The sequence below is a fragment of the Siphateles boraxobius genome, unplaced genomic scaffold (genome assembly GCF_051911475.1).
Source record: "Siphateles boraxobius isolate OS27281-9 unplaced genomic scaffold, OSU_SipBor_1 66, whole genome shotgun sequence".
NCBI classification, from domain to species: Eukaryota; Metazoa; Chordata; class Actinopteri; order Cypriniformes; family Leuciscidae; genus Siphateles; species Siphateles boraxobius.
In genome coordinates this window covers 17,188,925-17,327,882 of record NW_027509193.1, presented here as the reverse complement: position 1 = coordinate 17,327,882, position 138,958 = coordinate 17,188,925, and the positions used below count along the sequence as shown (strand labels likewise).

At 39.8% G+C, this 138,958-nt stretch overlaps 5 protein-coding genes across 5 annotated transcripts; 1 reads left to right on the top strand and 4 right to left on the bottom strand.

The window, feature by feature from the left end:
- Positions 1 to 24,408: 24,408 nt before the first annotated feature.
- Positions 24,409 to 55,451, bottom strand: sstr3a (somatostatin receptor 3a). The gene is made up of 2 exons (XM_077212578.1): positions 55,197 to 55,451; positions 24,409 to 26,519 (listed from the first exon to the last, which is right to left on the bottom strand). The coding sequence occupies exon 2, from the start codon at positions 26,473 to 26,475 to the stop codon at positions 25,030 to 25,032; it is 1,446 nt and encodes a 481-aa protein (XP_077068693.1). The 5' UTR covers positions 26,476 to 26,519; positions 55,197 to 55,451; the 3' UTR covers positions 24,409 to 25,029.
- Positions 55,452 to 81,826: 26,375 nt separating this feature from the next.
- rac2 (Rac family small GTPase 2) lies at positions 81,827 to 96,611 on the bottom strand. The gene is made up of 7 exons (XM_077212631.1): positions 96,365 to 96,611; positions 90,571 to 90,642; positions 90,344 to 90,461; positions 89,580 to 89,642; positions 83,918 to 84,077; positions 82,499 to 82,638; positions 81,827 to 82,240 (listed from the first exon to the last, which is right to left on the bottom strand). The coding sequence occupies exons 1-6, from the start codon at positions 96,397 to 96,399 to the stop codon at positions 82,508 to 82,510; spliced, it is 579 nt and encodes a 192-aa protein (XP_077068746.1). The 5' UTR covers positions 96,400 to 96,611; the 3' UTR covers positions 81,827 to 82,240; positions 82,499 to 82,507.
- A 601-nt stretch (positions 96,612 to 97,212) lies between these two features.
- cyth4a (cytohesin 4a) lies at positions 97,213 to 105,565 on the top strand. Its single transcript, XM_077212582.1, has 14 exons — positions 97,213 to 97,342; positions 97,771 to 97,831; positions 98,475 to 98,548; positions 98,750 to 98,814; positions 99,592 to 99,658; positions 100,388 to 100,506; positions 100,591 to 100,671; positions 100,783 to 100,895; positions 101,787 to 101,935; positions 102,876 to 102,987; positions 103,238 to 103,314; positions 103,447 to 103,518; positions 103,772 to 103,926; positions 104,725 to 105,565. Exons 1-14 carry the CDS (start codon positions 97,337 to 97,339, stop codon positions 104,807 to 104,809), a joined length of 1,236 nt encoding a protein of 411 aa, XP_077068697.1. The 5' UTR covers positions 97,213 to 97,336; the 3' UTR covers positions 104,810 to 105,565.
- Positions 105,566 to 107,086: 1,521 nt separating this feature from the next.
- Positions 107,087 to 120,685, bottom strand: fam83fa (family with sequence similarity 83 member Fa). The gene is made up of 5 exons (XM_077212571.1): positions 120,108 to 120,685; positions 113,521 to 113,688; positions 109,468 to 109,589; positions 108,500 to 109,362; positions 107,087 to 107,873 (listed from the first exon to the last, which is right to left on the bottom strand). Exons 1-5 carry the CDS (start codon positions 120,567 to 120,569, stop codon positions 107,824 to 107,826), a joined length of 1,665 nt encoding a protein of 554 aa, XP_077068686.1. The 5' UTR covers positions 120,570 to 120,685; the 3' UTR covers positions 107,087 to 107,823.
- Positions 120,686 to 121,049: 364 nt separating this feature from the next.
- On the bottom strand, positions 121,050 to 130,508 carry grap2a (GRB2 related adaptor protein 2a). The gene is made up of 9 exons (XM_077212610.1): positions 130,354 to 130,508; positions 125,604 to 125,678; positions 125,119 to 125,227; positions 124,088 to 124,179; positions 123,857 to 123,976; positions 122,997 to 123,180; positions 122,555 to 122,656; positions 122,229 to 122,327; positions 121,050 to 121,838 (listed from the first exon to the last, which is right to left on the bottom strand). The coding sequence occupies exons 2-9, from the start codon at positions 125,654 to 125,656 to the stop codon at positions 121,662 to 121,664; spliced, it is 936 nt and encodes a 311-aa protein (XP_077068725.1). The 5' UTR covers positions 125,657 to 125,678; positions 130,354 to 130,508; the 3' UTR covers positions 121,050 to 121,661.
- Positions 130,509 to 138,958: the final 8,450 nt, after the last annotated feature.

Here is a 138,958-nt window from a genome sequence, read left to right as displayed (position 1 = left end):
TTTTGCGGCTTTCAGTTACATGACGCTGGCTCTGAACAAAAAAGCGTTGTGGAAACGCGTTGGCCTAGTACTTTTTGACCCTCTCTGCTATTATAGTTTTTCAACTACATGGAAGCCTCCGTGGACCTACGAAGGGGGTAATCCATCAGCCGGAAACTGAAGCCTTGCGGGAGCCGCCATTGTAGCAGACCATCACCTGCTGTTTGCATTCCATTGACTCCCATTCATTTTGGCTTCACTTTGACAGCGAGAAACTTTACATCTGAGGCGTCCAAATACTTCGTTTGTCCATTATTTATTTCTAAAGAAACACGACAATGTATAAAAGGCTCTATTACTTTGTATCTTACGTTATGGCCCCGTAGAAGCCGTTTTTGTAAAAATAGGCTAACGATTGCGTCATAATCACGCGACTTTCTGTCGCACAATAGAGACATTACCGTAGGAGGAGAAGCTTGCAGGCAATCTTTTACTGTCTATGAGGCAGTCAGGGGGACATAGAGGCATAAAGTCAAGAGAGAAGCCCAGAAGCCATAGAGAGTCCATAAAAGCAACTGGACAAAATATTTCAACAACGTTTTTGAGGAATTAGGTGATTCAGATTTGTCTTGGCACAGCTACTAGAAGATTTACAACTGTCAGACTGTCATCAAGCTCAGTTTGAGCCTGTGCAGTCGCTCAGCCATCAGGAAGTGAGTGCTAATGGGGCTTCAGTTTTCTCAGTTGAAATCAAGGGGGTCGCTGTGTCCATTTCTTTTACTGTCTATGGGACCTACCCGTCACATGTATATAAAGATAATAAATTCTTCGCTTACGAGGATAAGTCAGATAATTGGCAGAGGTATTTGTACACCATTGAGGACATATTTATGAATAAAAATAATGATTTTAGATAATAAAATACCTAAAAAACTACACATGGTCCCTTTAAGTTTATCCTGCTTTTTATGTAAAATTTGTCATCCTGACTACTAGGCCCATTGCATCAGAGACACTTCCTTCCCTATGTACTATAAACACAGTGATAAAAAAGCTAAATACAAGCTTAAGTTTGCATCTCAGATCTCAGACTGTGCCAAGAGCTCTAGTAGTGTGAACAAATTCATACATTTATTCATAGGGAAGACACTCTGATCCAGAATAAGCAAACACACGCACGCATGAGAGCGATGTTGAGAGCGATGTTGAGTACACTATTCAGCGGATGGAGCCAGAATCAGGGTTTGCTGCTGTCTGACACAAACACACAAAGATCTCATGGGACATGCTGTTATTTCAATATAAATTGCACTGTCTCTCTGTTCATTCAACATAAAACTAATGAAGGCATTCATGTACAGAACTTGTCAGATTTATAGATTGGTATTGTGTGGGTTGACAGCTTTGATGGGATACTTTCTGAGACAATCTGTATTAATTCTATTGAGCAAACAGACTCTACTGAACGATAGTAAACTACAGATTTAGACTTATGTGCTAAACTCATTAAACTAGAGAAATTAGCCTTTTGATCATCACTATAGGCACAGAAACAGCTCCTTTCCTGTAATTACTGCTTTTCCACTGGGTTTAGTTAGATTTGGTCCTCACTAATTCAGTTCCTTCCCTCATTAACCCAGATCGACCGATGACGTGGTTCTGGGGCTCCCTGACGCCGTCCCCCCATGGCTTCCTGTACACATCTCAAAGAGCACCTGCTGAGTGCCGTCTCTCACATCATCAAACTATTTTAGTGGTTCTCTCTACTGGTATTTTTCTGTTTTATGTGGCTCGATAGAAAGGGGATTAGGAGGGATTGGGAGTCCATTATGTTTTAGGGAGCTGTTGAAGGCGGTGCTAATGAAAGGAATTGCTCTCTGGACTGAGTACCACTTTATTTAAGTTATGTGATGTTATAAATTGATATGTGAAACTGAAAGTAGATTGATTTCATTTTTCTTTCCCTTGTAATTGTATATGAGGGTCTGCAGTCACATGAGGAAAGCTATTATACCCTGTATCAAAAACAACACATTTGTGAGTGTTACCTTAATACTGAGTGAGAGGGAACAGGGAAAAAATGTCAATGTTCACATTTTCATATTCTCTTTTATGTGCCTGCTTATGCCACACATGTGAAGCTCTTTGAAATCTTGAGCACTATAAATTTTGTACAGCAAGTACGTCTTAATGTGACTTGCTCTGATTTGTTACTCATTTAGCAATGACAATTGTGTCAGCATGTATGGCAACAGTATAGCTTTGAACCCCCCCAATAAATTCTCAACCTATGTGTTGTATAAAAGATGAAACCTTTGAAATTTGTATGTCTATAACGTTATAATCAAAATGGAAACCAGTGAAAACCGTATTATTTGTACTCTTACTCTGACTTTTTTCACTTCATTGTCAGTAAAGTTATAAAGTCTGCTGTAGGCTATGGCCTTCAAATAAAAACAAATGTTTGAATTTGATTATGGAAAGAGCAAGAGTACATGATGAAACCATGATTTGATGGCAAATGCCTTTTAGAATAGTGACCATTCGGAGTGCCAATTATAAGAGACCTTGCTCACCAGACAATTTCAACTCAATGTGACAAAACACTGACAGCATTTTCTGAATAATATTGCAATAATTACTATCTACTACCTTACTATCTACCTAGGGAATTTGGTCAGGTGTTTGTCACAGTGGTATATATTCATCCCCGCGCTAATCCTAAAGTCGCGGCAAATAGGATTTATGACACAATGGCTAAATTAGAAGACCTGGCACCTGATGCGCCGAAGTTTGTTCTCGGAGATTTCAATGGATGCTCAATTAAAAGCGTGTTGCCCAACTATTATCAATACGTCAAGTGCCCGACAAGGAGGGAAAAGACACTCGATCTATGCTTTGGGAACATTAAAGACGCTTATAAGGGCTATGCAAAACCACCCCTTGGAGATTCAGATCACAACGCAATCCAGCTCGTCCCGCAGTATAAACAAAAACTCAAAACCAGCAAACCCGAGATAAAGACAGTCAAACAGTGGACTGATGAGTCTGTTGAATGCCTTAGAGGCTGTTTTGAATGTACTGTGTGGGACATTTTCACGAACACTTGTAAGAACTTGGAAGAGTTGACTTCAGTGGTGACTGATTATATTCGTTTCTGTGTGGACTGTATAATCCCAGAAAAAACTTTCAGAGTTTTTCCAAATGACAAACCTTGGGTAAACAAAGAATTAAAGGTTGCACTACAAAGGAAAAGGATAGCTTTTGAACAGGGAGACAGGCAAAAAATGAAAGCAATTCAGAAGGAGATTAGACAGATAACATATAGTTGTAAACAGAAATATAAACTACAGATTGAGGCGAAAATGAGGGGGAATAATCTGAAACATGTATGGCAAGGAATGTATACAATGATAGGGAAGGCAGAGAAGAAAAGGCACATAGATACAAATGGAGATGATCAAGTATTTGCAGATGATCTGAATGTTTTTTATGCACGATTCGAAACATCAGACTTTCTCTTGGAGCGTGATACCATTAGAACAGCAGTTACAGTTTGGCAATCCCCCGATTATTACAGCAGATGAGGTACGTAGAGTTTTCAACAAAATTGATCCTAAAAAAGCTCCAGGCCCTGACCAAATAAGTGGTAGGGTTCTGCAGAAGTGTAGTGAACAATTTAGCTTAATCTTCTGCCAGCTTTTTCAAGAGTCATTAGACACACACTACATTCCTAAAGCCTGGAAGTCCTCGCTCATTGTACCAGTACCTAAGGTAGCAAGACCAGCTGTTTTAAATGATTATCGTCCAGTCGCCCTTATATCAATCGTGATGAAGAGCCTAGAAAAAATTGTTCTGAGACATATTTTAAATGATGTGCAATGTAATCTCGACCCTTTACAGTTTGCCTATAGGAATAAGCACAGCACAGATGATGCACTTCTGTATATGCTTCATAATATCTATTGCCATCTGGATAAGCCCAAACGATATGCCCGAGTTCTCTTTATAGATTTCTCCTCTGCCTTTAATACCATCAGGCCTCACATTATGATGGAGAGGCTGGGGCAGTTAGGGGTAAATCCTAATATAATCAGGTGGGTTGAGTCCTTTCTGACGGAGAGAACACAGTGTGTTAGGGTAAATGAAGTTGTGTCCTCTCAGATTATGACCAACACAGGATCCCCACAAGGCAGTGTCATCTCACCAGTATTGTTCACTCTTTACACCAACGAGTGCAGAAGTAACACATCTGAGCATCTCACAATAAAATTTGCTGATGACACTGCAATAGTGGGGTTAATACAGAACCGTGATGAGACCAACTATAGGGCCTGGGTGAATTTATTCGTAGACTGGTGCAGGTCCAGCTGTCTTCTTCTAAATATAAAGAAAACAAAGGAAATAATAATAGATTATAGAACTGGGAGCCAGCCACACCAGTGCTTGTTTATAGACGGAGAGGAGGTGGCAATTGTGGCAGAGCACAAGTACTTAGGCACAATAATAGACAATAAGTTGCAATGGAATAGTAATACCGACACCATATATAAGAAGGGGCTGCAGAGACTTTACTTTATGCGGAGACTGAGACAGTTTAGAGTGGACAGAGACATGATGTTACTTTTTTATCACTCATCTGTGGAGAGCATGCTACTTTTCTGTTGCGTTGCATGGTATTTCTCTTTGTCAGTGACCAACAAAAACAGATTGAGCAAGATAGTCAACCTGGCCAGCAGGGTCGCGGGGCACAAACTAGACAGTATGGCTACCACCGGTGAAAGAAGGGTGTTGAAGAAAGGTTTAGCTATTACTAAAGATACGTCACATCCCTTACACCGGGCATATGAGATGTTGCCATCACAGAGAAGGTTTAGGCTACCTTATTTCCAGACAAATCGAGCCAGTAAGTCATTCATTCCAACTAGCATCACTCTGATGAACAAGAAGTTACCTTCAGGACAGCACTTTAAATAGCACTATTTAGCACTTTAACAGCACTAATAGCACTTTAAGCAGGTTTCTTTGAGTCTTCTGTCCTGATGCTGTGTACGTGTAGTGGAGTGGTGGGGATGAGAGAGGGGGGTGGTTGGGGTGTGTGAAATTCTGTGTACTCTGTATTGTGTCATGTAAAATTGTCTTTGTATAAATGTATCTGACGTGCTGTAGGGGCAGAACAATTTTCCGAGAGGATAAATAAACATAATCTAATCTAATCTAATCTAATCTAATCTAATCTAATAAATCTGACATGACATTGCAAAATAAGATAAATCTTGGTTCACAAGATCAAATAGTTTAATTTTACCATCGTAACTATCTAAAATAGGAAGTTTTTGACCTGTCTAGGTATTTAAATTAAGTCCATCTCCATTAGACAAACATGTAATGTTCCATAAGTGCCTGTCATCTGTCAGCGTCTTCCTTTTCCGTAATCACAAGTTGAGTGTCTTTCAATGTAAAAGTCTTCTCTGACGGATTCACTCAAGACAGTCTTTGCCACCATCTATTTGGCGAAATAATGTATGTAACTTCTGTTGTGGTTTACGGTCAGGGACTATTTTTTTAGGAAGGCTTTTAGTGATTTTACTTAATGAAAGTTGCATATCTTTTTCGGCTTTAATAAGTGTATTGTATGGTAACCGTTTTATAAAAGCAATAAGGTACGAAAGGCTGTGCTGTATTGTCAATCGTGAATATCGCTTCGCGTCATGCCTAACGCCCTTCAGCCGTGACTTATTTAGGCTACAATATAGTTCTAGCCTCCCTCGAGTTACTATCCTCCTTACTTAAGAGCATACTAACATAATAAAAACAATTGGCATATGGAAACTGTTTTTATAGAGATAAATCAAAGCTGACAGCTGGTGAGGTGTGAGATCAGAGATTTGGCCGATGAAGTCATCACTGTCCACAGTTGGCTGCAGGGGGATAATAGGTGCAAAGAACAGAATCAGACTTCAACTGATTAGAGTACTGGAAGTGATTTGAGCAGAGCTAGCGAGGAAAGATCAACACAGGTACACAAACATTTACAAACCAGTAGCACAATGATAACACCAGAAATGTTTGACATTGTGGCGGCATTTTTTGGTCCCCATGAGGTAAACAGGTTATAAATCAGGGTTCCTCAAATCCGTCCCCGGAAGGCCACTGCCCAGTGGTCAAACCTGTGATTTTCTAGTGATCCTGAAGATCTTGGTAAGCCAGTGAATGATTTTACTTCGTTTTGAAAGTAAACATCTTAATATATATATATATATATTTATATATATATATATATTATTTCTTATAATATACATTATAATATATCTTATAATATATATATATATATACAGTGTATATAACCCCAATAGGTGGGGTTGTTACATCAATTTGACGCTGGGAGAATGAAGGGACATGTTTTTAAATTTATGTATCTTTTGTTGATGTATCTTTCACGCTCAATGGTAGGCAGGGTGGACATATAATTGCTTGACATGTTTTATACTAGTGGTTTCACGCCTGCCGGCTGTGTATGGGCGTTGGTTTGTGCTGTTATTTTGTATTGAAGTCTATGGGAAGTCTAGTTTGTTTTCCCCTAAAAAGGGGCAGAAACGAAATTGACAGGTCAGTTCCCGGATGTGCCGGTAGTGCGTATGGCAGAATAAGTCCCGCCTCCTAAGTAAAAGAACCAACCGATAATTGGTAAAGTTATTGGTCACTGCAGCTGCCCTTAGAAGCTGCGGTTGCTATAGAAACAGTCACACAAAATTATTATTATTTTTTGGTCTTCATTTGAGTGTTTAGAAACAAAATTTATGATACAGTTTTTGTCAGATTTCATTGGTGATTTCAAAAATGAAATTCAATCGTAAGCATGGAAAACAACTTTGGACTTTGATGTGTCCTCATTCAAAGAGATAGGAGCTGCTTTTGCATGACTGAAATAGCTGCCTAAGAGGCGTTTTAAAGATGTCCACTAAGTGAAATGACTTGCCAGGGACAAAAGCTGCGTCCCAGTTCAGAGGCTGGATTGAATTGGGACAGCCTTTGTTGCTTCGCTGTGACACAATCAGCCTTCTAAGGGTGCAGTCTCTGAATTTGAATTCAGCTTTTGAATAAAGTGATCATTTACGAATTCAGCATTCGATAATCAATCATGAATCGGTTAGTCTTGGCTCAGTTCGGCTCATGTGCACTCAACGCCTCTGCCAAAAGGTTTCCAACAAAGTAATTAATGCGATCAGACTCGAGGATGAACATAGCGGTGTAGCGTTTATACGCCCGTATAAATATATTATTCATAACGGATTATGATCAATAATTAATAGTTTAATTATTTTCAGAATTTACTGTAGCAGAATCAATGATCATTTTATCAGTTCATCCAATGAACGGAAAGCATAAACAATCATTAATTCTAGGAAATATAATATCTTCCTGGCCAAGAAAGACTAATTCCCAGCTAACAGCTAAATTAAGAAATAATTCAAGGGTAAAAGCATAGGTAGCTTAGATCGCAGTTCAAGGCAATAAATTCGTAAGCACATAACACAAGTAATGCTTCTCTTTTCAAATACAAACAATACTTTATTGATTATAAGACTAACACATAAAACTAATATCTAACACACACACACACACACACACACACGAGTTGCAGAGAGAAAGAGAGTGAGGAAGAATGAGTCTTAGGAGTCAGATGGTGAGATCCTAAGTTTCTATATGCACTTAAAAGACATGACCTCAACGAACCATCAATCATCGATTTAACCCTTCTATCGTTTCTTAGGCAGGTTATTCAATTTTATATTAATGCACCAGTTCAGTTAAGAGTCTGAAAGGCTACTTGCTTTTGTCGGTGTAAAGGGGTTTCCCGGGTCCATTGCTTGGCTGGTGGTCTCCTCGTGCCTGCTAGATCTTGGGCAGCCAATCACGTGGTGTGTTGGCGGATGGATGAAAGTCTTTGAAGTTGGTAGCGAGTTGCAGTCGAAACGTTTAAACGAAACTTTGCAGCAAAACTTAACTTAGAACCGAGACTTTTAACGGAAAAGAAAACAAAGGAAAAGAAAGGAAAGTGAGACGAGTTAGATGGCTTGGATGAAGCTGTTTTAAACCCTGATCTTGATTTGGGTCATTTGTCTCTATGCGTCTACATGGTTACTATAACCATCGTCTACTCCACCCGACTTGTTCTGCCGAGACTTTTTCCGAGAGAGAGCACGAGAGAGAGAGAGCACGAGAGAGAGAGAGAGAGAGAGAGAGAGAGAGAGAGAGAGAGAGAGAGAGAGAGAGAGAGAGAGAGAGAGAGAGAGAGAGAGAGAGAGAGAGAGAGAGAGAGAGAGCACTTCTGTGTTCGGGTCTAAGATTTTAAACTAAAAGTTTGTCCAACCTCCAGGATGAGTTCTGGCCAATTAGACACTGGCTTAATTTAGGAGGTGGCTCTAATTTCTTCTTATCGTAAATCATGCGTTATCTGTGATCTCCTTGCTCTCCAGCACTACCAGAGAGAACAAGAGGCCACAGTTTAGCCATTATTACTATTATAAGAATATAAAACATTTTACCCAGATTTCAATCAAGCCAAGAAGAACATAGGATCCTGCCGACAGGAAGCACGACACGCTTTCATTCACACACCTAATATTTATAACAATTATGAATTGTATGGCATCTAAGCATATTAGACACATACATATATTGTAGAAACAACATTGAATTATGTAGTTGCATGATGTTTGATTATAAGTCCATCGAGAATTGTTCTGGGATGAGTTTTATGGATTTTGATATGTAAAGTGTGTTAGTGTGTAAAGTTTATGGGGTTTAAGCCATTCCAGTCTGAGGTCAGGGATAGTTCCTGCTGAAGTCTGTTTTTGCTCATCTCTCATGGGACCTTGGTCCTTAAGAAAGACGTAGTCTGTTAGTCGCAGGGGTTAGGTGACCTCTTGTTAGGGCCTCTTGTTTCACCATTTCTGAACAGATCTGTCTTGCCAAATTATAAAACATTGACAACGTTCTTCCTTTAGTTAAACAATAAAAAGTATTTTTGGTTACAGACTCTCTGGAGCCTAGGGGTGATTTATGGCTCTGGGTTTGGTGATTTGAATCTGGAATGTGAAGCCTCTTTTGTGTGATTATGTATGAACAATCACCTAAAAGCTTCAATTGTGTTTGGTTCATTCCCGTAGTCGCTACAGCGCTCAGGTGGAGCAGAGAGGGTAATGACTCCAAGAAGAAACAGTGAAATAGGTAATAGCAAATTTACTGACCCGTTCAGGGCTTCAAGTCCAGGTCAGTTTCATCTGTAAATAGGCTAGGCCCTACTGTAGTTATGTCTTCATTTATTTAGCTAAGTATTGAATTGCTAGCAAATGTTAGTAGCACCCCATTCCTATCGTCAGTCAAAATACTGTATGCTAAAGGACATCACTATTATCTATTGTAAAGTTAGTAACTAACTAGTAGCCTATAGTACTAAGAGTACTATTTCAATACTCCTTGGGACTATAGTGGCCCACTTTTTAGTGTATAAAAGAGCATTTTTAAATATATGTATAGTCGTCAACATTGAATACACAACTACTTTACAACTTTGAAGATGTTATTTTACATGTGTACTGCTTGTTTCTGCTTCTTCTTCGCCTGTGTTTTGATCTGGAGATTCTGTACTCTTTCAGAAGGAGGGTAATAGCGCCCCCTGCGGTATAACAGTGAAATCATAGATTGCTGGAAAATTCAGTCAATGGAGGGGAAAGAGTAGAGTTTATTAGAAGTAAATTCCTATGTACACTACCAGTGGACATTATAATTCAGATACTCCGAATTAAGAACATAATTATATTTTCTTAATAAATCAATATTTTTAAACAATGTAAGTTTATAAGACGGAAGGCTATGTAAAACTATATGTAAATGTATTTAATAGGCTACTCAATCAAAAGAGTAAGCACAACTACAAGCCAAGTATAGAATGCTTGTTTATGCTTTTAAGTATAGGCCAAAAGACTTCTCCGTCAGTATAAGTGAAGTATTACAGTTTTTTACAATCACTTTGTTACTATTTTCAGAACCTTGATGTCATTTTTCACAACTCTAGACACAAAACTCACAACCAATTATCAAAATGCACATTTTTCAAAACTCTAACCATTTTCTCAATTGTTTGGATACAATACACATAAAACTTAGATCATTTGTTCATTCAACAAAAATCACTTGTTCAATATGACACAACTTAACATCAAAGTACTACTATTTCAAAAGGCAATTCACACATTACATTTCAAATGAATGTCTATTCATTTCCTTACACTGATCTAACTATCAATTGATACAACTGCTCAAAATGATAAGTAACTGTTGCGTTACTCTTAATGCATAGTTGTATGGAAACAGACAAACAATCTTCCATGTTTACAGTAAATCATGAAAGTTTCAAGATAACGAGATTCATTGTCACCAATTAGCGTGGAGCATGAACCAATTAGACTACAATATCCATGGATGTAGCCTAATATTTTATATCATACTGTAATGCTTCATCAGACACTGTGTCTATGGTCCCAAATACTGTACCACCTTTTCAGACTATTTAAAGTATTGACAGTACTGCACTGTAGAGATGCAGGCCCTTGGAATTGCTTGTCCAATTCTGCCAACTCGTTACTGATGATTGAGGGCACATTGTGGAATGAGTATATAAAGAGTTGATTGGGATCCAATTGCAAGAGCATAGTGATACGTAACATGGAGCCAGCAGGTGATCCAGGTCACAATGGAGGTCAAGCAGTGGTGGGAGGAAGACGAGGAAGACGAGGAAGACGAGGAAGACGAGGAAGACGAGGAAGACGAGGAAGACGAGGAAGACGAGGAAGACGAGGAAGACGAGGAAGACGTGTTGGTCAAAGGAATGGTAGGGGACAGGCAGCCCTTCTGAGAGGTGGTCGTGGGCCTCGTTTGAGAGGTGTGGGGGAACGTGGTAGAGGACAGGCACCCCTTCTGAGAGGTGGTTGTGGGCCTCGTTTGAGAGGTGTGGGGGAACGTGGTAGAGGACAAGGCCACGGACCAAGACAGCGGCAGCAACAGAATAGAGTGTCCAATGAAATTCGGGCAATAGTTGTAGACCATGTCATAAATCATGGCATGACAATGACTGAGGCGGCTACAATGATACAACCAAACCTGAGAAGGTCAACCGTGGCCTCAATAATCAGAACTTTCCGCAATGAGAACCGGTAAGTTATCAGCATGCACTAAACATTATGCTACTCTCAATTGTCAAATGACTGCATATTAATGTGTATCACAGAATAGGTGATGTGACCAAGTGTCTTCTTACTCTAATGTTCCCTGTAGAATTGTGACTAGGCCAAATAGTGGAGGCAGAGGCAAAATTCTAACTGACCAGCAAGAGCAGGCTGTGGTCGATTTGGTTCGGGCCAGAAATGATATTCGCCTTACAGAAATTCGCCAGCATATCTTGGACAATGAAGACATGTTCAACAATGTGGGATCCATAAGTTTGCAGACTATTGCACGCATACTGAAAAGGCACCAGGTATCTATAAAACAACTATACCATGTGCCTTTCGAAAGAAATGCAGACAGAGTGAAACAAATGAGGACTGAGTATGTTCAGGTAAGTTCAGTTTCAAGACGGCTGTTGTAAAAACATTCCCAAAAATTCTACATTGTACGGTAATCTCTAAATCTCTTTCCAAAATGTATTTTTAGAGGGTGATGGAGCTGGATGCTGATGACGACCATCACAAATTCATATATTTGGATGAGGCAGGTTTTAATCTGGCCAAGACAAGGAGGAGAGGTCGGAATTTCATTGGCCAGCGGGCAACCATCCAAGTACCTGGACAACGTGAACATTACCATGTGTGCGGCTATATCAGAAGATGGTGTGATGGGACGCAGACCTCATATTGGACCATATAATGCAGCTCTCCTTGTCACCTTTCTTGATGAGCTCGAACAGGTTTGTAGAGCTGAAGGTGTGACCTATGTCATTGTCTGGGACAATGTCAGGTTCCATCAAGCTCATGTGGTGCAAGCATGGTTTCAGGCCCATGCACAATTTACCACCCTGTATTTACCCCCATACTCCCCCTTCCTTAACCCGATTGAGGAATTTTTCTCCGCATGGAGATGGAAGGTTCATGATAGGCACCCTCATGAACAAGTCACTCTTCTCCAGGCCATGGATGACGCCTGCAATGACATCACAGCAGACCAGTGTCAGGCCTGGATTCGCCATGCCCGAAGGTTTTTTCCAAGATGTTTGGCTAATGAAAACATCCATTGTGATGTAGATGAGAACCTGTGGCCAAATCCACAACACAGAGTTGATGACAATGTAGAAGTACAGTAATCACTGCGGTTTTATTTCTTGCAGTGCAAGCAAGTTGAGGAACACTGCATTTGATGGTTTACAGTACTGTCTTTTCTTTTCTATTTCATTGCATTTGATGGTTTACAGTACTGTCTTTTCTTTTCTATTTCATAGCTAATTACTGTATTTTTGCTTTGATTAAAATAAACCAATGTTGTGATTGTACTGTAGTGTTTTGCATCAATATATTACAAACTTTGTTCAATGATTCCACTTTGTCTGTATTCTCTCTACTACTGCAGTACTTTACAGTAACAGAGGTATTTACTGTACATGTAGTACCATAATGAAACCTGTATCACCTATTTAGTTCTACAATAGTTAATGATTGTACGAACAATGACAGAGTGAAACTATCGGTTGCTTGTGTGTGGGTGATCTATAGTTGTGTTTCAATGGTATTTCACAGTAAATTTGTTTTTTGAACCAATGATTGTGCAAGTGCAAGATTTCTTTAAAGATGTGAATGCACAATGCAATGTTTTGAACATTAGACAACCTGTGTTACAAGTGATAACCGTTGTGAGTTTTGTGTCTAGAGTTTTGAAAAATGACATCAAGGTTCTGAAAATAGTAGCAAAGTGATTGTAAAAAACTGTAAGTGTAATTTAAAGTACATTTCTGAGAAGACATAAAAAGTAGACTGAAATTATACTTTCTAATTTTTTGTTTAAAAGAAGTAATCTTTAATTGTTTTGCACAGTCCCAGCCTTTAAACGATTTTTTATGTGATGGCTATGCAAAAAATAGGGTTGTCTATGGTTTCAAAATTTGTTGTGGGTGTATGGGATGGCCTGCATGACTGTGAGATTTCCCAGGATGAAATTTTGTCCCAGTCCGGCTTTGCATATCATCACTTTCTTCTTTCCATCTTTCCTTTCTCAACTACATTGATTCTCCAACCACCCACTTACCCGCCGCTAATATAACGCCACATGAAACTTTCTTTCTTTCTTTCTTTCTTTCTCATTGTCTTTAGCTGGCAGCCTTTGGTCTCCAAGCAACATGACTCACGTCTGCTGAGAGAGTGTTGTCTAGTTGCAGTGGATTTAGAATTTGGATTTTTATCTCTCTCTAACTTCCATCTATTTAGCATACGTAAATTATTATTATTTTTGTTTCTATTTTCATGGTGTTAAATTGAAATTAAGCATTTCAGAACAGCATTTGCAGACAATTAATGACTTTTGAGTTGAAATTAACAAACATCATGACAGTTTATGTGGTGAGTAAGAGTCTTCTGAATACCTGGAACGGCAGTGGAGACCCCTCACCCCTCTGATGTACCATCCCGCAAGATAACTCTGCGGTTCTAAAGAAGGCCAAATCAATCAATCCTTGCTCTAAGGTTGCTGTGGTCTGCAGATATAAGCTGCTGGGAGACAAGATACCTTGAGTGCTCTCTCAGTATGTGTTACTGAGAGGCAGCAAATTAGAGGTGGTAACATTTAATTAGGCTCTTTTGGTGGAGCGTTTCGCAGCACTCATGAAGGATTGCAATTAGGGTATATGAGCTGTTTTACATCTTGGCCTGTCATTTATTTCCAGGTTGCCCACAGGTCACACAGCAGTAGCCTACACTGTACCTCGCTAAAAGCCAAGGCAGCTGTTATTACCACCCCTGACATGGTGAGGATTTATTAAAAATGTATCTGTAACCGGGGCCAGTGGCGGATTTATCAAATCGGGGGCCCAAGGCGAAGGTATGTATTGCCCCCCCCCCTCCCCCCCCCCCAGTCGGATCTTTAAAAGAGAACGGAAAAAAATTTATGACTGAATGGTGGATAGGCAGGTAAAGCTAATCTACGGGAAAGTAAAGATTGGAGAGGAGAAAAAAAAACCTTCCCCTTTAAATCCTGCATACACTTATTTACTCCAAAATTAAGATGGAAAGCAGAGAACACACAAAGTGTAGCACTACACTACACTTGAGATTGACATTTCAAACATTCTACAAACAAACCCATGTACAAGAGAGAGTGTGTGTGTGTGTGTGTGTGTGTGTGTGTGTGTGTGTGTGTGTGTGTGTGTGTGTGTGTGTGTGTGTGTGTGTGTGTGTGTGTGTGTGTGTGTGTGTGCATGTGTGTGCGTGTGTGTGCGTGTGCGTGTGTGTGCGTGTGTGTGTGTGTGTGTGTGTGTGTGTGCGTGTGTGTCTGAGTGAGTGTGTGTGAGTGAGTGTGTGTCTGAGTGAGTGTCTGAGTGAGTGTGTGTCTGAGTGGGTGTGTGTCTGAGTGTGTGTCTGAGTGAGTGTCTGAGTGAGTGTGTGTCTGAGTGAGTGAATGAGCGGGCAGCAACAACGTGATGTCCTCTTCATTGTCTTGGTTAACGTTATCCTCTCTATGGAGGACCAAACCTGCAGAAATTAAAAATGAATAAATGAATGAATAAATGAATAAATAAACAAACAAATATGTTAATAAAAATGTAAAAAAAAAAAAAAAGACTATTTATACTTTTATTTCCTTATTTATGTATAATTATATTTTTTTATAGGCCTATTATAAAATGTCTGGGCACACATGAACAGAATCCACAGATAACAGACACTTTGACACGGAAGCGCGTCAAATTATCCACTATTAACCACATTTTATGCCATGCATTGTAGATCCGTACACAGAAACTAACTGCATTTTTAATGCATCTTCCAAAAACAATGTTGACAGCAACAAACTTTTCAATAAAGAGGTGATATTTCCGCTATAAATTGATTTCTTGGGGCTTTTTTAAAAACCTTGTTATTATAGGCTATATGCATCATCATGTAACAGACTATAAGTTATTAAGTCTAACTTAACAATACTATAGGGCTGTTACCAGTAAAATAAAATCAGTTTCAACAAAATCCATCTTCGCAGTGCAGTGTGGGACGTGCAGACGCTGACTTTGAATAGCATTAGATATTATTTATAGTGATTGTTAATGCAGAGGAGCCATGGATGCATTTACACTGCAATTACAATTGCATAAATAATGTTATGAGATTAATTTTTTAATATAACATTTTGAATTATTGAAATATGACATTATTGAATTGATGAAACTAAAACAGCCAGTAGGTGGTGCCAAGCCACCGTCTTAACGAGTGAGTACAATTATTAATTCAGATGATTCGTTCAAATAGACTTGAAATGCAGTTAGGTTTCTGTGTACGGATATACAATGCATGGCATAAAATGTGGTTAATAGTGGATAATTTGACACGCTTCTGAGTCAAAGTGTTTGTTTTCAGCAGATTCTGTTGAATCTAACACCGGGAGAGCCATGATCGGATTGGGTTAAAGTTACTCAGTCGGGGTAGTAGGCCGTCGATTAACAATCAAATCAAATATATGCATTATAAACAAAGAACCGTCATTATTTCCAACTACCAAGCAATAGGTGTTTTTGTTAATTTAGTTGTGAATGGGGTCTCCCACACTGCTTGATCCACGCCCATCATTTCTCCCCTTGGCTTTTAGATTTTCCGAACTTTTAGGATACCGGATATCAGATTTGCACAATCCATACGCACACCGCTTCGACATGTTTCCTTCGCTCGAAAGCTTGCCAGACCTCCCGCGCCTAGTTACGGTTGCTAAGACATGATTGGCCAGTCGCGGTTTTCGGGCGTGGCTTAGCAAAGGGTCAATTAAATTACACTTCACATATCTTTTTTCCAAAGATAGTTTCTGTCATTTACTGTGGTTTTCATCACGCTGATGTAATTTCAAGTGTTTGTTTTTAAAATAAGTTTGTTTTTAGTTAGTTATTTGATGCTATAAAAACGGCGCTGTGGCGTACATGATTGACAGCTGTGATTGACAGGTTCTCAGAGCAAAGTAGTCACTGAAGCAACAACAGACTTTTTTTCGGGATCTTTGGAGGACTGAGGAGATTGGAGCTTTAATTTAATATCTAAATTTCTATAATTAATTATTTCACAACAACATAATGGTTTGTTCTGTAGCAGAGGCGTGTGCTTACGATTGATTCAGCGAGAGTGAGGGCGGGACCAGAGCGGGACGCGATATTATTGTTCACAGGATGGTAGGGGAAGACTCATGAATATTCATTAGGGAACTCATCCCTGATTGGTCTTAACCCCAGTGACTGGTAGGTTTAGGGGCTGGGTTAGGGGTAGGTCATCGGACCCCCAGTGACTGGTAGGTTTAGGGGTGGGGTTAGGGGGTAGGTCATCAGACCAATCAGGCATGAGTTCCATAATGAATATTCATGAGTCTTCCCCTACCATCCTGTGAAAAAAAATATCGCGAGCGGGATGTTGATTTCGCGGCTTTACTTCCTGCTCACTACTGCGCATGCCTGGTCCCGAAATCGCAACTGTGCAGATTCAAGTCCCAAGATCACTTCACAAGAGAACGAAGGGGTGTCGTCCATCTTTTTTTACAGTCTATGGGATTACCCCCTTGGGCTGCGTTCCAGTCCACTTTTAGACATGCACTTGCAAACTTCCCTAAGCACTTCCCCTCGGGGGAATCCCTGCCGCCATTTTAAAGTGCGTTCCACTTCGTGAAGTGGACGAGGGAAGTTTATATGGACAGACCCTCGCTCCCTCGATTTTGACCGAGGGAGCGAGTCTACTTCATATGTACTCTTCAGGCAGTTCCATATACCACAATGCAACACGAGTGTGACGTCACCGCAGATCTCGTCTAATCACCACCACCAAAAACAACTCTGTGATATATTAATTTTTTTTTTTAAATAAAACAATCCAAACACACCTATATTCATTTGGATGCTGCATTAAACAAATTCTTAAAAGGGAGAAAAAATTTAAGTAATAAATAGACTCCATAGCTGATTCCAAGTGATCAAGGGCTTAACGTTCGAGTTCAGGCCATTGCAGTTTCCGCCAGTAGTGGGCACTCGTGCAACGTAAGCAATGACGCACATCCGAGTGAACGTGACGGAGGGAAGTAAGCGAGTGAAGGGCATGTCATATTTGGACTGGAACGCAGCCTTGGTCAACCATGCTCGCGGATCGCTCGCGCATGCGCATCTAGGTGACAGAGTGGGATGTTGCGTGGGATGTGGAAGCGCACAAAAGTTCCAGAAATGTACAAAAAGTACCCTGGCCTTGAATGACAAGGTAAGGAAAATTAAGACTAAATCTAAATTAAATAACCAAGACTAGGTTGACCATGTGATTTTTTCTCAGGAGATGTTTTGAGCATTTTACTTCAGACACCGGATTATCAGCAAACTGTCAAGAGAACTGCTAGCTGGCTAGTCAAAATAAACTAGCAATCTATTCAGTCAGCATATTTGTATATGATCTGTGTGAATTACAGAAATATAAGACTTGCTAGACCTACTTTTAGCTACCAAGCAACCTTTCCACAAGGATAGATTGCTTTTATTTTTGTGACTTGTGCATATCTTGATGTGAAATGACGCAGAATAGGCTGTGTGTGTGTGTGTGTGTGTGTGTGTGTGTGTGTGTGTGTGTGTGTGTGTGTGTGTTGTAGTAGTAAAGAGATAGAATGGGAGAAGGAAGTTTGTGTGAGGTGGACCTGGTCAGCACAGACCCAAATCTTCTCAGCTGTTGCTACTGTCAAATGCTGCACTGTCTTTTCATGTGGCACATTATGTTTGGCACATTGTATGGGTCACTATCATAACAAGGTAATACAATGTGTAATCAAGTGATGACTGATTAACAGTAATGTAAATGCTAAATGTCCTAATACCTGTTGATACTACAACAATGCAAAGTATATGCTCTTAACCTTGCAGTTTTTCACATATCATGTAATACTCAATTTCTCTATTTCTTTGCACAAAACTCTCCAGAAAGTGCCATTTAATGGTTTATTTAAAAAAAGAGTGTGAGTGAATTTATTTTCTTCTTTTTTCTGCACAAATATATATATATATATATATATATATATATATATATATATATATATATATATATATATATATATATATATATTTGTGCAGAAATGTAGCATAATGGCATAATTGGTGTAATTTGTCTCACAAAGAAAGATATCTAGGCTACACCTGCAAAGATGGAACATAAATTAATATTAATGGAGCCTCAATTTTCGAAGTGTTTCTTGAGGATCTGCCTAAATCCAAATAACATTTGAGATCACTGTGAAGAAAGAAAATGGCATGCAGCTCAGATTGAGGTAACATCCTCTGCGGGCTTGACATCCTGCAAATATTAGCCTACACCTGCTTTAGCATAAATGTAAGAATTTATACTTGATTGGAAGGAATAATTGAGTTGTTGGCTGCTCTCCAGTGTTCGAGAATTGAAATGATCAACAGCTGCTGTGTATTAAAAGCCTCATGAAGCTTTTCTTCAATGTAGCACACCTGTTCTTTTTTGTGTGTTTTGCTGCAGTCACACCCATCAACAAGACTATCTGTAGCACTAAATGCCATTAATTTTTGTGCAAATTTTTTGGGAAGTTGAGAAGCGTGACTGAGGCACTGTCTACAGGAAGCAAAAATTGCTTTTTTCCCTATCTGACTCAAATCAGGTCCATTGTTTTGTAGTCTGAACTAGTATTGTCACAAAACTGGAATATCCAACTTCACTACGTAACTTGAAAAATATCTAAATTTGATACCATTTTTGATACCACAGGGAAAACTGCCAAAGTAGACGAAAGTGGACTATCAAAATAAAGTGTTACCAAAAATATGATGTTAGATAACTTTTTTTAAATTAAAAATGTACATTTAAAAGGCCACGTGTTAAGAGTGGGCCATTTTTTGTCACATTTCGGTGCCATTTCTTACCCTGCAGAGAAATATGCAGTTAGATGTCAACCGTCATGCTTATGTTTAAACCTGTTAAACTCCACATAATACACTTCAGGGCTTACAGTACGAGAGCTTGACCTCCAGCTCTGCTGTTTTCCTGTTTCTTGAATCTTCACTCCTCCGCTTTGTGTATTTGTCCATCTTTCATGTCACCAATACAGCTTCAGAAAGTGTGTGTATACTTGGTTTCCAAGAATCCTGCAAAGTGCTTCTTTTTTCATCTATTCCCCGACACTGGAGTAATGAACACCATTACACAAAAGTAGAAAGGGGTTCAGGGAGTCTGTACGCATTTAATTGAAAGAGAAATTACTATACCTTTCTTGTTGGCTGATGAAGCAGCCCACATTCTCAATTTCAGTTATCTCCTCGCTATAATTGGCCAGTGAGTCACTCCACTGAAAAATGGCTGGATAGATTAATTAGGAAATGTGTTATTAGGAAAAATGTGATCTGAACAACCACACTAAATGAGTAATGCCTACATAAATTATTTCAAAATACTTGCTTGTCTCTCCAGGACAGGGATTATTGTATGTTTTTAAAGATAATACTGTGGATGTTATTTATCCATCCATCCATCCATCCATCCATCTTCTTCCGCTTATCCGGGGTCGGGTCGCGGGGGCAGCAAGCTAAGCAGAGATGCCCAGACTTTCCTCTCCCTAGACACTTCCTCCAGCTCTTCCGGCGGGACCCCGAGGCGTTCCCAGGCCAGCTGGGAGACATAGTCCCTCCAGCGTGTCCTAGGTCTTCCCGGGGCCTCCTCCCGGTGGGATGCGCCCGGAACACCTTCTCAGGAAGGCATCCAGGAGGCATCCGGAACAGATGCCCGAGCCACCTCAGCTGTCCCGAGAAGCAGTAGCTCTACTTTGAGCTCCTCCCGAGTGACTGAGCTTCTCACCTTATCTCTAAGGGATCGCCCAGGCCACCCTGCGGAGAAAGCAAATTTCGTCCGCCTGTATCTGGGATCTTGTCCTTTCGGTCATGACCCACAGCTCATGACCATAGGTGAGAGTAGGAATGTAGACTGACTTGTAAATTGAGAGGTTCGCCTTGCGACTCATTTCTTTCCTCACCACGACAGACCGGTACATCGACTGCATTACTGCAGTTCCATCCTTCCCTCACTCGTGAACAAGACCCCAAGATACTTGAACTCATCCACTTGAGGCAGTAACTCTCCACCAACCTGAACTGGGCAAGCCACCTTTTTCTGACTGAGAAGCATGGCCTCAGATTTGGAGGTGCTGCTTCTCATCCCGGCCGCTTCACTCTCGACTGCAAACCGTTCCAGTGCATGCTGAAGGTCCTGGTCTGATGGGGCCAGTACGATAACATCATCCGCAAAGAGCAGAGACGAAATCGTGCTGTCCCCAAACCTGACACCCTCCGGCCCCTGGCTGCGCCTAGAAATTCTGTCCATAAAAATTATGAACAGAACCGGCGAAAAAGGGCAGCCCTGCCGGAGTCCAACATGCACCGGGAACAAATCTGACTTACTGCCGGGAATGCGAATCAAGCTCCTGTTACGGACATACAGGGACCGGACAGCCCTTAGCAAAGGGCCCCGAACCCCATACTCCCAGAGCACCCTCCACAGGACGCCGCGAGGGACACAGTTGAATGCCTTCTCCAAATCCACAAAGCACAAGTGGATTGGTTGTGCAAACTCCCATGAACCCTCCAGCACCCTGGAGAGGGTATGATCTGGTCCAGTGTTCCACGACTGGAACGAAAACCGCACTGTTCCTCCTGAATCCGAGGATCTGCTATCGGCCGTATTCTCCTCTCCAGTACCCTGGCATAGACTCTGCACTGCCGTTCAGCCTGTAAGCGCACACGACAGTGAGAGACCTATCCCCGACCCGGAGGCGCAGGGAAGCGACCCTCTCGTTCACCGGGGTGAACTCCAACACATAGCGGCTGAGCTGGGGGGCTATAAGCAGACCCACACCAGCCCGCCGCCTCTCACCGTGGGCAACTCCAGAGTGGTAAAGAGTCCATCCTCCCTCAAGGAGTGTGGTTCCAGTGCCCAAGGTGTGCGTGGAGTTGATCCCGACCATCTCTAGTCGGTACCTCTCAACCTCACGCACAATCTCAGGCTCCTTCCCCGCCAGCGAGGTGACATTCCATGTCTCTAGAGCTAATTTCCGTGTCCAGAGATCGGGTCATTATACACACAGACAAGTGCTTACGTTATGTTCGACTCATGGTACTCAGTATATGGTTTCTATTATGTGAAGCTAAATTTAGTTGCAGATCATCTAAATAATAAAAAAACAGGTTCAATTGTTCCTGTTTTCAATGTCTGCAGTGTTGTTCGTAGAAGGCAGATTTGTGAGGAATTGATTAAATCAAAAGCACAGAGACAAAATATTTATTTATATATTAATCTAGAATTTGGTACATTTCAGACTACACACACAGTGATTTATATGAAATGACTCATTAAATCTTACACAAAATGCACCCTTCAGTGTTAGAAAAACTGTTTAAAGAGAAAATTTTAGGTAGTACCCAAGTACGTGAACACAGACAAATGTGTGGTCACATTTACTGCTATTTGGCAAATGTGCGAAGGCAAAATCCAGTAATTTCAGTAGAAATCCATGTAATGGGGAATTTTGCGTGAGGGCGAAAGATTTCCGTGACGGTTTCAAGCTAGTCACGCAAAATTCACTGCGTTGACCAAGAGAAAGCTGCTTGGTTTGAAATTGACTTCTGTGTGAACTTTGATTCATACATTACTAAACAACTGACAGTAGATAATCGACTTTTTTGCCGCAAAATTTCTCTAATGTGCACCTTAACAAACCTCAAGGGGAGCGATAGAGTTACATCCAGGTGTTGGTTAATATTCTGGTAAGTGGTATAAACATACTAACTTTAATAGGATTTTTCCATTGGCTTTTTGATTATTGCAGAAAACAAGCTCTTTTGTGACCAACAAAAATGTATGATTCTTATATGTATTCAGCATGATAATCTTAAAAAGCGCACTTGTGCTTCAATGAAATCTGAAGCCTAAATACAGTTGTAAGCTTAACATAGGGTATAAATCAGGGGTGTCCAAACTCAATCCTAGAAGGCCACTGTTCTACAGACTTTAGCTCAAACTTACCTTCAACAAACATGCCTGGCAGTTTCTATGCCTAGTAAGACCTTGATTTGCTGGTTCAGGTGTGTTTAATTGAGGTTGGAGCTTCACTCTTCAGGACAGTGGCCCTCTAAGGAGCAGGACTGGACACCCACGAACTAAACCACAGTCGCATGACTCACTAAGTCATCAATATCACTAAACTGCTGACAACTTTTTTAGTCTTTATTTAAAAAAAAACATTTTGCCTTAAAGTTTAAATTAGAATAGTTTGCAAACACAATGACGTTACAAAAGCGATCTAGTAAGTAGATGAGCTTACCTGTTCTGCATGATGATGTTTTATGTCCACACAAGCTCTGTTGGTTGGCAATAAGTAAAAGCTTTAAAACAAACAAAATCACAAGGGAGTATTACAGAGGTTTTTTTGATGCTGTAGGTTTGTGTTAACCACAGACCTTATTTCAGGCGTTTAACCAAAAACCCATGCAAAAAACCCTGAACCCAACTTCAGGATGATCGAACCGGAAGTACTACTATGCTAACTTGTTTCCAGGTTTTGTCCAACTAAAAATGTCATCCCTAACCTCTATAGCACCTCATACAGCAATGCTGAGAATGCAACGTGAAGCCAACTTGTGTGAAATCTAGCTTTCGTAGCAAGATGTGTTTGCATTCATGTACTTACATGGTTCAAAGATTTAAACAATTTAAACAATGTTTTATATAGTTTAAAGAGCTGAAACTAAAGATTATACATTTGGTGTTACAAAAAAAACACAAAAATATTTATTTGCACATGAAAGTGATAAAGTACTGACTAAGGACACATTGGCAACTGTGTATTTCTATCCTTGACCAAATGGCTTTGTTTGCACAAGAGGCCCATGTAAGTCTGCGCCAAGAAATGAATAATATCACAGCGTTCACAAGCAGCCTTCAGCATTATTTGCCTCTTTGTGCATCCATATCATGTGTGGGTGGGCCCCGGTGGGTGTCAAGCGTCCAATGAATCACAGAGATTCATTTAGATACGGAGAGCTGTCCAATCATAAGGTCACAGGATGGGCGCCTCTCTTCCCACAACCACAAACGGCAGCTTCTCTGAGCGGATCGATAGTAAACACAGTGTGCAATAAATGTCACATAGCACAACAATTAAAAATAACCAGCAGAATATCATTGTCGCACAGCTTTTTGCACAATATTTTTTGTATTTAAACACTCAGTTCTGAACAAAAGCTGTGAAATGTGAAAAAAAGCACAGAGTCATTATGGAAATGGTGGTAGTTCTCTCTCTCTCTCTCTCTCTCTCTCTCTCTCTCTCTCTCTCTCTCTCCATAATGTGTCTGCAATGGCTCTCTATACGCCTCCAAACCCATCTGAGTGTAAGCCCGTGCGTAGGAGGAGGTGGCGTAAGGCGGTAGGGAGTGTAGTTGATATGTTAGTGCTTGCTATGATCTCAATAGTTAACGCTTATTTATAACACTCAGAAAAGGGTATCTGAATGTCACATAAGCATATTACGGCACTGGGAAGGGACACTTCGGAATTTTAATGTATGTTTAGCATAATGCTGTCTGTGTGTGGAATTATAGCATAAATGACATTATAATTAGAGGCACTTAAACCTCTTTAGCGTGTGTTGGATAAAACCAATAGTCCTAAGGTCAGACTCAAAGACCTGGGGCCTATACCATGAAGCCAGTTTAGGTGGCTAGCCAGGTATGTTTCAGTTTAGTTTGCGCCAACCCTGGGTTTTAGGCACCATGAAAGTGGTTTGGCTCTTATCAAAAGTTACTATGGTGTTCATCACCATAGTAGCTTATGCTCCACGGCTAACCTGGTCCGGGGCAGGTTATGTTCCAGGTAAGAGGTTGCAAAACGAACTTTGACTAATCAGCTGTGAGCAAAGGGACACTAACCCGTTATGCTCAGTACCTGTGTGTATGTTTGTCTTTTGGGTGGATGGGTAAAGGGGTGGTTGGGAGGGAATTTATCATTGGTTAAATAGTCCAACAGTGGTGTATTAACAGTATAATAATATATCATAAATGGTAATCTGGATAATGAACATTCAGTTTTAGGGAAGTGATCATGTCATGTTAAAAATTTGTGTAATATTTAAAAAAATGCCAATAAAGAAGAACGCAACTGATAGACAGCACAAAACTGTATAATATAACAATGCGATTCAATTGAATTTGAAGACCTGTTTGCAGCAGATTTCAGTTAGTGTACACTACTTTTACAAGGCAAAAAAAACACATTCAAAATATATTTACAGAAAACTACAATCTAATGTAGGAATTTGTATGGTATATAATTACTGACCTGTTTACATGTACAAAATCTCCATTATTTTATCACATATTAATATGCTACAAGTCTCACTAAGTACGCTAGCATGCACAATTATAATCAAGCAAAAGTCCATGTAAATGTACTTACTGATCTAGTGCCCAGTCGTAGCCATGGATTCATTGCATTGATCAAACCTCCTAAATAAATTTAGAAAAAGGCACATAGATGTTTCACATATTGTGGTGCTGGTCTCATATAGGTTCTGATACCAAGGAATGCTGCTGAAAACCCATTGTAAAATTGTACACTTCATATCATCAAGTCTAATAGATTCTAATTAGAAGGACACTTCATAGTAAACTTGGACATTAAGACAAATTCATAGACTTCAGGAAAGACAGTAACTAAATACGCAACAGATCTCAGGGAGGCAAGTACAATAATACTATTTTTCGAGCTGACACAAATCACAAGTTTACAAGTAGCTGATCTCCAGAGAGGCGTTCTTTTCCACCGGTTCCTCTGGCAGTGTTTTCACATTCCCATTTTTGGCCCCATTCAGCAATGTTGCAGCAGGCCCAAATCCTGGTCCTTTACCAACAGCATCCCCAACCGTGCCTCTCCTGTCTGGCGAACACGTCTCAGAAACCCGTGTACCCGAGGGTCGCTCTAAGAATAGGGCTCGGGTACTTTCAGGTTGTCCGCTTCCATTTCCATTCTGAGTAATCCTGCAAATTTCCGTCATCTCCGTCACTTCCTCCCTGTCCTCTTCTTCTTCCTCATCCTCTTCATCTCTCACTGCTCTTCTAAGGCTTTCCCTTGGCATCAGCACTCTTCTTCGTTCCTCCCGATGCTGCTGCTGCTGCTCGGTGGGCTCGTGGTTCTCAACCCTTCGAGATGATCGGCATAGAGCCTTCCGGAAACCCCGCTTGAAGTTGTCCGAAAGGAAGCCATAAACTATAGGGTTAGCGCAGCTATTAGCATAAGAAAGTACCACTACGAATAGATGCAGTCCCTGCGGCTCGTCACGGAGCGATTCCACCAGGTTTATGATGTTAAGGGCGTAAAACGGCATCCAGCAAAAAACAAACACAGCCACCACTATAACCACCATTCGTGTGACCTTTCGCTCCGACTTGCGACGTTTGGTTGACGTGGCATGAACCTTCTTTCCCGAGCTGCGGATCTTGATCACAATGAGGAGATAGCACATGCAGATGACTAGCAAGGGAAAGAAAAATCCTACTGTGGAGGTGTAAATGATAAATGCTGCTCCCCAGATGTTGGCTGGTTCCGGCCATATGATATTGCAGATTCCTCCTTCCCGTTGCACGTTGGCAAAAATCACCACAGGCAAGACCACCAAAAAGGAGACAGCCCAGATTGTTCCATTCACAGCCTTGGCCACCTGCGGTCGCCTCCATTTAGAGGACCGAATAGGATGAACCACGGCCAGGTAGCGATCGATGCTCATTACAGTAAGGCAGAAAATGCTGGTAAACTGGTTAATGCCGTCGACGGTCATGACCAACCTGCACGTGAATGAGCCAAAGGGCCACCAGTGCATGGCATTCTGCACGGCGAGGAATGGAAGGCCAAGCATGAAGAGCTCATCAGCTATAGCTAGATTCAGGATGTAGATGTTGGTCACCGACTCCGTCTTGGAGTAGTGCAGTACGATGTGAATTACCAGAGAGTTTCCTCCCAGGCCGACAACGCAGACGATTATGTAAATGAGAGGGATGAGGATTCCTGCCATGCTTGTTCCTGCTCGGTTCTCCAGATCTGTCTCATTGGTGCAGTTTGAAGAATTGAGAAAACAGGTGTCATTGAGAACGCTCTCGTTAAAGAGGAAACCAGGAATGGAGCTGTTGCCCCATAAGCCCAGCGCAGCAGAGGCGTCTGTTGAGGTCAGCTCCATCTCACCCTCTTGCCGTCACTGCCTTTCAGCTGGGGGCCATTGTCCTGCACAGAGAACAACCACAAACTATCATTTCTTTCTCAATGCACTCTCACATTCAATAAATGCATAATCTACAGACAAAAGCACCATTGTTAGCAAATTTGTTTCACACTGTTTTTGCAAATCTGAATATAGCTTGCTAAGTGAAAACATACAATACTAGATCAGTGGTTCTCAACATTTCTGACCTCAAGACCCAAGACAATATTCAAAGGACCACATTTATTTGATGCCAAACATGAAAATGATGCTTTTTTGAAATTTCATTTAAACATGAAATCTGTTTTGAGATTTAAACTTTAAAAAAAAAAATAAAAAAAAAGTTACATTATATTGAAAATGATATAAATTTAATAAAATGAAAGTGAAATTTAATAACGTGTACATCTCACAAGTTATTTGATTTATGAGAAAATATGGAATATTAGGGGGGAGTGCAAGATTGCTGCAAATGAGACCTAAAATAAGCAAGACCAGACAGGATTAAAATAATTTTAAGCAGGGAACACATGTACTGCTCCACAGGGGTGGGCAGGTGTTGAATGAAACTTGGAGTAGTCAAAAAAAATATGGAATTGGATTTGAGTAATTTCCAGGTCTGGATAAGTATGGGGAAAAAACACTGATTGTCGAAATCGAATAAGTTCATTATTTATTATGCAAAGTTCTTTGTCTTCTACCATTTGCGAGTCTTTAACTTTACTTTCTAAACTTTACTAAATTAATGTGTGCCATGCACTCAAATCGGCAACAGCAACCAGCATTCATCTAAATCAGACTGTACTTTGTGTCAGAGGTGAATGCAGGGGCGTCGGCTAGCCCCCCTAAAAATGTGTGATTATAGGCTACACAAATTCATGTTCGCTTCAGTCTTGTTATAATCAGATTCAGCGCGTTCTTCATCTTCAATCCACAGTGGCGCCGAGCAGAGAGCAGGTCAGAAACAGAGGACAGGGTGTGTGTGTGTGTGTATGTGGGTGTGTTCGTCTGAGCCTCATTGGTCTGTCACTGCTCGTCAATGTCAGAATATTTGAGATGTCCAATAAAATCAAAGCTGCTGAGCACGATTTTTAACAGTGCGACTCGACGCGTACGGTCAAGTGCAAGATAAGATGTAAGTAGCTAAACTTAACATTTCATATTTGACTTTTTTTAGGTCATAAATGACAAAAAATAATCAGGCAAACTAATATAGTTTTGTCTTTTTCGCCATTTTGAACTGAAAATAGGCCTATGTAACGTGACTTATGTAATGTAATAATTAGTTTACTGTCATTGTGTGAGGGGACAAGAAACATTAACAAAGCCGTTTTCATCATGTTAGGGACAAGATTAATAATGAATGTGTACATATTGAGAATATAACACAAATTGTAGCCTTTAGTAAATTAAAAAAGCTCAGCAGGTATTGACAAATAATCTACTGCCCAGTAGATTGACATGGTTTTAAAGCTATTTCTTATCCTTTTTCTTTTTGGTCTTAAAAACGTCTTGAAATGGACATATCAGAGAAATAAAAAATTTGAACCCCCTACCAACCTCAAATTTAGGACCTCTTTGATTATAAAGCCCTTTATACGGCCCTGTATTAGGCATACGATCAATAATTAATGTGTAGCCTACATATTGTGAATGCATTTAATAAACTTAATTACCTATAGCTTTAGTAGCTTTCAGTAAATAAACGCGTCTGAGAAAATAATTCATAGGCAAAATCAACATATCAGTTGACGCTATCTTCACTGACAGACAAAATTGAAAAGCCTATATCAGTCAAAGCTCAGCTATAGGAGGGGAAGAGAGACAGGACAAGAGAAAGACAAAGGGAAAAGAGTGTGATGCTGATGACGAGAGAAAAATAATCAGCTGCCTACTGACATGGTTTTAAAGCTGTTATCCAATTTATTTGGCCTTCAAAACATCTTAAAATATGTAGATCATAGAAATAAAAATTTTCTCGGGGAAACCCAGAACCCCCCTGCCTGCCCTACCTCACATTTGGGACCACAGTAATTATAAAACCCTGCCTTTGCATGGTAATGAAACTGGTTAATAGTGAGCATTAGATCGTAAACTAAAGTGTTACCTTTTTTTATAATTAAAAAAAAAAAATCATACCCTCATGGGCTCAGCCCCCCTAAAATGAAAATCCAAGTGACGCCCCTGGGTGAATGTATGCAGTTTTTAAAGCTTTTAGGTTTCTTCACAGACCTCTGTGCTGGAGTGTGAAATTTTTTTTAGAAAGTGTGGAAAAATTAGTGGTGTATTGTCATCGGAGTAAGAAATATGTTCAATCTGCCTGTTGAACACCTTGATTTTAGAGTTTTTTATTTTATTTGAATTAAATCAAATCAAATATATTACATAAAAATATAATTTATTATTATTATTACTATAATTATATTACATTATTACTATAATTAAATATTATTCTATATGATGATCATGGAAATGGAATTATATATTACCATATAAATCCAGGTTTTAGACAATACCTTGAAAATTACTTTCCAGAGGTGCCCTGGTTGAGAACTACTGGACTAATAAACACTGGTCAAAATACATGAAAAGGGATTGCAGAGGACATTTCATCGTAAAAACACTCACAAGGCTCACAGGGTTTTGGATGGTGTTATTTTTGTCCCTTAGGCAATCAGGCATGCCAATTATCTAGTGTATGTGTGATGCTCAGTAGAGAAAAGTCTGCCTCAGCAGTACCTTACTGAACCATTAAAATGTAAGCATCACAAAACATTAGCACTGCATAGACTTGAAATACGGAAAAACAAATAAACACAGTGACTCTTAAATTCTAAAGTAAAGCATGATGGAACAGAAGCAAGGTTTGCTATGCTCGGAATAGTAATTTAAAACAACATTATTAAAATAGAATGAATGAATAAAGGGTGAGAGATGCACTTCGTGTCAGACAGGAAACAATTGCAGTGATGGCAATGAGACTGACACTGCAGGGATATTTGTGTTTGGCTTGTCTTGGTGTACATTCACTCTTCAGACAGTTCAAACACTGCACTCGTACATGTGGCGTATGCACTACGGCTAATAATTGACATTTTATTAACAGTCATGCCCTCTGGGACTCAGAACTGACTGAGCAGATGATTAGAAGCCCATTCACAGTCGGTCAATGCTCGTTGCACATGGTGCATGTTTATTCTGAGGATATATACTGTCCGTGGTTATCTTTAAAGGCTAGTTCAATCAAAAATTATGCTCTCATCATTCACTCAAGAAAGAAATGCATACAGGTTTGAAACAGGATAAGGTTGAGTAAATGACAGATTTTTTTATTTATTTTATTTGCCCATATCATACTGTATAATATGGAATCTTGTTTCCGCCACTAAATAAATAAATTAATAATAATAATTGCGACTTTTTATCTCACAATTCTGACTTTTTTTCTCACAATTGCGAGATATAAAGTCAGAATTGCATGAAATAAAGTCGCAATTGCATGTTATAAAGTCAGAAGTGCGAGATATAAAGTCAGAATTGCGTGATATAAAGTATCAATTGCGTGTTTTATAGTCAGAATTGCGAGATATAAAGTCAGAATTGCCTGATATAAAGTCGCAATTGTGTATTATAAAGTCAGAATTGTGAGATATGAAGTCGCAATTGAGAGTTATAAAGTCCAATTCTATGGGGGGAAAAAAGACTGACTTTTATCCTCAGAATAGTTTATATCTCACAATTCTGACTTTATAACACGCAATTGTGACTTTATATCAGGCAATTCTGACTTTATATCTCGCAATTCTGACTTTATAACACGCAATTGCGACTTTATATCACGCAATTCTGACTTTATATCTCGCAATTCTGACGTTATAACGCAATTGCGACTTTATTTCACCCAATTCTGAGAAATAAAGTCCGAATTGTGAGATAAAATGTCGCAATTACCTTTTTTATTTTTCATTCTGTGGCGGAAACAAGCTTCCATAATATAGTCTTTAACAGTAAGAGATAAGATTAAGTTGAATCAGGTGATGCAGTCTTATGTTCCACATCTCTTTGTTTGAAATAGAAAAGCCTGCTATGTTAGATATTCACACCTGCCTCTCTCCATTTCTATTTAATCTCTCTCTCTCACCTTCCCAATTACAACTAGAAGCAGAGAATATATGGAAGATAAATTGACTCTGGAGTCTGGACCACTGCAGCACTCATACAGAGAGACAGGGGAAAACATGCCGAGAAGAACTGCCGTCATCATGCTCTATATTAAGGTTTAAAGTAATATAGGCTGCCATAAGTTAAGTTAATACATAAAATGGGAGACACTGGATGCCAGCAAGAACTCACAGTATATCAGACAACCTTTTTTAATTATTAAATTATTAACCCGTTTTGATTTTTGAATTTAGAAATGTCTAAAATATGCATTGACAATTACTGTGCTTCATTCTTTGAAGCTCCCTGATATTGAAAGAACATTTCAGAATAAAGTCTTCTAACTACATTGCATTATAATGAAAGCTAATTCATTATAAATATTTATATAGTTACAAAGATTTGTCCCCCAAAACAGATGAAAATAGTATTGAGTGCCATGTTGAAAATGAATGTAGAAAAGAATAAAAGTGCAGGTCAAACATAGAGAATAATAAGTGAAAAGAGATAAAAGCAAGAGAAGAAAGGCTGTGATCTTTTAAGTCCCTGACATTCATACCGTTCCACGTGCGTAACCTTCATGATTAAATAGCTATCCAAACCATCAAAAAGATTGTTCTGGCTCAAGTTTTGCTTAAAACAATTCTCAGATGATCAAATTATTGATTTCATTAAGACAAAGTGTGCAAGCAGTGCTTTTTACAGTATTTTAAAGTTAATTGAGTCTTCTAAAGTTGGATGGATGAAAAAAAAAACATTTGTATGATTTATAATGACATTGCACCACAGGCTGATTTTGAAGCAAAGCAAAGAAACATTTTGTTTAAGCTTAGATGTCCACCATTTATTGTCTATTTACATGATATTTTCTATATTGTTGAAATGGAGTGTGACAACCCATCTAGTGAGAGTCACGCTGACGACTGCTGAGGAATGCTGTGGTTTTTAGCGTCATTGTTAGTGCACTCGCCTCACATGCTGGAGATCGGGCTTCAAGATCGACTCGGTGCAGGGCGGTAAGATTGGATGGTGAGTTTTGGAGGCAGAGCAATGAAGAGAGGGGTGTGTTTGTATCAACAATGTCCAACAGCGTTTTTGAAATATCACTTACCCCACCTTTAACATGAACTAAATATATATATATATATATAAAAAATCTAACTTAGGTAGGATAGTTTTCTGAAAGGTTATGGACAATGGTGAGAGGAATGCATAATTCATCATTCAACACTGTGCCCATCTCCCTGTCCTTTTCTCCTCTGCTTCCATCTCATTGCCTTGTAGACAGAGACATGCTCTGCTCAGAGAGGTCAGTATTGTTTAAACAAATGCTCACTTTTAATCTGTCTTCTCGCACCCACTGCCTCATGGGAGCCATTCATTCATTCAGTGGTCATATGGCATTCATCTGATCATTTGGCATTTTCTCCTGGGATAATTGCTAAGAACAATTACATTCGTATACAACCTCCTCCCCCACCACCAGCAGAAAAAAACACCAATTAGTGAAACTTATCTTGTCTTTTTGTTTAATTTGTTTCGAGAGATGCTTGACTCAATGCACTAGTAGGGCTGCTAATATAATTTTCTCAATTAACTTATTGCATTGTCAATTACAGCCTTCCATTTACATCTACTCTCATTATTCCAAAATGTTTTTTTAACAGCCTGTTAACTACCAATCACAGACATCTGCATTGTATGTATGAATTTGATAGCCAATTAATCTAAAATTTAAGCAGTAATGACAATAAGTGTGTTTTAAGCAGTCTGATCCATAGATGCATGATTAAAGTTTTACTTTCCATAAATTTAGAGCTGAACATCAACTGACATGAGGAGCCCAGAAATGATTACTCCACTGATTAGAGAAGGAGAATACATCATGTAACGAACTTAAAAATTATTCTAATGACCTTTAAGGCATTAATTCAGAGTGAAATAACCTCAGACAGTTTTACTGCAGCTGCTGTTCTTAGCAAAGGTGTAGAGAGAGATCATCTAATCACAGATTTCAAGAGTGCTGACAGCTGAGTTAATTGCAGATTTTAAGGGGGGCTAAGATGAAAGACAGCGGGTCTAACAACGGCATTCAAACGAAGTGAAAATCATTTGTAGTAATTTGATATGATCCATGTTACATGTGCCGCTAGCTTGCAAAGCAGATGATGTAATACCCCATGTAACTGCAAGTGTTCCTAAGACTGCAGAACGTGGTGCATGTACTGTGGTCTCAAAGGTCATGAAACTTGCAGCTTTAATGATTATAATGGGATGGACTCATTAAAATGCCATGCACCTATAATAAATATTTGATTGCAAATATTGAAATTAACATTTGCAATTACAAGGTGAAGAATATTAATGTCATTATCGTGCAGCCTCCATGATCTGAATGACTTTTGATCTTTTTCAACGTTTATCAGACTTCTTTATCAGACTTCAAATGGACACAGACTTCTTTATCAGACTTCAAATGGATATGCTCTATTGTATTTGATAACAACATGCTTCTCGTGAGAAAATCCAATCACTGTCTATTCGTTTTTTCCCCCCCGATTCTATGGAGGGTAGCATGAGTGGGCCATCTTTGATGTCAGTTTTGCCAGTATTTACACTGAAATTCTCTCTCTCTCTCTCTCTCTCTCTCTCTCTCTCTCTCTCTCTCTCTCTCTCTCTCTCTCTCTCTCTCTCTCTCTCTCTCTCTCTCTCTCTCTCTCTCTCTCTCTCTCAGGTCAACATGCTGTGCTTCTTCTGTTTGTTTGTTTATGTTGTTTTGAGAGTAATGATGTCTGCTACATAAGTCACCAAGGACACTATGGCGTCGTATTTTTCATAAATCATTGACTAATTTAAACAAATCTTTTTAGATAGATGACTAAAAAAGATTCTAAAAGTGCCATTTAAAAATAAACATTAAAGCACACGTATGTGCAAAATAAGAAACCAATTTGTTGTGAACTTTTTGTTGTCACCATTTTCAGTTTTATGATTAAAGCTCTAAGCAACTTAACGCAAGTATACGCAAGATTACAATGGCAGGAACGTAACTCAGCGAAAAAGAATGGTGTAGAATTACCTAACCTCTGTATTGGAAATTATAATTTTTATAGTTAATTGCAGATATTTGTGAGGATTTGATTGCCCAAATTAAATGGAGATAAATTAACCTAGACAGAGAACCACAGGTATGACTCATTTATGCGGGTCTGAATTGATTTCAAATGAATTACTTAGCAGGAATTTATCAGCTGAAAATCAGAACGTCTACGGTTACGTATGTAACCCTCGTTCCCTGAGTAGGGAACGGAGACGTTACGTCGGATGACGACGAATGGGGTTTCGCTTAGAAAGCCTATCAACTTCGAGTATTACAAAACGAGCCAATGGCAAAGAAATGCCATGGGTCTGCGGAATTTGCATGGCGTAACTCCGCCCCACCTCGTGGGTATAAAAGGAGGAAGCCGGCAGCAAGCAGATATGTTTCTTCGCTGAGGAGCCAAGACTGAGCTCAGGCGATCCCCGCGGTACAGCGGAAAGTGGCAGGCAGACGTAACGTCTCCGTTCCCTACTCAGGGAACGAGGGTTACATACGTAACCGTAGACGTTCCCTTTCGTTGTCACTCCGAGTTACGTCGGATGACGACGAATGGGGTTACCAGTCTAATCACGCCACCTTCTCAGCTGTCTTCCAGTGCCCTGCGTAAATCGAGATCCCTGTCAGCCTGGACAAAGGACTCCATATAACACAGGAATACCAAGGTACACTGGGAAGCATATCCCAAGCTAGGGGAAGTATGCAAATAATGCCAGCCCGGAGGGGGGGGACTTAGAGAATACACATATGACCCGAAGGAAGCATATGGGAAACACTGGGGTGTCCAGCCGCAGGTGGAATATTTCAACCCCAGGGGTGGCAAGGTGGCTTGCCAAGGGAAAGACACACGCTCAGAGAGGCTTACAGTGGAAATACACATGTGGGGGTCGCTCAGAGGAGGGACCATGCACACGGGAGGCACCTAGCCGACGCACAGGCAATAGACACTGGCGCCGACGTCAGGAGTGCTGGAGGAGCTCAGGGCTTTCGGAGAAGCTCACCTGAGAAAAATATCGCACGTATCCAGTCCGTGGAGTGGAATGGCGAGCAAGCGAAGACACCTGAGCGGGTCCGGTACTAGCTGGTTGAAGCGAGTACACGAGAGGACACAGGCTCCACTCGGAGATTATAGAATCTGGCGAATGTGTTAGGTGTCGCCCAGCCTGCAGCTCTGCAGATGTCTGTTAGCGAGGCGCCATGCGCTAGAGCCCAAGAGGACGCCACACTCCGGGTGGAGTGGGCAGTCACACCAAGGGGGCACGGTCGACCTTGCTGCTGGTAAGCCAAGGCAATGGTGTCCACTATCCAGTGAGACAACCTTTGCTTGGAGAGAGCCTTTCCCTTCAGCTTCCCACCATAACAGACAAAGAGCTGGTCTGAGGTCCTGAAACACTGCGTTCTGTCTACATAGGCGCGGAGAGCGCGTACTGGACAGAGCAGTGCCAAGGCTGGGTCTGCCTCCTCCGAGGGCAGCGCTTGCAGGTTCACCACCTGGTCCCGGAAGGGAGTGGTAGGAACCTTGGGCACATATCCAGGCCGGGGTCTCAGGATCACGTGAGAGTAAGCCGGCCCAAATTCCAGGCACGCTTCGTCAACGGAGAATGCGTGCAGGTCCCCAACCCTCTTGATGGAGGCCAGTGCAACCAGAAGCGCTGTCTTCATCGACAGGAACTTAAGCTCAACTGATTGCAGGGGCTCAAAGGGAGCACTCTTCAGGGCAGTTAGAACCACTGAGAGGTCCCAAGAGGGAACGAGAGGAGGACGAGGAGGATTTAGTCTCCTCGCTCCTCTCAGGAACCTGATGATCAGGTCGTGCTTCCCTACCGACTTACCTTGGATGAGGTCATGATGTGCGGCAATGGCGGCAACATAGACCTTCAGGGTGGAGGGAGACAGCCTTCGCTCCAGCCCCTGTTGAAGGAAGGAAAGCAAAACACTGATCGAGCATCTCCGGGGGTCTTCTCGGTGAGAAGAGCACCAGTTGACGAAGAGGTTCCACTTCAACGCATAGACGTGTCTCGTGGACGACGCTCTAGCGGAAGTGATGGTAGCCACCACCGCTGGTGGTAGGGTACTCAAACCTGCCTCGTCCCATCCAGGAGCCACACGTGGAGGTTCCAAAGATCGGGACGAGGGTGCCATAGGGTGCCCCGTCCCTGAGAAAGAAGGTTCTTCCTCAGGGGGATCGGCCAAGGAGGTGCTGTCGCGAGGAGTACTAGTTCGGGGAACCAGGTCCGGTTGGGCCAGTAAGGGGCAACCAGAATGACCTGCTCCTCGTCCTCCCTGACCTTGCGCAAAGTGTGCGCAAGAAGGCTCACTGGGGGAAACGCATACTTGCGGCCCTGCGGCCAGCTGTGCGCCAGAGCATCCGTGCCGAGCGTGCCCTCGGTCAGGGAATAGAACTGGGCGCAGTGGGTCGAGTCGTGAGAGGCAAACAGATCTATCTGCGCGTCCCCGAACTGGTCCCAAATCAGCTGAACCGACTGGGGATGGAGTCGCCATTCTCCAGGGAGGGGCTGAAGCCGTGAGAGCTCGTCGGCTGCACAGTTCAGCGCTCCGGGAATGAAGATGGCTCGAAGCGACCTCAGATGCTTCTGACTCCATAGGAGGAGGTGGCGAGCGAGTTGTGACATACGGCGGGAGCGTAGACCACCTTGATGGTTGATGTACGCTACAGTGGCGGTATTGTCTGAGCGGACTAGTACGTGTTGACCCCTGAGCAACGCCCGGAAGCGGTGCAGGGCAAGGCGTACTGCCAACAACTCGAGGCAATTGACATGCCACAGCCGCTGGGGTCCTGTCCAGGAGCCCGCAGCAGCATGTCCATTGCACATGGCGCCCCAGCCCGTGGTGGAGGCATCTGTTGAGACAACAACATGCCGGGAAGCTCGAGCCAGGGGGACACCGGCCCTGAGAAAATCGAGGTTCGACCACGGGGTGAAGAACTGACGGCAGGTCGGAGTAACTGGTACTCGGAACGTGCCGTGTTGCCATGCCCACCTCGGGACTCGGTCGCGAAGCCAAAGCTGAAGCGGTCTCATATGAAGCAATCCGAGCGGCGTGACCGCGGCTGCAGATGCCATATGCCCCAGGAGCCTCTGAAAAAGTTTCAGTGGAACCGCACTCTTGCCCTCGAATTGTCTTAGGCAAGTCAGCAGTGACTGCGCGCGCTCGCTCGTAAGCTGCGCGGACATGGCGACCGAGTCGATGTCCATACCGAGAAAAGAGATCCTCTGCACGGGGCAAAGTTTGCTCTTCTCCCAGTTGACCCGAAGGCCCAGACGGGCTAGGTGCCGGAGCACTAGGTCCCTGTGTTCGCAAACCTGATCTCGAGAGTGAGCTAGGATCAGCCAGTCGTCGATATAACTCAGGATGCGAACCCCTTGCTCTCGAAGGGGAACAAGGGCCGCCTCGACGACCTTCGTGAAGATGCGAGGAGACAGGGCTAGCCCGAAAGGGAGAACCGCGTACTGGTATGCCTGCCCCTCGAAAGCAAACCGGAGGAACGGTCTGTGTCGAGGAAGAATGGAGACATGAAAGTAGGCGTCCTTCAGGTCGATCGCTGCAAACCAATCCTGGGGCCGTATGCATTCGAAAACGCGTTTGGCGGTGAGCATCTTGAACGGCATCCGATGAAGGGAGCGGTTCAGCACGCGCAAGTCCAGGATAGGCCGTAACCCACCGGTTTTCTTGGGGACAATGAAGTAGGGGCTGTAGAAGCCGGACCTCATCTCGGCTGGAGGGACAGTCTCGATTGCACCCTTCGCCAGCAGGGTGGCAATCTCTGCTCTCATGATAGGGGCATTGCCACCGACCAAAGTGGAGCGGACTCCCCTGAAGCGGGGAGGAGACCGTGCGAACTGAATCGCATAGCCGAGCCTGACGGTACGCGCGATCCAGTGGGACAGACGGGGAAGCTCTAGCCAGGCTCCCAGGAACTGAACCAACGGGATCATGCGGGCCACAGGCGTCCCCCCGGAGGGGCAGCGAGGCGGAGTAACTGGCCCAGATGTGGACGGCATAGCGGCCCGGAGAGGGGGCACAGTTAGCAACCGCACCCTGGCAGAGGGGGCCAGGGGAGGACCAGGCTGGTCGTCCCGCGGGGGCCTGCTCTGCCAGAGGTCTGGCGACAGAGGGGGACAAGGGCGAAGCGGTCCGTGGACGGCACGCCGTGTCAACCGCCTCTGGGACAGAGGGGGGCGAGGAGAGCACGGCTTGTGGGCGGCGCTCTGTGTCGCCCGAGAACTCTGTGAGCTCAGGGAAGAGGGGATTGTTTCTGTCTTTAACCACATTAGGGTGCTGCCCACCCGTGGGTGAGCAGCGGGGAGTGGAGAACAAAAGATTCTCCCCCGGCCCTCCACCGGGGGAAGGAGTGGTCCTGCTACCACCTCCTGAGAAACAATCATCATCCCTGAGCAGCCCGTCTCAGGAGCGCCGCTTGGCCCGGCGTTTAGCGGGGGGCGGGGCAGGAGAGGGCTGTGGCGCCTTCTTACGGCTTCCTCCGCGACCGGCCCTGGGTGGAGGCTGCTGCGTGGTCCGGGCGGGAGGGGCGGGAGCCGCAGGAGGGCGCCCTCGGCGGGAAACAGGTCGAGGCGTCTGCCCGGCCGGCAAGGTGGAGGCAGCAGCGGGCCGGCGGGGCAGAATGTGTTTGATGGCCTCGGTCTGTTTCTGGGCAGTTGAAAACTGTTGGGCAAAGTCTTCAACTGCACCGCCGAAGAGGCCGGCCTGGGACAAGGGGGCGTTAAGCAGACGGGTCCGCTCAGCGTCCCGCATGTCAGCCAGGTTCAGCCACAGATGTCGCTCCTGGACCACAGCTGTGGACATCACCAAACCCAGGGAGCGCGCGGTAACCTTCGTCGCCCGGAGAGCAAGGTCGGTCGCGGCGCGCAGCTCATCAAAGAGCCCTGGGTTTGTCCTACCCTCGTGCATGTCTCTGAGCATCTGGGCCTGGTAGACCTGCAGAGTGGCCATAGCATGCAGTGAAGCGGCCGCCTGTCCCGCCGCTCTGTAAGACTTCGCCACCAGGGTCGACGAAAATCTACAGGCTTTGGATGGGTGCTTAGGCTCGCCCCGAGAAGAAGCACTCTGCGGACATAGTTGCATGGCAACAGAGCGTTCAACCGGGGGAAGCCCAGTGTACCCACGGGCAGCTGCCTCATCGAGGGGAGGAAAGGCGGATGAGACCAGCGAGCGGTCCCGAGAAGACAGGGGGGTCTTCCAGGACTTCGAGATCTCATCATGCACATCCGGGAAGAAAGGTATTGGGGTTTGCCGAGGACGAGGGTCGGCGGCCTTACCCAAAAACCAATCGTCCAGCCGCGAGCGCTCAGGACAGGGTGGAGGCCTCCACTCAAGTCCGATGCTCGCGGCTGCCCGGGAAAGCATGGCCGTCATCTCCGGATCAGACTCGAGCACAGCCGTATGCACACCGGAAGGTGGCAGCTGTGACGAGCCCTCACTTCCAGAAGAGTCAAACCCGCCTAGTGATGCTGCAACAGACATGGCATCTTCCTCTGTAGCTTCAACTGAAGCCCGCGGGCCACCAGAGGGTAGACCCGCGGGAATCAGCAGTTCACTAGCGGGCACCGTCATTGAAGAGGGGGGCTGGGGTCGCGGACACATAGTCGGCGCCTTGTTCCAGACCGTAACCCTCAGATCACCCTGGCCACCAGCCGCAGGACGGGGGGTGGATGAGGGGACTCTCACTCTTGCGAGTTCACGGAGTCTCGACCGTAATGACGCGATGGTCATGTTCCCACAGAGAGAACATGAGTCATCCACGAGCGCTGCTCTAGCATGATCAATGCCCAAACATACTATGCAACGCTCGTGCCCATCAGAGTCCGATACCAATCTGCCGCAACCAGAAGTACACGGGCGAGACATCTTTAAAAAGACGTGCCACGTGTAAGCTCTTTTAGTGAGAGAAAACTCAAGTGTTGAAGCACCCGGGGAGAAACGCACCGACTGGCAGACCACTGCAACAGATCAGCAGGAAGCACGCTCTCGCCGTAGATCGCCGTCACACCAACACTCGAGGTACTCGTTTGTAAAGCTGACAATTCAGAGATGGCTTGTGGAGAGAAGAATACACTTGGCTCCGAAGCGAAAACATATCTGCTTGCTGCCGGCTTCCTCCTTTTATACCCACGAGGTGGGGCCGAGTTACGCCATGCAAATTCCGCAGACCCATGGCATTTCTTTGCCATTGGCTCGTTTTGTAATACTCGAAGTTGATAGGCTTTCTAAGCGAAACCCCATTCGTCGTCATCCGACGTAACTCGGAGTGACAACGAAAGGGAACTAATGTTTTATGACCATAACAACCTAATTAACATCAACAACAAAATAACTGCATGGACATATTAAATCAACCACAAAATTCTCAGTGTGTCCCTGTAAAATTATGTCCTTTATTATTTTGTTTATTGTTTAGGACATACATGTCTGTAGTGTGTAATGTGTCTCTCAGAGGAGGACTGCAAGGGATGCATTTGATATAGGGCCAATATGTTGTTGTAAAGAAGTGATATTGTTTAGTCAGACAGAAAAAAACTTACAGAAACTTTGGCGTGTAAACATGATCAGTTAACATTTGTTTCCTAGTTTTGCATACATGCACAATGTGACAATTAAAATATTTACAAATATTTCTATTTGCATTTTTCCTAGAAGCGAAATCTCTGCTGGATACTGCCACATTAATAAAGAACATTTCCAATTGCCAAACAGATGCGCATGCATTATACAAACAGTGAGAGATTAACGTGACATCTCATGTTGTAGGATACAAATGAGCTTCTATTAAGTTTGAAATAAATTTGATAGTTATTTTGATGTCGTTTTGTGACGTTATGCATAAACTTTACAACAATATTTCATTGATCAACACTGGAATATTAAAAATTACAGCACACTTGGTTTTTTTTCTATCCACCTTTTTAAATGTAATTTTTAATTAACTACATGTACTAACTATAGGGTTAGATTTAGGATGAGGGTTTAGTTTAGGGTTAGTTGCATGTAATCATGCAAAATGTATAGCTATTACTATACATGCAACAAGGATACTGATAAAAAAGTGTTACCATGATAATTTGAGGGGAACAAAAAAATAATATTTTGTTACATGTAAAGAATGGTAATGAGAAATGGACCCAGTTACAGAGAAGTGATCTCTCTACAATGGAAAAACAGGACTGCTAAAAAAAGTCTGATGAATATTGCTAAAGCTCGCCTATGAATGTTTTATAAACATCTGCTATGTGGTGTCACCTTTGTGTCCCTGTGCAACAAGTTCTGTTTAAAATATTCTTCTCAATCTCCATAGTTTTCCCATCAGCTAATCAGATCACTGGCCCTTGCTGCTCACATCAGCCGTAAATCTGCTCTCTGGTGAAGTTTCCCAGATTCAATCACATAAGAGTATTTAGTTGTACACTTTCGTCTCATAGATTAAACATGTTAAGATGTTTGATTGCTAGAACCGAAATTACACACCTAAGATGAGTAGGATAATTTTACTTGTGTTAAATGTCAGACTGTGTGCTCTCTGTTTCTTTTCTCTGTGTCAAGGGACAATGCATTGGTAATTAGTGTTTTCATTCAGTCTTGTGTGCATTACTTATTTTAAAAAATTGCACACTTACAGAGACCATTCTCATGCTATTTAGACTGCTGATGACATGATATGTTAAAATACTCAGTGTAACTGGGTTCTGGCATTGTTATTGCACAGATGCATGCAAATCTAAACTGTGTGTGCCATCACCACAGGCATGATTTTATTCATATTAAAGTAGATCACATAACACTTGTTGAAGGGTTGCAGCACATTTACAGCTAAAGTCTGTGTTTGTGCTGATGAGCAGCAAGAGCCTTCCATCTGGGAACTATCCCATCATCCTTTGCGAATCTAACCAGCCAGGAGGCTTTGAATTGAGTTATTGTTGATCCAGTATGTCCTTAAAAGAAAAGTTTACTCAAAAATTCAAATTCTGTCATCATTTACTCACCTTACTAGACTAGACTTCACTCAACCACTCAGCTGCCTTGCTGCGGAGTGGTTTGCATCTGTAAGCTCCGTAGCCTATTGCTTTCTGTTTTGAATCTTTATTTACTATCATTCCGTGTTGTTTATATTACTAATTATTAGTGATGCACCGATGTGAAAATTGTGTCCGATACCGATAACCGATATTAATATTGCTGTTTATGGCCGATACCGATATTTACCGATGTCGAGATATCTCTGTATAGAAAACACATTTTTATGATAATCAAATAAAGAGCTATTTTCCAAAACACTTTTTTTTTTTTACTTTTGTAATTTATTTTCAGAAATGACTGATATTGGGCACCTTTACCTGTGTGCAAAATATGTCATCAGATTTTCAGAAGAAAAAATAAATAAAAATACATTTTTATAAAGGATACAAGTGTGTCCTGAATTCACACTATGAATAACCCAAACCTGAGTATTCTCAATAAACATCTAACTCACTTGAGACCAAGTCACTGTATTCTGTGAACCTTGTACAACAGTTCAAAACTTTAAAGTACAGTACTGTCCTACGAAGGCAAAAGACCTTAACTTCTATTTTATAGCACAATGTTATGATAACACTTAAAATGTAATCAATATTAACCCTATTAGACTCACTATGATAAAAATGGCTTCACATGTATAAACAAGAAGTTGAAGTAGTGAGCATATAGTTGGAATGTCCAGTATGAACAAAATGACGGAGTATGTTTTTGTTTCCACTGTTCGATCGCGCCCGCGCCTCTCTCTCTCACACGCGCGCGACACACACACACACACACACACACACACACACACACACACACACACACACACACACACACACACACACACACGACACACACACACACACACACACAGACACAGACACACACACGACACACGACACACACGAAACACACACACACACACACACACACACACACACACACACACACACACACACACACACACACACACACACACACACACACACACACACACACACAAGCATTGCAATCTTGACGTCGCAGACAGTTCAGAATAGTCACAGAGCTTCGGAGCTAAGGCAGGGCTACAGATTAGGTGTCCCTAAAGAAATGTAACGTTATCTAACAGTTAGTAGTTCCGCATTGATTTGCTTTCTCGTCGGTTGTTTGACATGGATTTTAACCAGGGTTCAACAAAAGGTAGGCTTATAATGGGTGTGTCGTTGCGGCTCCAACTGACCAACTCGCGTAGTTTTCAGTCAGTGGACTGTCATTGACAGGCGAGAGCTAGCATTTTATTTCAGTTGTAGCCTACATGTAGCCTTACGGGCTGTGAATTAAGATATCCTACAAGCCTGCTCTAATGCAGCGCTTGTTACTAGATAAGTTGTTGATTATCGCTCGAAACGTGTTTGTGTCTAGTTTGTGAAGTAGCATCGCTAGCTAAAGGCTACCGCTAGCTATTACTGGATTTTAAAGATTATCTTTTTTATGCACCCGTGTCGTGTGTCATTCTTACCTTGATCATTTTCCCCATCATTTTCCCCCGAGAGTATGCCATTATTCAGTAATCTAACAAAAGCAATCACTGTGAAACATGTAACTTACATGTGTGTCTGAGCTGATTTAATTGGTACATCATAACCCCGTAACTCCAGCGCGACAATACTTTGATGGTCGGTCAGAACAAGGCAGAGTGTCATAACTTACGCCTCCAGCACCTGGTGCAGCACATTATGTGTGTAATGTATGCGCTCGTGCAAAAACAAACATCCCTGCCGGGCCCACATAAGCCTACACACACGTCAAATACACAGGAATGATTATCGGCCTGTTCACATCGGCCCTATTTTGACATCGGAACGATACTATATTATGTCTGCGGCCGATATATCGTGCATCACTACTAATTATATCTTACTCATCACCACACATTAATCTGACATCGCTAGCTTCTATCTAAATCGTTATAACTAGCAAAACACGCTAGTAATTTTGCTAGCCTGCACAATACGCTAGTAGCTCGCTAGCCTGTTAACGTGCCATCGGTGCCTGTCGTCTTTATTTTATTTCTTTTTTCTCTTGTGCACTTGCGCCATCCGTGCCTGCAGTCTTTATATATTTATTTTTTCTCTCGTGCCTTTTACGAATCCATCAAATAACTGTGGTAAGTATAGGATCAGTCAACAAACATGGTGAGTAATGTCTTCTCGTGTTATTGTCACTTGCACTTCATGTCACATGTATAGTATAGTCTTCTATGTCAGTAAATAAATGCAGGGAGACAGTCAGGCTGACTGCAAGGGCTTTAGATAATGCGTTGGATGCGACTAGCTTAGTGAACTCTGTAAACTCAACTGGGTGACCGTGAGACGCTGTAGTCGCGGGACAAAACACCGCTCTTCCGCTCCGATTGCAACATTAAAAGGGTTCTCCCCACTCAGAGAAACACCCACTGAGAATCCTGCTGAATGTTCCCTAGTTACTGGCGATTCTATTACATGGAACGTGAAAATAGAGACATCAGCCACCATAGTCACATGTTTGCCGGGAGCCAGAGCACCTGACATCAAAGCAAATTTAAAAGTGCTGGCTAATGCTAATTGTAAATTCTCTAAGATTATTATTCACGTCGGCACTAATGATGTTCGACTTCGCCAGTCGGAGATCACTAAAATTAGCGTTAAAGAGGAGTGTGAACTCGCAAGTACGATGTCAGGCACTGTAATTTGCTCTGGCCCCTTCCTGTTCGCCGGAGTGATGAGATGCTTAGTAGACTGTCCTCACTCAATGGGTGGCTGTCTAAGTGGTGTTCGCAAAATAATATGGGGTTCATAGACAATTGGAAAAGTTTTTGGGGCAGACCTGACCTGTTGAAAAGAGATGGTATTTATCCCTCCTGGGATGGTGCTGCTCTTTTCTCTAGTAATATGGCACATAGTCTTAGAGCTCAAACATCTTGGGCTCAGGTCAGGAAGCAGACAGACTGGCTAAAACGACCGTCTGCTAGCAGTCTCACATCACTGAGGTCAGATAAATCCCATCATATAGAGACTCTTTCACCTAGATATCATCATATAGAGCAGCACTTCTCAAAGTCAGGACCAGGAGGGAATTCAATCCGGACCCGCCTCCATTTGGTATTTTAAGAGCACTAATTGTGTGTAAGGGATTAAAATTGTGGATTACCTACTTTGATAAATGCATGTTAAAATCATTAGTTTTGTTTTTAATGTATTTCTGGAGATAGTCCGAAATGAAAGTAAAGCCGAGATATTTAACGTTTTTTCTGTGACATTGTTGTAATGACAAATTGTTGTATTACGTTTGACGTAATCGGGTGACACTACACCGCAGTGAGCGTTTGGATGGGTCTGGATGTCAGTTTCCAGGAAAAGAAAAGTTGACGAGTTCTCAAAGTTCTCGAGTTTTGGACAGAGAGGAATGCTATCATTTTGTCCCAATCAGCCACGAAGTCCTTCTGTTTGATTTGTAGGGCGTTGTGAGTTGGAGTGTAGTTGGAGTTGTGAAGAGTGGAAATGTCAAACGGCACTATGAAACAAAACACAGACATTTTGAATGGCAATATAACCACAAAATACAGAGGTAAGGACAACAAAAACTATGACAGCTAAAGTCTTCGTATGAATCAACAAATAAATTCCATTTGAGAGCTCTGACACAGCAAGAGAGAGCTACAGAAGCTTCTTTTCGAGTGGCCTGGGCCTTTGCACCATGTTACTTTTGTCTGCTTTGTTTTTGCACTATGTTACTTTTGGCTGCTCTGTATTTTGCACCATGTTACGTTTGGCCTACCTCTTATTGTGTTTTGTTTAAAAAAATGCTGACATTTAAATTAAGTGTTTTCCACTTTTGCACTTGTTATTAATGTATTTTGAATGCAAATGGCACTTTATTTTTAAATAAAAAATAGTGTTGATTTGTTATGCATGTTTATTAAAAACAAGTTTTGTTGTCAACAATTGTTCCGGACATTTGACATTGATGAATATTCAGGTTTGGACCTTTGACTGTAGACTTTTGGCGCTTTTCCACTACACAGTACCAGCTCGACTCGACTCGACCCAGCTTTGTTTGGTTTTCCACTGTGTAAAAGTTGTACCTGTACCTGCTTTTGGGTACATTTTTTCGTATCACCTCCGGCGAGGTTCTAAGCGGGCTGAGGCGAGCTGAGGCGATACTAAAATGTGACGTGAAACACTGCAGACTGCTGATTGGTCAGAGAGAATTGTCACTATTCACCGCGTTATCATTGCACGCACCACACGGAGCTATTTTTTTCAGCAGTGTTTCGTTTTGCTGTCCTCAGCCTCTTCTGAAACAGCGTTTGTCTTCTTGCTGTGAAAAATAGCCACATCCCGACTCCCGAGGATCAAAAACAGCATACACTCGATTTCCTCCATTGTCCTGTGTTTGTGTGGGTAGCGGGTTTGCGTCGCGTAGTTCATGAGGCGTCGCTTTGACGACCAGGTACTATTGGGGAGGTACTATCTGTAATGGAAAACGGAGCGAAAAGCGAGCCGAGCTGAGTCGAGGCGAGTCGCGTCGAGTTGAGCTGATACTGGTAATGGAAAAGCGCCATTTGAGAACTCCTGATATATAGACTGTGTCTGTTCCCTGAATTAGGAAATACAAAAAACTCCCTAACCCATTAAAGGTTTTAATTGATGAAAAAATGTAATTTATGTTCAACAAATAAAAAATAGATATAATAGTGATGAACAAGTGATAAAGCTCGGGTTGCTAAATATTCTATCCCTTACTAACAATAAAGCACTTATTGTTAATGATAAGAATACAGATTGTAACCTAGCCATGTTGTGTTTGACAGAAACCAGGCTAAAACCAGACGATTGCATTACTTTAAATGAGTCCACCCACCAAGAGGACTGTTATAAAAACGAGCCTCATCTGAAAAGAAAAGAGAGTGGTGTTGCAGTATATATCTATAGTAATATCTTCAGAATTACTGAGAAGTCTAGTTTCAAATATAATTCTTTTGAAGTGTTGGTGCTTAATGTAAAACACTATCTAGAGTAAATAATAAATCGCTCTTGACATTTGTGGTAGCTACTGTATACAGGCCACCATACAGACTTTATCAAAGAATTTTTTTTTGTATCGGAGTTAGTTCTGGCTGCAGATAAAGTCCTAATTGTTGGTGATTTTAATATACATGTAGATAACGAAAAAGACACATTGGGATTGGCATTTAGAGACATTATGAACTCTATTGGAGTTAGACAACACGTGTCAGGACCCACTTCACAGGCTTCTTCTGTGAACAGCACTGACTGCTGTCATAGCCATGAGTTGCATTTTCTCCTAGAGAAAAAGGTGTGATTTACTTTGCTTACACTCTGTGGGTTTTTGAGTTGGGGATTCTGTTGCTGTATTAGTATTAGTAATGCAGCTCAATGCAAGACTCAACCTCATTTGTAGTCTTAGACAACACATGTCAGGACCCACTCATTGTCATAATCATACATTAGATCTAAAATTGTCACATGGAATCAATGTTAATGCCGTTTAAATTCTGTAGCAGAGTGATGACATCTCAGATCATTATCTAGTCTCGTGTATACTCCATTTAGCCAAGGTTGCAAAGCTGACTCCGTGTTACAAATCACTTGCCACTAAAGATTGCTTGATTGATAATATTCCTGATTAGTTTCATTTCCTCAGCATCTCAGCTAGCTTAGAAGAACTCGATATTGTGACAGAAACATTTGATTCTCTCTTTTCCAGAACTTTAGGCACAGTTGCTCCTTTGTGCTCAAAGAAGATTAAAGAAAATAGTCCAACGCCGTAGTACAACAAGCACATTTGGGCCCTTAAGAGAGCAGTCAGAAAAATGAAGCGCAACTGGAAGAAAACAAAACTAGACTTTTTTCGAATTTCGAGGAGAGAGAGCACGATTGCCTACAGAAGGCCTTAAAAATGTCTAGATCTGCTTATTTTTCGACTCTCTTAGAAGAAAACAAACACAATCCTTGGTATTTATTTGATACAGTGGCTAAATTAACAAAAAATAAAGCTTCTCCTTCTGAAGTTTCCAAAGAGCATAGCAGTAATGACTTTATGAACTTCTTTACTTACAAGATTGATAATATTAGAGAGAAAATTATAACAATGCATCAGGCAGTGCACTGTAGTGTCCCTGAGGAAAAATTCCATTCATTTGTTGCAATAGGAGAGAAAGAATTTTCTAAACTCATTAAATCATCTAAATCAACAACATGTATTTTAGAACCTATACCGACTAAGCTACTGAAAGAAATGCTTCCAGAGGTCATAGATCCTCTTCTTTCAATCAGACACACACAAATTATTCATTATATTTTAATGAATAATCCAGCAAACTCACTCTCCCAACAAAGGTCTATGAAATTTCACCCAAAACTAACATCCCGAATGCAGCTGTTATAGGACACATTAAGACTGATAGTACTTTTTACGACCCCAAAACAATTTGCAGAGAGTTGTGCATACTATGGTTAACCAAAATCATATGTGTGGCATGTTTAGTCTCTATAAACTCCAATCTTCGTCCCCCATTTGTTAATTTACATGACATTTTGCTAACTTTGTGACGCATTAGTATTATAAGAATCTTGAAGATTCTTTTGTTCAACACCCAATCAAATTACATGTTCAAAGGCCTGTTTGAACAAAGGGTCATAAAGAAATTCCCTCCAAAAGGAACAACTTCTTATTGGTATACAACCCTCCAGAGGGTGTGACATCTTCACGCTTTAAAAATCACTGATCACCAGATCACGCCCTCTTTGGTCTCTTAACCTCTTACTCCCTTAAGCCCAATTTATACTTCTGCGTCAAACTCACACCATAGCTACGTCCTAGGCTGTGTGTATCACGCGTACCCTTCTGTGTACCCTGATGTGAACCTCTGCAAAAATGTAACAACGCTTCAATTCTATGCGGACCGCAAGCATTGTGATTGGTCTGCTAGAACCCCTCCCTCAGGTTTTTTTCAGCAGTGTTTCGTTTTGCTGTCCTCAGCCTCTTCTGAAACAGCGTTTGTCTTCTTGCTGTGAAAAATAGCCACATCCCGACTCCCGAGGATCAAAAACAGCATACACTCGATTTCCTCCATTGTCCTGAGTTTGTGTGGGTAGCGGGTTTGCGTCGCGTATTTCATGAGGCGTCGCTTTGACGACCAGGTACTATTGGGGAGGTACTATCTGTAATGGAAAACGGAGCGAAAAGCGAGCCGAGCTGAGTCGAGGCAAGTCGCGTCGAGTTGAGCTGATACTGGTAATGGAAAAGCGCCATTTGAGAACTCCTGATATATAGACTGTGTCTGTTCCCTGAATTAGGAAATACAAAAAACTCCCTAACCCATTAAAGGTTTTAATTGATGAAAAAATGTAATTTATGTTCAACAAATAAAAAATAGATATAATAGTGATGAACAAGTGATAAAGCTCGGGTTGCTAAATATTCTATCCCTTACTAACAATAAAGCACTTATTGTTAATGATAAGAATACAGATTGTAACCTAGCCATGTTGTGTTTGACAGAAACCAGGCTAAAACCAGACGATTGCATTACTTTAAATGAGTCCACCCACCAAGAGGACTGTTATAAAAACGAGCCTCATCTGAAAAGAAAAGAGAGTGGTGTTGCAGTATATATCTATAGTAATATCTTCAGAATTACTGAGAAGTCTAGTTTCAAATATAATTCTTTTGAAGTGTTGGTGCTTAATGTAAAACACTATCTAGAGTAAATGATAAATCGCTCTTGACATTTGTGGTAGCTACTGTATACAGGCCACCATACAGACTTTATCAAAGAATTTTTTTTTGTATCGGAGTTAGTTCTGGCTGCAGATAAAGTCCTAATTGTTGGTGATTTTAATATACATGTAGATAACGAAAAAGACACATTGGGATTGGCATTTAGAGACATTATGAACTCTATTGGAGTTAGACAACACGTGTCAGGACCCACTTCACAGGCTTCTTCTGTGAACAGCACTGACTGCTGTCATAGCCATGAGTTGCATTTTCTCCTAGAGAAAAAGGTGTGATTTACTTTGCTTACACTCTGTGGGTTTTTGAGTTGGGGATTCTGTTGCTGTATTAGTATTAGTAATGCAGCTCAATGCAAGACTCAACCTCATTTGTAGTCTTAGACAACACATGTCAGGACCCACTCATTGTCATAATCATACATTAGATCTAAAATTGTCACATGGAATCAATGTTAATGCCGTTTAAATTCTGTAGCAGAGTGATGACATCTCAGATCATTATCTAGTCTCGTGTATACTCCATTTAGCCAAGGTTGCAAAGCTGACTCCGTGTTACAAATCACTTGCCACTAAAGATTGCTTGATTGATAATATTCCTGATTAGTTTCATTTCCTCAGCATCTCAGCTAGCTTAGAAGAACTCGATATTGTGACAGAAACATTTGATTCTCTCTTTTCCAGAACTTTAGGCACAGTTGCTCCTTTGTGCTCAAAGAAGATTAAAGAAAATAGTCCAACGCCGTAGTACAACAAGCACATTTGGGCCCTTAAGAGAGCAGTCAGAAAAATGAAGCGCAACTGGAAGAAAACAAAACTAGACTTTTTTCGAATTTCGAGGAGAGAGAGCACGATTGCCTACAGAAGGCCTTAAAAATGTCTAGATCTGCTTATTTTTCGACTCTCTTAGAAGAAAACAAACACAATCCTTGGTATTTATTTGATACAGTGGCTAAATTAACAAAAAATAAAGCTTCTCCTTCTGAAGTTTCCAAAGAGCATAGCAGTAATGACTTTATGAACTTCTTTACTTACAAGATTGATAATATTAGAGAGAAAATTATAACAATGCATCAGGCAGTGCACTGTAGTGTCCCTGAGGAAAAATTCCATTCATTTGTTGCAATAGGAGAGAAAGAATTTTCTAAACTCATTAAATCATCTAAATCAACAACATGTATTTTAGAACCTATACCGACTAAGCTACTGAAAGAAATGCTTCCAGAGGTCATAGATCCTCTTCTTTCAATCAGACACACACAAATTATTCATTATATTTTAATGAATAATCCAGCAAACTCACTCTCCCAACAAAGGTCTATGAAATTTCACCCAAAACTAACATCCCGAATGCAGCTGTTATAGGACACATTAAGACTGATAGTACTTTTTACGACCCCAAAACAATTTGCAGAGAGTTGTGCATACTATGGTTAACCAAAATCATATGTGTGGCATGTTTAGTCTCTATAAACTCCAATCTTCGTCCCCCATTTGTTAATTTACATGACATTTTGCTAACTTTGTGACGCATTAGTATTATAAGAATCTTGAAGATTCTTTTGTTCAACACCCAATCAAATTACATGTTCAAAGGCCTGTTTGAACAAAGGGTCATAAAGAAATTCCCTCCAAAAGGAACAACTTCTTATTGGTATACAACCCTCCAGAGGGTGTGACATCTTCACGCTTTAAAAATCACTGATCACCAGATCACGCCCTCTTTGGTCTCTTAACCTCTTACTCCCTTAAGCCCAATTTATACTTCTGCGTCAAACTCACACCATAGCTACGTCCTAGGCTGTGTGTATCACGCGTACCCTTCTGTGTACCCTGATGTGAACCTCTGCAAAAATGTAACAATGCTTCAATTCTATGCGGACCGCAAGCATTGTGATTGGTCTGCTAGAACCCCTCCCTCAGGTTTCACATGCTATGCACGTGTAATTGAATATCAATGCGGACAAGGGCACAGAAATATAAATGAAAACGAACGCGTTGCCTACAGCGTAGAGGCTCCGGCATTTGGCCCGACGCAGAATTATAAATCAGCCTTTAGTCTCTTAGTCCCTTTCTGAAATCCGGATGTGAAGATGCTGAACTAGAAGTTTTATAAGGACCCCCAAGGTTGTGCCAGGCGGAGACCTTGTCTTTCCATTCACCAAAGATCCTCTGACACCCACTGGTTATCTCTCATCAAGACAACATCGGCAAAGTTCAACTGGAGCCTCAACAAATTGCATCAGGACAGTTTAATTCAAATGGGCGAGACATGCAAGTCCTTACCCCTTTTTAAGAAGGGCGTGTTAGAACTAAACTGATGGTTTGCTTAAGGCTGTTGATCTACTGAATTTCAAACAATGCTATAACTAGTTGCATTCATATTATTCAAATCAGTTAAATGATTATTAGGCCGCATAAATTAGGTCAGCTGGAACTGGGAACACTTCCTATAACACCCGATGTACTCATTAAATCATAAGAAGAATGGCATCTACGCTAATGTTAGTCTTTCTGCTTATTCTGAGGTTTACTGTAATCAGCCGGATCCGGGCCATATCCAGATCAGATGGAGGACCTGCGCCTAGACACGACCACAAAGCATTGACATGACAGATATCGGCACTGATCCTCAACAACCCGTCTCCATACCGGTGTGATGACTCCGATCTTCAACCAGATGGAACTGGATAATATTCTTATTGTTCCAATCCAATCTGCCTTCGGACCTATAATGCTGCCTGAATCAAAATCATACACTGTTCGTTCGTTGGCCAAAGGAGAGCTGGCCCCCTGACTGAGCCTAGTTTCTCCCAAGGTTTTTTTCTCCATCCTGCCACCTGATGGAGTTTTTGGTTTCTTGCCACTGTCGCCTTTTTCGCCTTTGTTGCCTTTTTCACATTTGTTGCCATTGGCTTGCTTAGTTGGGGACATTAAATTGACCATTTAAATTTAATATTCAACAATAATATTGATCTGCATGCATTGACACCATTATATGATAACTGAACTGAACCAGAGCGGCTATATGTACAACCCCAAATCAGATATTTTGTAAAATGCAATATAATCATCCATTTTTTAACTGACAAAAGTACCCACGGGACTTCAGCGCGAGACTAAAGCTAGCCGTCTAAAACACTATTTAGGTGAATTTAAACAATGACTAAGTTGCTAAACGCATCTTGTTCACATGTAAGGGCCCTGTTCATGTTGGACAGACATTTTAATTGCATTTTGTGTCTGTTAAAAGGCACAAAGACACTCTTTATGTATATGCCCCCATAACTGCTGTTTTAGCTGAGGGGGAGCTCTGGGCATTTGTGGGAACAGCTCCGTGTTGCAAGCACCAATCTATTTTTTTTTTTTTCTATAGACAGTACTCACAAAGGTATAACGATCAAGATTAACTTAAAAATTGCCCGGAGTTCTCCTTTAATAGCTAAATTAACATGTTAAATTGAAAGCCCTGCTTTTCACACTTTGGAAGCACATCTTTAAAAAAATCTCTGCTAGCAGAAAAATAAGTGGTAGATGTTTAGTGTGCTATATTAACTTTCTATATGATAGATGGTAAAGTGTGTGCTGCATGTGGGTGGAACAGTTGGAGCAGTGTTAGGATTGAGGGAAGCATGTGATGAGACAATGCAGCTCTACTGTTACTCACACAGTAACACTCTCACTGAGAAGTTGAAAGGCTACTGACAGAGGCGCTGACATGTTCTGTGGGTAAAAATAAAACATAACACACTAATACACTCGATACACCCAGACATGTTTGTGAGAGTCAGCAGATCACAATGGGTTACATCAGACCAAGCAACATACAACAGTGAAAGAATGCGCTAATCTCCTGATATTATAGAAACATGTCAAAAACGTATGCTCCACAGACTTGTGGAATGAGCACGTATACCCGGGGTACATTTGATTTAAAGAGACAGGCTGTGTCAGGGCTGTCAGCTAAAGGGGAACAGGACTAGGAGCTGTTAATTAGGCAGTGGATGGGGGCACATATTTATCACTACTGCCCTTCCACTCTCACTCTATCTCTCTCTCCCCAACATTATTGTTTTTCAATCAGTCTCTCTCTGTTTTATTCAGGTAGAAGACAGACTACGGATATATACCCACTTGGCAGCCAGGCGAAACCACAAAATGTATTTTTATCCATAAATAACTAATAAACAGGACAGAAGACTATAAACATGGCACATCCATTTAAGTAGCAATAGCCTAAACATTTGCAATGCTAAGATTTGGAATTATCAGTCTGTGAAAGATTGTGGTCAAGATGTTCTCAAATGGCTTCATGTAAGCAGAGCCAGTTCACCAGTTACACTATGTAGGCTGTTAAAACTGACACATCTTGAATGAGAATCGAACAGACTGGTTCTCTTGGTTTACTGGCTAGTATGCCTGCCTTTCTTAGCAGGCTTCTTCTGTGAACAGCACTGACTGCTGTCATAGCCATGAGTTGCATTTTCTCCTAGAGAAAAAGGTGTGATTTACTTTGCTTACACTCTGTGGGTTTTTGAGTTGGGGATTCTGTTGCTGTATTAGTATTAGTAATGCAGCTCAATGCAAGACTCAACCTCATATGTAGTCTCATATTCAGGATTGGGGAACCAAATGTATAGGAATTTAAAGATATGGTTCCACGAATATGGTTGTCACATTACCTTTTAAGCATTAAAGGCAGGCACAAATACAATGTTTTTTTTTCTACAGCCTGAATGAAAAAAGAAAATTAAGTGAAATTTTTCTTAGTTTTTTCACAAATTGTAGTATTGTCTGCACTCATCAAGCTAAACCATATTACCATAGAGGAAAAAAAGATTAAACATTTTTTTTATCAATTAACAAATACAAGTCTATCAATTACTACAAACCAAATGCTGATAAACCAGATACTAAGTGAAAGCTTATTTACACAAAATTTGCAACCTTGTTATTCATTTTATTTTGTATCCTAATTTTGCTGTTCATTTAATGCTTTTGCAAGAATGTCAAAAATCACAAAAATAAGGAACATAGTAAACATAGAACATTAGAACATTGTAAACAGCTTTTTACTATTCACTTATTCGGAAAACGTAGGATATATATATATATTGTAAAGGTGTAAAAGGTGTAAAAGGTACAAATAATAGAATGTGTTTCTAAATAGACTAGGCTACTGACTATTAAATTGCATGCCGAATTCATAGGTCATGAAAACATCTGAATAAGCAAAACTGGATAAATAATTAGCATGTGTTTCACACCATGAAGGAGCAATGATCATGTCACTGAAATCCCTTGCACATTAAAAAAAAAACAGTCAGAATATTTACAAAGTATTTACATAGCCCATAATCATAATTGCCCACAAGGCAGTTGCTATAATATGAATCGAAGACTTTACTAAGATGTTACCAAGTAACATTAACGCTCTAATAACACGCAGTAATTACTGTAAATAGCACCTGCGCTTCACCTGTCTTTCTAATATCCCTTTCACACTGACTGGGAAACCAACGGTGTTCACTGCAGCACGGAATGAGCCCTGAAGTAGAATCTATCACACAGCACTATACACCGATCAATATGAACAAATCCCAAAAATTGGTCTTTGCAAAGTTTCCTACCTTAAAACAAGATTTGTCGGCCAACTTGATCCTTACAATTGGTTAGATGACAAACTGGAGACTCTTCGTGGATATATTTTTCAACTTAATTCACAGGTTAAATCAATTTCCTGGACAAGCTGTTGGTTTCGCGCACCGGAGATGCCGCAGGAAAAGCGCGTGGCGGCTTGACTCGGCGGGCGAGCGAGCGAGAGAGAAACTCATATATGTGGAGTCCTGAACATTACATTACTCAATGGTCCATCACTCCCCTGTAACCAGGTAACGGCTCTTCCGCAAGCACACGCAATAGGTAGGCGTTGATATAAATCACTCCGGTACCCGTCAGCTTGTGTGTGTTTGTGTGTGTGTGTGTGTGTGTGTGTGTGTGAGCGCGCGTTTTGTTCGTTGTTGGTTTTAAACTACAAGTACACTGCACGGCGTGTTCGCACGAAAAAAAAAATCATTAGGACAGGCTACTGCTGGACATATTATTTCCGAATAATGATGCCAGATGAGAAAGCTTCAGGGAAGGACACATTTGTTGTTGACATTTAGTTTGATAGACCAATATGACATCAAGTAAACTTTTGAGTATAGCCTACTTATGACAACGTTTAGCCTACATGCATATCATTTTCCATGTTTTGAATACGGTTTACATGCACATTACACAAAATCTGTCAAGAATAAACACATTAAAACTCATAGCCATTTCAGATAAAGAAAAAATAGATACATATAATAAATAGATAAAGCCTTTGTTTGTATAATTTTTTGGGACATTAACATCTTATTCTCAATTTATCTTATTTTAACTTTAATTTTGAGTGTCACGGATTCAGCCACTCCATCAGCTCCAGACCCTACAACTCCACCCACTCTCACAGAATTCTAATCAATCACCGGCTGCACCTGGTCACACTCATTAAGGACTGTGAATCTATGTAAATACCAGAGACTATTTACATAGAGACATGCCACTTCCTCAATCCCCTATACAACCAGAGAATGTCTAATATGGGGAGAAGTTTCACTCTCAGTAAACTTCCGGGTTCTGAATTGGTTGCAGTTCCACTCTGGTTCCATATGAGGGCACTCAAAGGACGAGTGCAGAATGAATGGGGGTCTATGGAGATATACCCCTAAAAATCCACTTTTCTCAGGATATAATGTTTTGTCTAGTAATTTGAATGTTGTTTTCGAAAGGAGATGCAAAGAAATTAAAGATTACTGGGTGTTAGATTTTTTAGAGTCACTTATTTGCTTTAAAAAGCCTTTAAAATGGCAATGACGTCATACACATCGTACGACCAGAAAACAGCTTTACAGGCAATCTTTCAGTCACTTTGGTGCTTTCGCAATCTGCACTTTCTTTTCTCTCAAGGCATCGACAACACAGCTGACACAGGTAAATACACGTGCTAGAAGAGTTAAGTCCGCCTTAACATTCTTGTCACTCTTAGGATGCCACGATGCCATCAGGCCGTATGTCTGGTCGTAATCAGTCCTTCACTGACCAATCAAAGTCCATTAGCAGAATGCTAGCGTGTTATGGGCAACAACAACTCAACCTGTAAGAAATCAAAAGGACATAAGTACTCGTTGATTCAACTTTCGACCTATAACCCATGTTGAACTTGCAAAACCTACATTCAAATCTAAGATATCTCAACGATAATCGGGTGAAAGAGACAAATTTAGCCGTCTAGCCCCATAGACTCCCATTCATTTTGCACTCGGACGATCGCCCCCCAGTGGAACTCTGGTGGAACTACAACCAAAATTCGGTACAATAGGGCTTAATAGGGAGTGAACAGGCTTTCCCTGGACGGGCTTTGATACAACTATATAGGGAAAACCCGTAACGCCAAAGATGGTGGTTGTATCCACATGTCCCGCCCATCCCGCTGGAAAGCCAATCGTCTGCTTTTAACAGTCAAGCCGGGAAACATTTAAGCCTATCGTCTGGTTCCACTGACGCATGCGCACAGTTGAGGTTTGCGACAGCAGAAAATACTTTACTGTTTGAAAAGGCGGCAGATTTGATATGCAGTGTATGTGTATGTGTATGTGTGTGTTGTGTAAATATCAGACATCCCAAGTCTCCCGCATATTGATAGCGGTTCCCTGATGCCCGAAAATTAGTTAAAATCTCCCAGAATCTAGTGTGAGCGAGCAAGAGCGCGCACATACTGTCCTTCAAGCCGTGTAGCGCACGCGCGGCAGAGAGGGAGAGAACCCTTGTGCATGCGTAGTAAAAGTATAAACTGTTGGGAAAAAGGCGTTTTAAACTTTATTTTGGGGCAAAGTCCTCAAACTTTTTCAGGGATTTTTAACATATTTTACTGCTGTTTCTATACATGCAGTTTTTATGTCCCGTGACCAGTGAAAGTGCAGTTCTGACTCTCTGCCCATTCATTTAGATAGGAGCCTGGTCTTGTTAGTCCGAAATAGCTGCCTGGAGGCGTTGCCAAGATGGCGGCCGAGTGGGATGACTTGCCTAAAAGGACTTTGTAAATACTCACCCGTTCAGTGGGCGTGATATTTTTGCCCAAACCACTTCAGTGGAAATTCCACCCTGCCGCCGATTCTAAAGTTTTTATTGATCATGTCAATCACTGTACTCAGAGCCATAGAGAGAAAGAGTTGCGACACGCTTTGATGTCGCCGCTATGGCGGTCACGTGGTTCATGTAAGCCCCAATAGTTCCAAAACATACGCTGGCTGTCATGTTCTTCTATGGGACAGACAGCAGCGATTACATTATGGAACGGTAAATATAAAATAAAACACACACCCAAGAACTTTTTCAGCTGTTACTGCATTATTGCATTTAGTTAATGTCAGTTTTGCAATTGGAGAGGCAGGGTGACAATGAAATACTGTATATTACTTAGATAAGTTTTAGGGTTTTTTTGGAGGGAAAAGCTTAGTGTTCATGTTCGCATGGGTATTAGCACTGGCTTTAGCGGCTCATCTGATGATGGACGTCTCATGATATTTATTTTAGCACAACTGGGCTGTATTAGGCTATTGATCCGTGATCTTGCTTATAAATTCTGATTCAGCCATTAGCCTACCTTCGTGATCACACAAAGAGGTCTGCAGTGGTGGTCCGTTCAGAATTCCAACCAACATAAAAGATAAATAATTACGCTGTGGATGTACAAATGAATGATTTAGGAGGGAAATGGACTGCTCCCATAACATAGAAAGCAACGACTATATTTGCAGCAATGTTCGGTAAATATTAACTTCATAAAATGAAACAGGAGAGATATTTAATGAGTGAATTAACTATGTTCCTATATACGTAGCTAAATAACTGTTAACGGGATTAATTTCAGTATGGCTAATGTACCCCTTCATCCTACCCTAATCATAGACTGAACCAGTGGTCACCAACCCTGCTCCTGGAGAGCTACTGTCCTGCAGATTTTAGCTCCAACCCCAATCAAACACACCTGGACCAGCTAATCAAGCTGTTCAGGGTTACTTGATAATTACATGCATGTGTGTTGGAACAGGGTTGGAACTGAAGTCTTCAGGACAGTAGCTCTCCAGGAGCAGGGTTGGTGATCCCTGGACTAAACCATTCATCAGACACAAATACATGTATACGATGTACTGTTTACAGTACACATGTATATATATATATTTCAATCACACATAACTAACCCTAACCCATACACATAATATATTAATTGTGTATGTGTATGTATATATATATATATATATATATATATATATATGCATGTGTATTTATGTAGGCCTATATGTAATACACAAACACACATTTTGACAAATATACATATATACACACATAACCCTAACCCATTTAAATAAATGAATTGTGTGTGTGTGTGTGTGTGTGTATATATATATATATATATATATATATATATATATATATATATATATAATATACATCAGGTTACCGTAAGTTAGCTAACGTTAGTGTCACGTAAGCTATAACGTTAGCTGCAATTAACCTATTATCTTCTAATAAACATTAACTAAAACTGGCTATATAAAATATAACTAGGCTACAGATTTAATTTTTTTTAAAGGTCGCACGAGTCAGAATTCGGCTCAAAATCGGACGAAATTCGCACAGTGTATGCCTGCCTTTAACCTACCCGTCACTGTAACCTAAACCAATGAAATCGGCTGCAGGGCGGGATTTCCGCTGAGGTGGTTTGGGGGGGGGGAAACACGCCGTTCATGCATCGCAGGCTGTGTCTGAAATTATTCCCTACCCAGTCAACAATTTGATCTCATAGTGATCTCAACATGAGGTCCCAGGATGCTCATGATGTGGTCACAATGGGTCTCATTCATGAAACATTCGTAAATGCTACGGGTAATGTGCGATCGTGATTTGCGCGTAAAGAGACCTTCCCGAAAACTATTCTCCTGATTCACAAATACTTTGTAAACGTCAGATGTGATAGTGAAATGTGTGTGTGTGTTAATGAATTCCAATCAGTCGTAAATGGGATGCGCATGCACGTTCATTCTTAATTACCATAAATCCCGCCCATTAAATCCGACTGACAACTATATATGGGCATATTAGCATATTATGACATGAATGCGAATGAAAAAGAAAAAATTCTCAGATGCAGAAATTGAAGTTTTATTATCAGAAGTTCATTCAAAACGCCACATTTTATTTTCAAGCGTACATGTGGCGTATCGGGTCCTAAAAAAAAGGAAGCTTGGCAGCATATTACAGATGCAGTGAATGGAGTTTCATCTGTTAATCGAACATTCCCAGAAGTGAGAAGAAAATGGTTCGACATTAAGCTTGAGAGCAAAAAACTAATTAGTTCACTTCGGAAAAATCGTATTCAAACTGGAGAAGGACCACCATCGCAGATGCTATTACTGGCTCTCATAATAAGAAAAACCGTATGTAATTACTATATATAATATTTTTATCAAAATGCTGTGTAAATATGTACCCGATTAAGGTGAATTAAAATGCAGCCTTATTAATGAGCAAAACGTTCGGGTGTTAAGCGCACTATTACGCGTGGCTGGGAGCAGGTGTAGATTTCTTGCGTACCAACAAACATTTGGAAAATACGAACATTTTAATGAATCCGAAAATTTACGCCAGAACCACTTTACACACGATTTACACAAAAATTCGTTCTGCTTGTGTTTCATGAATGAGACCCAATGTGAGTTCACAGCGAACTACTGTGCGCTCATAGCCTACTGCGTGTAAACTCGCCATGTGAGACCACTGTGTTATCATTGTTCCCCCAGAGTCGTAAATGTTATTAACACTATTCATTCATTATTTCAAAAAGACATTATCACCAGGCCAAACTGTATTGTTTATTGGAATAGAAGGTTTGTTATGAAAGGCCATTTGGAATTTACCAAACAAATATTTATTGGTAAATAAAATAAAGGAAATAAGTTTCAAAATCTATCACATGTACCCAGTAAATAATTTTCTTGTTACATTTTAAAAGGATATTGATCTGAACCGTTCTTTTTGCAATACACTGGTTGAAACCTTTACATAAAAAACATTTATTTTGGCAGTGCTCTCATCTAAGAAAATTTTGGTTAAGATTTGTCTAGATTTATTATTGACAATTGACCCCACTTTTTCTTTGTGTTTAGAAAACGTTATATTTGGTTTTAATAAGATCCCCTCAAATAAAAGGAAAAAATACTACATTATAAATTTAATTTTCATTTTTGCTAAATTCCATATACATAAACGTAAATACAATAAAACCCAACCTTTGTATTTGGTTCTTGAAAAAGAAATGCAAATATATATCAAGACTATCTTTCATTCCCACTATAAGAAGGCAATTAAAACTGTTTCTGTTTGGGAATCCTTTGATATTTTTATATAATGTTTAGCCTCCCCTGGCAGTCGCTTTTTTTTTTCTTCTTTCTATTTGCATAAATTGCAATTCTGACTGTACATTGACTTTGTTTGTTTGAAGTACAATAAAACAGAAATAAAAAAGATGTTAACCCTTTCATGCATGAATTAAGATAACCTCAGTCAGGATTTTTCTTCCTATGTGATTTTATTGCTTTTAGGCATGAAAAACCAGATTTGACTTTTTTTTTCTTTTACACATTTTGAAAAGAGATTTTCAGATGTTCACTTGAGTGGACAGCATGCATTAGTGGTTTAGGGTAACTCAACCCCTGGTCAGAGTCTGACTCCACCCACTGGCAATATTTGAAAAATGCTGGAAAAGTGGGCAGAGCCCAGCGGAGGGGGACGCCCTTGTAGGCAAGGGCGTGGTTAGCTGGTACCTGCTTACATCACGCAGTACCACAACATCCAATAGGAAAATTCAACTGCAGTAGCCACCGTTCAACCTGAAAAGGGCAACACTCAGACGTTTTTACACCATATATTGTAGAATTAAAAACACTTTATACCCTAATGTCAAAACATTTACTCGAATCAATGAACAGCATTAATAAAGGTCTTACAGATCATTAACTAAAAAAAGTTGTTTTAGGGTTTACATAACATAATACAATAATAACACAGCAGTTGAATAGGAAAATTCAACTGCAGTATAGCCACCGTTCAACCTGAAAAGGGCAACACTCAGACGTTTTACACCATATATTGTAGAATTAAAACACTTTATACCCTAATGTCAAAACATTTACTCGAATCAATGAACAGCAAATCAGGTCTTACAGATCATTAACTAAAAAAAGTTGTTTTAGGGTTTACATAACATAATACAATAATAACACAGCAATATTGTGGATTTAACAAACCAATCAATAAAATTGTATAAAATCATGTGAAAACTATAAAATATATACAAAAATATAAATGCGAAATATTGCAAAGGAAATTGAACTTCATACAAGTTGAACTTCGCGTATCTTTGATGTCAGAACATGAGGACGTGATTCCATCAGAAATCTCTACAGCCTGTCAAGGTACAACTGTGGAAACCACTCAGAACAAAAATGTGGATGCTCCCTCCAGTGTACCAGAGTAGGCCTATGTCAATTAACCCTTATTAGCTGATAATTCTGATTAAGTTCAAGATGGACACATTTCTAACATAGCCCTCCTCCGAGAAAACCTAGTGATCAGGTGTTTTCAATCTCATCTTAAATGAGCAGTGTTGGGGTAACGCATTACAATGAAACACGCACAACACAATCAGATTACTTTTTAGGTGTTACAAGAAAAGTAATGCGTTACAAGTAACGTGCATTACGTAATCAGATTTTTTTTAATGTTACGATTAAAGTAATGTATAGCAAGTAACATACATACTTAATCAGATTACATTTTGATCCAACAAGTAATTCATTCCAAGTAATGTACATTACGTAATCAAATTACTTTTTGATTTTACAAGTAAAGAATCGCATTACAAGTAACGTGCATTACGAAATCAGATTACTTTTTTGATGAAATGAGTAAAGTAATGCAGTAATAAGTATGAATTGTAGCTGAAATATAGCCATTGATGCATGAGGTCCACTATAGTGGACAGATGATTCATCTGAATTTTCTCCCAATCTAAAATCAAAACTTTAGAAATTTAAAAATTTAACTAAAAATTTAACACTCAAAAATGTAACTGTGATATGATTCATTAGATATTGCTTGATGCTACAATATTTTTTTACCTGCAAGAGTCTCCTAGGATAAGAAGGAATGGGTGTATATTCTGGAGCAACTTGGCATTTCTGACTGACCATTGGCCATCTTGGTTTGGAGGGGGGGGGGCTTGGTGGCAATGTATAGGATGATGCACCTGGATCCACTGTAGAGGCTGATGTGCTACTATGCCATCAAAACCCATGCAAATTCAAGATTTTTTTTTTAATAGCTGTCCAGTGTAGTGACCTCTATGCATAAAGGCTTGTTAAACGCTCAATCTGTTAGTTTAGTGTGAGTTCACTGTGATCTAACATTTCTCTAATATTGGTCAGTTATATCACAAACATCATGTAGAAGTTCATATTTTATTTCCATCAACAAAGTATTTCAAAGATTCAGTTTCCTTGTTTATTTTGTATTATTTTCAGCCTGGTGTTGGCATTTGAGATAAATATTTCTATCTGACAGATGCATTCAAATCGTCTCAGGTTACTTATGTAACCATGGTTCCCTGAGAGGGAACGAGACGCTACGTCTCAAGCGCTGCGAGACGCCCCTGCGTGAACGCGTCATGAAGCACTCGTGAAATGAGTCCAATGGCGTGATGAGATGTCATAGGCGGGTGATGCCATTGACCAGGAAGCTATAAAGCACCCCTGAACCAAACCATGTCAGCTTCTGATAGGTCGAACAAGTTGGTCACAGGCATGCCAGGAGTATGGCAAAGCGACGCAGCGTCTCGTTCCCTCTCAGGGAACCATGGTTACATACGTAACCTGAGACGTTCCCTTTCAAGGGAACTCGCGCTGCGTCAAGCGCTGCGGGAACTGAATACCCACGTCGCCATAATCCTCAAGTGCCTGTATATGTGAAGTCGTAGCGCACATTATACTAGAAACACCCGAGAACCCGGAGTAGAAGCTACATCCAGGTTATAAAATCTCACAAAAGTGTGCAGAGAGGACCACCCTACCGCATCACATACCTCTTGAAGTGAAACCCCTGACAACAGGGCCATAGAAGCCGCCATACTCCTAGTCGAGTGGGCTCGGACCTTTAGCGGTGAAGGATGACCGGCCGCCTTATATGCAAGTGAAATAGCCTCGACTATCCACTTACTTAAGGTCTGCTTAGATGCGGGCTTCCCCTTACTCGGGAGCCCAAAACACACAAACAATTGATCAGACTTCCGCTACAGGGCAGCTCTGTGGACATAGGCATCCAAGGCCCTAACTGGACAAAGTAGATTCAATTTCAACTGGTCCTGATCTTGGAATGGAGGCGGAGAAAAGGCCTGCAACATTATTGGACCTGCCACATTAGTGGGGACCTTAGGCACGTACCCTTCCTTTGGAAACAGGAACGCTTTCACCATACCAGGCACAAACTCAAGACACGAGGGAGCAACTGACAATGCTTGTAAATCCTCGATTCTTTTAGGAGAAGAGATAGACAGAAGGAACAGAGTTTTTAACGTGAGAAACTTCTCTGGCACCGCTTCAATGGGTTCAAAGGGGGCCAGGGCTAGGCCTTCCAATACAATGGCCAAATCCCAAGTCGGCACCCTTGAGCGTGCCGCAGGCCTCAGCCTCAAAGTACCACGAAGGAAGCGAGTTACCCATGGGTGTCTCCCCACTGATGCCCCCTCTAGAGGAACGTGATAGGCAGACATAGCTGACATGTATACTTTTAAGGTGGAGGGGGACAACCCCGAAGAGAACTTTTCTTGAAGGAAATCTACCCAACCTATGAACCAACTGGGCAGTCAACTGGATTCACAGACTGGCTTGTACACCAAGCAACAAAAACTCTCCATTTTAGGGCATAAAGCCTCCTCGTAGATGGAGCTCTGGAGTGCAACATGGTCTCCACTACCTCAGTAGAGAGACCTGAGTCTATGAGCTGAACCCCCTCAGAGGCCAGACCCACAGTTTCCATAGCTCCGAACGCGGGTGAAACACTGACCCTGCCGCCTGGGAGAGAAGGTCCCTCCTAACCGGAATTTAGGACCTTCGAGGAGAGACACATTGTCTGACAGCCATACTCGACCCGGCCAGAACGGGGCTATCAATAAGAGCTGAACCCCGTCCCGGCGTACTCTCTCCAGAACTCCTCTGTAATGCCAGAGGGGGAAAGGCGTACAGCCGTAGCCTCGGCCACGTCTGTACCATGGCATCCAGCCCCAAGGGGGCTGGGTGTGTTAGGGAATAATACAGGGGACAGTGCGTTGTCTCTCGAGACGCAAACAGATCCACCTGAGCTTGCCCAAATCGGCTCCAAAGGAGCTCCACCACCTTGGGGTGGAGTCTCCATTCCACCGGCACCACTCCCTGTCTCGACAAAGAGTCTGCCGCCTTGTTCATATACCCCGGAATATAAAGTGCTCGAACTGATAGCAACTTCCCCTGGGCCCAAACCAGAACTCGATGTGCCAACCTCCAAAGTCGGCGAGATCCTAAACCCCCCTGGCGATTTATGTAGGAGACCACCGCTATGTTGTCCGTGCGAACCAACACATGGTGGCCCCTGAGGTCTGGGAGAAAGTGTCTGAGTGCCCCAAACACGGCCATCATCTCCAGCTGGTTTATGTGCCAGGAAAGCTGATCGCCGCTCCACAGACCCTGAGCTGAGCAGCCACTCATGGTCGCCCCCCAACCGGTGCGGGAAGGATCCGTAGTTAGCGTTAAGCGACGACAAGGAGCTCCCAGCACCGGACCCTGGAATAAGAACCAAGGATCTTTCCACATCACCAACGCACGTAGGCATCGCCGCGTGACCTTGATAATGCGAAACGGATTTCCCCTCGGGGAGAATCCCTTGGTTTTGAGCCACCACTGCAAGGGTCTCATGTACAGCAGGCCAAAAGGAATCACGTTGGACGCTGCTGCCATCAAACTCTGAAGTCTCTGAAACTGTGTTACAGTGAGTGACTGGCCTAGTCTTACCCTGCGCACGGAATCCAGGATCGATTTTATCCTGGCGGGCGCCAAACGGGCTCTCATGGTGTTTGTGTCCCATACTACGCCCAGAAAAGTGGTATTCTGTTGTGGAATTAGCACGCTTTTCTTTACGTTTAGCCTCAGCCCCAACGTCTTCATATGAGCTAGCACAGCATCTCGAGAATGAGCCACCTGATGTTCCGACTGTGCCAGGATGAGCCAGTCGTCTATATAATTTAACACGCGGATGCCCTGGAGTCTCAGGGGAGCCAGAGCTTCATTCACACACTTTGTGAACGTGCGTGGTGACAGTGCTAAGCCGAACGGAAGAACCCGGTACTGGTACGCTTCGCCCCCGAAAGCGAAGCTGAGGAACTTCCTGTGTTGCGGAAGGATTGAGACGTGAAAATATGCGTCCTTTAGGTCTATTGTGACACACCAGTCCTCGGACCTGATCTGACACACAATCTGTTTCAACGTAAGCATTTTGAATTTTAATTTCTTTGATGCTCGATTTAGTTGGCGCAGATCTAGAATGGGCCGTAGCCCCCCGCCCTTCTTGGGAACTATGAAGTACGGGCTGTAAAACCCTGACTCTTTGCTTTGGGGAGGAACCCTTTCTATAGCCTCTTTTTGCAGAAGTGTCTGTACTTCTCCTTCCATCACCAGAGCCTGCTCGGAGTCTACTACCGTATTTACTACCCCGTTGAACCTGGGCGGGCATGACCCGAACTGAATTCTGTACCCTTTTTCCACTGTACGCAGGACCCAATCTGAGACATTTGGCAGAAGTTTCCACGCTGCCAGAAAATCTACTGGCCTCTGGTGTTATTTGAAGGGCCAGCCCGTTGACCTGAAACGGCGCACCTGCAGGAAGCAACCGAACTGACCCGCTTCGACCCCTCCTCGGAGGGTGCGAGCTTCCCCAGATGTATAATGTCCCCTCAGCGACAACATATGAACCTACTAAACATTTTGAATTCACAATGAGCTCATATATTACTCATTCTGTGAGTATCACAATATGAGAATGGTGTGATGTCACTGTGTAAGTCGCATGATCTCACGTGTTGACTGGGTATACCTTAAATAGGGCACTATTTGAGGGGACAGCCATTTGTAGTGGTGCCATATGGACGTTATTGAATGCACTCATTCAATCCCACAATGCACCGCAATAACGAGTGTAAAACTGATGTACGCTCAACTGATGTATGCTCAACGGTTAAATAATACCCATAATGCACTGTGAGAGTCGTGCACCAAATTAATTCCCGCGTCTGACCAGAAGTTGGCACCGCAACTGAATCATCCATCCATTTTCCAAACCTGTGGTCCAGTGTAATATCATACTGGTATAAATTCCTTTTTAATTGATTATTTAACTGTTTAATTACTGTTTTCAGCCACTCCATCAGCGCCTGACCATACAACTCCACCCACTCCTTCACTCTCACCCGAATTCTAATCACCGGCACCTGGCCACATTTATTAAGGACTCAGCCGCTATCATCCTCATCTTCTTTCATCCTTCCCTTTGCCTAGGAATCGTCAGTCTGTATTCATCTGCAAAGAGAAAGACTGTTACATTTGAGCTAATTTTGGATTTGTGTCTGCATCAGAAATCTACTTACCAGTATGTTCGCATTCAACTGTTGAATAAAGCATCGGATTCTGTTATCCTGTTGTCTCGACTATCGTGAAAACCCTCAGGGAACAGGTTGGTTTAAACTTAAATATAGACAAAAACATGCTTCAGTTGCATATTTGAGACAAGTCTCACATGTAAAATCTGTAAATCTGTCATGTTATTTACTCTTCTGATCTTCTAGTATTTGTGCTGCTTTTTTCTTACCACGGAAAAACAGAAATCCTTGCTGAATGCTAGTAATAATTTTCAGAAAGATCAAGGCTTGGGTTATGGCTACTTTTACTGAAGAAAAACATGCAGTTTTCACTTTGGTCTACTTGTCTAAGATGTTTAAGGGTATTTTATTGAAGAAAAAAAACAACCGAGATATGCAGATATTCTTGCATAATATGGCTTATAACTGTATAAAATTCCCTTTAACCTTGAATTTCTTCAAGAAACCAGGCACTTACAGTACTGCAGCAGTGATGTCTGATTGAGATATTTGAGATCAAAAATGTAAAAAAGGATGAATCTGTGATACAGCCGTCAGCCGCATGAAAGAGGGCCATCCGCTAAAGCCTGGGACACAGTAGACGATTTTCAAATCTTAACCGATTTTAAAACTGTGGGAGACCAAAGACATGAGTTTCAACCAATTTTTAGCATTATAATCCTCTGAAAGCACACATATGATTCAGCCGGACTGCTAGACCACACACTTATTGATTGATAAGTATGTGACTTGAGAAGAAAAACAAATGAAGGACAATCGACGTAGTCAGCTGGCTCTCCTGCTGCGCATTCTGTTTCACAGTGAAAAACAAAGTAGAAAAAAAAGAATATGGGTGATCTTCTTCCTCAATCTCATTTCTCACCTTCATGGCATGTTTGTGGCTGCCAAGTTTTAGTTAGCCTATAGAAGCAGGTGAAGCTTGCGCACTCTCATTTGTTATAGTGGGTATCACATCAGACGCAGCCCAGTCAAGAGATTCGGGATCGTGGAGGCTCTGACGTGATCGGGAGCAGTAAAATAATCGTAATGACACCACACAATTAGGGATTTTTTGGACAAAAAGTCGGTTGCGACAAGCCTTAAATCGGGCCACACATCCCAGGTCATTGGGGGGTGCAAATTTGGCTCAAAATCGGCCTTAAAATCTTCAGGTGTGTGGCCAGCCTAAAGAGGTTAATGATAACAGGATTTTCATTGAAGAGTCATACAATATAACGCAGGCACAAGAAAAGACTTTCACTGAGTGCATAGCTGGTTAAAGCAGGTTATCACTTAAGAACTGAGAGGTTGCTAGAGTTAAAGCGACACCAAGTAAGATTTTTTACATTAACCCTCTATGGCAGAGGTCTTCAATCCTGCTCCTGGAGGGTCACTATCCTGCAGAGTTTAGTTCCAACCCTAATCAAACACACCTGAATCAGCTCATCAAGCTCTTCAGGATCGCTTGAATATACAAAGGCAGGTGTGCTGAAGCATTTTGGAACTAAACTCTGCAGGACAGTGGCCCTCCAGGAGCAGGATTGAAGACCTCTGCTCTATGGCATGGTGTGGCCCTCAGGCAACAAACTACCTTTTTGGACCTCACACCGCCCCTTTAATATTTTTTCACTTGACATGTCTGTTCAATGAAATGAGGGGCTGAAGTGGTTGTGACCTTTTGTTTGGGGGTGGAGCAGTCCTTTAATGAAGCAAAGCCACAAGGTACAAGGTGCCACCAATTAGTAAGATAAAAAAATAACTTTTTAACATGTTTAAATTAAAATAACTTTATATTGAAAAATATATGCATGTGCATCAGTATGTAAAGAAGTATGTTTGATTGTTTAAATATTTATATTATTTTTATTCATATACTAAAACTGTGTTTTTTTGTTCGTTGACTCATGGCAACACTGTGCAGTTAGACCAATTTTGTTCAGGCAATATCATAGGGTTAGGATGGTGCATTCAAGTTCTCTTGGGAAGTTTATTTTTACAAATTCGGATAACTCAAAGAATATGCATTATATGTGTCATTTATATTTTGTTGTTGTTGTTGTTGTTGTTGTTGTTATTATACTGCCACAGAGAATTATGGGAAATGTAGTTTGGTCACTCATGCCTATCAGCTCATAAACTGGCTAAAGAGTAGTGTTTTCTGGCAAACTTTATCTCTCTTCTTCATTAACAGTACACATAATGCGTACAAACTACATAGTGTAGTGATTTTATGATGGATATATTATCAGGCTCCCAAAAAATTGGGTGAAAGATTTTTTTCCCCAAAAAATAAAAAGTCATGCCATAGAAGGTTAAAATAATGCTTCCAAAATCGTTTCAGTGGTTCATCAAGTCGTGACATGGCGAACTGCACTTATGCCACAGCTTTGCAGTCCTTTATCTGATATATCCATTATTTAACTAAATAATTCTACCAATTTCACCTTTAATTTTACCATACAATAATTTTACCAATTTCAAACATTTCAAAATCAAAAAATAAATAATGGCTGCTTGTTTGAAGATTTAGATGTTTTTTTGGTAACTTAAGTGAATGCATGAGAAGATTGCTCCTTTTCCTTCGTATGTGAGCGAAACCTAGTCAGAATCTGATGATCAGGAAATCAATAGCTCATTACTTGCACTTGACTCAGAAATCCCTGCCTTGTATATTCATGGCGTCTATGGCATTTCAAAACTGTTGAAGACTTAACAGCAAATCCAGAGGTGTTCTCTAAAATCCATCAAACCCTAGGCCACCATAAACAACAACTCAGACCTTAAACCAGCCATCCCAATTTTACCAGGTCCTCTCTGGCATAAAAAAATGAGCTCCATTAGTGCCTCGTCCAAGTGTTAGTTCAAAGGAGTCTGACAGTCTAGTGTATCTGCCTGGCCAGGTTTGTGGGTCCACTCCCACAGTGTGCTAAAGGTCATCGCTAAGGTGCGCTGGCTGCTTCTGTTCCTGCATCATTAAGCCAGCATGAGGCTTGTAAATGTCAACAAGTATAACCCCCCAACAGCTCTGTTATGCTTCAGAGCATCATCATTTCTGTCAAACCTCTCCTACTTTCTTTACTGAGTGGGCCTGCAAATAAAGAAGATTGGCAGATTTCCAGTTTAACTAGGACTGACTGTTAATTTGTGTAACTGGTTGCATATTAGATTAATTTACATGTCAAGGAGATCAAAAACAGAAAGCCATTTTACTGCAGGTAGGGACCCACTTACACCTCCGTTATATCAGATCCAGCAGCATGCCTTCAGGTTATGTTATGATTTCTGATACGATTCCAGCAGATATGACTGCTGAATGTCTCCTATCTGCCAGTTACCTCACTTGAAGGTAGGGTAGGACATTTCAGATAGGCTTCTGAAAAATAAGTTTACTCAAGTGTGCTATTATCCTTCTTTTAAACTAAAAATAAGAAAGTATACGATCAGTATATTTTTAATGTACTTCTCTAAATTACACTTAAGAATTTTTGACTTATAGGCCTACTAAAAAGAAAAGTGTAAGTATATTTGGCCTATACTTGTACTCAATCTTTTGATCGAGATACACTTAAAAGTGTAATTAAGTATTCTAAGTATATGTGGATTGTAGTTTTGTTTACTCTTTTGATTAAGTAGCCTATTAAATACTTTTCACATAGTTTTACATACTGCCCTATAAACTTACATTGTTTGAAAATATTGATTTATAAAGAAAACAGATTTGTTTCTAATTCAGAATATCTGAATTTTTGTGTAGGCTAGTCCACTAGTAGTGTAAATAGGGATGCGATTTACTTTAAATCTACTTTTCTTTTGCTTATATTTGCGTATATGTTAATATTTAAAATTGAATTCGATCAAGTCATAATGTCACGTAAAACATTATATTTTCATGTTATAGGCCCTCATGTCTTTGGTAACAACAAGTTTCTATTTACACACACACACACACACACACACACACACACACACACACACACACACACACACACACACACACACACACAAACACACACACACACACACACACACACACACACACACACACACACACACACACACACACGATAAAGGTTTTGTAGGTTTGGTTGGCCGATATAACGTAATTCACTGAAAAAGAGAGTGAGAAAATGCCTCAATACAATACAGGCACAGATCTAAAGAAATGGCAGAGCACCCATGGAAAACCATGAGATATTCTCCATTCATTTTAACCAATTAAAAAATGTATTGAGTTTCATCAATTCATCAAGCGCACCATCGCACAGAGAGAAAAAAAAAGACTCTTAAAAAACTAAGATCAAGTATAATTAATCGTTGAGTAATGTGCATGTTAAAATGTTTTGAGGGGCGTTTGTGTATGTCACCTTGCCTAGCCCAGTTATCATTTGCTCGTGGAAACAGAAGTGAATAAAGATATTTAGTTGGTAAAGTATTTGCACTTGAAAGTTTGCACATGCTCGCAGTCATTGCATATGTTTTAACTATGTGCAAAAATGTGCATCTTTAAATTTTTTTTATCCCTTGCAGCTTCATGCAAATATGAAAAACAGTCAATTTCAAGGCAATATTATAGCTGATCAAAAGAAACAACATAGCACATAGCTGTTGGCTTTCTTTGGAACACATTAAACATTAAAATTAAACATTAAAATGTCAATGTAATACATGCTGGTAATTTTATATATTTCTGTAATAAGTTGCACCAACTAAAAAAACACTAACATTAACAATAATAATTATAAGACGCTGTTTCTCAAATGTCATTCGATTGTACTGTAAACTGAAAATTTTAAAGGTTTAGTCTTGACCAAAAAAAATAATTTTTAGAATTTGAAAAATTCAGGTTTCTGTCCTGTGTGAATGCATTTATTGTTGAAGGGAGTTTAGTTCTGAGGGTAAGGACTTCATATCCTGCTCATGATGTGTATTAAAGTGATATCAAAAGCCAGAAACAGTTATAGTTTGACTGCAGACAAGTGTAGCTATACAGCAAAACATTGCTAACCCAAACCCCAGAGGCCCATCAATCTACCTAAATTTTCACAATTGTTATCTGGGTTTGTACAACATATGGTGTAATTACCGTAATTTCGGGATGTCAACACAACATGTTCTACTCAATGCTGTCCTCAGAGTTTAGGTGGTGCAAGTAGGAGCTCTCCGAAAATTTCCAGTTTACAAGCTGTTATAATGAATTCTAGGAGGACCTGAACAGTTTTTTACCAATTGAAAAAAAAACCCATTAAAATCCATGTAATAAACATGTTAGGTCAAAAGTAATCTAAATAATAGTAAAAAAAAAAAAGTCAGAATACATTACCAAAAATGAGTAATCTATTTTACATTACAATTTTTGTCATGTTATTTAGAATCAGTAACTGACTACAACTTGTAAGTAATCTACCCTGCCTACACCACCCCTAAACCTAACCCAACCTATACTTATCCCTAAAATCAGAGGGAAATGATGAATAACACTGATGTAGAAGCACCTAACCCTGGCCTTATATGCCTAAACTTGACATAAACTGTAAACTTGTCCCTCTAATCTGCTTGGTTTGGGTGGAGTGTTGTTCCAGGACTAACAAAGATATTGTACTTGGTTAAATCATGTTCACCATCCTGAGTTATACATAATCCAAGTTATGCATAAATGTAATCCAAATGGAGAAGTGATTCTCATCTCCACTCATGAGGTTATTGCTGGATGCTTCCGATGGAATGTGTTGGAGACATTCTCACCCAGTATGTAAACTTACCATAACATAAAGTTCTTTCCCTTTCGTGGGAACTCCTACGCCTCGTCGGAGGTGTTTCCAACGAATTGGGATCACGCTAGGGAGACCACCTGCCTTCGAGTGAACTAAAACGAGCCAATAAACATTGGCATGCAAGATTGTAGGAGTGGTGATGGCGCAGTGGATAAGACACATGCCTTTGGTGTGAGAGACCCGGGTTCGAATCCACTGCGAGACACCAATGTGTCCCTGAGCAAGACACATAACCCCTAGTTGCTGCAGAGGCGTGCGACCTCTGAAATATAGCGATTGTAAGTCTGGATAAAATGGATAAAAGCGTCAGCTAAATGAATAAATGTAAATGTAAGATTTGCATTCCGCGCGCCACCTACCAGTGCGGGTGTAAAGCGGGAGCAAGCACACACACATTTGCTTTTTGCTTCGGAGCCTTCCTGCTTCAGCACAATAAGAGAGCATTCTCTAAAAGAGTAACACGGTCGAAGATCAGGTCCTTTTCAGGATGACGTTCCGTCCGTGTGTTTCTGGATGCGGTCAATATCTGCTGCCGGTTGATGCTCATGATCGCTGTCTCTGCTTAGGGCTCGCGCAAGCTGAGGCAGCGTTCGTGAACGAGTCATGTTCTCACTGCGGGAACATGACCGTCGCGGTGCTAAGATCAAGACTGCGAGTCCCTTTTGGAGATTCCCCGATCTAGTTCTTCTTCTGGTTCACTTCAGAAGAAGGCTACTTTGGCTAATCCCATTGTTGGTGTTACAGTGGGGAATGTCCGGGTGAAAGACCCCCTTACTCTCCTCACTCCTCTGCATCGCTGCCATTGGAGCCTCCGGAGGAGCGCGCTGGGCCACCTCGTGTGGTCCCAGTCATTTCCTTCGGGGCACCCCCGGTGATCAGATGTCGATTGCTGCATCGGAGGGAGAGCGGTCATGCTCCGGAGATGACGGCTCGACTGCGTTGCAGTGGTAAGCCGAGCCGGATCCGGAAAAGGCCGCTATGCTTTGCCGGGACGAGTGGAACCCTCCACCGCGTCTCAGCGCCCCGCCACGGTTCCTTTCTTTCAGGAGCAAATATGCGTTTCCCCCAGTGAGCCTTCTCGCACAGGCTTTGTGCAAGGTTAGGGACGACGAGGAGCAGGTCCTGCTTGTTGCGCCGTATTGGCCCAACCGGATTTCATGCTCCTCGCGACAGCCCCTCCTTGGCCCATTCCTCTAAGGAAGGATCTACTTTCTCAGAGAAGGGCACCCTATGGCACCCGCATCCAGACCTCTGGAATCTTCATGTCTGGTCCCTGGACGGTACGCAGAGGTTCTAGGTGCACTACCAGAGGCTATGGTTGACACCATCACTTCCGCTAGAGCCCCCTCTACGAGGCGCCTCTATGCGTCGAACTGGAACCTGTTCGTCGATTGGTGTTCTTCCCACCGGGAAGACCCACGAACTTGCCCGATCAGAATCATGCTTTCCTTTCTTGCAAGATGGGTTGGAGAGAAGGCTGTCTCCCTCCACCCTCAAAGTGTATGTTGCTGCAATAGCCGCTCATCATGATGCAGTAGAAGGTAAGTCATTGGGAAAGCACGACCTGGTCATCAGATTCCTCAGGGGTGACAGGAGGCTAAATATGCCATGTAATCCGCACCCGTACCCTCTTGGGACTTAACTCTAGTGCTCAGAGCACTTCAGAGGCCCCCCTTTGAGCCATTGCAAACGGTTGAGTTTAACATCCTGTCTATAAAGACGGCTCTCCTGTTGGCTTTGCCCTCCTTTAAGAGGGTAGGGGATCTGCAGGCTTTTTCGATCTACGAATCGTGCCTTCAGTTCGGACCGGGCCTTTCTCACGTTGTTCTGAGACCCCGGCTCGGATATGTGCCCAAGGTTCCAACCACTCCATTTGTAGATCAGGTAGTGAACCTGCAAGTGCTGCCCCTGGAGGAGGCAGACCCAGCCCTCGCTTTTCTCTGTCCCATCCGCACCCTGCGTTGTTACGTGGACAGAACACAAAGCTTCAGGACCTCAGATCAGCTCTTTGTCTGTTACGGAGGCCAACAGAAGGGGAAGGCTGTCTCCAAGCAGAGGTTTGCCCACTGGCTAGTGGATGCTATCGTCTGGGCTTATGCTTCCCAGGACGTGCCTTGCCCACCTAGGATAGGGGCACACTCTACTAGGAGTGTTGCCTCCTCCTGGGCTTTGGCGCAAGGCGCCTCGCTGACAGACATCTGTAGAGCTGTGGGCTGGGCGACACCTAACACGTTCGCTAGATTCTATAGCCTCCGTGTTGAACCTGTTTCCTCCCGTGTACTCGCTACGCCATTCCCACCTCTCGGCCGGATACTTGCGTCTTCTTACTCCATTGGTTCCCCAACATACGGCTAACCTCGGAGTTCCTCCATCACCCCTTCGGCACCAGGCGAGGTGGATCGCCCCGGCGCCAGGTCTATTACCTCTCGTAGGAGTTGTGTGTAGACTGGGTGGACTACAGTGGTCCCTTCAGCTACCCATTTCTCCACGATCCAGCTACCCTCCGGGCTAGCATCGTGTCTTCCCCTCGACAGACCTTCTATCGTCTTTGCGGAGTACGCTCCCACCCCTCGGGCTGGGACTACCTCAAGAACTGCCATGTGTTTCACTACCCCATGGGTTAGTACACATGTGTATTCCAGTGCCTCCCTTCGGGCGGGCAGGGGCTTCCGCAGCGTTCCCTCCCAAAGGGTGGGCACGCTTTCCCAGTGTTATCCATATCCACTGAGAGGGTCTTGCAGAACTGCTCCGGCGGGTAGCTAAGCTGGGCGCTGGAAAGGGCCAGCACCATGGCGTTTTGTTAGAGATCCCAATTTGTTGGAAACTCCTCCGACGAGACGTAGGAGTTCCCACGAAAGGGAACGTCTCGGTTACGTATGTATTCCCTCGTTCCCTGAGTAGGGAACGGTGACGTCTCGTCCCGTCGCCATGCTGCTGTACCTTCGCGGAGGACTGGACACTGTCCGGCTCCTCAGCGAAAAGCAAATGTGAGTGCGCTTGCTTCTGCTTTATACCCGCACTGGTAAGCGGCGCGCGGAATGCAAATCTTTCATGCCAATGTTTATTGGCTTGTTTTAGTTCACTCGAAGGCAGGTGGTCTCCCTAGCGTGATCCCAATTCGTTGGAAACTCCTCCGACGAGACGTCTCCGTTCCCTATTCAGGGAATGAGGGTTACATAGGTAACCAAGACGTTATTATTAGCTCACGGAACAAGACAAGTTATAAAAGAAAAATAACTTTGAGGGAAGCAGTGGCTTCATGGGAAGGCAAGGCCAAAATAAAAAAAGCAATCTAACTGGTGAATTTAAACTTCTGACTAAACTATACCAAAGAAAAGAAAATTAATAAAAGATTTGTACCCTTGCTCCCTTCATGATCCCAAAAGAGGAAAAAACTGTTCAACACCTCGCTAAAGCTTCCAAATAAACATCCAATAAGGTAGCTAATAAACTTGACTTTAACAGCGACAACAATAAAACAAAAGAAAAGAACTGATAAAAGTAAATAAAAGTAACCTCCACACTTAAACTGAAAAGAGAACTATTGGATACACATCAATAAAATAAAAATACAACACCACAGAATAGTAAGTTAAGCAGTTATCATGTTCAACAAGATGCAAAACTGCCACAACATGCAGACAGGACAAAGACAGCACTCTGGAGAAAGCTCTTGGGGGGAATGTTTTTCTCCATCTGAGAGTTTCTTCTCTGCTTTTATGCGGGCTCACTCGTTACTGGTAAGCAGGTGCAGCTGAGGATCAGCTGCCAGATGGATTGAGTAGGAGGAGCCAAAGGGGAAACAGAGGGAAACACACACAACAAGTCTTAGAAACTTCCTAGTTGGCTGCAGATGGACTGACTTTCTCATTTTAGAGAGCATTTGATTGTGTAGTTACTCAGCGTTACTACTTTTTTCTCCCCAAAAAAAGAAAGGACATTTTAAATACTACTTGCTAAAAGGTTCTAGGAGTAGCACACACATGAACCACAAGCCAAAAAACAAAACAAAAAAATCTCAAACTTCAGTGTTCAATTGTAAGGTATGATTAAAATATTTAATGTATGTACTGTATGTAGCAATCTGGATTCACAAGGTTTGATCATTGTTTAATAAATAGTATTTAAAAGGGATAAAATGTCATTATCTTTAAAAAGTTTAGGGTCAATAATATTTTTTTTAAATGTTTTTGAAAGACGTATCTTATGGTCACAATGGCTGCTTTATTGGATCAAAAATACAGTAAAAACAGTATATTGTGAAATATTAATACAATTTAAAATAACTGTTTTCTATTATAATATATTTTCAAATGTAATTTATTCATTTGATGGTAAAGCTGAATTTTCAGCATCATTACTCCAGTCTTCAGTGTCACATGATCCTTCAGAAATCATTCTGATATGATGATTTGCTGCTCTAGAAATATTTATTATTATTATCAATGTTGATATTTCTTTCTCAGGATTATTTGATGAATATAAAAAAATTGAACAGCATTTATTTGAAATAGAAATCTTTTGTAACATAAATGTCTTTGCTGTCACTTTTGATCAATTTAATGGATCCTTGCTGAATAAACATTAATTTATTTTTTAAAAAAGTATTCTTTTTTTCTTTCTTTCTTTAAAACTTTTGAACAGTATGTGACATGAACAGTTTAATTAATATTAAAAATCTATTCAGCTCTTACACCACTCATTTGTTGTGTTAAGTCATAAATCAGTACAGTGCAGATGAGCTGATGAAGACTGAAAACACAGTTTGTACCTTTGTTCATTGTACTGGATAGGATGTGCTGGTGTGGACCTGGTGAGTTCATGTTGATAAAAAAATATATTAAAAACAGAAGGTAGGGATCACATACAGAGCATAAGCCACAGTCACAAGTAACCCATTCTGACCTTAGTAACTCAACAGGTTTTCAACACTTTTTCAGCACTCTAAATATTGAACATTTTTGTGATCAGTAAATCCATGGAGATGGCAGCAGATGTTTGGATGCTTTGATAGATAGACCACCTATGAATACATTCTACTTTTAAATTATTAATTAATTCTACATCAGTCAAGCACTGACATAGAATTTGATGCTGATGGATTGCCATTGTATTAAAACCGATTCTTTCATTATTTCATTCAGTGACAAATGCGAGTGGGAGCAAGAAATAAGAGACTAGACGAGTCACGTCATCAGACTCAGGCGAATTATGCAGCCTATGTATCCGTCTAGCTTTCTGCCCAGCTTTCTCTTTTGTTCCTTTCTGTTGAAGGCAATCAATCAGATTGGTATTCCGGTGGTGTTTCTGTGGGATTGCTCTCTCGTCTCATCACATCGCAACTGACTGGGAGGTTTCTGAAGATCAGAATATCTCACGAGATTTCAGAGCGCAGCTCGGCCTCTGAAGCCTTTTTACGTCCACACACGCCGGCACATAATTTATAACCCCTTAGAAGGCTGATGGGAAGCTGATCTCTCTTGACTCCACTTGATTGTGCTTGTGTTCCTCTCTCTCTCTCTCTCTCCTCTTTTTTTATCTGATTCCATTCCTTAGTCATTGCACTGACCCCATGGCTGCCTCTTGGAATGCTTTATTTATAAGCCACAGTGATATGTGAGTCATACCGAGTTTTTTGGTGAATCATTGAAATAACTACCTTGCCTCATGGGAAAAACAGAAAAATATCTAAGTAATATTTTTCATTTCATGGCGTCCTGGTTTATTCATCTAATTACAGGGTACCGCAACCTTCTGTCATGTTGATCCTGAGTTACTGCTTAACTATCAGCTGGTTTATCATGAAACTGGGTCATTAACAGTTTGAAAACACCATAAGGCCGGTTTCACACCACATGCATTGACAGCGTGTTTTGTGCTTTCCCACAGATGGTGTTTCTTCTCAGAACTGTGGCTCTGTACAGAAGAGAAAGTTATTTCTGGATTGTTACTGGAGTTATATATAACTAGCCATACATTATAAAATGGCTATGGAGTGGGCCAAACCTAAGCATGGTTAAATCTAATTTACACGAGAAAGGGGACCACACTTACATTTACATGGAAATTAATCCACATGAAAATGTAGCTAAATTACTTAATCATCTGGAATCAGTCAGGTTTACTTAATGGAAAGTGCTGTTTTGTGTATCTGCCACTACGTGTGGAACTTTCGTAAGCCTGTTTCCACCATTTAAAAAGCTGATTGTGAGATCAAATAAAATAAGAACTAAATCACATAAAAATCAGACACAATACTGGAAGAAATTAGTTGCAATTTCAAAAGTGAGAATGACATCCCAATTGTTGATTAGAATGTCACACCACACGATTTCACAGTGTAAGATATACAGTAATGTCACATTGTCAGATATAAAATCGCAATTATGAGAAACAAAGTCAAAATATCCACCACCTTATTTTTAATGTAAGAGTGGGCAAGGTCATGTTTAACTTCCAGTTATTTTTGCTGTACAAAAACATTATTGTTATACTTAAACTTATTTGTTATCACATAATTTTAATTTATTATCATAATCATAAACATAGTTTTACAGATTATTGCACTTTGTTATTCCACTAATTATTTACAGTGCTGGTCAGAATTATTTGCCCCCTTGGTAAATACGATCAAAGATGGCTGTAAAAAATAAATCTAAATTGTTTAGCCTTTTGATATTTTATTTTAAAAAAATGCAAAAATCTTACATTTTATTGAAGTAAAATAATTGAAAGTGGGGGGAAATTTACATTATGAAATAAATGTTTTTCTCCAGAACACATTGGGAACAATTATTTGCCCCCTTTTATTAAATACTTTTTGCAACCTCCTTTTTCCAAGATAACAGCCCTGAGTCTTCTCCTATAATGTCTGATGAGTTTGGAGAACACCTGACAAGAGATCAGAGACCATTCCTCCACAGAATCTCTCCATATCCTTCAGATTTCCAGATCCATATTGGCGCTGCTTCTTTTCAGTTCAGCCCACTCATTTGCTATAGGGTTCAGGTCTGGGGACTGGGATGGCCATTGCAGATGCTTGGTTTTGTGCTCAGTGACCCATTTTTGTTTTGATTTGTTTGTTTTTGGATCACTGTCCTGTTGGAAGATCTAAACATGGCCTTCACTTGGAGGTGAAGATGCTGGTTGTGGAGGTCCTGGGCTTGTGTGGGTTACATGTGGTCTGCAGTTGTGAGGACGGTTGCATGTACTGCCAAATTCTCTGAAATGCCTTTGGAGACAGCTTATGGTAGAGAAATGAACATTTAATTCATGGGCAACAGCTCTGGTGAACAGTCAATTGCACGCTCCCTCAAAACTTGTGACATGGCATTGTGCTGTGTGATAAAACTGCACATTTTAGAGTGGCCTTTTATTGAGGCCAGCCTAAGGCACACCTGTGCAATAATCCTGCTGTCTAATCAGCATCTTGATATGCCACATCTGTGAGGTGTATGGATTATCTCGGCAAAGAAGTGCTCACTAACACAGATTTAGACAGATTTGTGAACAATATTTGATAGAAATAAGCCTTTTGTGTACATAGAAAAAGTCTTAGATCTTTGACTTCAGCTCATGAAAAATGGGGGCAAAAACAAAAGTGTTGTGTTTATAATTTTGTTCAGTGTATGATATAAAGTCGCAATTATGACAAAGTCAAAATATCCACCATATTTTTAATGTAAGAGTGGGCACGGTCATGTTTAACATCCAGTTATTTTAGCTGTACAAAAACATTATCTGCTGCAAACCTATTTATCATATAATTTAAAAAAATGTATCGCAATCATAAACACTGATTGTAGCGCAAATAGTTTTACAGATTATTGCACTTTGTTATTCCTCTTGTTATTTACCTATAGCAGATAATGAATCCAAAGTCTTGCACATTCACAGGAAACAGCGTACTTGTGTTTTGAAAGGTAGTCACCATTTGAGATATGATTTCAATTAACTTTTTATTGATTTATTTTCACTCTGAGGAGACAACAGGCTTCCATCAGGACTTGTATCAAGAAAAGTGTTTCTTTTTTCAAACAGTAGGTATATATTTCACTCAATTTTGTATTATGTTTTGCTTCATAAAAGCCAAAATTTCAAAATATTGTTAATGTTGTTAAATAGGTTTACTGTCCATTTCCTCCCTATTTTGTGCTGAATTTAACATGCTGCGCATGGCAAAAATAGGCTCAACACCAAAACCTGTTTTAAATACTTTTACTGCTAAAGCTACGAGATGAAGAATGTACCACATCTAGACTTTTTGTAAATGGCAACACTTTGATGTGAGCTCACGACAGTCGCATTGAAGTCAATGTTGGCGTGTTGTCATGTCACAGAGTCCACATGGCTAATGGAATATGAAGGGCTGATAAGGTGAGAGGTGTTTATCATATATAAACAGATACTGCAAGTTCCCATTTCTGTTGTTACAATTTCAGCAATGAAAGAAGCAATGAGAAGCAATACAAACTCAAGTTCTGCTCTCAATGGGGAAATCATGCTGATCTGTATCCCAATCTCGGCATTAGGCACTATAATTGGCACCGTAGAGCACCTGAATCAAAGGGCTTTGTCAAAGAATTCCAATACATTCACAGAAAACGATGTGTACTCAATATAACTGTTATGAGTGAACTCTTTAGGCAAGAGAATGGAGACAAAAGACAGATGGAGACAGCTGTCTGGAAACAAGAGTTGTACAGTTTATTTTTGCCAAATATAACTATACACATATTATGTGGAAGTGATTCATATGTCTAAAACTCCCTCTGAGTTCAGCTTTGTGTAACAAGTACTTTTACTTTTTTTGGTAAAGAAATTTAGATCACCTGTTTTATATTGTCTTGAGAAAACAATTCACAACCATGTACCCACAAAAACACTTCATACACAATATAACACAATACATCAGTTAAAATACATGATTAAATATTTTGTCAACAACAATATTATTTCATTGGCATCAATGTGTAATGTTCAGGAGTTTTATTCAGCTAAAAAGAGAAGAAAGGCTTTCGTAATGCAATTGCATCCCTTGTTGGTTTGTGGGAGAAAACCAGTGGATTTCTCTTGTACCTGTTTTACAGTGACGAATCTGGAGGCAGAAAGAAGAAAAGGTCAGTGGATGTTCTACTTCTTGCATCTCCTCACATCCTCTTTTTTAAAGAATAGCCTTTGACATGAAGCAGAATTACTGTCTTTAACTTACACCAGGAAATGTGTTTGTAAGTCGGGACAACTGTAAAGCAGTAATAGAACTACAATTGAGGTCACATCTGAAATTTTATGCATGCCCTTCTCCCTCTCAGACGACTTCTGTCTCAACAGAAAAATAACACACATGAAAACGTACCGTGCATCCTTATAGAAGCACACAGCCCTTCTTCTTGACCTTGGTGGGCTGTGGGCAGAGCACAGCACGGATGGCCTCATCAAACACCGTTTTTAGACCTCTCTGAGTGAGAGCAGAACACTCCAGGTATTTTACTGCATCTGTTCACACATAAACACATATCAGGTTTGTTACTAGCACCGCTTTTCTCACTCAATATATTTTAAGCATAGTACTGAATCATTTCTGATTCGTTCTGAGTGGGATACTTAGCACCAGATGTCTGGGTGTATTAGGTGCGCACAAATCTGTCATATCTTGAATGTGTAGGAGGACTAGCCCATGTGTTCTCCCAAATGCTAGTTTAAATCACACTGAGAACAAATTGCATTTAGATTCTAAATCTGTAGCCTGATATGTAGTGCTTTGCAATTGTTTTTGCATTTAGAGACTATGTGGTAATTATATGCTACAAAGAAAGCAGACAATAAACAGTGTTTGCATTTGTCTTGTATCTTAAGCCTTCTTTTTTTCTACGAACCGATTTCCAGTACAATTGTTGCAACTATAAACAGTTTAAGTCTTGCGCTCAAATAGTGGAGGGAAGAAAAAGGTGGTGTATGCCTTATTGTCAGAAGTATATACCTCAAATAATCTCCTGTTAAATGGTTTGGGGTCAGCATTTTATTTTACATTTTATTTTTTGGTGACACTTTTATTTTACAGTGTCGTTGTTACATATGTTACATGTACCTTATGTTTTAATAACTAAATTATGTATAATTACATGCAACTAACCTTTAACCAAACCCCATTTCTAATCCTGACCCTATAGAAAGTGCGTTTTGTTACCTGATATTACTCAGTACTTAAATGTACAGTTAACTTATAGGGTAAATATGCATGTAACCAATTCCTTAATGTTTTTGAAAAAATATATATTCTGCTCACCAAGGCTGCATTTATTTGATCAAAAACTACAGTGGAAGCAGAAATATTATTACATTTTAAAATAAATGTTTTCTATTCGAATATATTTTAAAATGCAATTTATTCCTGTGATGTCAAAGCTGAATTTTCAGCATCATTATTCCAGTATTCAGTGTCACATGGTCCTTCAGAAATAATTCAATATGCTGATTTGCTGCTCAATCTAATATGCTGATTTCTTATTACCAGTGTTGAAAATAGTTGTGCTGCTTAATATTTTTGTGGAAACTGTGATAATTATTTGATCAACAGGAAGTAAAAAAAAAGCTTTTATTTGAAATGGATCTTTTTGTAACATTATAAATGTATTTCTGTCACTTTAATGCATCCTTGTTGAACAAAAGTATACTATAAAGTTTTTTTTTTTTTATCTTACTGACCCCAACTTTTGAACAGTGGTGTACTGTCATCCAGTGGTATAAAAGCACAAATCCGACTGTCCCGCCTCACCTATTTCTTTGGCCAATGCAAGACCCTGTGGGTAAGTGATTGGTGCAAGTTTTTTCTCTTTCAGCTTCTCGATGGTCTCCTTCTCGTCTCTCAAATCGAGCTTGGTGCCAACCAGAATAATTGGAGTGGAAGGGCAGTGGTGTCTCACCTCTGGATACCACTAGAGGGAGCAGATCAGAACAATTAATTCACACCTGATAATCAGTCCATATCTAGGCTCTATGGTATTTTTGGCTGTCTGTTGTCAAATACATGGGCTATAAAGCTATCCATTTGCAAAGATTTGAGATATTTTAAATTTTTTGATGCTTTCACTGCTTGCTCCTATCAGATACCAACACCACAATCCCTGTGCAAGTCGTTCGGTTCCAATTCAGAATGAAGTGAAAATACAGACTAATGGACACACACAGTTTGTTCCACTTGATGTCTGTCAAGTTCAGATGTGGCCTTTTCACTGAAAAGATTTTCCTCAGAAAATCACCAACTGAATACTTTGTTAAAGTTCAGCACAACGTCAGTAATATCTCAGAAAGTGTGCAGAGCATGTCGAAAATGCAGCAAAAACAGTTTCTAAATTGGTCACTGCAGAGCGGAGGAAAAATATTTTTAAAAACCTATAGCACACAAGGACTTCTGCACATTTCAAGGCCTGGCCTCTGAATGTTGTCTTTAATCTGACACTCACAAACACCATTGTTTCCATACACAAAGCAACCCATGCAGTCACGTTGAGCAGACCTTGAACAGTCAATGGGCACAAGAGCATTGCTACAGTAAGCCCACGGTGTCCTTGCCATCCCAGACTCAAGTTTTATATGGCAAAACACTGTTTACAATGGCAAAGCAGTCATCCATTTATAAGCTAATACTGTAGATGACGTTACTGCTGTTTTGAACTCTGAAGTTTTAAAAACCAGGAGCAATTTCGTACTTTTACAAATGCAGACCAGACACTGTACTGCAAACTAAAGCAAAGACTTTATATATAGAAAGATGGTGCACTCATATTACTATGAATGGGAAGGTGGAATAAGTCCTGCCTTCTAAATAAAAGAGTCGATCGCTGATTGGTAAAGTCACCATGTCACTGCAGAAGCTCCAGATGCTTTAGAAACAGTCAATGTTCTGACATGCACGCTTACGGCTGCACATGCGCATTGGCTGTTCCAGCGTGAAAAATACGCTTTTTAAACAATATTTTAACATAAGAAACCCCATTTATGAGACAATTGTTGTTAGATTTGATCGTTCATGTAATCGTAAGCTTAGTGAACAGCTATGGATAATTTTATATTTCCCCATTCAAAGAGATAGGAGCTGCACTTGCATGCCTGAGAAGCATTTCAAAGATGGTCAAAGAGTGAAATGACTTTGAACTAAAGTGCAAATAAAGATGACTTTAAAAAGAGCAATAAACAAACCTTTCCTTGATGCTTTCATGACTAGTTGTTTATCTGTTCCCTTTTAGTCCTACATTTGATCTGAAGAAGCTCAACACTTAGAGCTTTTGTATGCAACTAAAGTTTTTTTTTTGTTTCCTCTCTTCAAACATATTAATAAAAGTCTTCAAAAGGGTTTAGAGAATCAAAATGGTGGGCTTTGATAGGGATCAGCATGTCTCCAGAGGCATTTGTGAGCATATGATTCTGCTCTCTCAGCATCGCCTTCTGACTAAGTCGAAGCAAACCCTTAAAACGGCGCCACGTTTTCACATACTATCAGCCCGCGTCAGTAATGAGAAATGATCTCTTCGCACTTAACTTGTCCATGATTGCTGCCAAATGGATGCGTAAGCAAAGGTCACGTGATGTCTTGCAATGTGTATCTATGTGCTTTCCTCTCCCCTTTAAATAGATTTTAATTTGTCTCCTCAACCTTGCACAATCTATCAAGACTACATTTGCATATGGTTAGTGTTACCATGGTTACTAAGGAATATACTGTTGAAATAATAAAAGAGAAAGACTGGGAGGGTAGAAAAAGCAAAGAGTGAAAGAAGCTTCTGAAGGTATTTGATTGGGAGTGAAAGCATAAAGCATTAAGGAACAGGCAAAATGAGATTGCCATTGTTTGAACTTAATAACAATTCAAAGGACTGTTTGTGGACTTGTTTATGCAAGCGCTGATTTTAAGCAATGTAAATTGGACCGGATTAAGCCTCTAGTGGTTCTGGAATTATTGATATCACAAACAATTTGTTTTCCGTTCCATCTCAGGCACCTTAAATGTGCTGCGGGGGTTGTGATAAGGTCTGGCATAATAACAACAACTCAGCAGAAAAGGAACTTGCTTCCTTTTTGCCTTCTCATTTTTGTCTTTATTATTGAAAGAAATCAAGGATGGTAGAATATTATAAAGCTATGTTTCTGATTCAGTTTTATTATCATGATTCCTTTTGTTAATGTTAGTGTCTTTTTTTTTTTTTTGTCAATTGTATGTCTACCCCATCAGTTTATGTCTCACAAATGCAGCTTTATATTACCATGCTCATTTCGGCTAATATTTGCAATACAAAGTTTTGTTATCATAGTCACAGTTAATCTGATAGCTGATGGCAAACTAACATGACAAAAAAGATAATTTGGTCGCCAATTTGGCACTGCATAGGTAACACTTTACAATAGGGCTGTTAACATTAGTTGATCAAATGGCAACAATGCCAATTAACTTTTAAAGCATGACGTATGTGACGAGGTTTCCAAACCAGATGCAGGAAAGTGTCCAAAGATTTCAGCATTTTGCTGTGCGATGGAGGAGTTGTGTGTCTGAACACACAAATATTATTTGATCACTTGCAATTAATAGTGTAATAGTGCAGTCTGCCTGAAAAGAAAAGAAAAATCGAATTTGCCCGCAGTCTGAACATAGCCATGATCTATTGTTTGTTATAAAGAAACATGATTTAAATTGAACATGAATCAAACTTTAAAAATCCAGTAAAACGGTTTGTTAGTTCCTGATAATGCATTAACAAATGTTAAAGGGTTAGTTCACCCAAAAATGAAATTTCTGTCATTAATAACTCACCTTTGTGTCGTTCCAAACCTTTCAGACCTTCGATTATCTCCGGAACAGAAATGAAGGTCTTTAAAGATTAAATCTGAGAGCTCTCTGACCCCTCCATATACTGCAACTTTATTACCACTTTCAAGGCCAAGAAAGGTAGTAAAGACATCGCTAAAATAGTCCATGTGACTACAGTTGTTTCCGCACAAAAAGTATTCTCATCGCTTCATAACATTACAGTTGAACCTGTAGTCACATGGACTATTTTAACAATGTCTTTACTACTTGTCTGGCCCTTAAAAGTTGTCGTTGCGTTGCAGTCTATGGAGGGATCAGAAAGCTCTCAGATTTCATAAAAAATATCTTAATTTGTGTTCTGAAGATAAACGAATTAGTTCTTATGGTTTGGAACGACATGAGGGTGAGTAATTAATTACATACATTTCTTTTTTGATGAACCAACCCTTTAATAAATTTAACATTATTGTATTGTTTCACGGCTGCAAATCTGTACGACTTTATTTTTCCTGTGGAACACAAAAGATATTTTAAAGAACACTTGGTTCTAAACAACATTCTAAACAAAACTCCATTGATTATTATTATATAGACAAAAACAAGAGTGGGTAAATCATGACAGAAATTTAATTTTGGGGTGAGTATCCCTTTAAAGCATCAGATTTTCTACAATCAAACTGCACTTTGATGTAAACACAGATCCTGCAATCAATATTATTTTCAGCCAATGATCTATTAATTTGAGCGGAGAGAACATGATGTAAAAAACATCAAACTTAGTTTTCTAAACAGAACTTATACCTGACAAAATAAAAAAAGTATATTCCGTTTATGCTTAAGTATATGCTGGTTGCCCATTGTTGACCAGGTAAGATCTGTGTAGAACCACAAACCAGAGTCAAAGGTAACCTATGAAGCCTACCTGAACCGTTCTACATCGCCTGAACTAACTATAGGCATTACAACACCATCTCTTTTTGCCCCTAGGACCCTAGATTATTTTCTGATTGCACTACACACTCAGCAGAGAACTGTCATTTTGACTTATAAAAGAGCATTCTCTTTTGGGATCACTCTGACAGGGTGAAATAGAAGCAATTTTAACACTGCACCTGTAGCAGGACATTAAGCGGTGTGTTTCTGTCAGGCATTTACAGTTGCATTAATGGAGAACACGTCAAGGTCAGCTGCGCTGCTGGCACTGCTTTTATACTCCCTTAGTTGTGAGTGTGAGGTAGATAAATAACTTATTAAATAGAGTCAGTATTGAATGAACCTGTTGGCTGGCTGGAAAACATACAAGTAAAGATGATGTGGGTGGCCACAGGTCCTTAAAAAAATCTTAAAATGTCTTAAAGTTTTCATAATAAAAGGCCTTAAAAAGTATTAAATTGTCTTAAATTCAGATTTGATGAGTCTTAAATATCTCACCACTGTGATACGCAACACGTTTATCGTCCTGAATAAAGCAAACCAGCGTCTCACTAGTAAAGTTCTGATGGATGAGGATTGCAATCAAGGTAAAGACGAATTGCGGTGACCAACAGGAATCGTTAAGTAAGCTCGCATGAGTCTGTTATATTGATGCACAAACAAACCCGGTATGTGCGCTCTCTCACATTTACACATTTCAGCACATTCACATTTTTTTCCACACACATACAGGGTAGTGTTTTTATCTGTCGTGTATGTTGCTGTGTTTAGTAATTCTGAATTGATTCATGTACTGTAGTAGGTCTTTGCAGTCAGGTCAAGGAGGCTGGTTTAGGGGCTTTTTTTTGGCATCTCCATGTGGTACTGTTTGTTATTACAACTTGACTTGCCTAAAATGTAAACAAGCTCTTTACTGTTGCAATGTACACACATTATACACTGAATTCTGAATATTTTTTTTCCCCCTTTTGTCGTTTGGTGTCCTTTTGGAGCCTCCACATGTACTTTTTTTTGGAAAGACTCCGAAACTTACTTTGAAAAAAGCTTGCAGAACATACAGTTTTGTGATAATCACCCATCAATATGAAGGTTTATATAGGAAATGATAACAAAATGAACATGCTAAACAAGACAATTGGTGTAAGATTCATTTCACAATAAGTGTGTGATTTAATTGCAATTTAAAAAAAGTGTATCTATATATATATATAAAATGTATATTTCCATTGCAGGTTTGGTCTTAAATTTCATACAAGGTGGTATTAAAAAGGTCTTAAATTTAACTTTTTTATATCTGTAGACACCCTGTGCAGCTTCCTGAGAACAAAACTTGAACAAAACACTTTCTCTTTCAAAACAGTTGAATGCCATTGATGGAACTCAGCCTTTAATTTCTGAATGTCTGAACACTCACAAGGCCACTCACATTTTTATAGCAGCTGACGTTGACATCATGTCCACTTTATAAATTTGTGATTAAGGTCAGTAAATGCATCTTGGATTAATGCACAGTGGCATCTAGTGTCCAGTGAAGTATCAAGCAAGTGTATAAGGGCATGCATGAGGGTACAGTGTGTGTATGTGGGAATGTGGCAAGAATGCACAGAATGGCAGCGGGTTATTGTGGGTTACAGCGGGATTGTGTCTATAGGCTCATGCTGGTGTGACTAATATCCAGACTAAAGCACCCGTAAGGACTTACCTTGGCTCTGACGTTTTCAAACGATGCTGGGCTCACCAGAGAGAAACAGATGAGAAACACATCCTGCAAAAATATCAGAGGACATTTTTTTGATGAATAAACTGAACAAACGCTACCGGTCACAAGTTTGGGGTCAGTTGGAAACAAATTTTTTTTTTTTTTTTTTTTTTAAACTAGAAAGTGATACTTTAATTCAGCAAGGACATATTCAGTTGATTAACTGATCAGATTTCTTTTCTATTCAATATTATATTAGAATACTATAATGCTGTTTTTTTACATCAAAGAATCCGGAAAAAAAAAGAAAAACATTAAGAAAAAACTAGTACCAATGAAATCTATTATAGTCTACCACAATAATTCTACTATGGGTATTTTACAAAATGGACCTGGTGTTTTCAACATTAATAATAATAAGAAATATTCCTTGATCATCAAATCATCATATTATAATGATTTCTGAAGGATCATGTGACACTGAAGACTGGAGTAATGATGCTGAAAATTCAGTGTTGCATCACAGGAATAAATTACATTTTAAAATTTATTCTATTACAAAACAGTTATTTTAAATTGTATTCATATTTTACAATAATACTGTTTTACTGTTTTTTTTTTTTATAAATAAATGAAGCCTTGTTGACCAGAAGAGACATTAAAAAATATATATATTAAAAAAATGACCGGCCCCATGGTTTAAAATCGGTCACAATTATGGGTATTCAAGGGGACGTGTCCCACTAAATGTCTATGGTGGTGTGTACCGTCTGAGGGTAGGACAGTGGCCGCAGTCTGTCGTAGTCTTCCTGTCCAGCTGTATCCCAGAGGCCCAAGTTGACTGGTTTGCTATCCACCATTACATTTGCTGAGTAGTTATCAAACCTGAGTGAAAATAGCCATGCCACAGAATCTCTCAATATTTCACCATGAGTGTCAAGTTCAACATAAAAATATAAACAATTCAATCCTACACTATTGTTGTGGTACTCACACTGTGGGAATGTACTCCCCAGGAAAAGCATTGGTAGTGTAGCTGATGAGAAGACAGGTCTTTCCCACAGCTCTGAAGAATACAAACAACAAGGCAAAAAAGAAATCTGTCAGATTGCTGGAAAACAAACAATATAATGTACTTTCAGTAAAACACATGCTGCTAAAATAACTTCAAAGTACACTAGATATCTGATGTAACCATCATTTAATAAGAGGAACAGGTGTACTGTACTTCCATAGTGAATTCACACATTTGTTTTCAAATACAAAGAACATTGTATGCGGTCCTTTTTCAAGAACTATAGGCATTGAATGTTTAAATCCTAACCGCATACAGCAATGCCATACATGAAAGGAGAGATTCTGTATCCACTTTGTCTGTACTATTGCTTTTCATTGCTCAAAGCTAAACTATCTCATGACTCATGCACTGCTTTTTAATTGTTTTTCTATGTAAACATGTGCAGACGTCTTTTACCACTATGCAGTGGCCGCTTGTTCAGCATCTCCCTCATGAAGCAAGTGTTGTTAAAGAACTTCAACTTTTAAAGTCACCATGAAATCAAAGTTGACATCTTGTTTTTTATGGAAAATAGCAGTATTATTATAAATAATTTATCCGTGCACAAAATTCATGTGCCTTTGATCTTTTAATCAAAATAATGGTGAACGTGATTTAACTAAGTACAACATGTTCCTGGATCGACATGCTTGACCTGGAACAACATTCGATTCAATCAGATGTGAGGGACAAGTTTATTAGTTTATGTCAAGTTTAGCAGTGTATAATTTGTGCCTCTTATGCCACCCACACTATATGGGATTCTAGCCCTGACTTTCTGCTCACTGACAGTATGGAGATCGCAGATAAAAGCTCAAAATCAGAAGCAAATCGGTGCTCGTTCACATGAGTGACGACTGCTATGTTTCAATTATCAAAGATGCGTTCTGCGAGAAGCGCTGATGCTGAAAGATATTTAATGGTATTTCACACTACTTGAACCGGAAACAGGTATCGATACCTGCTAAATAACGCCGTCATCGGCGACACGTCGGCGCTCACCTCATTGATAATTCAAATATGAGCGATAGTCACTGATGTGACGTAAATATCCAGACCTATCTGCAATCCAAGTCATGTAGTGTGAAATGTTTTGACTGGAACTGTCATCGGCAACGACAGACAGGTGTGTAGTGTGAAAAGAACTGCAATACCACTTTCAAAGTGTTGTAGTGTAGGCCTATGGCATGCATTAGCTAGGCCTATTTAATAAAAGCCGGAGCGTTCTGTACTGCACCTTTTTTTTTTACCTTTCCACATTTTTTAAACAGCCCTTTACCGATGTATTTCACTCCTGTGAAGTGCAAAAAAAGTTGGGGTTTTTTTGTGTATGCGTTGTTATTATATTACCAACAACAGGAGATTACCTTCAAAATAATTTGTGTACTCAGATATCCTTTCATACACCTGCTTTCACAGTCAGATCAGGGGATAATTATGCCACATGCAGAACTGTGACGGCAGACCGTAGAGCAAATTAAAATACCTCCAAACAATTGTGCATGCTTACATAAAAAAATTAGAAGATGACAATCGGTATGAAAACAGGTCACCCGAAGACGCAAAATACATACAGGGGCTGAAATAAGAGTGTACGAGACACAAATTCCAGTGGAGCGCATGTTGCTGCATGCAGGCAGCGAAAGTGAGGAATGCTGGGATTCAGGAGCTTGTGGCTACATCTCCTTCGCATCAAGAATCACTGGAGCTACTCAAAGGCAAGGCCAAAATCACACACCTCAGGCTAAACATGTTAAGTCACATCACAACTATTTGCTATCTTTATTACACACACTTCTGTGCTTGATTTCTCTCTCTTGCTCTCTCTAATAGAGTATAGATATATATTTTTTAAAAGCACATGGAAAAACACATACGACCAAAAATGTGACTATACACCATTTGAGTTATCCAGACTTGTGTGCACTTGACTGAAGGGCTAGGCTCTGGTGCATTGTGTATGCACTGTAAGGCATGATTCAACATCATAAACGGAAAAAGTCATGACGAAATAATGTAATATTAACAGAACTGAGTCTGTGAGTGCAGGCACTGGGGAAATCAAACATGCCTTACATCACTGAGCATACTTGAATAAATTTGAATCTGCACAAATTTCAGCGAACACTGGAGACAGTGCGCTAAAAAAATAATTAGAAAACAGTGGGAGATAACCGTTAAGAGGTGCTTTCTGATGCTCTTTGAAGTTGTGAATCAGATATAGATAGATACAGAGAGAAAGAGAGCAAGAGAAAACTCAGTATGGGGCCTGGCATTGTCGTGACAAGATGACAGGAAGTTGGGCGGTGTCATCCAGGAAGAGAGACAGCGAGCATCTTTTTGAAGTGTGTCTTCAAAAATGTGGCCCTGGTCGCTTTAACTTGTTCATTCTGTTTTTCTCTCCTTGATTGCAAAACACAAGCATTTTCTTCAACTGTACAACAAAATGATCACTATTAGTGTGTACATGTATGTCTACTTTTGCTTGTGTGTTACTGATTTTAAGTGCAGGGCCTCGTGCTTTAGCAGAGCCGCTTTACTGAAGAAACATGATACCTATCAGATTGTGCTACAATATATTTGCATTGTTTTAAGGGAAGGTGTGGGTATGAACGGGTAGGTTTAGAGTAACGGTAGGTATGGACGTTTTAAAAAAGCCTCAAACCACATTAATATGATGCTCGTAAAACAATCTGATAGGTAACCTTTTTCGCTATCAATTTGTGCTACCTATCCGTTTTAATGGGAGGTAGCACAATCTGGGGAGGTAGCACAAATCGTCAGAACACCGGCTTCTGCAGAGAGCAAGAGAGAGTCGATACAGCAAACCGATACTGGGAAGAGTATCAGAAGAAGTGTCAGAAAAAAGTAGAAAATTTCCACCCGGATGTCATGACAGTTCAAAGCAAGGAGCAGGCAGCATGTGATAGCATCAGAGTTAAAAACAAAACAGAACACCAAAAAAGGATACCAAATGATCGTAAATGCATGACCAAATATAAAATCTACTCACCATTACGGCAATGCTACAAATTTGCAACTTGAACGTTTGTGTTCTTTTAATTCAGCTAAGAGATCACAAAGTGATATATCAATCTCCTATTGGTCACGTCTTATTATTATACGAATTTGCAGGTTAGAGTTCACCGAAATTTGCAATGCAGCGAAATTCGCATGAGCTTGCATTTCCATCTCCTGCATTCAAATACCTTACTAAGTTGAAGTTTTTAGTCTAGAGGTTTTACAGTAGCTGAGGATGACTAGTAATGAAGTGGAACACACACCAACTAATTTAAGGAATCTTCACGTAAATATTTTCCATTCAATGAGAGCTCACAGTGACAACAGGCTGTCCATTATATGCACTAGATTTCAAGTATTCAGAAGTCATAAAATAAAAGGATCTCTTTTTGTGATTAACTTTTTATTAATTTCAAATTCAAAACCATATACACCACAGACACCAGCGAAAAAACTTCACCACTCACACGTTAACATAAACTGAACATATCATTCAACATATATGCTACATTCCAAAGAGTATTTCACACCCAGCCCTACCCAAAAGGACCCTGTGAAAAGAGAAATAAATGAATAAATCCTTTGATTGAAGTAATCTCTGATAATATTCACCTCCGTTGCAACTCTTAAATCAAATGTAGCATTGTGTGTGTCATTGGTTCTGCTGCAGTCTCATAACCAAATGTAATTTGGGCAAATGTAGCACAGTCCAAAGTAAAAAAAAAAAAAAAACATTTAAAACCACAAATTAATCCACATTACTTTGGACTTATCTGTGGTTTTAAATGGTGCTTTTTTCGTCCTTGTTGCAGCTGAACAGCCTGTGGTAACTTCAAACTGTCATTGTATGACAAAGATCTACTCTATATGAAGAATCTTAAAATTTTTAATTGAGTAAAAGGTGACAGAATTCTATTTTTTTAGACAATTTTTCCTCCCTTAAGCTGTACAATGAGGAATACTCAGCCAGTTCATCTTCAAGCAATACGAGGAACTTAAGCAGCTGGGTCATAGCATCAAATGCAAGAGGAAGTTAACAGCTTCAAATGGAGAACCATGCACAGGGTTTAAACAGGATATCCTCAAAGCAAAAGCACCTCTCCCCGCTGCCATTTGCCATGCTAGATGTTCCACTAAAAGTTCATTTTGATACTGTCATTCATGAACATTCAACACTTTAAACCTGCATCCTACAATACATCCCTAATAACTGTTGCATCAGCAGCATTCTGCTTTGCTTCCAGATCTGTACATCAGCATTGATCTGTCTCACTGCATATATACAGCAGATGAGATCAAGTGATGTGGAAAATCAAAACCTCATATATATATATATATATATATATATATATATATATATATATATATATATATATATATATATATATATACATATATATATATATATTCCTATGCAAATTTCCCTTCCTCCTTTTGAAAAGCAGCTTCAGTCTCACATGGTTCGAAATCAGAGCCATCTCACCCACCATCTTGAATCATGACTGTCTGTAGGTCAGTATATGTTTTAGAAAGATCTAACATGTTTTTGGTGTATAACAGAAAGCAAACACTAAGCTTGACATGTTTAGGTTTAAAGGAATAATGGAGAATGTCCTTATCTGTCATTGTCAGTCATCTTGAAAATAGACTAAAAGAAGCCAGTTTGACTGCAGTACTTTGTATGACCGGACTCGTACCTCGTAGAGTGTTCCTTGCACTGTTATGATGCATGCTTCATCGAAAACATGCTTGGTCCACTAGAAACAGCCAAATATTTACAGCCTAATGAAGTGCCCAATAGTGTAAGCAAACGTTTCCAAACGTTTTTTGGCTTCTGTATCACAACAGGCCCATCATTAAGGTTCAAATATGGCTTCAACAAAATTAGACCAAGAAATTGGTTCATTTTAACTCCAATATTAATTATCATTGTTTATATTATCAATGCCCTCCCAAATTGATTTTAATCTATTAAAGCAAAATTAAAATCTTACCCTCTCCTTAAGTATCTCTTAACCACTGGTTTAGACCATATGATTTCATAACATTCTTCTCATCATGATCTTGTCACTCACATAATTAAGTATAAAAACCCAAAGAGGAACGTGACTCAAGTGCAAAATGCTGTTTTCCTTTTTTATCAGGTATTATGTGTGACATAACTTCCTGCGCCACATTATATTAACTTGCCCGTGAATGTTCAAAGATTAAAATTTCTTGGCGACCCCCAATCTGACTGTCAGCCCCCAATCTGACTGTCAGCCCAATATTGCTCATCTCAGTGCTTATCTTTTAGCCAAACACAACTGTAGTAGCCTACATAGCCTAACTCATGAAACCTGTAGGTAGGTTGTTTTATATCCTTATTTGAAAATAAATTTGAGAAATATGAATTGTGTATTCAAGCATGAACCATAGGTTCAGCAACTAACCGAAGCCTGAGGCTATATAAACTAAAATACAAAGTATCTCACGTGACAAATGAGGAAATTAAATCTAACCAACAGACGAAGCAGATGAAATTAGTGCTTTATAAGACATAAGCAGTGCCCTTGAAAACGGTCATAAACGCTATCAAGCCAGTTTCATATTAATAAACCTTAATAAACAAGAAATTATAAACCATTCTAATTTTTTACAACAACTTTTCAAGGTAAACGGTGAAAATCAGATTTGGCTAATAAATCCATGTTAGAGCTTCTTCACTCACCCATCTCCGACTACCACACACTTTATTGCTTGCATTTTCCGATACTTTTGAAAAACTTTTGCCGGCTGCCGCTGTAAAACAACTGTTAAGGAACTAAGTTGTGATACAGGAAACAGATTTGCTTCTTCAGTGTCAGTTCTCTCTCTCTCTCTCTCTCTCTCTCTCTCACTCACTCTCTCTCTTATCTGCGCACTCGCTCTTGTGGTTGTGACAGTTTTGGACGTGTCTGTGTAGTGTCGAACTAGGCTATACGAGGAAGTATACTTTTAAGTGAAAGACATGAACGCGCTCTAAATCAGTTCGTGATGTGCATTACAGTCCACAAGAGGGCGATGTCGAATCATCATTGAAACGTGCCTTTAAAGGTAGGTTATAAAAAAAAGTTTTAGCGCTAGGTCAAAGCATATTATTAAATAATGTAGTACACAAGTGATGTATTTTTCAGTCATATCAGTGACCTATAACAAAATATGTAGGCTACATAAATTTTACACGGAGCCGGACATCGTAACCGACCGAGTAGGCTAGCCTACTCGTTTTAGAACATTCGTTCATTTATTTAGATAAATAGGTAGTTGGCTATAAAATATAAAATACTGTATAAAAAACTATTTGACTATTTATTATAATTATTATTCATTATGATTAATATTTATTATAATTTAGGTATTGTTTATCATTTATTTTACATATTTTCACTGTGAGGGGAAGGATTTTGGAAATGTTTGTAGCTATTGCGAAGCCACATGTGTCTGTCAGTAAATTCTCTGAATTGAAATGTGAAGTGTTAATCTTATCTCAATAAAACTGTGACATGCTGAGGAAATAAGTTTTCAGAACTCAGCTGTCATTCATGATCGTGTGACGTCACCCTCCTCCCGCAGGAACTGGCGCTTGTTCATCAATTAAAGCGCATTTCACGTTTACATTTGTTCTGTACGACAGCGAATGCTTGCACACTGAGTTGCACATATGAAGGTATGCGTTTTCACTTCTTTTTTTTAACTTTTAACACAACTTTGTTTTACATCCATTTAATCGTTACTTTGTAAGTGATTTCCTTTGGCTGTAGTTTAAGAAAGACGTTTAACATCCTCATAGCACCCTAACATCTCACATATTTTACTAATCTTTACTAAATGTTATGTCTTTTGACATTAATTTTTTCGGCGGTTGTTTCTGGGATGAATATTATTGTATCATCAAGTGATAAATAATATTATAAATGTGTATGCTGGAAAAACTGACATCATCAAGACATTATCATAATACTTCTCGTTATTTTAATACAGTATTATCTAATATATGGTAAGAGCAGCACTTCGAGATTTGAAATTTCTCGTGATATGCAATGATGTGTGTCTGTGTGCACTGACTCGGAGACTGATCTTCCTGTTTTACTGCAGTCCCCCTGCAGCACAGCCAACATGGGAACCCAAAGAAAGGACAGCTTCCTCTGGGGGAAAGGTATGTTCTTCTTTAATCATTTTCTTAAGGTCTGAGATTGAATTAGGGGATTTTCAGGCAAAATGTTCCAGTGCACCTGTAGTGGGATACCTGTGATATCCCCTTCATCTAAACTTGATCACTGGACATTTTGTAAAGGCCTACAGTATGTGTGTGATATAAAGTACCAGCAGTGTTTTTAGTGTTAAAATTAAGGATATAACATTGAAGGATCTAAGGATTCTCAATAGCAACCTGTGTGTGTGTGTGTGTGTGTGTGTGTGTGTGTGTGTGTGTGTGTGTGTGTGTGTGTGTGTGTGTGTGTGTGTGTGTGTGTTACTTGAAGAGAGCTTAAAAATGACTTAAGGATTCAATAGTATCATATACTGTCCCATAGGGCACAGTACATATTTTGTGTGATATCATCCACAGAAATTTCAGTGTTGTGTAAATGCAACCAGTAACCGACCAAAATACATCCTATGTGGGGTAGTTCTCCAAAACAGAATTAGCAGTGTTATATTTAGCTGATACATTTGGGCTGCGTTTGCACTTCAAGGTATTCTTTCTGTTCTATTCTTCTTCTGCATGAGTGTGAGATCCAGGATCTGATGTGAGACTGTTGCTAACTTTTGATCTATTTGTGCTCCCATGCCATCTTCAGCACCTTTAGCTTTCAATACAAATGACAAGAAGCAATCTGACGTCCATAAGCATTTGATTCTAGATGATATTCAGGTATTTGGCTTTATAGTGTCTTTCTGCATATCATGATTATTAAGAGTGTCATACAGTATATAACATAGGCTTTTAAGCACATAAATACAAGTAGCGTATTTGCTAAAGAAAAATGTAATACAAAACTTTGTAAAGAAAATGATAGGAGTTAGGTATTTGTGTTGACAAAGCTTTGGCTGATCAATGTCTTCACTCTTGCAGAAACTCAGGCTGGAGATTGAAAGCATGATGACAGAAATTCAAACAATGGAGGCCGATGATGAGAAGTGAGTATTCACCGCTATCACTCAACTCTGAGGTACCATAGCAACTACAACAACAAAAAAATCAATCAAATGTATTGGGACGCTTGCGACATAATATTTTTGCTGTGTAGTTTCTTTCTGTATTGCACCGTTCTTCATGACAGTATTGAATCACTGTGGTCATTTTCACATCCACTTTCACAATGGTATTGTTGTTAGATTAAAGTTATAATCTCTAATAAAATAAAGCCAGATCTTTCCTCCCCTTGCAGTATGAATCCACGTGCATCAAAATTTCTCCTGAAACTGATCACAAACTGATACTATGTAAACTGCTAGAGCCAAGCATGTAAATCATATTATCAATTCGGGCCTCAAACTTAACGTTGCAATGTGCATTCCATGGTCAGGAAAAGGTGCTTGGAGTCTTTTAGTTTGAGAATACACCGTGTGTTTATGCAAGACACTTTGCATGTGCACTAGAAGCTGCAGAATTGAATTCTACTATGAATGTTAACATTTGCAGGTTTAGTTTTTCACACATCACGAAACACCATTGATGAGCGTGGGTACCTGTTTCCCGTTTCTTGGTATCAATTTTACGAGAAGAGCTTTGGCTCTAAACATTGCTAACTTTATATGTAGACATAAAATGTTAGACAGGTTATATGCAACAACCACTACACACTTAAATCATAATTTAGCTGAACCAACACTCTATTGTCTTAAACAGGCGCGAAACGAATGTACAGTATTTCATTTTTGTCACAATAATGCCTTTTTTTTATTCTCCTCTAGTAAAAATGTTATGAAGAACAAGAGAATCCAGTGTGGAAAAAAGAAGTTTAACATGGACCCAAAGAAGGTATGAAGAATGAAGAATGTGAGTTGCATGCTGTGAAACAGTGTGATGTAGGGTAACTGCTTCAAAACTACAAGCAGATTTAAGCAGACTAAACTAGGTTAGAGGAAGAGGGGGTGGAGAGAGACGGAGAAAGAAAGATAGAACCACATCCTGTGTTTTCTGTAGAACAAGTGAGCTGAAGCCACACTGCATTTTCCGAGTAGCTCGGTATGCATGGTCAGTATGTTAAAAACGACGACCAGTTTTGATCTTTTAACCAAACCAATTTCCCCCCAATCATATGAAACCTATATGTAAAAGATCTCACCAATGAAAGGTTGAGTGATGCAATTGATATACCTATTAAACCTTATTCAGAGCAGTTTTCTTCTGCTGTAAAAAGCTCCTAGATCACTTATAATTTTCCACCGCTCATGTTGTCTGGAGTTATTTGTCTACTAAATGTATTGGAAAGATATTTTTGCAGTGTTTCATCTGCAGAACAATCCAAAAACACATTAAATAACAGTAAAACCCACTGAAGAGCATGTTTATCCCTCACAACCTCACTATCATTCTCGTTAAAAAACAAAATGGCTCTGCTGTGAATAAGGTCTTGCAATGGTCAATCATGTGTCAAGATCTGTATCTTATATCCTGTTTCTTAATGAATGTTTGATAACAGTGGTGCCAGTGGTCTGAGGTATAAAATCAACATTATTTCATTGAGCTTAACTGTGTCATTTTCAGGGTATCCAGTACCTGGTGGATAATGACCTGTTGGAGTGGATACCAGAGGCTGTGGCTGAGTTCCTTTACAAAGAGGAAGGCCTCAATAAAACAGCTATTGGTGATTTCTTAGGAGAAAGGTATTATGATGGTTATATTTTTGTGGCGAATACTGCTTGTGGCTCTCATATAGAGAATAAGATATTTTCTTCTTGTATCCGCAGGGAGGAGATCCACCTTCAGATCTTGCAGGCTTTTGTTCACCTTCATGAGTTCTCAAACCTTAATCTGGTTCAGGCTTTGAGGTGAGAGGAGATCCTCATCTTGATGTTTAATTTTTTTTGTATCATTGTAACATACAAATACTGATTTTGTCAATTTGGGGGGAATCTGTGATTGTTTGATTGTGGACATAGACAGTTCTTGTGGAGTTTCCGTCTACCTGGTGAGGCTCAGAAGATCGACCGTATGATGGAGGCCTTCGCTCTGCGCTACTGCACCTGTAACGCTGGGGTTTTTCAGTCCACAGGTAGTTTGCCTCTGCGTTTAGAGGATAGGTTTCATGTTTCACTGCCAAGATAATGAAAACATCAAAATTCAAGAGACATTTACAAGCCAAAATGCGTTTTTTTCCTTATTGTTAACAATTCAGCATATTGTTGGGCCTATGCAGTTCATGGTCATATTAATACATGTCAGCGTTTGACTATATTCTGTTAATTGGTAGTGTCCATCTAGGGGCTTTTCTTTTCAACTTGCTTTTCTTTATTTTTTCCTATCAGAAATTTTTGTAATCATCAAAAATTAGGTTTCATTCCAACGTTTGAACACTCAAAATTCATCCTGTAAAAACCATTTTGAAATTGTATCAACTTGTATCAAAATTTGAAACACAACTTGAATAGATGTATGGCTTTGATTTTCTTGCAATTTTAGAATACTAATGATTTAGTAAAATGTATATTTTGTTTGGGGAAAATGTTTAGTTCAGTATATTTGATTTACAGTAAACCTGAGCTTCTATAAGTTTTTTATACTTTTCATTTTTTGCTCTCACTTCTGCAATAATCTGCTGAGTGTCTTCTTTAAAAAAAGACCAATCTTAGGTCTGTATTCCGAAGCATTCCTGAATTACATCCATTTAAGTTTAGAACTGCCACTCAAAAAGGGAGGTGACATTTAACAGTTTAAGGGCATTAAAATCTGGGTCCTGAAGTAAAACTAGTTGACTACTTTCATGTATACATTTGAAAATGCTTATATGTGTGTGTGTGTGTGTTCGTGTGTGTGTGTGTGTGTGTGTGTGTGTGTGTGTGTGTGTGTGTGTGTGTGTGTGTGTGTGTGTGTGTGTGTGTGTGTGTGTGTGTGTGTGTGTGTGTGTGTGTGTGTGTGTGTGTGTGTGTGTGTGTGTGTGTTGCAGACACCTGTTACATCCTTTCCTTTGCTATCATCATGCTCAACACAAGTTTGCACAACCCCAATGTGAAAGACAAGACCACACTAGAACGTTTCATCAGCATGAACAGAGGAATTAACAATGGAGGAGATCTTCCCTATGAACTACTCGAGGTGAGAGAGGTCACAGGGTCACATTTTCCCTCAAATCACAGCTTTACCAGACCAAACACTCACATCTACTGTATTTTATAATCCACGGGTTTTTCATTCAGATACACTACCATTAAAAAAAAAAAAGGAATCAATATTTTTATTCAGCAAGGATGCATTAAATTGATCAAAACAAGAGACAGTAAAGACATTTATAATGTTACAAAAGATTTATATTTCACATAAATGCAGTTTTTTATCTGTTTTTCGAAATTAACAATAAGCAGAAATGTTTCTTGAGCAGCAAATTACATTTTGTTAAAAATAACAGTTATTTTCACAATATTTTTGCTTTTATTGTTTTAATCAAATAAATGTAGATAAGTATTATGAGCGTAAGAGACTTCTGTCAAAAACATAAAAAATCATACAGACTTTTGAACAGTAATACGGTTCTTTTGTAAGTCGCCTTGGATAAAAGCATCTGCTAAATGCATGAATGTAAATGTAGTTAGAAATGTCATTTGTAAGGAACTTAATTATATTAATATTATTTATTTAATAGGAAAATTAGTTTTGGGTTTCACTTTATTTTGATGGTCCCTTTAATACATTCTGTTGTCTATAAGTAACATTGCACCTACATGTCTACTAACTCTCATTAGAGTATTAGTTGAGTATTGGTAGACTGGTAGGGTTAGGATTAGAATAAGTTGACACGTAGTTGCAAAGTTACATAGAGTCAGTAGAGTGTCTGTTGGAGGACCATCACAATAAAGAGTTTGCAGATATGAAACATGTAGTTGCAAAGTTACTTATAGTTAACAGAATGTTCAAAAGGGACCATCAAAATAAAGTGTCACCTAGTTGGGTATATCTGTTTTTATATAATCCACTGTTTATGTCATGAATTTGTAATGATCAAGTGTTGGTATTTTCTCTTTATGGAAACACTATGTAGAAACTTTATGAAAGCATTAAGAATGAACCCTTTAAGATCCCAGAAGATGACGGCAATGATCTCACGCACACTTTCTTCAATCCTGATCGAGAGGGCTGGCTTCTAAAAGAAGGTTTGTTACTCTTTCGTACAGCTAATACTTATATAATGTAATTAATAAAATGATGACATGACAGCTTCATCCCTATTATAATAAACCTCTGTTTTCATTGCATTTAAGCATTTTTCATCATTAGTTTCATCAAGCAGCATTACAAGTTGTGAAACAGCTCAGTGCAGCCCAGCCAATCAGATTAGAGGAATGTTCTTTCTGATCATCTTGATATTTCTGAATGTTAGTAACAATTGTGGTTAATCCATAGGTGGCAGAATAAAGACCTGGAAAAGGAGGTGGTTCATTTTGACTGATGGCTGCCTCTACTATTTCCAATACACCACTGTAAGTACTCTACCTTTACAAAAATGTCAAGTTTGCTGATATAAAACACATTACTTTTTTCCCCCCAAGCTGAATAAGAAGAATAAGAATATTCATAATTAATTAATTAAAAGGCCATTTTTCCCTCCCTAGGACCAAGAACCAAAAGGCATCATTCCCCTAGAGAACTTAAGTGTGAACGAGGTGGAGGACGGACACAAACAGGTACTATTATCACTGATCCTGTAGATAGTTTGTTTCTCTATAGGTCACTGAGTGATAACTTCAAGCACAGTCTAGATTTGCTTTAATCAAACTCTGCCCAGATCATGGTTTCTGTTTTCTCTTCTGAGTCAGTATCTCGTAATACCAAGCGGCATTTAGATGTTTGTGATGTAACATCCTCTTGTAACCATGGAATGTAACCTTTTGAAAATGACGGCATATGCATTTTCTCTTTTGAAATGTGTGCGTTCAGTTCTGTTTGGAGTTGTTCAGCCCTCATCGCAAAGGAGAGACGATAAAGGCATGTAAAACAGAGACAGATGGGAGAGTTGTGATGGGCAAACATCACTCCTACAGACTCAGTGCTGCCTCTAAAGAGGAACGTGCAGACTGGATCCAGGCCATCAGGTACCAGACAGCACAGTATGAAGTGAACAATTAAAAATAAGCAGATACTATAAACATGAACAATTTCTGAATGGCACACAGCCCTAGTTTGACATCCAGTGTTTACAAATGTAATTCAAACCACATCGACATGAGGTTTGAAATCCAGTTTTGCTGGAATATGCCTGTTTACTTTTCTAAGTAGGATTCCAAGTATTTTCTCATCATTTAGGACAGTATTCATATGTAGCATAAAAAAAATTAAATACTTTCTTAAGTGGTGTCTCCTTCCGCGTACAACACACTATGTGACATTCACTAAGTAGTGAATATTGAATGAGTGAACGAGTCAATGGTTTTAGTCTTCTTTGAAGAGAGCAGAGGCAAAATTTCCAGTTTTCTGTCCCGTTTTTCAACTGCACTAATGCTTACATCATTATTATAGCAACCGATGTAGCTAACGCAAGTGTATTTATATAGCACATTTCATACACAGTGGTAATTCAAGTCCTTTATATAAAATAATAATAGTAAAAAATGAAGGAATATGAGAGACAAATATGATGTAGAAAGAAGATATTTACGACACTGTCTAAACAAGTGGATCACATTTTTATCAGCTGTCAGTCCTTGTAAAAGTCCAATGTGTGAACAAATGAGAGCAGGAATGAGTCATGGGAAAGAGGAAGTTAAGTATGTTTAGAAATTTTCACACACTTAGACATTCAGTAACAATAAAATAATTTAAAAAAAGCTTTGACAGAGGAACTGAGAAAGAAAAGTGTCACTGAGTCTAACCGTTTCCTCTCTTGTTCTTAGAGCTTGTATCACAAAAGACCCATTCTATGACTTGGTATCTGCACGCAAGAAGAAGATCATCAGCCACACCGAACAACACGATTAAACAGCTGACAGATGAATGAATTGAGGAGATCTGATCTTTCTAAACAGTTGCACACAGACTGAAGTACCAACAGTAGCCAATGGGACGTTCATGGGTAGACTGGACTGACGGAAAAGATGAATGAGGTTCTCAGGGTGCTGATTGTCAGGCCTCCCTCTCACCACACAGAGGTCACCGCAGCTACGTGTGCAGCCTCAGGGTTCACTCACACAGAAGTGTTGTGCTCAGGAGTTACGTCAAATTTTTTTCCCCTATTTATTTAAAGCTTACGAGAAATCTTGGAAAGATCGGTTTCTTTTATTTGTAAAATATTGTAAAAAAAAAAAAAAAAAAAGCCATAACTCTGAACTTGAAAACGTTTGCAGTGTCACCTGGTAACTGTATGTTTTTTTTTCTAGTCATGTTTAAATTTGATTTTTAATGAAAAACATTTGAATTAAGCTACATTTAATAGGGTAAAAACGTTTTCAATCACTATTTTATCCTGTGTATTTTCCATTTGACTAAAGCACATTTATAATACTATAATTATAGGTTTTTTAAAAAAAATCTTATTAACATGTCCATCTTGTAAATATTGCATTGCCGGTTAGCATTATTGTTTATTAGATTGAAATTGTTCATATTCTGTACATAATAAATGTTTTATTTAATGCATATATCATTATTTGATTATAAGCTTATGTAATTACAGATAACTAATAAATAAACTAGTGAATACATTATAACCATGTTATTAAAATATAATGACTGCAATAGGCTGATCTAATTAGAGGTCTTTACCGAACAACCCTCGTTTGTCCAGCAGAGGGCACTGTTGATCAATTCCGAGAGAGAGAGAGAGAGAGAGTGTGTGTGTGTGTGTGTGTGTGTGTGTGTGTGTGTGTGTGTGTGTGTGTGTGTGTGTGTGTGTGTGTGTGTGTGTGTGTGTGTGTGTGTGTGTGTGTGTGTGTGTGTGTGTGTGTGTGTGTTGCTTTCATATATGAAAAAAATGGCGAGCGATTTTTACAATACACACTGATGTACATACATTTACTGTAGATACATATTCAATCCCATGCTTGACTCTGCTTTTTCTGTAAAGCTGATTTGAAACGTTATTTATTGTGAAAAGGCTATAGACTACAGATAAAAGTGCATTGAATTGAACTCTGTAATAGAACTATATATTCAGTAGTACACATAAATATACATGTGTATATTTAGATAAATGAGAGACCATTTCTAAAACATTTGAAATCTAGTCTACTGAAGATATCTGATCTGAACTGTGCTAGTGCAGAAATGTGCTACACAATTGCTTCCTTTGCAACATCTATATTGCACTTGTGGTCTGAACACTCCCCTCTTCCTGTGTATCATTTCCTTCATCTCTGTGTAACTCGCTCACCATCTTTTCAGCCCTCTCTTTCCCTTGCAAGATTATCAATTTACTCCTAACTTATCATAGTTTACAAAAAGTGCTAACACAGCAGTTGAGCACTACTATTTGATAACCTTTGTAGACCGAAGAGTCTTCAAAAAAAAGAAAGAAAAAAAAAGGCATGTCAATCTTTATACTTGTTATCCACTAAACATTTTAGCAGCGCACATCAAAATACTCTTAACAAACAAGCTAAGGCAAATGTCACACCCATGTTAGTCTAACCGATCTGTTGACGTACCTCTGACAATGTCAGCTCAAGTAATGTGGATGTCAATATACGCACACTGACACAGTTCTGTTTTTGCTGTTTTATATTGTCTTATAAAGCCACAATTCAACGCAAAATTGTATTGTCCGTCAACCCAACCTGTAGAATATCAGCAGTTTTGAATTCAATTTAGGTGACTTGGGTCACTTTTTAACACTGGTGTAACTGTCAAAAAGAGGACCTATTTACCATAATTCACTATCTTTATCACTCCAAGGACTCAAAATAAATTAATAAATTAAAAAAAAAAGGCAATACAAATATTCAACACATTATCAAGCAGTTCGTTTTTATAGAATTCACTGTCTGGTGGCCAAAAAGTCGCTCCATTAATCAAAGGATGACGAATGATTATACTGGTTTTTCAATAGGTGTCATTTTCTAAATTTATGGACTTGGACTATTCACATCAACAATAATAAAACTCATAATTTGTGTAAAAGTAGCTGTTAGCCACTTCTCAATTAAATCTGATTAAACTCACATTTGGAAAATTAGGTTTATTGTATTTTCTTCCAGGGAGTTTCCACGGTGCAAGATTAAATTTTTTGAAGTTAAATGAAAAAGAAATACAAAGAATCAATTTATTTAAGGCCATTTATTGGCACTCATGATGGAAAAATCAGTTGTGTCACATCTATTCTGTCTAAGCGGCATACTTTCACACAGAACGCGGTCACATTAGTTTTTCTCCCTCATGCAAAACTCCCAGAAATACAGATTCCAATTTGAATGACTGGATTTTGCCTGCGAAAGTTCTCCGAGCAACAGTAAATGTCACCACACCTTTAATGGTAACTGATCAGGCATGTTTTCACTGGGCATCTGTCAGCTTTGCTACGGACCTTTTCCCTCCTTCCTCTATGACTCTGAGGGAGCCACAGGCTCAAGGATTGGGCAAGTAGAACGGATTGGGACAGGGATAATATGTAGGGCAGAGATCTGCCAAAAAGGGAAATTGTAACATTCTACATTTTTAGACACTTAAATTCAAAGCTCTCTGCAGTCGAAATTTGAGCTCTGTAACTGGCAGGAGGTCACATGATCCCAGGCTGCGCAATATATTTCAGTCATTTTTTTTCAGCAGTGTCAGCAGCATTTTGGAAGCTGTTCAAACAACTTCTCAACCCTCTAAAAATACAGCACCAATACTTAAAGTTTAAGCTAACATCTGAATCAATATAATTGTAGGGAGAATCACTATCCACATCTTGTCCAAAATCATCATAATGAAGAAAATGTCCTCTTTTTTACAGCATATAAAGGGGTAATCCTGATCTGTAAGCACACGTTCTTGTTAATTTCTCTCACAGGGATACCTCAGGACTGAATACAGGCCTTCTTCTGGCTACGCCTCCGCCCCCTCAGGCCTGAAAAGAAAAAATAAGTTAAAGTTGTTTTGTAAAAAATGAAAAAAGGGCTGCGCGGTTAATTGAAATAAAACCGTAATCGCCATATGGGCTTTGTGCGGTTATCAAGTTGTAAATGCTGCTATTTAATTAAATATTTGCACCGCGTGTTTCAGAGTGAAGGGCAGCACTTTGTTCTTACAAATGAGCAGCTCATTAGTTCACAGTAAATGTTGCTCCACACGAACTCCATCTCAGCATCTGTCTGAGTTTGGGTTGCTTTAACATGCATACTCAAAAATCTTCAAAAGAGAAGCTTTAAGGGCTAACCGCAGTTTCCCGTCAAAATATGATCAAATGGTTTAACGCTCGAAGAATACAATTATTATTATTAATTATTATTTTTCTTAAATATGCATTTTACATCTTTACAGTGAAATATTACAATAGTAATTTATTAGTTGTATTATTAGTATTATTTTTATTGTCATACTGATATATAAATCACCTAGTTTTGGCCAAGTTGTGCAGCACTACAAATATTTTTTTTTAACTGCATTTTAAAACAGCAATCACAATCATGCAGCCCTTCATGAAATATTGCACCATTTGAAAATACTGTACATGACTGTAGTCAGGATACATACCATCCTCGCCATCTGTGGCAATAGTCTGAAGAGAAACACTCCTTGGACCCATTTTGCTCTTTTTGAGCTTAAACTTCACTTGTGGTGGATTTATGATCTCAAAGGTGTCCTCAATTTCATCAGTGCTTTCAGTCTCTGAGATCTTGCGAGTAACGGGAGAAATGTTTTTGGATGCATCTTCTTGCTCCTTAATATGATTGGCCAACCGAGATGCTTCCTTGGAACTGTTGGTAAGCTTGGTGTCTTTATGATTGATCTGTTTTGTATCTGTGTTTTGATGGGTTGTTTTAGAGAGAGTATCTGGACTCTGGTTGTTTGCTCTGCCTTTCAAGAAATGCCGGAAAGAAGAGCGCTGCTTTTTAGAACCAAACAGAGAGGGCTTCTTCCCATCGCCCTTACCGTCCTCTGTCCCATCCGGGGATGTAGGGGACTGTGAACATACACTGTCCCCATTGGGGTAGATTAATTTGTCCTTGTTACTCACAGAGGCCTGGTCAACATAGTCCCTCAGCTTAGAAAGATCCTGCAGAGATCCTGTTACACCTAGACTGTTGCCAACGACTAAAGAGTACTTAGGGTTGTGGTATTTATGTGCAGGCACCTTTAGGTTCGCCTGTTTGTTGTCCTCTACAGAGATCTGGAAGCGCGACGTGGATACGGGAACTGTGAGTTTGCTGGGTTCTGCTGGCGTTTTCAGCACAGGAACTGTCAGGGCCGGCTTGCTGATGTGAAACTCACGGTACAGGTCCACTTTATCAGACACTGCATACAGCTCTCTGAAGTCATTGTCAAAGAAGTCAACAACTTGTCCTGACATCACAGTGATTGTGTTCCGGTTCATCCTAGAGGAACTCCATGTAAAGCTATGAAGATGGGAAGAGTAAAGCACATGTAATGATGAAAGAGTGAAAAAAGCAACACAGTTGTCAACAGAACAGCAATGTGTACTGTTTGGTCAACATACTAACCTATAGGATCCAAACATTACTTTCTCTCCATCTACCAACATATATTTTGAGCACTGCGATCCTGGCAGACGACCAAAGGACAGCGGCATGCCAGAGCCCCGCACAGTTCGCACCCGCAGGTTCTGAAAGAGCAAAGGAGAAAATAATTAAAGCCGGGTGAACACTGCATCAATTTGCCCCGATTTTGCCATCCAAGACACAATTCTGGGACTGTAAATCATTTATTTCGTCACACTGGAAAAACTGGCAGTCTTGGATGATAAAAGAACAATCTTATGCTTCAGAAAAACGTATCCATATTTTTAAATTTGGGGTTCATCTAGTGAAATAATAATGAAAAACCAAAATGAGCACAGCGACAGGTGACATTGGTGCATGTGATAGAAACGTTTAGATAAAAATATATTTTTATTTAGCATTCCAGTCAAATTATGGTCAAAATTACTACAGGTTCCGTCTGAAGAATTAAGAAATGCCTCTTTTGTCCAGTAACCAGTCACAACTGACTCTAGACTCACAAGTTTGTTTTTGTTAATAGAATGAATATAGTCAACTTTAGCTTAAGAGCTAGTCGGTATCATTTCAATTATGTGAGTAAAAGAGGATGTCAAAACAGATATGGACTGGTTAAAACTCCCTGTCAATTGTGACCAAAGTCTTAACCAAGATGTGTACGAGACACACAGTCCGCTCTAACTTTTGGTGTAACACTGTGCAATTTGACCTCATAAAAAAAACCTGGCTTCATACAAAAATATAAATGTACAATAAAAAAGACCATTAAATAGCGGCTAGACACACATCAGATGACACCTACCTAAAACTATAAAGTTTTAATAATTATTCTAATTCTATGAGAATAGGGAAGTCCACACCACAGCTATAAAAATAATGACACCGAGGAACAATATTGTTGAAATTAGTTTCAGAATGTTTTTTCTAGCAGATAAACAACAAAAACAGCCAATCATAATCCACCGACCCTTAAGAGCTTGAGCATTTAAAGCAGCAGACGAAAAAACATGCAGCGCAAATATTTAATTTAATAGCAGCATTTAGCAAGAACTTGATAACCACACAAAGCCATATGGCGATTACGGTTTTATTTCAATTAACCGAGCAGCCCTATTTTAATTTTTACGAAAACAACTTTAACTTATTGTAACAAGGTTATACGTTATGTGAAGGAGGCGGGAACTGGCGAACAATCAACAATTTTAATGATAAATAAACAAATACAAAAAAACGAAAGTAATGACGGTAGTCCCTCATGGTCGACTGCCACCACACATAATAAAACAAAGCAACAAATAAAATCCAGGCCTGGCCTCTCTCGATCTTCCCTGTCATCGCTCGTCCTTTTATGCTTCTGCTCCTCCGTGAGAGATACGAGGCCGGTGCGTCGCGCACGTGTCGCTCATCAGTAATCACACCACCGGCCTCGTGTCGCTCTCTCACTGCCCTCGGCCACGTCCTGCTCGCCACACTTATTTTTTTCTTTTCAGCCCTGAGGGGGCGGAGGCATAGCCAGAAAAAGGCCTGTATTCAGTCCTGACAAAACAGAACGTAATTGCCCATTGGTGTGGACGCCAATATAGTTATTGTTCTTGGTGTGAATGGGGCTTTACTCCTGGTATAAAGTGGGAAATCTGGCTTTCACAAAAGATGTGTCAGATCATGGGCAGATATATCGCTAGTGTGAGGTTAATGAAAAAGAAATCCTTGCATACAGAGGTGTGGTGCTTTCATTTCCACACTGAGGACTTAAAAGAAAGGAATACTGTAGCTACAAAAGGACTCGAGTACAAGGCTGGCATGGACAGGGAAAAAGCAGAAGCGTGAGAGATGAGGGTGCTCCACAACTCTCCTAAATGAGATCAAGTTGCCCTTTTTTCTTAGCTCTGTTGAAATCTGCAGATCCTCTTTCAGGAAATAACAATGCTGAATTATCCAACTCTATTGCTCGGTGTAAAAAGCCCCAGTGTCCTACATAAAACAATCCACATAGATAAAGCTTGTTGGCAGTTTATCTCAAGGAGATCGGTGGTATTTGGGGCAGTCTTGCGGAAAGTCCTGGGTTTCATTCTACAGCGCTGTTATGCATGTGCACAGCAGACCAGGAAGTCAGTTGAACCCTGTGGCAACAGCTGAAGAAACCATCCAGAGTTTCAAGTTCACACAGATCCCTTAAAGGTCAGCTGACAATCTGTTGACGTGCATTTATGTGTGATATGGCAAGTTATGTGTTCAAATCATGTTTGACTTCTTTTCCAAGAAAGCCTGATAAGGCAAGTCTGCATATTGTTAACATATAAACATTGTTGTTTTGATAACGTGTGTCTTCTCTTTAATTTTGTGTGATCACACGCAGAGTTAAGATTAAAATGACAAGGGATCATGTTGGTTTACTAATAGCTTGTATTAAAGGGTTAGTTCAGGCAAAAATTAAAACTCTGTCATTTATTACTCACCCTCATGTCATACCAAACCCATAAGACTTTCTTCATCTTTGGAACACAAATGAAGATACCGTAAAACTTCAAATTATAGCCGAGCCCCAAATAGACGCCTGTCTCTTTTACACGCCTGGTGTGGCGACAGGTTTGGGTAAATAAAGGCCGTTCTCAAATAGAGGCCGGGTCTGTTTTTTAGTTTCAGGTTGTATTTAATCTTCTAAAAGCAGACGATCTGACGGCCGCCAAAGCAAATTTGTGTCCCGCCAAAGACTTTTTTGATCGGTGAGTAATGTAGAATAGAAAGACAGCTGCGCTTGACAGGGCGCAAACGAGCAGAGAGAGAGAGTGCCCAGGCCGCGCGCGCGCACTCTCCCCTCTTCAAACAACACGAACGCTGTCTTGCTCTCCCTCCCTCGCGCAGTAAAAGGTCGGAAGACCGCAGTTTCACATGGAGCATCTGGAGATTTTTAGAAATTCTAGGAACAACATCTCAATGAACAACATGTCAACACTAAATTATAAAGGCCTGTCTCATATACAACCCGGTGCAGTTCGACGATTTGGGAAAATAAGAGCCCGGGCTATTATTTGAAGTTTTTCAAATTTTTGATTAAATCTGAGAGCTTTCTGTCCCACCATAGACAGGTACGCAACTACCACTTTCAAGCCCCAGAAAGTTAGTAAAGACATCATTAAAGTAATGCATGTGACTCCAGTGGTTTAACCTCCATTTTATGTAACACGAGTGCTTTACACAAAAAAACAACAACATAATTTACCACTTTTTTTTTTACAAAATATTAATCTCCAACGTGCATTCACGCAACGTCTGCTTTCGCATCAACAACACGCATGCATTGTGATGCTCTTGTGAACACAGATAGGAAAAGCTCTCATATTTCATTAAAAAGATCTTCATTTGTGTACCAAAGATGAACGATAGTCTTACAGGTTTGGAATGACATGGGGGTGAGTAATTAATTAATGGCAGCATTTTAATTTTTTAACTGAACTAACCCTTTAAAAGAAACAAAACTTGAATGGGGTTGAAGAACAGACACTGATTAATCCTGAGCAGGTAGTTTACCAAGAATTGTTCAGTATTTTAATTGATTTAAACTCCATGGTCACAATAGTTAAGTTAAATGTCGAATTATATAAAATAATCTAAAATAAAATGATAATAATAATTATAAATATAAATAATGTAATATAAATTGATAATATAAAATCAAAAACAAAGCCTATAATGGACCAAGATATTTTATATTTGCTTCTGTATAATGCATCCTGATATTTTACTTTTACTATTCCCATTACAGTCATTTAAAGAAATTTTTTTAATTAAAATCATGAATTAAAGCCAGTACAACACATTTTTTCACATTATGGTAATGAGAATAGAAGAAAGAGAATCTATTATTTTTTTTTTTTTGCATTACTGTAATGAACATTTGGGGGAAATGTGCTTACTTGTCAAAAAAATGTTTGACCTAAAATTTGTGTCATTTTTGCTTTATGTAAAATACAATTTACTTTTTTCCTCGTTTTGATTTATGGGGTAAAGTTTGTGAATCAGTCAATCATTTTCACTCACCCTTAGATGCTGCGTAGAAATCTGCAGCCTGCTGCTCATGTCCAGGAAGTGCGGTAAGCCGTTCTCCTCCAGCAGCAAGTACACGGCCACCCCTCTCTTACTCGCAGCATCTAAGAGATCCTGCAGGATCTGCAGGTCTGTCAACAGGTCCATCACCACTGCAACTAACTGAAAACCAAGCGAAACCAAACAGTGGTAAGCGCTTAACTTATTCACTGAGCTTATCATAGCATCTGCTTTGAGGTGTGTATGATGCCACACTGGCCCTTTTTTCTTTTCTTTTTTTATTTGATGACTCTAGTCTTCTTTTTACAGTGGCACTCGCAGTGTAGCTTGTCTCAGCTTGAGGTAACAAGTGAAGTCTCTCATACAGGTGAGGGGAGAACAGGGAGCAGCTACACACACTCCAGAAGACGCATTATAGGCGAGGTGATACTCAGAGGGTTTAGACCAGAACTCAACATGAGTCTGTCACAAGCTATCCATAAAACAAAGCAGCCAATCTGGGTCAAAGGGCATGTATAAACCAAACACTTCAGCATTTAAACAAATAAAATGTAAACTAGGTCAGCATAAAACTCAATGACGTGGAAAAACAAGTTTGAATTTATTGGATCATTTTAAAGCTTGTTTAAGGTTAGGCATAAAACCCTTCTTCGTCCTCACTGACTCACACGTCAAAGCTCAATGTAAATAAGAACGGAGCAATTTGCATTAAAGAGAAAACAAACACAGGCGAGTCTGTTCAATTACTTTTGATAACACAGATTCTGTTTGTCTGCTAAAATTAAAAATGCATCTGGAATTATTTTTTTAGAAATGCTGTAAAGTCAGGCATATTATATTGTGAGTAAGCCATCCCTTTCAGAAAAGGAACTATACCTTTTTAAGCATTCTTCACAAGTTAAAGTTCAAGGAAATGTTATTTTTAAGATGCATATTTCTTATCAGTTCTTCAAGAGGAGTTGCCAAATGCTTCAGATAAACATCAAAGACCTTCAGATGACCTGATGATATGTGCGAGCATCAGGATCAACCTGAATAATATGTAAATGGAAGGTCCTGTGGACATAGTCTAATGCTAACATTGACACATTTCCTCAATTTCAGAGCCGACTAGCATTTCATTTTAGTTTAAGGCACGTCTAAATATCAGCCAACTAAAGATTATGGAACAGTATCTCAAATGTACCCAGGATGTTGTACTAGACATACATGTGCATATACTGTCTGTATTAATACACTGAATATTACAAAAGCTGTGCTTGAAGACGAATAGTAAAAACATAAATTCACAATTTAGTGACAAACAAACTCTCAGCTGCTGTATAGTTTATCTATAAATGAACATAACTACAAAACTGCAGCACCTGCCAGAATGACATTAACGTCATTTGACAAGTGTATTTAAATAAGTTTCACCACAAATAAGTCTTACTTGTCACAGCTCTGTGCACCATACGTACACGATTGTACACTAACAGACACAGGGTAAAATGTTTATATATACAATTTACACCAAAAAATCAACTAACCAGCTATACATTTCACACGGTATTAATTTTACTGTTACAAATAAAAATTATCTATTAAAATCAGGTACAAAGATTTTAATAATCTGTTGAGTATTATCTCATGCCGTTTGGAACGTATGACAGATTTACAAGGCATCTGTGAGAGGAAACGTATAGCTAAATTATAAATTACATGAATGAAATGAAATGTAGTAGAACTCCAGTTTTTGAGCTTACATTTTCCATGAACCTTTATTTCAGCTTTTATATTAATTGAGGGTTAGTGTACAGTGCATGGGGTGGACTGATGCCGCTGAAATGCTTTGTTCCCGAAGTGTGTCAATGTGTGTGTGTGTGTGTGTGTGTGTGTGTGTGTGTGTGTGTGTGTGTGTGTGTGTGTGTGTGTGTGTGTGTGTGTGTGTGTGTGTGTGTGCGTGCGTGCGTGTGCGTGCGTGTGTGTGTGCGTGTGTGTGTGCGTGTGTGTGTGCGTGTGTGTGTGTGTGTGTGTGTGTGTGTGTGTGTGTGTGTGTGTGTGTGCGTGTGTGTGCGTGTGTGTGTGTGTGTGTGTACCCGGTAGCAAAGTAAGACTTGAGGCCTCGGGCAGTGTGATTGACAAGGCAGTTACAGACAAAACCCAAGGCTACATAGGAGAGATTTTTGGACTGATTATTACTTGACTCTGAGTGGAAAAGTATCAGCAACACGTGAGAGGTGGTGGTACGCAAGAAAAAGTGAAGGTATGCTAAAGATTAAAATATAGAAGTGCCAGTTCAGTGCGTACCGGCCTCACTTCGAGCACTTATTTCACTTTCATTTTAGGGATAAGTTATGGGTAGGGTTATATTTTAGGGGTAGGGATACATTTTCAGACAGAAATGTTGTCAACAAAATATATTGATCCAGGAAGAAGTGACCGCAGGGACTAGGCCTCATCAATTTCCAAGAAATCCGACTTCTTCACTCCAGACGAAATCTGCTGAACTTAATTATTAATATTTGTACTTAACTTTATTCCATTATTATTTATTCAATTTCCCCAAAACTTTATGGCATGTTTTAAAACAGTTAGGTGAGAGTTAAATGTTAATTATTTTAAAAGATGATATCATTCATGCTCAGTCAAAAGTATAGAACCACATGACTGACAATTAACTTAAAATCTTGTCATAAAGACAGCCCCATATAAACTTACAGTAAAGCTGGTTGAGGCCACATGATTCATCATCATGTGCATGATACAAATAAAAAACAATAAATCTATATAACATCTTCAATATGACTATATTTAAACAACAGGCTCAAGACACTAATTAACAATCACTTATTTCCTTAATGTCCATTACTGTTACTACTTTATTTGTTAGTACTTTATCTTAAATAAAATAATCCAATAGTTACTAGTATATTTTTCTCAAGTTAATTATTCATTAGATTTGAGAGTGGGGATCTGTGGTTCAAAACATCTTATTTTATGTTTTACGAACAATGGGAATTTATAACATAGGTCTAATAAAAATGTAATAGTGACTATTCAGTTGGCACAGGAAAATTAGACATGATCTCCTGGAGCTGAACTAGTAGGTACTAGTAATAGGAGTTACTAAAAACTTGAAAAACAAATAAAATACATACTAGTAGGAATTAAAAATGGCCAGTTGACCTGTGAACCACAGATTACCATAGAATTGAATGGCAAATAATTGCCAACCAGTAACAATGGAATCATTACTTGTTGTGATATTAGGATAGTGAATATTATTTAAGGAATAAGTACTATCATCTAATGCATAAGTAGGCCAAAGAATACTAATATTCAATATTATTGATCTGACTGTACTGTACTGACACTATTGGATGAGAGCTGAACTTGTCACATGCCTGTCCTGTCTTGTGTTGCACATGGGTGTTTTGTTATTTTGGGCCATGTGCTCTGGTCGTTGTCTGATCCCTCCCCCTCGTTACCTGATTATTGTTTGAGTTCTTCCACCTGTCCCCTCTTGATTTGTTCCCTTCTTAAGTCTCCTCTTGTTTGCAGTCTTTGTCGGATCGTTGTCTAATGTCTCCTGTTCCCCGTGATTCCCCGTTCATGTTAAGGTTCAGTTGTTTCATTCTTATTTATTGTGTTTTTCCCCCTCGTGGGTTTTTGCTTTGTGTTTGTTTATTTTTGTAATAAATTACCATTCTCTGCATTTGAGTCCTCACACCTTTTTTTATCTTGCACGTTCCGTGACATAACGATCCGACCAAATGAGGACTCAGCGGAGAAGAGGGGCCATGCCAGAGACTGTTTACGTTCTGTCTACCCAGCGAGAGACTGTTCACGTTCCGTCTGCCCAGCGAGAGACCGTTCACGTCCCGTCTGCCCAGCGAGAGACTGTTCACGTCCCGTCTGCCCAGTCTGAGACAGATCCGGAAATGCCCATTTGTGTGGCCGCCAAGGCACTCACGGACTATCTGGAGCGTCTGGCTCGGATCCTGGACATGCCCGTGTCTCCTGTTCCAGAGCCGGAGGCAGAGCCAGTGCCCGTTCCAGAGCCGGAGGCAGAGCCAGTGCCCGTTCCAGAGCCGGAGGCAGAGCCAGTGCCCGTTCCAGAGCCGGAGGCAGAGCCAGTGCCCGTTCCAGAGCCGGAGGCAGAGCCAGTGCCCGTTCCAGAGCCGGAGGCAGAGCCAGTGCCCGTTCCAGAGCCGGAGGCAGAGCCAGTGCCCGTTCCAGAGCCGGAGGCAGAGCCAGTGCCCGTTCCAGAGCTGGAGCCAATGTCTGTTCCAGAGCCAGCGCCTGTTCCAGCGCCAGAGCCGGTGTTTGTTTCTGTGTTTGTGTTTGTTCTTGTGACTGTTACAGTTCTTGTGTCTGTCCCTGAGCCGGTGTCCGCTGTACCTGAGCCGGTGTCCGCTGTACCTGAGCCGGTGTCCGCTGTACCTGAGCCGGTGTCCGCTGTACCTGAGCCGGTGTCCGCTGTACCTGAGCCGGTGTCCGCTGTACCTGAGCCGGTGTCCGCTGTACCTGAGCCGGTGTCCGCTGTACCTGAGCCGGTGTCCGCTGTACCTGAGCCGGTGTCCGCTGTACCTGAGCCGGTGTCCGCTGTACCTGAGCCGGTGTCCGCTGTACCTGAGCCGGTGTCCGCTGTACCTGAGCCGGTGTCCGCTGTTCCTGAGCCACCGTCGTGGCCACCCGAGGGGTCTTCACCGCCCTGGCCGCCCGAGGGGTCGTCTGCTTCGCCCTGGCCGCCCGAGGGGTCGTCTGCTTCGCCCTGGCCGCCCGAGGGGTCGTCTGCTTCGCCCTGGCCGCCCGAGGGGTCGTCTGCTTCGCCCTGGCCGCCCGAGGGGTCGTCTGCTTCGCCCTGGCCGCCCGAGGGGTCGTCTGCTTCGCCCTGGCCGCCCGAGGGGTCGTCTGCTTCGCCCTGGCCGCCCGAGGGGTCGTCTGCTTCGCCCTGGCCGCCCGAGGGGTCGTCTGCTTCGCCCTGGCCGCCCGAGGGGTCGTCTGCTTCGCCCTGGCCGCCCGAGGGGTCGTCTGCTTCGCCCTGGCCGCCCGAGGGGTCGTCTGCTTCGCCCTGGCCGCCCGAGGGGTCGTCTGCTTCGCCCTGGCCGCCCGAGGGGTCGTCTGCTTCGCCCTGGCCGCCCGAGGGGTCGTCTGCTTCGCCCTGGCCGCCCGAGGGGTCGTCTGCTTCGCCCTGGCCGCCCGATGGACTGTCTGCTTCGCCCTGGCCGCCCGATGGACTGTCTGCTTCGCCCTGGCCGCCCGATGGACTGTCTGCTTCGCCCTGGCCGCCCGATGGACTGTCTGCTTCGCCCTGGCCGCCCGATGGACTGTCTGCTTCGCCCTGGCCTCCCAGGAGTAAGCGTTCTGTCCCTCCCGTCCCGCCCTGGTCTGTCCCTCCCGTCCCGCCCTGGTCTGTCCCTCCCGTCCCGCCCTGGTCTGTCCCTCCCGTCCCGCCCTGGTCTGTCCCTCCCGTCCCGCCCTGGTGTTTCCTTCCGTCCCGCCCTGGTGTTTCCTTCCTGTCCGACCCTGGTCTTATGGAGCGTCTGGTAGCCGCTCCGTAGGGAGGGGGTAGTGTCACATGCCTGTCCTGTCTTGTGTTGCACATGGGTGTTTTGTTATTTTGGGCCATGTGCTCTGGTCGTTGTCTGATCCCTCCCCCTCGTTACCTGATTATTGTTTGAGTTCTTCCACCTGTCCCCTCTTGATTTGTTCCCTTCTTAAGTCTCCTCTTGTTTGCAGTCTTTGTCGGATCGTTGTCTAATGTCTCCTGTTCCCCGTGATTCCCCGTTCATGTTAAGGTTCAGTTGTTTCATTCTTATTTATTGTGTTTTTCCCCCTCGTGGGTTTTTGCTTTGTGTTTGTTTATTTTTGTAATAAATTACCATTCTCTGCATTTGAGTCCTCACACCTTTTTTTATCTTGCACGTTCCGTGACAGAACTGAGCTGGACGATGGCATCACTATTTTCTGAAGAACTGCTTTATAGATTAAATGAACTAATTTAATAATTAATGATATTTACAACAGAACTGAATCAACACTGACTTCAGCAATGACACTGTTTTATTTTAGAGCTGCTGTACAGCCGAAATGAACCCTGTTTGAGTCACTGAATAATTTTCATGTTATTACTGTGCAACTGCTTTGAAACTGTATTCTGTTTTCAACTGTATTGCAATCTGTATTGTATAAAGCGCTAAATAAACATAGGTGACTTGATTTGACTAATTGAACAGATTACTACTGAATTGTGAAAATTAACTACATTCTACTACACTGTAAAAAAATATGATCAATAAGTTAAGACAACGTTTTCTAAGTAAGTTAAGCAATTTTCAACTTCATTTATAAGTTATACAAGATTAAACTTATTTAAACTGAAGTCAGTTTAATGTAATTTAAGTTGAAATGACTTAAAAATCCAAGTTGGTTGTAACGTTATAGCCTACTTAAAAATGTAATGCAGCTACTTTTTTTGCAGTGTATTGGAAAACATACTAATATTTTTAAAAAGTAGCCTACTAGTAACAAAAATAGATTTATTAAAAATGTATTTTTTTAGGAACAAGTAGTAACCTTGCAAAACAAACGCCTACCTTTGTAGATTCTTGAATGAGTCTGCGGACCACCTCTTTAATGTGCGGACTGTTAGTTTTGGGTGGGTGGGTGTAAACCGACACCCGAGTTACCCCTTTGTAATGGCCGTTGCTAGGCCAACCGATGTCCAGCGGAGGGATCTCCGTGTCAGACATGGTCGGCCAGTAGGTAGAGTGAACACCTGAGTCTTCACTGGTATCATGGGGCGACCGTGAGCAGCAGGTGTCCGAATCACTGTCATATTCCTGGAACGTGTCCCGCAGCCATTTGATTTCCCTGGCGGAGAGAAAGTCTTTAACGTTATCCTCTTTGAGACGCATCTTAAACGCGCCATCCCCGTTCTTCAAGAGCTGCTCGAGCGCGGCCCGCTGCTCCTCGCTGTAATAAAACTCTGGTTTGGACTCCGGTATCTTCACGTTAACATGATCGTCGTCCATGCATACTAGCTGAGACTCAGCCATGGCAGCTGCTGCCGGAAAAAACGGTTCACCTGTGTGGCTCCAGGCAGTACGCTCTCTGCCCACCTTTACCTGTTGGAGTGGTTGGTTGAGGTGATTTCAGAGCAAGATTAAAGAGAATGGGTAGGCGGGGTTTATGTACAGTTGTGGGCGGAGCATCGCCAAACTGTAAGAAGGTTATTGGGGAAGGACATGACGACACTTGTTTAACTTCAAAAATAAAAGACGGATAAAAGTGTCACGGGAGTTTCCCTGACTGACGCAGTACTTTTCTCTTTATAAAACTGCCAAGAAATTGAATAATAAATACAACTACCACCAATAAAAATACCCCCCCACTCCCCCCAAATTTATTTAGGCTACCTGTTAAACTTTACTTATAATAGAAACGAGAAAGTCATACAGGTTTGGTAATAATGGTGATGAAATGACAGATTTTTTTTTTTTGATTGATTGAACTATCCTTTTAAAAAATAACACAACTTATATCTGAAAGCAGAAAGATAAAGTTTATTCAAACCCATCATTTGCCATCTGTATTTTCCACCCTGCATAGTAAAACAATAATCATACCTATTCTGCCCGTGCCATAGGCCTATTTTGAAAAACAACATTAAGATTTTGTTTGGTAAAATTGGTACAGTAACATGAAAGCTTTGCTTGGTACTGTAACACCTTCTCTTGTGTTAGTGTGTTCTACTGAAAATCTTAAAATAAAAAACATGAACTGGACATGAAAGCGGTAAAACGATCATCGTATGGGCTACAGTATGTACTGTATTATTCAGTAATTCATACTGTATAAGGGAAACCGTCTAGTGATTAGGAGAATTTGACATAAGGGAAATTATATAGTCCTTTCCTCGTACCTTATTGGTAAAAAAAACAAAGGTATAGTTATGTATAAAAAAAAGAGAAGCAACAAAGACCTTCATGAGTAATGTCTTTTTCTCACTTCTCTTCAAATGTTCTGCATCCAGCTTTATAAAAGTAATTTAAAATTAATCAACCAGTCCATACATTATAGGCAGGCATTTGGCGAGAGTACGATGGACTTAGTATGGTGATTCCACACCCCCAGGCAGTCGGAAGATATCAGATCTGATCTGTGTAATTGACAGGGAAAAGTCCAGTCTTGCCGCGCAATCGACCTTTCCACCACGATGCATCTGAACGGTCCAGTACTTCAATGATCTCCCCAGCATTGAAGCCCAACTCATCATCTTCCTCTGCAGTGAAGTCATATACAGCTCTCACCTGTATGGTTGACCTCTGAGACACACACACACACACAATAAAGTGTCAGTAGTACCATAAAATGTACTAATATCCTTTGATATATTTATATAACTAGCCATTTAAAGGTGAAGAGTGTCATTTCTGTGCCACTAGTATCACAAAAAAGAATCGCCAAAATAATAACTGTTTGCAAACAAGTTTCTCAAACACCCCTTACTTTCTATTGGTCAGACAAAAAGATAGTCCTACCCCCCAAACTCACGTCATTGGCTGGTTGTCTCAGCATATTAAGCTGGGACAGGAAAGTATTTTAACATTGAAAATATTACACACATCACCTTTAAAAGAAAAAGAAAAAAAAGAAGAAGTTCACACAAGACAGTGTTTAAACCTTGAGAGCAAGTGAGATTTCTGGTGTCATACCGGAGAAGGCAAAGTTTCTGAGGTTCGCCGTGGGGCTGGGCTGTTCCTCCCTTGGTGACCCACAGTGTTAGCTTTCTCCTCAACACTTCCTCTCTTGCTCTAAAAAAAGAACACAGCTTTATTTATTAGCCAGAAAAATTGTTTAGAAAGAAAAATATTTACTTTTAAGCTTTTAATAATCAGTTTTCCAGGTTTCCTGTAGGTTACAGTTGGTTAGTGGGAGCAGGTATACTTCCATTTTGAATGGAAGCTTTTTAATAATTCAGCAAGGTTTTTCAGATTTGAATGCATGCACAGCTGGGGTTTGACCGTTGACATGCTTGTACCTTCTGGTTGTAAGTTTGATCTGTTGTGTTGCGTTGTTGTGATGAGGTTTGTGGACCACCATAACCACCACCTGGGGGAGGCCGAACTGGTTGACTCTGTAACTGAAAATAAGGACCAATTATTGATCATTATTTATCTCCTGTACACAGACCCTCAGATTCATTCACATTCACATAAGCAACGTTTGACAGAATCTGCTCATATAGGGCATTGATAATATCTAAACTTCTGCCCCACAAAGCTTCACTTTTTGATGCTCTTACATCAGATATCTCTTGAAAAGCAAGAGTGAAATCAGCAGATGGATTAGTTCAAAGAAGGTAAAAAGAGAGTTTAATGATTAAGTTTTGTCTGGAGTTATGAGATTCAGTATAAACAGTGACCTAGAAGATTAACAGCAAACCTACTGTATTTATTGATTTAAATCTAGAGTTTATTTACAGGCGGAGGTGCTCTTGGCTCATCTCCACTTCCGTCCCTTAGGAAGATCTCCCTCTGCTTGGATATGGAGGTGACCTTGTAATGCTCCACAAGCTTGTTTAGAGATGTAAACCTATCCGTCCACAGGTAGTACTGGCCCGATTTATCCTTCATAACTTTAAAATGCTGTACATCATGCTCGTGTCTGTAGAGCAGTGGAAAAAAAACAAAGTGAGATATTAATAAGTGAATGTCAGAAAAATGAACCTAAATGTTCACACTTATTTCAGTGTCTCGTTTGGTCATATAACAGACTGATAAAAAAAATTAACTATCTATTAGCGTTTTGATTTTTAAACTACGGTTAACAAAAGCTGCACAACCTGCTCTTTACACTAGAGGGAACCCTTGCTCATTCTCTCTCTATCTCAGTCTTGCACAGTGCATTCAGTTTGGACCTACTGTATAGGTGATTTATGAGAGGATGGCTGAAACAAATGGACTGTCTGACTGCTGTAATAAGATGGATGTTATAGATGCATTATTGATGGAGTGTTTCCATAGGCCAGATTCAGTGTGTGTGGGCCTGAAATGGCCCAGGTGTGAGCCTCTAGTCAATGAGGATCGTTCAGCCTCATGGCTTAAGGAGCAAGAATACTGACATTACAATTTGTGGGATTACAGATTCTCAGCTCTTTAAGGGTTACCTTCATTGGACAGCTGAAATATTAGTACTAGGATAACATTTTCAACATTCTTTTCTTTTCGTGTAATGATTACAGTGAACTTAAGGAAACACACAAGCAAAACAAAACGTATATGTGCTGATGCAAAAATTTAAATCTGACATCCTAATATGATTCCACTAATTCCAGTTTTACCTGACTGAGATGGAGAAGTCTCCAGGGGAACTCTGGCTGCCACGGATCAGAAAAGCACCCACCTCTTGGGATTTTAGCATCTCCTCAGCCGAGCTACGACTGGCGCTCTCTTTGAACCAGCTGGAGAGGGAATCCAAATACACGAATGCTTATTCAGGTCTCACTATTAACTACTACTTGTTCACAGGTTATTTGCACGTGGTTGCAAAGATTAATATCACATGAGCTCACCTTGGCGTTTGCCTTTCAACATAGTTTTTTGGTACGAAGCCCTCGTGACCGTGTAGCTCTGCCTTGAACCAGTCGTCTTGAGATCCTAGGATCTGTTTAGAGTATTATTTGTCAAAATGAATTTCTGTCACATAAAAAAAAAATCATTCTTTGGTAAATATTAGTTATGAGATAGATATTTTTATTAATATGACATTAAAAAGTCAAAATTATTAGATAATTTGGGATAAAAACATAGGTTTATTGACATAAAAAGCTGAAATATGAGACAAAAAGTCATAAGTATGACAAAATAAATCAACCTTTAATGTCACAATTATGACCTTAGTGTCATAATTCTGACTTTTTGATAATCATCATGATTATCGAAGCAGTTTTAACAGTTTTTTCATTTAAAAAAAAATATTATTATGTTTTATGCAATGCATCATTGTCTTTCTTAAAAAACAAAAAACAAAAAAAAAACTAACAGTCGATAGTCATCATATGACTCACATTAACTTTGCCCAATGCATTGGCACTAGCTATAAAGTAACTGCTGTAGTCAGGAGTGGTAGAGCAGCACTAAAAGATTGTTTGAACTCCATCGGCTGCTGATGCAAACAATTATTTGACAATTCACATGACTCATCCAATGTGTGTCTTGATAGGTCCAAATTCACACCTCCATTTGAGTTTTAAACCTCAACCATTTTGAAGAAATCTTGAATGCCTCATTTTCTGTGCAGTCATGAAGCATCCAGAGTTTCATGAACCCATGTTCAGTGAGCCCATTTTCTTCTTTCTGCAATGTATCAAAACAATAGCTGGATTTGTCTTATACTTGTTTTCACTGTCTGCACTGTTCATGTTCCGTTTTTTTTTTTTTTTTTTTTTTTTTACAAGCATCTGTAATGCTTTTCATGTGGCGGTCAATGCATAGAATGGCGCTTGCTTTGAGCGGTGTTTTAAAGCCCTGACTCAAGGGCCTCACAACTCTGAAGCCAAAGTAAGAGCTTTTAGTTTGTGTGCTTGGGTCCTCTATCACTCACCTTCAGAATGTCTCCTTTCCGGAAACTGAGCTCATCTTCGGCTGTGCCATTGAAGTCATACTTTCCCCTGGCCTCCATGATAAAATACTGAGTTGAACGGAGCAGATAGCTGCCATGAAAGAGATAGAGAAAAAGGTTACAGGTTAGACAAACCAGGGTGATAAAAGCACCAGAAAATTAAGAGTAAATGTGTTAACCTCAGGCTTGTGAGAGACCAGAGAGGTCAAACTCCTGCTGATGTTCTATACTAAGCAAAAGCGTGCAGCTGTGGTTAGCTGGCTAGTCACAATTGTATGCAATGCAAAAGTGCATCTTTATTAAAGGGGGGCAAGTTGGTGAGAAAAAGGCTACTCAGTGCTTCTCATAGCTTAAGATTTGACCAGTCAGTCCTAAAGGTTTTAATGGGGGGAAAAGATGAAGAAATGAACGAAGCAGGTCAATTATTGTATTAACCCATAATTATGAATGAAGAGGTCAAGACTTACTATAATACACTGTCTGTGATCTGAGGGTGTTGAGACACTTGTTTAACTGGCATCAGGAGGCCATCACAGCTCCACCTAAAGAGCAGACAGATGCAGGTGTAAATTTATGAAGTAAAATTAATTGTAGCATCACAAAACATACATGTATAGTCCATTCACACGTGTGCTACTGTATAATCCAGGTCACCACTTGTAAGATAACTTTTAAGTTGGAAACAAACATTTAAGTCATTATTACTTATAATGTTTTGAAGCTTTTAAAACTTTTTTTTGGTGAACTAATTCTTTAAGTCTGTCCATTTCACTTTATTTTAAGGTGTCCGTGTTACAGCGTAATTATACATTTACGAACTGAGTAATAATAACTAGCTACATGTACTTACTATAAGATTAGGTTTAGAGTTTGGGGAAACGCTTCATTTTACAGTGCGTTAACTTACGTGTACTTACAGTGTACTTACCTAAGAAAGTACTGGGTAATATAAGGTAAGTACATGGGTTAAGGCTAGGTTTAGAGGTAGGTTCAGGTTTAGTACCTAGTTATTACCCAGTTATTGTAATTACTATAATAAGTACATATTATGTACATGGGGAACAGGACTGTACAATTATGCGTTACCGAGTTTGGTTTAGGGTTAGTTGCATGTAATTATGCATAATTTATAGTTATTACTATAGTAACTACATGCAACACGTAAAGTGGACACTATAAATACAATTTTTATGAAAACCGCCACCTTCATATTTGCAATGGGTGCATGGTAGTTTCTCTTTAAGAGATAGTTTTTATTTTAACCAGATTGGTTGAGAAGTTTAGAGGTCTTCTCTGTCAGAAAGAGAAAGAGTGAATAGAAAAGAAAGGGATACTGGTTATCAGGATAATTTGCATCAGTAGAAAGGAGAGATTCACAAACAGCTGAGGAGGAAATGCAGATTAAATTATATTTAATCACTACAGTATGATTCATATCCTTCCCCATCCTCCATTTGAGATGGTGACATGAGAAAACACGTGAGAGGGAAATAAAAGTGGCTTATATATACAGCTGAAACTTGAACAATTTGAATATCGTGCAAAAGTTATAATTTTGATGATTATGGCTTACAGCTTATGGAAACCCCAAAATCAAAATCTCAGAAAATTTGAATATTAAAGAAAGTATTTTAAATACAGAAATGTCGGCCCTCTGAAAAGTATAATCATGCACATATATATAGTTATATTTACTAAATATATAAGTTTCCCCTTTTAATTTGAATTACTGAAATACACAAACTTTTGCACGATATTCAAAATTTTCTAGTTTTACCTGTATATATATATATAAATAAAATGAATATTTTATTTAATAAAGGGGATGAAAATGTAATAAAGATTTTAACCGAAGTGTTGTTACAAGGACAATATTAAGAAAGACTGTAAGACATAAGGCTCGTTCACACCAAGAACACTAACTATGTACTGTAACTGTGTGTGCTTAAAAGTGTATTCTTCAGTTTTGTCGTCTGCCACTTTAAAAGCTCAAGCTCTTCAAAGTCAGGTGGATTCTGATGGGCTTTCAATGTTTTTATCGTCTATCAGCTGAAAAAAAAGTAGTACTGAATGATTCCAACGATATCGTTTCTTGGTGCCATTATCGTTATAGTTGTGCTGTATAGTTGTGGTGTGGACTCTATAATGTGTCCATTCTTTTATTGTAGAATAATTATATCTTCATTGTTATCGTTATAGTTTTCGTCCTTGGTGTGAACAGGCCTATATACAGCGATATACAACGTATACAACACACCACTCATTTTCCACTCATTTTGATGTTAGGATGACAAAAAGTTTGAAAAGTTAAATTTTTAGGGCGGTCCTCCTCAGTGGTCTAACAGCGCTCGTCAATGTCAATGAGATGGCCAAAATATGTTACCATATACTTGTCTGTGTATGTGAATGTGTGCATATTTTATAATAAAATATTATTTGTAAATAGTTTTAATTGATTACTTCACAACTACAATTATATATAGAACTTCTTTTACCATTTTTTTTCCTTTAATCCCTTTTATACTTCCTTTACAGTTCTAATTCTAATAATATCTTAATACTAATTCCTTTAAATTAAAAGACTGAATTAGCCCAAGAAAAAAACACAACTTTGGTCCCACTCTCAATGTTCAAGAAATGGCTTACGGCCTTGTTACAAAACACACTACTCCTACATGGACCTCTGTGAACACAAGGGTACTACCTTTCATCTCATATTTCAAGGTGTCATATCATACATTTATTATTATTATTATTAAGGTGTCATATCATACATTTATTATTATTATTATTACTACCCCAGATGTGTTATAAATTAAGGTCATTACACAAAATTTTATTTTTCAGAACCAATTTCCACTCCCACTAAAATCACGGTCCATTTTACTTCTGCACTTTTAAGAAACACCCATTTCACAAGCATAATCAACAAACCAATAGGTGTCATAGAAGCGTAAATAAGGACAGGCATGTGTTGATCTGTTAATCTCTCTGGCATCACAATGCTGTAGAAGTCATTTTTGCTAAATATTATTTTCATAGTGCATCAGGCTCCTCTCTTTTAAAATAAAATCAAGGACATTTTGATTCCTCATAATATGTAACAGAAGTCATTTCCTCACAGAACTGTTAATGGATAATGCTGCAGCTGCAGCAGATGTGATATTGAAATGACATTTTATCCCTACAATTGCACCAATAATATTAGGGCTGATGTATATTCTCTTCATAAAATACTGTGCATTCGTTCAAAGAAATGCATGTGCATCTAATCTCTTGGATTAGACTACATTTTTCTGAAAAACTTCTGTCCAAATTTTGTCCCAATTAAATCTCATGTGATGTTTTTGGTCTTATACTGTACATGCTGTTTTTACTGTACTGGTTTGCAGAGTCCTACTCTGGCATAGTTTTCGATGTCATCTATTTAAATTTGTCACCTCTTGATTACATTGAGCCACACTCTGAGACATGGAGTTGTCTGTCCCTCCTTCTCCCCTCTGCCCTTGTTAAAAACCATTTCTCAGATGAGCAGCTATTAGATGCAAGAGCTGATCTGTCAGTCATGTTAATGTGCTTTGTCAGTTCCACGGTGCTCAGTTATCTTTGCCTAAACTGAGTCTGAGCTCCTGCCGTAACACAGACAGAGACAGAGGGGGCTCAATGACGACAAATGTTCAAAAAGCAACAATTTCACATTAAATGGAGTGCAAAGTGTGCGATCCATGATGATTAGAAACCTGACTGCAAATGTTACAGAAACACTGTCTGTTCTCTGTTCAATGATACACAATTAGGAAGCTTGTGAGGAGGAGAGCTTCTGTTTTGGTTTTGTGGATTAATCTCACTTAATCTGGCTATGAATGAGATGAGACAGAGAGATAGAATACGCTAGAGCAAATTAGATCCATTCTTTGCATAAAGATACTTTAATTGGGTATTTCAAAGTTTATCAAAAATTCAAACCAAAACTTTCCCATACATGGTTTAAAATTCCACACTAAAACAAATTCAAGATTCTTCACTATTCCTAGGTCATTATTTAAACAAGTAGATTTGTGACATTGATCATGTGTCAGATGTTTTCCAAAAAAAGATGCTCTTTGGATCATATCAAATCATGCAGGAGAACATGATCATACGTTTATTTAGTTTATTCTGCTGTCATTAAAGCAAAAGAGGAATGAACCTAATATGAAGATGTTCAATGAAATTGTGGAATTCAAATTTTATTCAATTGTGACATTCCGTTTTTGCTGATATCATCATTTGTTATTAACTTGATTAAATAATTCTGTATATGGTCAGAACTGCTGTTGAACCTGTCACACTTCATCCGCCCTCTACAGATCTGCACTCTTTCATATGTTATAGTCTGTCAATCTGGAATATAAAGATAACAGGATAAAACAATCTGAAATAATAATAATAAATGTGAATTCAAATAAAAACTGCGTTTGACTGTTTTTAAATCATATTTTTATCTCCAATTTATCTCTAAACATTGATATACAGACCTCAGAGTTCATGTAAAGATCAATACAGACACTAAAATAAAGAGAGAGCAAAACAAAAAAGCCATATAAAGACTGAAAGCTGATTTGACTGCTGTTATGAGGAAGTTGTTTCATGAATAAACACTTTAAGTCTCATTCCCTTCATAGATGATCTATTTGTGTAACTGTATGTGCTCTTTATGCAGAGGCTCAGAGCATAAACTTACTACTTAACACTAAGTAGCCTACTGTATGTACAAGTAAAACGAAGCGAAACAGTTTGCATTGTTTGTAATTTTAGAGTTGATAATAAGATAACTTTTAATTGCTAGAAATGGGGAAATTGGAAACTGAAGTGGAAAAGGCAACCAAAAGAAATTATATATATATATATATATATATATATATATATATATATATATATATATATATATATATATATATATATATATATTATAGTTTGCATATTTTAGCTTCTTCAAAGTAGCAACGCTTTCTAGGTTATATTTTAGCTAGATTGCATATTCTGGATTTCTCTCAACCACTTCCATGGTTTCCCTTCACTATCCAGACTAACAATAATATTTAATGTTAATGCAGAAACGAACAGTTCAAACGAGCATCTCAGTGTGTCAGAGCGAACGCAGTGTTGCAAGCGGCAAGGAACTTCACGCATCCATTTCTGGTAGTGGCAAACTAGAGACAAACCAAATTAGTTTACCGTCATCTCGCTGTTTTACTGTCCGGCAACGAAGAAAAGATAAACCTCCCGCAGAAGAACTGTCACCTTAGCGTCTCACAAATCACCATGTAGGCTACTCAGCCGCTACCTGTCCTGCATGCGCGTACGCGCGGAGCCGCGTCTCAAAGCACTGTAACTGTACAGCACCCACAAGTACGAGCGGAACCTTGGACTCCGCCCACATAGCGCACTATAGCCTATCCGTGTGAGAGATATTCAATTGACTTTCAATGGGGTCGATTCAAGGAACTGTTGCCATAATTACAACTTCTGTTCGCGAGCGTCTATATCGACCTTGTAGCCTAACTTTTGTGATTAACAAAATACACTTTTAAAACTTCGTTGAAATATGTTGCCTATAGCTATAGCCTAGTTGTATATAAAAGGAATACAAAATCCCCAAAGCTATAGTTTGATATAGGTACTGTGTAACATCTTTAAACATTTGGTTGATGTAAGTTGGTAGCCTAATATGCGATGTCGTTTGTTTCTGCTGTTAAAATAAACTATATTTGAGTCTGCTTATCAGTGAGAGGGTTAGCGTTTGCTGAGAAGGAACACACAACTTCTGCAGTTCTGCTAGAGAGGCAAAGCATGCGACAGGAAACACAGCTTGAGAACAACTCACTGGAAATGTGTGGTTTCTCTCTCTTTCTCTCCCTAACACACCATATAAGAAATGTGGGTCTATTTATGCATTTTACAACACCCAGACAAAGTTATACATATTCTACATTCTAAGCTCATATTGATGAAGCCAATTCTGGCTCAAGTTCATTGATCTTCCAGCTTTGGTATAGAGCAGAGGTCTGGCAAAATGTGTGTTTGGTAGTTGGTTGGGGGACCCCCTGTGCAAACCTTTTATGCACCTGCAGGAATCAGGCCAACACCTCAAGCCACATACAGCTTGACATTATGTTTTTGCATGTTTTGAGCAACATTGGTATATTGTTACGCACAATATGTTATCATAGTTAACTGCATAGTAACTTACAATTGTAACATAAAAACAGCACTGTAAAATGTGACCCCTCATTTCCAAGAACTCTCTGAAATGGCTGTTTTATATCCAGGTGGATCTGAGCTGTGGTAACTCTGGGTTAACTCCTTTTCTAATTTTCCTTTCTGACAAATATCCTTCCTTGTCTGTCAATAATTAAGTTAAGCTTCCTAACAGAACACAGAACATGACCTAAGACAGGTCAGAATGCAAAAGTGAATGGGATTCCGCTGCTGTATCCTGACCAACTGTTATATAACTACTGTCTATAACTATGGAATTGTTGGTCACTCAAGCAGGCCTATTTTAGTCATGCTTGGCTTGATGTGAAGGAATATGGAATACATACAATACTAAAGACACGTACAGTAGCCTATACACTCCTTTAAAATGGATTTTGTAGGTTTGAGTGTGCAGTTTATCACCTCCATCAGCACATGATGCGCTTCTTGATTCTAGATTGCTCTTTGATAACACTAGTCAGAAACTTTTTTTTTTTTTGTAAAAGAAAAAAAGACGGTTGGGAACTGTTAACATGCTGTTCTGTTTTTTTTGTTTTGTTTTGTTTTGTTTCGGTAATTCATTGAGTCATAGATTTCCCATTTATAACTAAGATGACAGTGATTTTAGAATTAAATATCATTAGTTTTAGAATATATATATATTTTTTTAATTTCAACAGCAGGATTGAAAGCATTTTTAACAACATAACAGAACTTGTTTTGTCAGAGAAAGGTGATTATTTCATTTGATGCATCCTGAAAAGAATGTTTTACCGCACCTTACAATTAGCCGTGTGTGCAGGGCCAGGCTTAACTCATATTGTGACATATAGGCAAAATAAATGAATCATTTTTGAATGGATCTGCGTTTTGAACAAATCAGTTTAATTAATGATTCAATGACCCATTCAATAAAGACAGTCAATTACTTTGTTCCTGAATAAATCAGCCGTTTGAACAAATCAGTCGAATGAACGACTCACTCATTAAGACAGTGACGTGCTGCAACTTTTTGGCGGTTTTAAATTCATATTTAAAATACCTTTTCAGTGATAAGTTAAAATTAGAAATCATTTCATATTTAAATATTGAATTATCTTGTAGCATTATTTATGCAATTGTAAATATATTAATGCCACTTCTGATGCTGCTTCTGTGTCACCTCTGCACTGCAAAGATGGATTTTGATTTCAATTGATTGGTAACAGCCCAATACTGTGGTCTATAATTTAATTGAATTTGAATGTCAGAATTTGACATAAAAGGTGATGCGTACATCTAATAAGTTTATGAAAAAATGGCCTTTTTAAAAAAAATTACGTTGTCCCCCGGTTTCACAGACAAGGCTTAAGCCTAGTCACAGATTCAATGCATGTTTGAGCTGTTCCAACTGAAAGTTTATACAAGCTAATAATCTCCTAACTGAACTACAGAATGACCTAATTCTGGCTTAATCTAAGCCTGGTCTGCATGTGTGTGTGTTGTCAAAGTTGACATTGTTGCTTTATATGGTCAGACACTTGCACGTGTCATTAAACTAAAGGGATAGTTCACCCAAAAATGAAAATTAGCCCATGATTTACTCACCCTCAATTCATCCTAGGTGTATATGACAATTCTTCTTTCAGACGAATACAATCAGAGTTGTATTAAAAAATCTCCTGGCTCTTCCAAGCTTTATAATGGCAGTTTATGTTTTGAAGTCCATCAAAGGGCATCTATCCATCATAAAAGTAATCAACACGGCTCTGCGGGGGTTAATAAAGGCCTTCTGAAGTGAAGCGATGTGTTTGTGTTAGAAAAATATCCATATTTAAAACTTTATCGACTAAAATAACTAGCTTCCAGGAGACGACCGTATGCATCAACTTACAGTGGAAGACTAACCCCTGACTCGATGCACAACGTAATGGTGAACGCAGAAGCGCAGAGGATAGAGCAAAACAAAACACCAGTCACGAATTATAAGTCTAAAACAACAATTTTTAAAGAGAAATGTCGGAGGAGCTTGAGTTTGTTGCACAGCCCTGTTTGTTTGAACCGCAAGAGGCGTCTAAATTTATGCTACTCCTACATCCTAAGTCACACTTGCGTCACTGGTTACTCTTGTGGCGTAGGTCGACTTGCGTAGTATGCGTACGGCCGTCTGCTGGAAGCAAGTTATTTTAGTCGATAAAATTTTAAATATGGATATTTTTCTTACATGAACGCATCGTTTCACTTCAGAAGGCCTTAACCCCCGCAGAGCCGTGTTGATTACTTTTATCATGGATGGATGCACTTTGATGAACTTCAAAATATAAACTGCCATTCACTGCCATTATAAAGCTTGGAAGAGCCGGGACATTTTTTAATATAACTCTGATTGTATTCGTCTGAAAGAAGAATGTCATATACACCTAGGATAACTTGAGGACGAGTAAATCCGGGTAAATTTAATCTTTGGGTGAACTATCCCTTTAACATTCCACCAAAATCAAGCTCAAACAGAGTTTTTGACCAGTGAATGCTGGACATATGTGTTTGGTCTGCTATTAAAAGGGACGCACTTAAGGGCAGTTAGTGCATCGCATTGTTTTAAAAAAAAAAATCAACTCACTGGTTATAAATGACAAAATGGAGATACAAGGTTCCTGCCCGCTATTGTACATAGAAATTAATTGTCTCACAATGTTTTACCATTAGAGTGAAATAATAATAATTTTACAAAACTATGCACGTGCGAGCATAGGCATGTGCCTAGAATACATTTGCATAATTCCAGTGTGTGAGAAGTAGTTTTGATACCTGATGAGATATTATCTAATTCACAGCTCTGCCAAATATATCTGCCAGCATCTGCATCTGCAACGGCAACCTGCTTCCTTTCTTCAGTGGGAAGCCTGAGACACCAGCTCACACCTGAAAGAGAGAGAGCAAACATTAATACATCTGTATCAGTAACATTGGTTTAGGGGTAACATTTTATGCAAGGGACATGGAGAAAATGAATGAAAAATTCTTTGCATTTGACCACATCACAGTCAGATGCCCCGTCTGCCAAAACACACACACACACACACACACACACACACACACACACACACACACACACACACACACACACACACACACACACACACACACACACACACACACACACACACACACACACACACACACACACACACACACACACACACACACACACACACACACACACACACACACACACACACACACACACACTCACACACACACACTCACACACACACACATATAAGATAATTTCCACGGGGACCAGAAAAAAAGCTTATAATTTGATAATCGAATATTGCAATCTTTGTGGGGAAATTTTGACATTTATCAGGACCACACACTAAGTTTTGGCCACAAACAGCGTTTCTAGTATTGTTAAAAGTTTAATAATTTCAGAACTTTCAGTTTTTCTAAAAGGCCGGACAAGCAAGTAATACAAGAGAGCCAGCTCAAACTGTTTACCTTTCATTAAAAAAGGTGATAATATGGATTTGTAGACTAGGTGTCGAAAACTGTACAACATGTACCAGGCTACTTTTTATGACTGTCCTTCTAGAATCTCTTTTATAATATTTTATCCTAAATTAATCAAAATTATTTGAAACATTTAATGTGTATGTAGTGTATTTGCAGTGCTGTTCAGAGACAGGCAACGTTATATCTGACATGTTACTTATGTACATCCAAATGGTTTCCAAGTGACTGACCTGACAAGATACACATTGGATTGAATTAATGAGACAATATTTCCTTGTTGTCCACTATGTAGTACATTAAGTGTATATATACACACTACTTTTCAAATGTTTGGGGTCAGTGTATATATATTTTAAACACATGTTTAAAAACATGCTGTTCTTTTGAACTTTCTATTCATTATAGTAAATAATTCTAAAAATATAAGCAGCACAACTGTTTTTTAACAATGATAATAAGAAATGTTTCTTGAGCACAAACTCAGTATATTTGAATGATTTCTGAAGGAACAGCTTTGCCATCACAGGAATCAAAATTTTAAAATATACTAAAATAGAAAACAGTTATTTTAAACTGTAATTATATTACACAACATTACATCAAAATATAAAATCTTGGTGAGCACAAGAGACTTCTTTCAAAAACATAAACATATCTTAATGACCCCAAACTTATAGAAATGTAAATTATTTTGCTCACCATAAACTTACTGTAAACAGAACTTAAGCTATTTCCTGGTTGCATATGCAGTACAGTGCCTGGTGTGCAATGTTATGGCAAAGTGGGTGATACATGTATTTTTCTCTCCTTCAGATCACGTCTCCTTTTGGCATTTTTTGTTCTTGAGTCTCTGTCTAATGTCATTTCCTCTTTTTCCTCTCAGCAAGAAAGAGCATATCCTCTGGAGTCACACTCCATGAAACTGTGTTAAGCTGAGGCTTTCCTCTCTTACTGTGATACGATCACTCACATTATCCGTATGTGTGTGTGTGTGTGTGTGTGTGTGTGTGTGTGTTGTTCTGGGATAACTTTATTGCTGACAGTGGTGTTTTGTTGCCATGGCAACTGCTCGGACCCGTTCCCTTTGCCACTGAGGAGATGAGGTGAGTAGCCCGCATGCCGCAGATGGTCAGGAAGAGGAAACTGCTAAAGAGGCCAAAATACTGGACAGTGACAGAGAGAACAGTTATAATGGATGAAAGGGATTTGCTGATGCCATGAATGAATGAGTAACAGTGTTTGTCATCTTCAAGGAGAAAGTGTGACTGACAGAAACGAATCTTAGACCACTGAAGCCCATACAAAAATGTAATATATGGCCATATATCTACTTATATTTTAAATAGCATGACATATATCTATACATATATTTGACTTATCTGAGAACACAATATATGCCTGCAACATATATGAACATTTATGTGTCCAAACATGTGAAGAAAATATTTGAGTTCATCCATGTATGATACCATATATCTGTATATATTACAGTATAGTATTGGTTTCTCGCATATGGACAACATTAAGTATAAATTTGTGACATACATATTTGTTTCCCACATATTTAATAAATGTATGTAAACATACATGCATGTTATACTGATGCATTGAAATAAGTACAAAAAATGCATATATACATATATGCGTCTTACATATATTTAACATTTATGTGCATATACGGGAAAATATATGGCACTTACATGAAAACGGCCATTTTTGCTATATTTTGAAATATATGTTTCATATATATCTATGTGTTTTATATATGTGACTCTGGATCACAAAACCAGTCTTAAGTTGCACGGGTATATTTGTGGGAATAGCCAACAATATATTGTATGGGTCAAGATTATCAATTTTTCTTTTATGCCAAAAATCATTAGGATATTATGTAAAGATCATGTTCCACGAAGATATTTTGTAAATTTCCTACCGTAAATGTATAAAACATTTATTTTTGTGATTGAATGCAGCACAATTGTGAACATAAATGGATGACTTTAAAGGGGATTTTCTCAATGTTTCGATTTTTTTGCACGCTCAGATTCCAGATTTTCAAATAGTTCTCTGCCAAACATTGTCCTATCCTAACAAAACATACATCAATGGAAAGCTTATTCAGCTTTCATGTGATATATAAATCTCAATTTCAAAAAAATGACCCATGTGACTGTTTTTGTCATCCAGGGTCACATATATGAATTTTGCATATATTCTCATATAGGTAGCAGACATAGCCTACATGGGCACTGACATTATAAATGTAATTTACTTCTATTGACATATTACATTTCTGTATGGGAGGGGATAGTTCTCCCCAGTATTCTGATTAGCAGTCCACTAGTATTGGTTTTTCAATGATTGATTGATTCTTAACCCTCATGTTCTGTTGTGAACTGAATGTTTAATGTAAATATCACCTATGTTCTCACCTCTACAGTTTAAGCTACAGGAAAGCTATTTGCTTTCTCAGACAACACGTTTTCCCCCAGAAATATGCCTTATAGAACTTTCTTCTTACTGTCAGTTGGTCATGGTGTAAAATGAGAGATCGGCTCTGATATGGTGATTAGGTAACCATGGGGAGTCTTTAAACCATCAGATTCATCCATGTAGAATCAAACTTACCTTAAAATGAAAAACTCTCCAGCAAACTTTTGATTTCATGTTTTCACCGCAGATGGCAATAGAAAGACCGAAGATCCATAAGTCTTTTAGGTAAAATATTTTTTTAACCATTATTCATGGAAAATGGTTGAAGCATGTAGTGCATGTATGTAGCATGCATGTAGCATGTAACGAGTAGGGCCTAGGCTAGTTTAAGTAAAGTCACACACACACACACACACACACATACACAAAAAGAATATTTTACGTCCTTGCTGAAAGGAAATGCGGTTGGTTAAGTTACACCAATTGCCGCATCTCTGTCATAAGAAATAGAGGGTGCAATAGAAGGATGAGCGAGATGGAGAGAAAGCTTAATAGTTATAGCTACGCTGGCAGAATGCCACCTCATATCGCGTGTAATGAGTTCTGTGTCTTTGTGACGACCTCACCAGCTCGGACTCAGGCTGGCACAGAGCATGTTTAGGCAGAACTCATCACTTGAGTTGTAATTAAAAGCCACCAGCAACTGGGGAATGTACAGACTGTGTTTAAGGAAGCTCCCTGGGGCTTTCCTGCTTTATAAGGCTGGCACTAGTCCAGCTAGGCAAAACACACACACACACACACACAGACGCACGCACGCACACACACACACACACACACACACACACACACACACACACACACACACACACACACACACACACACACACACACACCGAGGGAGAGAGAGAGATAGGCCTGGGTCTTTCTCCCTTTTATCATTACTTGAGGAACCACGAAAGGAATGCGAGATGGTATGCAGGGAACATGTAATGGAATTCAATGCAATTGCTTCATTATTTTACATATTCTATTCTGCTGTCCTCCAAGCTAAAATTGAATTTAGTGTCTTCACATTTTTGCAATAAGCTCTTGGGTAAACCAGGGAACACAATAAATTCCCACTGGCTACATTCAGACAAGTGTCTATAACATTCAAAAGTGTGGGGTGTTTTTTTTATTTATTTTGTATCATTCTGACCACAAACATTTAAAAGGTATACAATAAAATAATAATAATAAAAAAGATAAAAATGGGTAAAATAAATAACTAGTTAAATTAATAAACTAATTTTTTTTTTTTATTCTTGCTTGTCCTTTTATAACTGTATTAATTACAATCTTATAGACAAGACAATAGTTAACAGGTTGCATTGTGACAACAACATGCCCCAATAATAGAATGAGGATATTTTTCCCTGTAAAAAGTGTTAAATAATGTGTGTTGAGTGTGTGTGACAGCTAACCCATTTACCCTTGAAACCAACGTAAGTAGCATTGAATAAAAATGTCTGCCAAATGCATAAACGTATGTGAATGTACAGGAACTGAATAAGAGGCCATCTACTCTTTTGTACTGTGGCAAATATAAATATTTTTAAGGCAAGGTGTATCTGGGGACATTTCTGACGGACCACGGATGTCACATGACACT

Coding starts and splice junctions, on each gene's coding strand:
- rac2 (XM_077212631.1), bottom strand. CDS start 96,399: ATGCAAGCAATAAAGTGTGTGGTAGTCGGAGATGG. Junction 90,643..96,364: donor TGTGTGGTAGTCGGAGATGG/GTGAGTGAAGAA, acceptor TGTATTCTTCAG/AGCTGTGGGAAAGACCTGTC. Junction 84,078..89,579: donor TTGAAAACGTCAGAGCCAAG/GTAAGTCCTTAC, acceptor TGCTCCCTCTAG/TGGTATCCAGAGGTGAGACA.
- fam83fa (XM_077212571.1), bottom strand. CDS start 120,569: ATGGCTGAGTCTCAGCTAGTATGCATGGACGACGATCATGTTAACGTG. Junction 113,689..120,107: donor TCATTCAAGAATCTACAAAG/GTAGGCGTTTGT, acceptor CTTGGTTTTCAG/TTAGTTGCAGTGGTGATGGA. Junction 109,363..109,467: donor GTAATGTTTGGATCCTATAG/GTTAGTATGTTG, acceptor CCATCTTCATAG/CTTTACATGGAGTTCCTCTA.
- sstr3a (XM_077212578.1), bottom strand. CDS start 26,475: ATGGAGCTGACCTCAACAGACGCCTCTGCTGCGCTGGGCTTATGGGGC.
- grap2a (XM_077212610.1), bottom strand. CDS start 125,656: ATGCCAGTTAAACAAGTGTCTCAACACCCTCAGATCACAGACAGTGTA. Junction 124,180..125,118: donor GGAAAGGAGACATTCTGAAG/GTGAGTGATAGA, acceptor TACTCTAAACAG/ATCCTAGGATCTCAAGACGA. Junction 122,328..122,554: donor ATCAAACTTACAACCAGAAG/GTACAAGCATGT, acceptor TTCTTTTTTTAG/AGCAAGAGAGGAAGTGTTGA.
- cyth4a (XM_077212582.1), top strand. Junction 100,896..101,786: donor TGGGGTTTTTCAGTCCACAG/GTAGTTTGCCTC, acceptor TGTGTGTTGCAG/ACACCTGTTACATCCTTTCC. Junction 102,988..103,237: donor GGGCTGGCTTCTAAAAGAAG/GTTTGTTACTCT, acceptor GTTAATCCATAG/GTGGCAGAATAAAGACCTGG.